The sequence below is a fragment of the Cuculus canorus genome, chromosome 1 (genome assembly GCF_017976375.1).
Source record: "Cuculus canorus isolate bCucCan1 chromosome 1, bCucCan1.pri, whole genome shotgun sequence".
Classification (NCBI taxonomy): domain Eukaryota; kingdom Metazoa; phylum Chordata; class Aves; order Cuculiformes; family Cuculidae; genus Cuculus; species Cuculus canorus.
In genome coordinates this window covers 143,874,580-143,996,475 of record NC_071401.1, presented here as the reverse complement: position 1 = coordinate 143,996,475, position 121,896 = coordinate 143,874,580, and the positions used below count along the sequence as shown (strand labels likewise).

General features: G+C 45.1%; 3 protein-coding genes across 11 annotated transcripts; 2 read left to right on the top strand and 1 right to left on the bottom strand.

Annotated features, from left to right (window-relative positions):
• The first annotated feature begins 4,646 nt into the window (after positions 1-4,646).
• Positions 4,647-42,374, top strand: LOC104056374 (zinc finger protein 501). Of its 3 annotated transcripts, none has more exons than XM_054068410.1 (3): positions 4,647-4,788; positions 38,628-38,731; positions 39,943-42,374. In XM_054068410.1, the coding sequence occupies exon 3, from the start codon at positions 39,957-39,959 to the stop codon at positions 41,409-41,411; it is 1,455 nt and encodes a 484-aa protein (XP_053924385.1). In that variant the 5' UTR covers positions 4,647-4,788; positions 38,628-38,731; positions 39,943-39,956; the 3' UTR covers positions 41,412-42,374. The 3 variants fall into 3 exon arrangements, with proteins under 3 accessions (XP_053924385.1, XP_053924394.1, XP_053924379.1); XM_054068419.1 differs by lacking the exon at positions 4,647-4,788 and adding an exon at positions 29,173-29,241 and having other exon boundaries at positions 39,946-42,374; XM_054068404.1 differs by lacking the exon at positions 4,647-4,788 and adding an exon at positions 29,173-29,241.
• Positions 42,375-43,706: 1,332 nt separating this feature from the next.
• On the top strand, positions 43,707-66,722 carry DDX11 (DEAD/H-box helicase 11). Of its 5 annotated transcripts, none has more exons than XR_008450129.1 (26): positions 43,707-43,895; positions 45,000-45,236; positions 45,608-45,694; positions 47,294-47,451; positions 48,533-48,578; positions 49,137-49,244; positions 49,807-49,894; positions 50,376-50,578; positions 51,160-51,312; positions 51,420-51,466; positions 52,244-52,323; positions 53,603-53,647; positions 53,757-53,824; positions 54,343-54,381; positions 55,371-55,494; positions 55,950-56,087; positions 56,530-56,642; positions 59,487-59,559; positions 59,930-60,033; positions 60,790-60,939; positions 62,904-62,972; positions 63,131-63,252; positions 63,676-63,760; positions 64,120-64,279; positions 64,371-64,446; positions 64,629-64,765. XR_008450129.1 is itself a non-coding variant. In XM_054068378.1 (26 exons), exons 1-26 carry the CDS (start codon positions 43,746-43,748, stop codon positions 64,937-64,939), a joined length of 2,745 nt encoding a protein of 914 aa, XP_053924353.1. In that variant the 5' UTR covers positions 43,707-43,745; the 3' UTR covers positions 64,940-66,722. The 5 variants fall into 5 exon arrangements, 3 of the variants coding, with proteins under 3 accessions (XP_053924353.1, XP_053924356.1, XP_053924348.1); XM_054068378.1 differs by lacking the exon at positions 64,120-64,279 and adding an exon at positions 64,910-66,722 and having other exon boundaries at positions 49,807-49,891; positions 64,629-64,783; XM_054068381.1 differs by lacking the exon at positions 64,120-64,279 and adding an exon at positions 64,910-66,722 and having other exon boundaries at positions 63,152-63,252; positions 64,629-64,783.
• Positions 66,723-66,738: 16 nt separating this feature from the next.
• WASHC1 (WASH complex subunit 1) lies at positions 66,739-113,170 on the bottom strand. Of its 3 annotated transcripts, none has more exons than XM_054068354.1 (11): positions 113,043-113,170; positions 99,700-99,853; positions 77,809-77,920; positions 76,963-77,109; positions 71,919-72,055; positions 70,856-70,991; positions 69,515-69,719; positions 68,873-69,037; positions 68,408-68,566; positions 67,703-67,771; positions 66,739-66,913 (listed from the first exon to the last, which is right to left on the bottom strand). In XM_054068354.1, exons 2-11 carry the CDS (start codon positions 99,846-99,848, stop codon positions 66,762-66,764), a joined length of 1,431 nt encoding a protein of 476 aa, XP_053924329.1. In that variant the 5' UTR covers positions 99,849-99,853; positions 113,043-113,170; the 3' UTR covers positions 66,739-66,761. The 3 variants fall into 3 exon arrangements, with proteins under 3 accessions (XP_053924329.1, XP_053924336.1, XP_009555902.2); XM_054068361.1 differs by lacking the exon at positions 113,043-113,170 and adding an exon at positions 110,671-110,784; XM_009557607.2 differs by lacking the exon at positions 113,043-113,170 and having other exon boundaries at positions 99,700-99,878.
• Between the last annotated feature and the right edge of the window lie 8,726 nt (positions 113,171-121,896).

The following is a 121,896-nucleotide window of genomic DNA, read 5'->3' as shown; positions in this document are numbered from 1 at the left end:
TGCCACTGTGACAGCAAATGTATTGTGGGGTTTGACTCAAATATGTTATCATGGTTTAGCCCCCCTCCTGGCTTGTTTGGCAACTAAACGCAAGCAGTTGTGATCCCAACCCTCTGCCTGGCCTTCCTCCCCATGCTGGGGAAAGGGAAATGTGACAGAGAGACTTGTGGGTTGGAAAATAAAACTAGAATAGTTTTAATGAAACAATAATAATAATAAAAGGAAAATAATATTAATTAGAAAATAACAAAATACATAGAAATATACAAAATTGACATCCCACTTCCCCCAACGACTATGCCACCACTGATGCTACAGAGCAGGCATGGGAAAAGTCTGGGACTGGGCTCAGGAATTGGATTCAGGAATACAAAATGCTGGGATCAGTGGGCAGAAAGATGGATAGAGATCCTACTGGCTGCTGGCCATCAAAGAAGAGGGCTTGGCCCTTGTGATCCCCTAGCTTTTTACTGAGTATGATGTGTATAGAATGGAATACTCTGTTGGTCAGTTTTAGGTCACCTGTCCTGTCCATTCTTCCCTGCAGGTGCAACCCTTTTTCACCCATTTGACTTCACAGTATTCCACCAACTCAAGACTAACCTTGATCTCCATAGAAATAAGTATAAACAATGACCTTTCTCTATATCAATACCCTGTTACTTTGGTGGTAATCATAAATTTTAAGCATTATTGCTTCTAGAGGCAGACACTGTCTGAAACACACGAGGTAAACTTTCAGAAAATGAAGTTATTTAGATGAGGCTTAGCTGAAATGTTAAAAAAATCAATTCTGCTTTAGCTCAAACCAGAACAGATGTGATTTCCACAATGTGTCTTCAGCTGTGCAAATAAAGCAGCTTAGGGTTTGTAATTCAGTGCTGTATCACAGACCAAGGAGGCTTCCAATTGTGAGTATGTGTGTAGTATGAGGTGAATAACCTATTCACTGAAACCTCCAGAGAGGCAGGGGTAGAATGGCAGGGACCTAGGCAGAAGGAAACCTGTTCCCAGGACTCCTGATCTGCCAGAAACTACTTCTTACATCTGGAAACAGGATGTGCTGGCCAGTAAAGTGGTAGCCTTGTCCCAGGCATAGCCTTGACCATATCTTGGGGCACTGGCAGAAGTGCAGGCTGAAACCAGGTTTTGGGGCATGCTTGTGGTGGCAACAGAAACCTTGGCCCACCTCAGGTGATTTTACACCTTAAAATTCCCTGGAAGAAGAGTGTTGGAAAGCTTCTAATAAAGCTGAAGAGAAGTAATTAATATTTATCTGAATATTTTTTTCTCTACTGACCAAGAAATGGGCAGCCAGGTGCTAAGGGGAGGAGGGGTTGACTATGATCTGGTAAGGAAAATGTCACCATATAAAATAGTTTGGAATTCTACTGAAGATCTAGAATTGAAATGAACATGAAGGGTTTCCACTGTTTACATTGTTCAGAGATCTGCTGCATTCTCTCCTTTGGAAGAGAGGTCAAGTCCAGTGTCAGGTGCAGCACTTTGTACAGGTGAGTTTTCCTTCTCCACCTTTTCACAAGCCAGTCTGGCTCTTATATAACAAATATAGGGAAAGGAGGATCAGAACCAAGAATTATTTGCACCTTTTGAAGGAAGAGATGCTGAGAAACTGAACAGCGAGGCAAAGATGGTGAGGTAGAGTTGTGTAATTAGAGCGTGATGAGTAATTCCTCAAAGTGTGGACCTTCATGAGCATTTTTCTCTAGTTATAGCCTTGATTGAAGCAAGAGCAGATCATAAATTAATCCAGGCAGCATTGCTTTTTGGGGCAATAGCTCTGCTCTCCAGGATGGTGCCTTTGCAACACTGAAAATGCTGTTCCTGAGTCATACTTTCAGGAAATCCTTGTGCACAAATCCCACAGCGCTAGTGGTTTTTCTGTCTTAAGAGGGCACAATTAGTGTATGACACAGGAGATGTAACTCTTCTGTGCCATTTGACTATGGTGCCAACATGAGAATGCAAAATCAGGAGAAAGCTCTCCTGACCACCAACTTTTCCACCAACCCAAGCTGCAGTTCAAGTCAACTTAGTTTTCTTGTTCCGTGGGCTCTGGGGTTTGTGTACTAAGGTCTGCAGGGAGAGGGAGGGCTCCTGTCCGGCACTAGCTGGATGTGCTTGGATGCTCTGTGCAAATTTCTTATGACACAAGAAATGGGTCTATGAAGTCCCAAATAGGCTTCTCATTAAAATTTTTCAAGTAGCTGGGAACATAGCATGTCCTAATGTTTCTAGAAATGTCCTTCCATTAGCATTTACTGCACAAAGCTGATTGTCCTATCAAAGAGGCATGTTCTGCTTAACTGCAATGGAGATGTTATCCTGTTTCACTGTTCTTGCTTTGTGGAGGTTTTTTGCTTCACCTAAAAGCAGCTTAGCAAGAAACCATGAACTACTGAAGGTAAAAGCAATCTTTTTTATTTTAGTGAGTACTGTTTTAAGATGAATGGCAAGATGGGGGTTTTTGTGTTTTTAAGAAAAATGCACAAACAAAAATAAGATGAATGACAAGATGTTTTGTTTGTGTTTTTAAGAAAAAAAAACAAACAAAAATAAGTTTAGATGACTCTTTTCCCAGAATAGCTCATGCTTAATGTTAGGGCTTTGATTTCTTCCTTGTAATGCTCTAAGTAACCTGTCATATTTGTATGCGGGCTGAAAGGCCTCCAAGAAGAATCTGTAACATTTGACATAACTAAAACTTCTAAACTAAAATGCAGATCACTATATCCTTGAAGCAAAACACTCTGAACTGGCTGGAAGCTGTGTTTTAGCAATTACATTTCCTTGAATGCCCTGACTAAGGAGAGATATCCTCCTTTGCAGCAAATGTAGATTGTGCTCAAATTGGGTTTTAGATCTCCACAATACAGAGCTGTCCTAAGCCCAAGGAAAGCTGTTTCTTGGTGTGTAGGCTTGCTTTGGATACAGAATGAATGCACTCATACACAAGTAAGGATCAAATGCTCTTTTTTTTCTGAGGACATATACAGGGTTTGATCTATGCTTGCTGTAGTCTCCTCTCTCCCTTTGTTTAGGGGCACCATTTATGTAATTGTTGCCTTTCTGATTAAAGTGCATGAGTATAAGCTGCATGACACAAGACAGCCAACTCAGGCTGTGGCACATCTCTTCGAATGCAGTTGACTGCAAGAAACTCTGGGAGAGAAATGATACACTTCTTATTTTATGCTTTTTCTCTGGCAAAATTGCTCCGTGAATTTTTATTGCCTAATGGTTTCTCTGACACCTTTTAAAACTGTCTAGCTTTTCACCAAGAGACTATTTTCTACGAGACTTGGGCCAGTAAAACATTTCTGTGATCTGGAAAGTGCTATCCTTCCCTTGCAGAGCAATCCATTTTGAAATTAGCATGGCCTGCCTGCTCAAGAAGAACTCACAGCTGCTTGGCTTCTAGTCCTGAATGGACCTATTAAATGCCATATTTCTGTAAGAAAAGCAGCAAAAGGCTATTGCTGACTAGCAGGTCCTGAAATTCATGCATACCAAGGGCAGCATTAATAGTTTCAGTGTGCAATTTTTTTGAGAGAATTGTGGACTCTGGCTCAGTAAATACTAACTTCTATCCAGTCTATTGAAAAAGGTGATTATATAAGGTGGAAATCATATGGGGCTTCAACAGAGCTGGGAGGACCTAGCTTCTCTTCTGTCCAAAATGCCTTTTGCAACTGACAGCACTTAATGATATAGTTGTTAATTGACATGCCCTGTACTAAGCTATGTTGAACCTCATTGTCCTTCTACCATGCAGTTCCAAAGCACAGTCTGAAGCTCCAGGTCCTTTCTGGAGGTGTCTAAGGCATCTTGCAGAAACACTATCACTTTGTACCAGCCCAAATGATGTACATTGGAGGTCCTGTCTACGGGAGTTTAGGTGGGACAACGCTGCTGCCTCTGGTCAGCGAGGTAGAGTTGTGCTAGATTTAAGGACTTCGAATTTCTTCCTGTGTGTTAGAGGTGTCTGCTAACTACAGCTAATTGTAACTGCAGGCTTCTGGCAAGCGACATGCTACTTTCCACTATTTCAGACAAAAGTTTCCAGCCTGCACCCTAAACTATATTTAACTTGCATTTGTATATGAGATTTCATACTTAGATGGGGACAGGAGAGCTGGGACACCACAAGGTACAATAAATAATCACAGAGAAGAGCACAAGGAGTGTATGCTGCATGTAGGGGATGGGGACATGTAAGCACGACAGCAGGAGCACACCATGTTCTAAGATCATGACAATTTCCAGTTTAGACTTGCAAGCAAGTGAGCATATTCCAGAAGTTTTATTTGGGAGTGATAACTCTTTAGCCTTAGCGGCAGGCTGGAGTGCGCAATGGGGTCGTGAAGACTGGTCATCAGCGAAGACCATCAAGGAGAGGTATCCCAGGGTCCCTAACCACTGCTATTTCCTCCCTTTCTTGTTCTAACCATGGAGAGGAATCCTAGTTAGTGGCACCTGCAGATTGCGCGCAAACTGGATTTTGGACCTCCATGATACAAAGCTACCCTAAACCCTAGTGTCAGTGCTCAGCCCCTGTCCTTAAAGAGATCTACATTTCTGCTTTCCTGTGCTCCAGGGATCCAAAACCCATCATATACGAAGGTACAGACACAACTTCCTGAGGAACTGGAAGTGCCTGGGAAACTGGTGCTGGGACCTTTTCTTTGCTGTTGGAGTACTGCTGGCTCTGTGCAAGTTGGAAAAGAAGCTTTTCCTCCATGAGTTCAGGACTGCATGGGCTAACTGGTAAGGAAACCAGTTGAGAGGGAGCTGTTCTCAGCTTCTCATCAGGAAACAAAAACACTCAAATGAAGAGAATTTGAATTGAATTCCTTTGTAATTGTCTCTCTCCTCATCCCGACAGTTTCTGAGGTAATACAATTTCTGAGGTAATACGGTTCCTGCGAAAAGCCAGAGGAGCACCTCACTCTACCACTCCCTTCTCTAGCTTGGCTGATATTCAGTACATTTCTTTGCACCAAAGTAGAAGCACTAAATTTAGCAAAAGCATGTACTGTAGCCTACTCCTCCCTTGTAGCTTCCTGAGAGATGAGCTCAGATGTGACCTGGCTGGAAATACCAGCACAGTCCAGTACTAGTTGGGACTCTGGGGAGTGCTGGGCACCTTTTGCAGCTATCAGAGCCTTTCAGAGTGGTGGGGCAGAAGAAAGAATGTACCTACCTGCTTTGCAAGAGGCAAAGCAGAGCTGACTTCTAAAATGATGCAACAGACTCAATTATACCATGTATTTCTCAGAGTAGAAAGATGTTGCTTAGTTGTTTGTGGGTTTTTCTTGTCTGTCTCTGCTCTTACTAAGCTTATTTTTCTTTAGCCCTGACCTGTCCGCTGAAACACTCTTCCTGGGAGCGAGAAGATGAGTGCATTCACGCATATGTCAAGGAGCTAGGGAATAGCTGGTGGGCCAGCTTGTTGGGTGAAGGATGCTGTACAGTTTGGGTTCAACATGGATCGCCATTGTCCTGCAGTTCCCAAGTAAGGCTAGGAGTCCAAGCAGATCCCCACACTTTTGGGTTTTTTCCCCTCAGCTCTTCCACCTCGCTTCACCAAAGGCAAGTGAGCTACCTTAAACCTGAGATTAATTTTTTCCCAAATTTACAAGCAATAGCAAGAGATTCCTTACAGGTTGATGCCACATTACTAGCATACATGGCAGGCTGCACACCACGGCACGCTTGCATCTCTAGGGTACAGAGAGAAACCTCTGCCAGTTCTTGCTGCCCTCTTTCTGGTCGTCTTGTTCGGTTTTCAGCTGACGAAATCTGCTCCTCACTTCTAGATGATGCTGGGTGTTCAGGGAATCTTTGAGGCACAAGAGGACAAATGTGACTTTATAGTAGGTGACATGGCATGCTGTGAACTTAGACATCTGCTATCCCTCTGTTGAGCAAAGGTGACAATGTGATTGTCGTTGCAATGGTGTGCAGACTTTGGTCTTCCAGATGGATTTGGGTAGTCATGGATGCTCGGTACATTGGGTCACAGTCCTAATTTTAAAGATGCATTCTCTTAAGTGTACACTTCACTAAGAAATTCTCCAGCTCATATTAATAATGTTTATATTCCAGCTTCCCATGGATGTTGTCTTATTTTCCTCCTCTGCTGCCACCACGTGGACACGTCCCTGCATTCACTTAAGGTATTAATCTTTGAGATGAATATACTCCATCCTTGACTGTATTGCAGTTTTTAACTGTATGCAACATGTTTCTGCATTTGCCATAAAATTCAGCTGGGAGGAATTTGACATACTGATATAAAAAAAAAAACAGCCAAACAAACAAGGTAAGAGTATCTCCATCATGTTTTTCCTTCCCATTTTTCTATTGAAATACTTTCAAAGGTGTGCAGTTTTCACACTGTAGAAAAGGTTATGTAAAGCAGCTGAATGTACATATCAAGTTACAGATCTCAGAAAAATTTCACAATCATCTCAATCAAGAGCCAGGCTCCAGACTGAGCAAAACTTTTCCAAAGGGCTGTTTATGAGGCAATTATATGCGGCATAATCTGTGTCGGCAAGGGTTGATTGACTGGCTTTTACATGCCATACATTCAGCTCTGAATATTGCACTTGAGACTTGACACCATTATGCACTCGTGGAAATACTATTTTGAGAGTAGAACTCTATTAAAATTGCCAGCGTGGAGTTCTGGAGAAGAAGAGGAACTAATGAAGACGTCTAGTGCAGCTCATACAGTTTAATGGCAGAACAGCATTGGTACAGCAGTGCAGGCCAAGTGAATAACTGTATTTAAAATTGGACAGAGGCAAGAATGAATTCATTTAGGTCCAGCTATGAATTCTTTCCCTATATTTTTCCATCAACCACCTTCAGCATTAAATTAATCATTTATAATCTGTTGCTATATAAAAAAGCAGCATGTAAGTTCAGCTCTGTTAGAAGTGGTGGCATTGTGCTGGGGTAGGTCCAGCAACCTTAGCTTTTGTGAGGTTAGCCTATTTCAGTATTACACATGACCAAAACGCTTAGCAAGTCCTTACTTTGCCTAGCCATAGGGTATCAGAAGGGAAAAGAACAGCAATCTTTCTCTCAGCAATGAAACAGTGAAAGCAACACATGGGTTGGGGTGAGGGGGACTGACCTTCTGCCCTTCTTCCAGTCTAGGATGCAGTTCAGGGGTAGTTGCTGGAAGTAAACACTCGAGAGTGCTTTCTTCTCACTTGTATCAGAGACCATCCCTGTGAATGGCTGGAGGGGTCTTGGTGACTTCACAGCCTTGCTAGGGAGAAGAAAGTTTAAAGCAAACACAGACCTTAATGCATTAAATGCAATTCTAGACATATGGAAACCTGTTCTGAGTCCACTTGTCCACACAGCTGTGTCAACTGTCAGGAAAGATTACAGCTGGATCCACTCCTAGATGTTAGCCACATGGCAGGATGTTCAGTGTGGTTACAGTATCTAAAACAATAACTAAATCTTATGTGGTTTTATCCATTACAATAGCTCCGACAGAGCAAGTTTGGCCCCGGGCTGTAAAGTCCTGGTGCCAATATGAAAGGAAATTGCTATTCAACCTCAGAGAATCAAGAACGACTCCCTTTCCATTTTCTCGCTCTTTCCTCCCTCTACTGGCCAACAGAACAAAATCATAAAGCATTTGGAGACTTCTTTCTGGTTTTTAGAGATGTTTTAATTTAGAATTCAGCAAAACTTCCAACTCTGATTCATCTTGAATGTAGAATTAAGATGAGCAAAAAAGCAGATGCATCAAAGACCTAGCGAAGGTTTCCTTGCTGTTCTGGGGCTAACCATGGTTTCAGGCCAGAGCTAGCACCTGTCACGGGAATGCTCTAGAAAAAACTATGTCCATGAGTGCCTTAGACAGAAAATGAGCTGCAGAATCACTAAGGTTTGATGGCATCTCTGAAGGTCTGCAGTCAGACCCCAGCTCAGAGTGGGGTCACTTATCGCAGGTTACCAAGGGTTGCGTCTAGTCAAATTTTTAATATCTCCATGGATGGAGACTCTATAATTGCCCTGGGTAGGCTAGCCTGATCACCCTTGTGGTAAAAAAAAAAAAAATAAAATATGTTTTTCTTATGTTAAATTGGAATTCCCTGTATTTCAGTTTGTGCTCATTGCTTTTTATCCTCCCAGTGGGCATAATTGAGAACTGCCTGTCTCTGCCTTCTTTACACCTTCCCGTCAGGCACTAGTTCATATGGTTAAGCTTCCACTGAGCACTCTCCAGGTTGTACTTGTGCATGGGGTTTGAATTTCCCTTTGTTGAACTTCAGAAGGTTCCTGTCGGCCCATTTCTCCACACTGTCCAAATCCCTCTTGATCACAGAATCACAGAATCACAAGGTTGGAAAGGACCCATTGGATCATCGAGTCCAACCATTCCTAACACTCCCTAAACCATGTCCCTAAGCACTTCATCCACCCGTTCCTTAAACACCTCCAGGGAAGGCGACTCGACCACCTCCCTGGGCAGCCTGTTCCAGTACCCAATGACTCTTACTGTGAAGAATTTTTTTCTGATATCCAACCTGAACCTCCCCTGACGGAGCTTCAGGCCATTCCCTCTAGTCCTATCCCCTGTCACTAGGGAGAAGAGGCCAGCTCCCTCCTCTCCACAACCTCCTTTCAGGTAGTTGTAGAGAGTAATAAGGTCTCCCCTCAGCCTCCTCTTCTCCAGGCTAAACAACCCCAGCTCTCTCAGCCGCTCCTCGTAAGACTTGTTCTCCAGCCCCCTCACCAGCTTTGTTGCTCTTCTCTGGACACGCTCCAGAGCCTCAACATCCTTCTTGTGGTGAGGGGTCCAGAACTGAACACAGTATTCAAGGTGCGGTCTCACCAGTGCTGAGTACAGAGGGAGAATAACCTCCCTGGACCTGCTGGTGACCCCATTTCTGATACAAGCCAAGATGCCGTTGGCCTTCTTGGCCACAAGATTGCTTGATGTCAGCATGGTCCTCTGGAGTGTCAGCTCCTCTCAGTTTTGGATCATCTGATGGTACACTTTGCTTCTTTGTCCAGGTCATTAATGAAGATTTTAAACAGTATTGGTCCCACTATTAACCGCTGAGGCCTGCTGCTAGGGACTGGCCCTTGGCTGGAGGGGAAAATAAAACAACCCAATATCTTAGAAGCTCTTTGTCATCCTACGTAGTTCACGGATCAAGGACAAGAAAATGAGTTTAATTTTGATTCCCATATGTGAGATGAAGTGCGTTTATGGATCTGCACAACAGGGATGGAGCCCAGTAAAACACAAGCTGTCCCATTGCTTACCATCTGAGAGGAAAATTTGACCAAAGGATAAAGCTTCCAATACAGCTAGTATAGGAGAACCAGATGAACTCTTTCACCAGCTGTTTTCCTCAGATCTTGAGATCTCTCAATAGAATGCATTGATAACACTGCTCGGAAACATGTCACATCAATCATAACTCTTCCCTTCATGTGATTGTTTTTTTGAATCTTTTGTTCATGGGAATACAACCTACGTCATTCTGTTCCTTCCAGAAACTTTTGATGATGCTAAGAGCAAACCTTGCAAATATCCAGTATTGTTTTTCAAATACTTTTACACCTCAGAGTTTTAGACTTTTCCTTCTAAGTCTTATATCTTCTGAAAAGCAATCTCTGAGCATAAATGAGATGATATAACAAAAAATACTTTTTGTCTACCCCTGATCAAAGACAGCCTGTCCAGCTACTTTAAGAGAAATACGACTCTCCTGAAGATGCTCACCCTCTGTGACAGAGGAAAGCTATATTCTGATCTGCCTTAGACTATTTAGTAGCAGCCATTTCAAAAACAGCCTTCAGCATCTTAAAAGAAAACATGCTTCTGACAAGTCTGCTAAAAATAAAGATCCTCATAAAAGCATGGGCAATAAATGGTATTATCTTAAAACAGCTGGTGAAATAATGGGAGGTATACAGGACTAAAGTTAAATTTTGCTATGTTTTTGATTACTGACACCTCAATGCATAGTTTTTTTCTCTTTCTCTTGGTCTGTATGGAGTTATTTGGAACAGATTTAGTTCACTCTTTAGACTGACAGTAAGAAAAGCCATCCTTAGCCATCTCTTTCACTCTCAGGAGAGCTCTTTGTGTTTCTCCCCAGCTGCTTTTAAGTTTTTCTTCTACAGCAGACTAGACATTCCACAGCTTTTCTTCTGAGAGACTTAGAAGTATCCTGTGGTAAGATGCATTTCTTTAAGACTTCTTGAAATCCTCTGTATAGCAGGTTCACTCCACTATTGAAAATGCTTTTTGAAGACGTAACATACAATACCTTTGGTAATGTTTCCTATGGCTATTTTAATATATCAGTTAGTAGTCTCCACCTCTCCTACTTCTCAAACTGCAGTTTCTCAAAGGACAATAACCTTGCCTCCATAGATCAGAGAACCCCATATAATAAGGAGCAATATCTCATCCATGATACACGATTGTTTAGGATTACCATAATTTTCACCATCACAATACTTGTTGGTGTGAGGATTTGAGGTTTTTTTTGGAAAGATTTGTGGGAACACAGTTCAATCATGAACTTAACAAAATAAAAATTAAATATCTCAGTCATGATTAAAATTATTGCAGTGAAGTGGTGCCAGCAGGATGTTTCCTTATAGGAATTTAATGTGGATAGTCATAAGCAGTGGTAACAAATTTGTTGGCTTTTTTTGTCCTGGTTAAATATGTAATGCAACAGCAATGCAGATGGCCCCTCAAACACTGGTGTTCTGCAGTGCCTGTTTATGGCTTCAAAAAACTGAATCTTTTGGAAACCTCTGCAGAAAAAGGAATAGAAAAAGGTTTGTGACGCAGTGGTGTCCATTGGATGACATGTGGTGAAAAATACTCAAGTGCTATCCAGAGCTTTCAGGTTACTTTATCTACAAGCACATCATCCAGCAGATAAGGAGCTCAGAAGTTATGGACTGCAGTGTTAAATGTTGGAGAAGTGATCCCTGGAGGACTAAACAACAGCTGTAACTATTTTTTATAAGAGATTCTGAAAATCTGTGTTTTCCAGTCGTAGGGCTGATGTGTTTCCACCACAACTGCTTCCCAAGAGATCCAAGGGTGTAACTCTACTGGAAAAGCAGATTCAGCATTTTGTTGGAATATCCACATGCTGACTTTGCTGGAAAAGTGAAGGAAACCTCCCTGTTTCATGTTTCATGTTCATTCTGGAAAGCATCACATTTGGGTGTTGCAGACATGGGAAAACACTCTCCCACATGTGGGATTTAGGAGGCCATTCCAATCAACTTAGCAATAACTACTGCCTTCTCCCCTTCTGTCTCTAGAGGTACAACTCTTTCAGTCCAGTAAACATCATGCTGTTTGGCTTGAGTGCTTTGTACTTCTTCAGGGTAAAAATAAGCAAGAATCACCCCACCTTTGTTGCCTTTTGTTTGATAAGTGATCCTCTATGACAGAATCATGCATTCAATAACTTTGAAAATGCCATCAGTGACCTGTTGTCAGATAGTCTCTTTTCTTAAAAAGACGAGCACCTCTCTTTTGTTTTTACAAGAAAAAACTTCCCATAAATAGTTTCCCAGGCCTTCTGGGAGTACGAGGCAGTCACACTCTCCAGGCTGCTGTATACATTTCTGTGGGAGCTGTAGTTAGCTCTGGTACATAAACACTGTAGGAAAAAGTATTGCGGATTGTAAAATACCTCTGCACCCTAGATTTTAAAGTGCTGTTAAATTACTTTGCAGCATCAGCTTTGACTTCATTATTGGTTGCAAAGTGGCGAATGAGGTGTTTGCTTGAAGAGTGGTTTGCTGTTCTTTTAATCCTAATGGAATCATAATTAATGTGCAAAAACGGGGCTTGCCTAAGTAGCAGTAACTCAGTCTTCCATTTTCTCATTTAGCTGAAAAGCTAAGCTTAGGAGTATTTAGACAGAGCTGTTACCCCTGTAGTTCGTGAACTCAACCCAGCCTGCTGTTGTGCATCCACATCTGAAACAGTAATTCTGTTTCTCTTTTATTTATGCCATCTAGAGACAAAGCTGCGAGAGTCTTGCTCCTGCCTGTCATTTTTCAACACCTTAGCTCATTTTTGGTTTCTTGGAAAACAGCACTTGCCCTTCAAGCAATAACAGGTTCGTAATACATTTTCTTTAGCAGTGACACATTTAACCTATCTCAGAATCACTGCCATTATAAATATATGGTGCTTTTCAAATGTACAGTAAAAATCACCCTATAAAACATGATTTATTAACCATGTGTGGAGGCCCAATATTTTACAATACTATTTTACTCTCTAGTTACCCAGAACTCTTCTCATGTGGGCAAGAACAGCACCAGGCTGAATACGATGGACTTGGGGGCATGAGGGTCAATACCTGATGCTCAGCAACTCAGAGGCCAAAAATCTGCCAGGCACATGAATGGAAAACTAGGTCCATGAAGAAAGCAAGAGCTGAGACATTTTCAAGATTGTTTCCTTTAAGATACAAAAGAAGAGTGCCAGGTACTGGATGGCATTTGTGTAACCTGACTCTGGCTGGGAGGATGTTAATGGGAACAAGTGTGACCTGTAAACAGGATGGAGCAGCTTGGTTGTACATGGGGTGCTGTGTGCACACTTGAAGAGCTGTGTAGCTCTGCTGGGAAACAGTGTGATGTCCTGGGTAAAACACGAAGCTGGGCATTAGAAACCATGTATGGTCTACCAGACCCTGCCTAAATGAGATTTTCTCACAGAGAAGGGAGCATATTCAATGTACTGTGGGTTTAAGTCTGGTTTCCAAGAGAAACAAAGCTTCTCCAAGCACAGCATTTTACCACCATGCACCTCCAAGAAGCTCTGGCATCTCTGTATTCTCCACCCAAATAGTCGCAGCCAGCACTGAAATCACCCCTGAACCTTATTTTCTCCAGGCTGCACAGACATGGCTCGCTCAGCCTCTCCTCATGCCATGAGTGTGGCAGCCCCCTGACCATCTTGGTAGCTTTGAATTGGACTTGTTAAGTACCCATATGTTTTTCTTGCAATGGGGAGACTAAAATTGGACACAGTACCCAGATGTCACCTCACAGGTATTATATAGAGGGGAAGGAAGATGCCCGTTGGCAGGACTTTTCCTAAAACAGTCTAGGAGTCTGCTGGCCACCTTTGCTGCAAGCACACACTGCTGGCTCATGGTCAGCTTGTCCATCAGGAGCCCTGTGGCCTTTTCTGCAGAGCTGCTTCCAGGCCAGTTGGCGCTAGGCTGTACTGGTGCATGTGGTTACCCTTGCCAGGAGCAGGACTTGAATTTGCTTTTCTTGAACCTCATGTGGTTCCTGATGGCCCATTTCTCCAGCCTGCACAAGTCCCTCTGAATGGCAGCCCTGTCTTCCTGCAGGGACTGTGCAACCACTAGTAACTGATCAGCATCTCAGTTGTGGACTAAGTATCTTATTCCTTTGAGCACAATGGCCCAGACCATTTTCCTTTCAAGTTACAGTCTGCTCATTGAGGCCATATCTCAACAGTTTTGCTGCAAGGTTGCTACAGAGGACCATACTGAAAGCTTTACTACAATCATGGAAAAAGTATCAACCACAAAATACACCCACAGAAGCCAGTCACTGCATCACAGGCAGCAATCATAGACCTGATCAGGATTTAGTAAATCCATGCTGGCTGTTTCTAATCAACTTCTTATTCACACGCTGGGATTTGCTCACAGCCTTCTCCAGGACAGAGGTTGGCCGACTGATCTGTCTGTCCCTGGATCATCCTTCCTGCCCTTCTCGAAGATAAGTGTGACACTTGTGTTTTTCTAGTCACAAAGAACACCCTCAATTTGCAAGATATGCGATGGTGATGGAGTGGTCTTATAAAGATATTGGCCACTACCCTCCTCACGTTGGGAAACTGAACTTCCTTTTCTCCTCTTTTACCCATTTGCTGCCACCATATTTTTTGTTGCTGTTGTTTTTGTATTTAAAATAGTTCTATCTTTTCCCTCCTCTTGCATCTATAAAATTTCTCTCTCTAATTTCCCATACTCTCTTTTTTTCTGTTGTTATTGGGTTTTTTCTTTTTTTTTTTGTCTTTTCCTAAGGTATAAGATGACATCTAGCCATTCAAAAAAAGAACTCCTACAGAGAAGTCAGATTTAAAGCTTTCACACAGGATTTTTTCCTCATACTGGGCAACACTCAGTTGTTGTAACTCTTAAATATGATTCTTCTTCCTCTCCAAGGAGCTATATCATGAAAAGATGCTTAAACAAACAGGCACCCACCTGAGTACCACTAACCTGAGCTTATCTCTCCACGTCATACTTCTTTTTTTAATGAAAATCTGCTGGCTGCCTCAGAATATATTGTCTAAACAAGCACAGAACAGTTCCTTGGAGAGATGCTCTCTCCAGTTTTATACACGTAAATTTATTACAGTATCATATGTCTAAGAAAAGAGTTTTTCTTATGCTTTTCTCTTCTGCAAAGCACTTCTCCCACGGGTTATTTTTACACTTTCATTACGAAAATGAACAAACCTGTAAAACTTAAGTAATAAAATGAAATTCTCCTGATTTAGTAACATTAAGGGGTATATTCATGTTATGTGGAATCTTATCTTGAAAGGCTAGCTGTGGTGTGAAGGCTTAAGTAGATCATATAAAGACAGATGAAGCAAAAGGGTGAGAAGAGGTGTGCATTTAAAAGTTCTGAGAAACAACATCCCAGCAAGACATCCGGTCAGCCAGCTGGAGATTCTTACATTGCTCCCAGTTTGAATGGATGACAAGGTTTTTCTTAAGATTGGCTGCTCTCAGGGTAAGTTTCGGGGTTCCAAATGCACCCATGGTATTTTTGTAGCATCATCTCCCATTCATAATAATGCACTGCACCATTTAAGGATACTTTTGATCTTCTTCCACTCCTTCATCAAAATGAGAGAAATGAGAGTTCTAAAAGGAGCTCACGGGTTTTACGGGCTGTCAAGCTGGCCTGGTAGTAGGTAAATGGCTTAGATCGAAATTCAGCTTTAAATCTTTTCTCACCTTTAAGCCAGTCCACCTCTTCATTGTCTCAAGATGCAGACAGCTTTACGTCTAACAAGGAAAAAGAACTGGGAATATCAAGTATCTGCATTTTTAAACAAATCATCCATTTCCCCTTATTTATTACCTTAAATTGCTGATGGAGGAAAAGATCGGGATTTACCTGCATACACATAAAGAATATTTCTGCTACTAACTTTTTCAGGCCTCTGGAGGTTTGGCTTTCTTCCCTCTCTCTCTCCTTCCCGATCCTTTATCTGAAATCTGCTTTTTTTCTCTCTGCATTGACTTTGGTGTCTAGACTCTCTCTTTTATCTTTCATTACAACAGTGTCGTTTTCCCTCACCTGCTGGTTAGTTCTTTCAAATTCCCTACTGCAGAGAAGAAAGCTTCTTTCATTTGGAAGGTACTCCAGCATGGAGACATGCTGGCTCTTTATCGTTAGGACCTACAACCCAGGGTTTTAGGTTTTTCTTCTGTTTCATCTAAAGACTTCACCTTCCAAAAAAGTACTGCTCTTGTATGGGAATGCAACTCACTTACATGTCATACATCACCATGCCCCAACACTGAGGGTCCACAGGTAGGTTAGAGACAGCATAACTGTAGATCTACTACCTTGTACTGAGTGCCAGAGGTACGAAAGGAAAAAAGAATTGAGACATATTATGTTTGGGATATGCTGCCTTGGATGTGAATTAGTCTTAAATAAATGTTTCTATTTTTTTTTAGGGGTAAATTTGACTTCTCTTGTTGATACAAAATATCTGCCCAGTTTGTGGGAGCATAGGGCACCCACAGCCCCTCCTCTCATGGTGCCTTCAGTGAATAACAGAGGAGTGTCTCTGCAGTACAGCGATGGTTGCACATGCAGGAGGTATGGCCGCAGATGCAGCAGTTATGGTCCTTTCTCCTCAACATGGGCTTGGGAAAAAAACAAGGGATAATGACACAGAGCTGCAGAGCTCCTGTGAAGATACCACACATGGTCTTCTGCCATATTTCCCTAGTACTGTCTCTTGGCCTCCTTTTCCCCACCACTAGTCTGCAAGCTGTCATGGTAGCCTTTGCTCAAGAAGACCTCAATTCCAGCTCCTCAGACTCCCTCACTTCTGCAGGTGTTTCTAAAATATTGTACCTATATCCTCTCCCATTTTGGTTTCTGTGAGCAGTGACTTCCTGAAGGCTCCCAAGGTCTATGTGTGTTCTGCAGTGCTTTACTGTGCTTGAGAACCTCCCTAGCTGTTACCAACTGCTGTAAAACAGCTCCTCCTCACACAGGTGTGCTTGCAGCCCAGAAAGCTAACCCTGTCCTAGGCTGCATTAAAAGAAGCATGGCCAGCAGGTCAGGGAAGGTGATTCTCCCCCTCTACTCCACTCTCATGAGCACTGCATCCAGCTCTGAGGCCCTTGACATAGGAAGGACATGGACCTTTTAGAGTGAGTCCAGAAGAGGGTGACAAAGATAATCAGAGCACTTCTCCTATTAAGACAGGCTGAGACATTGGGATTGTTCAGCCTGCAGAAGAGAAGGCTCCAGGGAGACATTATAGCAACCTTCTAGTACCTAAAAGAGGCCTGTAAGAAATCCAGAGAGGGACATTTTACAAAAGCATGTAGTGATAGGACAAGTTGTAATGGTTTTAAGCTGAAAAAGGGTAGATTTAGTTTAAATATAAGGAAGTAATTCTACACTATGAAGGTGGTGTGGCACTGGAACAGCTTGCCCAGAGAAATTGTGGATGCCCCATCCTGGAAGTGTTCTAGATCAGGCTGGAAGGGGCTTTGAGCAATCTGATCTAGCGGGAGGTGTCCCTGTCCATGGCAGGTGCTTGGAACTGGATGATCTTCAAAGTCCTTTCTGACCCAAACCGTTCTGTGATTCTATGATTCACCTCTCCTTCTCTTGCTCTGTTCCCTGACAGGCCAGATGCCCTCTTTACCCTCGTGGGACCCACCCTTTTTTTGCTATACTGCCAGTGAACTGTATAACTTTAGGTACGAAGGGGTAGTTCGGTGGGTGCTGCCACCAGCTCCACACAGTCACAGGGCTGATGCATCTATATACCCTGAAAAATCCAGTCTGCCATACTGCTGTTAGAGCACAGAGAATAGTCTGTAAGCTGATGCGAGATGACTGTGAATCATCCTTAATTAAGTATGTGCGGTAGTAAAGGACACTGTTCTCTCACTGCTTGCTTTATGCAGAATAAATGCCAGCCACCAGAAAGCTGTATGTACCTCTTGTTCAGTGCAATGCAAAGGCAGGGTAGGAATAAGTCTGTTTGGGTCATTGTTCGATAGTGCCAGACAACAGTGCTTTGCGTGACACAGCACACGCTAACTGAGTAGAGAGCTGCTGTTAGCACTGGAAGACCATTCAGGGAAGGGCTTATTGTGTTGGGTGTGAACATAGGATGCTCGAAACATAAAGCTGAGCTCCAGAGTTTTCTCAGGTCTCTGTGCAGACGTAGCTGTTTTGAACTAAATTGAGGATGGTTACAAAGTGCCTTGGCCAGGATCTCCAAGTTGCTGAACGTGTGTGTGCACTTTTCTGTACAAGACCAGGATTAATACGGTGTGGACTCTAATTTGGTTTCCAGGAAGGAATTTCAAAAATCTGTCCTTGCACAGACAGTATGGCTATTTGAGGCAAAAATAAAATTGATTTTGGTTTAAAAGGGCTATAAAGGAAGATATGAGTAAATTTAGAGAAAAATAATCTAAAATTGATTAGAGAGGAGCCATTACATAGCAGGCAGTAAACTGCCGAAGATAAGCCATTGAATAACCATAAAAAGAAAATGAGGATGCTCTGATATATACAAGCAAGAATCAGAACATTGCACTCTTCCAATGGTATTTTTTTGCTTTGGTTCATGTGTCTTTCTTCTGTAGTTTAAGACTATGAATCACCATGAAAGACTAGAGATGTACACTGTAACTTGGAGAAAACTCCAGATCAGGACTGATAATGATCAGGAGGATTTATATGAAAGTTCATCCTAGAAAGGCAGCAGTGAGAACGCATTCTGGGATCTGAGTGCAAGCAAGATTTGTGTGTGAACTTATATCACAGATAACAAACTGAAGGACAAAATGTGGATTTCATACTTGATGCTGGCATGCAAAAGGAAAATCTGGCTTTGTACTTGCAATATCTGCAACATGAAATTGTGGCAATGGCTTGAATTACATATATAGGACTTATTGAATGTATCAGTTTGGAGATTGTAGAGAGATTTCTAACGTTTCACAGACATCAGGTTACTGTACAAATTTTGACTGGATTTTTAAAACTGTACAGTGAACCTTCACCGATGTGCTTCAGACATTCCTACTTCTAGTTCTCTGTTTGGCCCAGATTTGATGCTGTATGCAAGGCCTATCTAACATGTTAATGAGAAAAGAAAATTATTCATTCCACTTTGTCCTTGGGAATTTATACAGGTTACATGGCCAAATATACCTGTGAACTCCTTAGACTCATCAGTTAGTTCTAAGGCAGTCTATATATGAGACTTAATTGAATCTTTTAAGAGTAAGAGCGTAACTGCTAGTTTTACTGTTCAACTTGATAAGAGTTTAGATTTAGATTATCACGTGCAATCTTAAATATAATTCACAAAATTCTTAATGGGAAGTGCTTTTAGGACAGTCTTCAAAACAACCAGTACACTAAGTTTAATATTGCATCCAGCTGTAATAACATCTATACTTCAAATAGTTATATTAATGTCAACTGTTGCATAGGTAAATTATATATCAGACCTGCAACGCCATATAGATATACTGGTTTTTTTGAGATAAAGGTTTGGGAAAAGCAATGCTTGAGATACTACTTCCCTCCTCCAAAGGGTGGGTACAGCTCAGTGCATCCGGTGTTTGGACCCTGGCTGGTTAGGCAGTGACTCAAGAGGCAGGAATCATGAATGGTCCAAAAGCCAAGTTTTTTTAAAGACCTCTTAAACAGACATTCACATAACACTGTGGTATGGTGCCTTAGGTGTTGTAAGTGGTCCATGTGGGAGTATGTAAGATATATAAACCTGTGACATCATTCTTAAAAAAGGTGTGTTCTCCATCAGCATAAGTCAAGGACCAAAATTCTCGCTGGTGACCTCCATAGCAGCCACGCTGCTGCTTTATAGAAAAGTGCCGGAAGTGCCAGCCAAGAGTATTACTGCATTGTAAGAATTAAAGCAATGAGTATTCAAATGTGCAATTATAAACCTATATTCACAGATGTTGTTTGTCTCAAAAAAAACCCGTCTGGCTCAAAGCTGGATTCAGCCTCTGCACACCCCCTGTCCTGCATGTTCCCATGTTGAACTTCTTCAGTTCATGGAGATACAGTAATTCTCTGAAGGGACCAGCTTTTCCTTGTATTAAATAATGTTCTTGCAGGAGGATCTGACTGAAGGAAAGGATGGCATTACAAGCAGCTGGTGGTGTGGGATGGAGAAGTAGTGCTTCCTTTTTTTTGAGAGACTTTAGGTTTTCCTTCAGTCCTCAGTGTCTGTAACCCTGTGATTTTACACAAGGATCTCAGCCTTCAGAAAAATGTAAAATTATGTTTTTATCCAATGCATAGAATCATAGAATCATTAAAGTCAGAAAAGTCCAATAAGATCACCCAGTCCAATGGTCAATATATATAGAGAGGGGCTGAGGAGGTAGTTTTGAAGGGTCTTAATTTCCTGCTCATGACAGGGTTGAAGAGACTAAAAGGGCTGTAAAAAAAGATGACATTGCCTTTTTCAGTGGAGCAGTGAGAGCAGGTCTAAGCAAGTTAGGCACAGATATATATACTCGCCCTGATCTTACACTCTGTTATATATTTAGTTTGTTATAGCTGCTGGAAACAAAGAGCCAATATTGGGTTTGAAAACCTGACTTATATAAGATAAAGGAACCCAGAAATACAGTGCACATAAATATAAGAAGAGGGGATTGCTTGCTCTCAGAAATGTGGAATAAATTTGCTGAGGCACAGTAAAAGATGAGAGATTATAAAAAGGCATTAGGGCTGTCACTGTAAAGGAGCCAGGGAATTACACAGCAAGCTCATATTACCAATTCAAACTGGAGTTAGCTGTAAAGAATGGTCTGGTCTTTAGAGGTAGCAGAATAGCAGTGCAAAGTGCATTGAAATGTGATATTCTTTGGAGAATTCAGCAGGCTCATATGGGCATAGAAAAATGTAAATGGTAAGCATAAGTTATGTACATGTAGCAGCTTCATAAAAACTCAGAGATATAGAAAACTGTAAGAAATGACCTATTTGTTCAAAATAGCAACCTGGAAAAGAATAGAATTCATGCTGATAGGACAGGACACATTACAGCCCAGGTCTGAAGTAAGTGTAGATATATTTATATTTTGCTCTTCTGGCAGAGACTACATTGCAGTGTTGGATCATTATTTGCATTTTCCTGTGGCTGTGTTACAGGGAATCCGGCATTAGAGCATCCCATAATGCCCACCATATCTGCATTTGCCAGGCAGAGAACCACACAGGGAGGCCGAGTAATGAGTCATGGTTCAAAGGACAAGATTTTCACACATTTTCAGGGGTTGATGGAGAGATTCCACTGTGTAACATCTAATCCCAGATATCCTGTATTAAAGGGTCTACTGAAAAATAGAATCAAGATACTTGAGATTTCTTTAAAAAACTACTAGATCTAAAAGAGTTTCTGCTGCTGATGAGCTTGAGAGATTGCCTTTAAAACACAGTCAGTCTCCTTTTCTTTTAGGAGGTGGCTGAGAACCAGACTTACTAGTAAAAGACTGATCTGGGTGCTAATAAATACAGATGAAGATATGCAGAAGTCATAGGGAGCAAGGATACTAAATTCCAAGGAGGTGCAGCCTGCATACAAAACCAAGATGCTACGGACTCACAAGGCTCTGCCTGCCAAGGAGATTGCTTCTTTCTCCTCCAGAGTACAAACGGCTGAAGGATAAGCTTTTGGGAAACAAGAAGAATATAGAGATGAAGCTTAGGGAAGCAGCATCTGAGAAGACTCTACTGAGATCAAGCAGAGATCAGCAGGAGCTTCTTGAAAGATATTTTGCATGCTGTTAGAGTACCTAATGCCATTTTATATTTTATATTCTAAAAGAACCATAGTAGGAAAAAAAAGGGAAGAGAGAATTGTAACACATGCTATTATTAAGAGGATCAGTAAGGACTGGCCTGAGAGGATCAGAGCCAAGAGAAACTGGGGCAGAGGGACCCATTCTGTTACATATATGTACCTACACTATTATACAATTGTTTTAACTTTTCCTACCATGAACTCCACTTAACGTCTGCCTGAAACGGCATTTTGAACTTGTGTGGTTGGATGCTCTTGGTCTGTCGATGTTTGTTGTTTATTTTAAGCTGTGGTTCAAGGGTTTAAAAAGCAACTAAAAGTAACTTTGCAAGTATTTGCAGATCTGTATTTTTCCACCCATGTTAATGTCACTAATGTGTCTCTAGCCACGGTGGTTAGCTCTTTGGCTGGCACAAGCGCTGTTTTACCAGAGCTCCTGCCTACGAGGTGAAGGACAACTCCCAGGTGTCTGTCCCAGCAGATGCGTGACCAACTATAAGCCCCAGGTCTCCAGCTGGAGTTTCACGATGTTCGTACGCTCATGCGCACTTGTGAGCAAAAGCTCCAGACCTTTGGGAGCCTCCGGTTTGGGATATTTGAGCACCCTCCAGTTTGGGATATTTGAGCACCCTCTGCTTCTCCTAATGCCTTTTGTAGGGAAAGCCTGTGCCACGTTCATCTCCCCTGCACAGAAGAGGGTCATGGTTGCCTAGCAAACCCTTCAGCCACCCCCAACCTCATCCACACCCCACCTTCATGGCCATCACCCATTCCCCCCTCTCTGTCTCCTCTTTCCTTCCCTGTCTGTTCTCATCTCCAGGGCTCCCACCTCTCTGTCTGCACAGCCCAAAGGAGTAACCTCGCTGTCCTGGGAAGACAAGGCACTGCTGAGAGGTGCTGAAGCAAACAGATGTGGTCAGTAGGCAAGCTCTGGAAGAAGCACGTAAGAATTGAGTTGGGTCACATACAGCACACGTGTGTTGTCTTGGTAGAATAAGAGAACCAATGTTCTGGATCCTGTGGCAAGACATTAGGGTACAAAAGTTTTAGCACACAGTCTACTTACCATAATGCTGGTAATACATCTAAATTTATCTGTCTCATCTCTGGCTGTTATTGAATGGTGGCTTTGTTTATAGCACCTGTTTTCAAGTGCCAGTAAAGCAGCTCATGTGGAGGTGATCTTCAGGCGAGAAAGGGTGAGTCTTTCTGGATGGAGGGGCAGAAAGTGTTTGATGGGGATCCTCATTGTCAAAAAATTGAATGCCAAGTGTATTGAACCTGTTAAGACTTCGGCAGCATCTCTTCTCTTATTTCACTTAGGAGAACCTCCACGGAGAAAAAAAAAACACTGTGTCCATTTGTACCAGACTGTACTTCAGCGAAAAAGACTCAAAAAGTATCTTGCTTTGATTCCACTGAGAGGTGAACTCCATGGCCACTGTGTCGCACCAAAGCACTACAGGATTAAATGGAGTTTTCACTGTGTTAGATGTGAAACTCCAGCAGTGTTCAAACCCCCATTACACATTGTGGCTTCTCTTCCTTAGTGTTGGAGTGGTTATGTTGCAATGCTGAGGGTACCCATTGCATCTTTATTTGGGGCCTTGGGAGCTCTGCTCTGGCTGCTAGTCAGTTGTTTGTAAGCTTTTTTAGGACAGTTGAACCTCATAGAATTGAATAGTCCAAAAGAAAGAATCTCTTTTCCCTCCTCCCTACTGCCCTCTTCCACCTAATGTTCTTCTGCAAAGCCCTTAGGAGACTTAAAACATGTAATGGTATGTCATACTCCTCCTGCAGCGTACTGACCAGTGCTAGAGACAACATGATGGACTAGAAGGATCTTCATGTCTGAGACTTGGGCTCAGGCCTTTTCATCCTTATTTCAAAAATAAAGAATGCAAAAATAACTTTGCAGGTTACAGTTATACACGAATATAAATCACAGGTCTTTGGGTTTACTGCTTTTGTGTCGACAGGTTGCCTTTCAGCACCATTTTCAGCCACTTGTACAACTTCAGAGCCATGCATGTAGGTGTTAGCTAGGAGGAACTGCCAGAGTATCTATGGTCACCGAGCAGCAGAATATGAATGCCTCACAGACGAGATTTACTTTTCTATTACTTATGGAATCAATGAGACTCCTCAGCTACACAAATGGAAGTTAGGAAAAACAAGCTTGTTTATTTTGAGGTCATGGAAAAATAAACCTGACTTTCTCCCAGGCCTCAAAGTACTGATCTGAGAGCAGAGTAAGGTCTTTGAGAGACTTTTTATTAGGTATTTCAGAATGGTTCGATGCTTCATTTTCTTTGAAAAGAAACCTGCAAAGAAAATAGTCTCTTGTTGCTTCTTCCATGTATCTCCTGGTTTTCTGAAAATCTCTCAAGTAATATACTGTAATTACGAAGTCAGATCTTGTTAGCTTTGAAAGGCTATGCCTAATGAGCAAACAAGTAATTAGGATTTCCAGCAAACTGTAGCCAACTTCAGCCACAAAACCGTTCATTTTAGAGGGAGCTAGAATAATTGACTCAACTTTAGTCTGAATTGAAAACAATTAAACAATTGTTTCAGAATATTAGCAAAAAAAAGAAAATTAAACTGGACTCTGAACTGGGAACTGTTGATTCTGGTTTCATGTTTGAGTTTTCAGAGTTATATAAGGCATTCCTTTCTAATAATGGTGGGCTGGGCTTTTTCACCTTCTAATTAACAAAGACGACTATTTTTAAGAACTTGAGTCCTCAACTGAAGGAATATGCTCTTAAGATGTGTGAGACTGCCAAAGATCATAACCATCAAAGAAGCTAGAAAACAGTGACCCTATTACGACTGAGATTAAAAAGGAAAAGAAAATGAGGGTGAGGGCTTGTATGGCGAGAAGGTGAAATACAGCCTGAGGAGACCAATGCGGACATTTTTGTGCAGTCATGAAGAAGCAAAGCAAGGCTTGTTAACCTTTTTCATCATTTCCAGTTTCCTTTACATTTAAATTGGAATGTGTAATGTTTCCTTTCTTTTCATTCCTATACAGGGTAATACAGCTGCTGTTGCTATTAACCTTTAGGCAGATTGAAAATCAGTGAAAGTTGATGTGTGATACACTTTTATGTGAAATTAATAGCCCTTGCCCTCAGTTTCAGAGAAAATATTCAAAGACTTGATTTGTGATAAAGGTAGCAGGAGTGAGAGGCAATGTGTCTCAGAGAAGCCATTTTCTGTTTTATCATGGTGAACTCTAGTTTCTTGGGCCACAGGTATCTCACAGAGCAGAGGAAGGAGTTTGAGAAAGCAGAGATGATGAAATCCCTTAGTATTCCATAAATGGCGCTTGGAGAAAGCACGACGCAGTTGCTCTTGAATCCCCAGTGAAGAAAATCTCTGCTTCACGCAACCAGCTGCTACCACTGCAGGATGTGAAACAGCAGAAGATTGATAAAGATGTCATTAAACCTGCATTGTTGGGCTGCATCGCTGTGAGACCTGCTGTTATGTTCCCTTAGTGGGACTATGATTGGAAATGGTGTTGAAAAGATGTAGAGGCATCCTCTGCTCAAAAAGGTGGCAAAATCTCTTATGGGGTGAATTTGTAGATGGCAGCGTCTGTGGGGAAAGAGGTGGGGGTTCATGGGACTAGCAGGTGGGATGACTTATATTTTCACAGTTTCTGGTTTCATGTATGCCTGCAGTGTCATTTGTGTCGTATGGATACTGTCTGTGCAAGCAACCCACTATGCTAGGCTGCTGAAGATACAGCTGCTAAAAGATGAGGCAACTGATTTAGTTTGAAACCAGGTTTACAGGACACACTGGAGCAATGGGTGAACAATAAGAGCTAGGACATTTTAGACTTTAAAACTGGAGGATTTCTGAGTGGTATTTAAACTAGTCAAGGACGGTTAGCTAATGCCTTGGTACTACTTTGAAAAATTCAGCTGCCATTTCAGCTACTCCCTGAGGCACGCTCTCAGGTGGCAAAAAACCCCAGTGAAAGGCAAAACCAGTGGGCAGACAGGGTGGAAGTTTGCAGCAGAGGCCATAGGCTATAACTGGGGCTGCGCTTACAAATCATAAGGCAAAGTCTAATAATACTGCTGCTCTTATTGGGGAATACTGATTAGCACATATTAATAAGTGACAATTTAGCTCTTTCATAATTTGCTTTTCATACAAGCTGTTGTTGAAACAGATTTTCCTCATATCCCTTTGAGTTTGTTATCAGAGCTGTGCTGCACATGGTCTTTTGCTGCTCCTCTGTAAAATAAAAGGCAAAGGAGATCTTGCTCTGTTCACTCATCAGAAGTGCTTTCCCTTTCTTTCCTTTGCTCCTCACAATTTAGACTTATGCTCTGGTAACTGGAATTTTTGCATAACTAAGCTGGGTTTGCTTACTAGTGGTATTAATTTTACCTGCCTATCCCACAAGGGAGAGTATCTTCTCCAAAAGAAAGGTAGAGGGAGCTGGGGTAGGGCTCACAAGAAAGAATGTGCAATCTGTGCAAAGTCCTTCCCTCTGCAAAGGGAAGGCTGCAAAGTCTAGATTTGCTTAAGCTTCGTGTCTACCTTTGGAGTCAGCAACGGCATTTCCCTGGCCAGACTTTGTATTTAGGAATAATCCTGCAATCTCTGACTTTGGAAAAGTCGTTGTCCACTGACGTGAAGACAGTCGGGCTTTTGTTGTCAAAGTGGAAACAAGAGTCTTCTTCAGTGTTCCTGAGAGCAATCAGAAATAAGAAAATGACCCAGAATTTACTAAGTTCCTGAATCATCAAATTAATTTTCCTGAAATCACCTATGGGGCATGCCATTATTCTTCTTTGCTTGTGGGATCATGGCTTTTCTATCTCATAAGATTAGGAGACTTCTCCAGTAGTCAGTGAAACATCCATGGGCCACTGAGAGGTCAGTTGTCCCCAGAAAAATGAAAAATGTTTTCTGCAGCTTCATGAGTGGAAGGCTTGGTAAACATGTTCTCACCACTCTTCTCAAAAGCACAAAAAAAATATTCCATTCATTGCTAGAAACTCATTGACATAAACCTCAGCCCCTTATTTACTGCTCTATCTCATTCAAAGGCAACAGCTGTTTCTGCACTCCCCTTGTGAAAAAATACCCGGATAAATGCCTGGACATGAGCACCACATGCAGGATGTACAGTAATGAGTAAATTTTGCCTGGGGCAGATCCATTCCCATGGCATAAGCTGTATACGAGTATCCTCTGTGATGCATTAGGCTATACCTAAATAGCTAACGAAACTGTGGCAACCGAAGTCTCAGAAATACTTTAGGCACAGTAGAAAAGTGAAGCCTTTATTTGGGAAAGTGTCCCAAAGGAAGAAAACACTGTCCTGTCACCAAGAGTTTGTGATAGAATCATAGAATGGTTTGGGTCAGAAGGAACCTTAAAGATCATCCAGTTCCAAGCCTCCTGCCATGGGCAGGGATGCTTCCCACTGGATCAGGTTGCTCACGCCCGCATCCATCCAGCCTGGCCTTGAACACTTTCAGAAATGGGGCATCCACAGCTTCCCTGGGCAACCTGTGCCAGTGCTTCACCACCCTCAACGTGAAGAACTTCTTACTAACGTCTAATCTAAATCTGCTCCCTTCCAATTTAAAGCCATTCCTCCTCATCCTATCACTACATGCCCTTGCAAGAAGTCCCTCCCCAGCTTTCCAGTAGCCCTTTTCAGGTACTGGAAAGTCATGATAATGTCTCCCTGGAACCTTCTCTTCTCCAGTCTGAACAAGCCCAACTCTCTCAGCCTGTCCTTGTATGGCAGGTGCTCCAGCCCTCTGATCATCTTTGTAGCCTTCCTCTGGACCTGTTCCAACAGTTCCAGATCCTTTTTATGTTGAGGATTCCAGAACTGGACACAGTATTCCAGATGAGATCTCAAAAGAGAGGAATAGAGGGGCAGAACCACCTCCCTCGACCTGCTGGCCACGCTTCTTTTGATGCAGCCCAGGATACGGTTGTCCTTCTGTGCTGCAAGCGCATGTTGCTGGCTTATGTCGAGCTTCTCATCAATCACCACCTCAAAGTCCTTCTCTGCAGGGCAGCTCTCAATCACATCATCCCCCATCCTGTACTGAAATCGGGGATTGCCCCAACCTAGATGCAGGACCTTGCACTTGGCCTTGTTGAACCTCATGAGGTTCACACCGGCCCACTTCTCCAGCTTGTCCAGGTCCCTCTGGATGACCTTCTGTCCTTCTGGTGTGACAACTGCACTTCTCAGCTTGGTGTCATCTGCAAACTTGCTGAGGGTGCACTTGATCTTGCTTTCTATATAATTGATGAAGATATTATCATCGGTCTCAGTACAGATCCCTGAGGGACACCACTTGTCATGGATCCCTATATGGACATTGAGCCATTGACAACTACTCCCTGAATGCGACCATCAAACCAATTTCTTATCCACTGAACAGTTCACCTATCAAATTCGTATCTCACCAATTTAAAATGACAGGCTGAGAGAGCTGGGGTTGTTCAGCCTGCAGAAGAGAAGGCTCCAGGGAGATCTTATCGTGATCTTCCAGTACCTGAAGGGGACCTATAGGAAAGCTGGAGAGGGACTTTTTACAAGGGCATGTAGTGATAGATTGAGGGGGAATGGCTTTAAATTGGAAGGAGGGAAGATTTAGATTAGACATTAGGAAGAAATTCTTCACGATGAGGGTAGTGAGGCACTGGCACAGGTTGCCCAGAGAAGATGCCCCATCCCGGGAGGTGTTCAAGGCCAGGTTGGTTGGGGCCTTGGGCAGCCTGGTCTGGTGGGAGTTGTCCCCGCCCATGGTAGGGGGTTTGGAACTAGATGATCTTTAAGGTCCCTTCTGACCCCAACTATTCTATGATTCTATGTTGTGATACAAGGAGCAGTTACTATTACAAGAAGTAGAATATTTTGATTTAAGCTAAAGTAGAGTTAAGTTTTGTCTAAGTAATTGTATTTTTTGACAGTCAGACAGAATGTCCCTCTGACAGCGTGCTTTCTTTAAAACGGTGGTTTTCCAGACATGGTTCATTCTTTGAAGATGATAATGTCTTGTGTGCAGTGTGATCTGTGCTGAACAAAGGTGTCTGCGGCTGTGATCACCTCTGCTTGCAGTGTTTCTCTATCTTAAAGGCAAGGTTAAGCAAACAGCTGGAGCCAGCTCCAAATTAGCAAATTTGACTGCTGTGAAGTTCGTAACAACATTAAAATTAGTCTTTGGAGGGTAATAGAATAGGCATAAGATTTCTGGGAGAATTTATCCACATGCATGTCCGTGGGGAATCCTGGGCTCATTTCTCGCATCCTGGGTTCAGTTCTGGGTCCATCCCTCCAAGAAGGACATTGAGGGGCTGGAGCACATCCGGAGAAGGGGAACGGAGCTGGGGAAGGGGCTGGAGAGCAAGGGTTATAAGAGGTGTGTCCTGAGGGACCTGGGGTTGTTTAACCTGGAGAAGAGGAGGCTGAGGGGAGACCTCATTGCTGTCTATGACTGCCTGAAAGAAGGTTGTAGTAAGGTGGGTGCTGGTCTCTTCTTCCAAGTGACTGGTGGTGGAGCGAGAGCAGATGTCCTCAGGTTGCATGGGGGCAGGTTCAGACTGGATGTCAGGAAGAACTTCTTCACTGAAGGGTTTCTCAGGCACTGGAACAACTGCCAAGGGAGGTGGGGGACTCCCCATCCCCGGAGGAGTTTAGAAGCCGAGTAGACAAGGTGCTCAGGGATCTGGTTTAGTACTGGACAGGTGCGGTTGGACTCAATGATCTCAAAGCTCTTTTCCAACCAAGCGATTTTATGATTCTATGGGGTGGACAAGCCCTGTCCCAGCTCTTGTCTGGCTGCACACGGTTGATGGAGATCCCTCCTTCGCCATGCCCAGGACTGATAAAGGATGTTCGCTTTCTAAAACCCCCAATTGAGCCTCAAGAGATTACTTCCTTGCATTTTCGGTACAGGTCGCCTTTGCGGCAGGCGGCGCAGCCAGGGGTTAACATCACCGAGCGGAGCGCACGGCACCGCCCCCGCCCCGCAGCGCCGCCCCCGCACAACGCGCACACGGACCCGGTGAGTCCGCGGCTCGGGGAAGGGGAACTGCGGAGGGATGGGGGGCACGGCGTGTCGGGGGGGGGAACGTGGGGGAGCGGCTCCCGCGGGGTTTCAGCCCGCCAGCGCAGCCGCTGCGTGGTGGAGGGGCGGGGATGGAGCCACCTGGGTTTGGAATCAGAAGGGTTTGGGTGGGAAGAGAGATCAATGGTCGTGGAATCGTAGAATGGCTGGCGTTGGAAGGGATCTTGAAGACCACCCGGTTGCAACCCCCCTGCCATGGCCAGGGATACCTCCCACCAGACCAGGCTGCGCAAACCTCCATCCAACCTGGCTTTGATCACCTCCAGGGATGGGGCATCTCTGGGCAACCTGTGCCAGTGCCTCGCCACCCGCATTATGAAGAATTTCTCTCTAATATCTAGTCTAAATCTTCCTCCTTCCAGTTTAAAGCCATTCTACTGCATGAGGATGGGATGTCATCCAGAGAGACCTGGACAGGCTGGAGAAGTGGGCCTGTGTGAACTTCATGAGGTTTAACAAGGCCAAGTGCAAGGTCCTACACCTGGGCTGGGGCAATCCCCAATTTCAGTACATGATGGGAGATGATGTGATTGAGAGCTGCCCTGCAGAGAAGGACTTTGAGGTGGTGATTGATGAGAAGCTTGACATGAGCCAGCAACATATAGTGTCCAGTACCTGAAAGGGGCTACAGGAAAGCTGGAGAGGGTCTGTTTACAAAGGCTTGTAGTGACAGCATGAGGGGCAATGGATATAAACCAGAGAGGGGTAGATTTAGACTAGACATAAGGAAAAGTTTCTTCATGATGAGAGTGGTGAGGCACTGGCAGAGGTTGCCTGAGGAAGTTGTGGATGCCCCATCCGTGGAAATGTTCAAGGCCAGGTTGGATGGGGCCTTGGGCAGCCTGATCTAGTGGGATGCGTCATGGCAGGGGGGTTGGAACTGGATGATCTTTAAGGTCCCTTCCAACCCAAACTGTTCTATGGTTCTGTGATTCCCCCTTGTCATATCACTGCCTGCCCTTGTAAAATACCTAGTGTTGGGCTTCCTAAGGCCAAATCTGGCAACGCCACATGTGTACCAACCCACGCATGGGATGCCAGTCAGGCCCCAAGGGCAGCGATCATAGAATGATAGGATCATAGAATCACAGAATGGTATGGGCTAGAAGGGACCTTAAAGATCATCCAGTTACAAACTCCCTGCGACTCCCTGCCATGGGCAGGGACACCTCCCACTAGATCAGGTTGCTCAAAGCCTCATCTAACCTGGCCTTGAACACCTCTGGGGATGGGGCATCCACAGTTTCCCTGGGAAACCTGTTCCAATGCCTCGCCACCCTCAACAGTGAAAAATTTCTTCTTAGTATCTAATCTAAATTTCCCCTCTTTCATCTTAAAACCATTACCCCTCATCCTGTCAGTGCACTCCCTGATAAAGAGCCTCTCACCAGCTTTCCTCTAATCCTTATCCAAGTACTGGAAGGTGGCTATAAGGTCTCCCCAGAGATGGTCACTAAGGCTGCTATGAGAACTACTCTCGTGGTGCCCCTCTCCTGGAACTGGAGGAGCTGTCATTGCCTGGGCAGCTGGAGGGTACATGAAGCTTGGTGCCTTGGGAAGGGATCTCGCAGCTTTGGGCTCTTTCTAGGGAGAAACAGAGGCAGAGGTACCAGGGTCTGGCCAGGGCAGCCTGTGTTTTGTTAGAGATCCCACTTGGTAAGGACTATGCATTGGGCAGTCCTCCATGAAAGCAAGGAAACACTCTTGTTCGAGGGCTTGCACATTTCCTGTGTGTGACCTGCCTTCAGCGTTGGGAAAGATTACACTTCCCAGGACAAATGGAGGACCTGTAATTTTGAGATCTTCTTATAAGGAGCACTTCTTCTAAAGGGTTCCTTCAATGAAGGAAGCAGAGCCTATATTTCACTCAGCTGTGTTTACATCACTTAGCCAGTCAAGGGATTGCAGACATCCTTGACCTTCTCCATGGGGATGAGCTTGTGCAGTGCATCCCCAGGGAGAGCTGCCTTTGGCCCCTTTTTCCTCATAGCCCTCAATGGAATAGATGACAAGAAGGTCATTGGGAAGAAGGGTGAGTAGGGGATTCTTACATTAATGAGGGTCTTTTAAAAGCCAAACCCAAACACTGGAGTATAGAGTAGGTTTGAGGTAACTCTAAACTCATTCTGAGCAGAGACACAGAAAACCGGAGCTGGTTCCTGAAGAATTTCCACTCAGCTTTTAGCAGCAAGTGCTGGCTCCAGATGGCTTCATGTGGTTTTGCTTACAGGTATATCCAGTGTTTATAAAAGAAACAGCACTTCAGCCAAAGTTCCCATAAACCAGACTCTGATTTTCCGAGAGAGAGACAAGAGGAGCTTCTTAATGTGAATATTTATCCTGTGTATTTCATAGCATCTGTTTCAGAATTAGGTGACAACCACATGCAAACACCAGTACAAAGAGAAAACTAGCCTAGCAGTTCCCTCCTAGGATAAGGCCTCCCTGCATTTGCAGAGCACCCTTGTGTATGTATGTATCTTCACAGATGTACTTCCAAAAAATATTTTTCCCTTAATGCTTTGGAACAGAAACTCCTATATTGATTAAGAAAGGCTAGCGTTCTCCCATAATGTTCACTGAATGACAAAACAAGCCCCACATCTCTGTGCAGGACAGAGAGCTAGTGGTAGTGGTACAACCTGAAGCAGGAAAACCAAGTTAGGTTTTCAGCTTGTGTTGTTCAAGAATAGCTATCTCCCAAATTAAACAATGAAAAATTTGTATGGCAGATATATTTTAAATACAGATATGTCAGAGAGGACAATAGCTTTGGATTCTGAGCAATATTGTTTCACATGTCTGGGTTTTGCCATGCACTTGGAAAAGATGGCTTCTCTGCTTGGTTCCCACACGCTGGGCCTCAGGAAGCACTGTCAACCTTGATGATGTTTTGGGCCTAGGAAGAAGGACACCTTCTCTTGTTTCTGTCTTCCCATGTGTCCTTGGTACGTTATGTCTGACTCAATACTGTGTGGAAGAGCCACAATGCTGATCCTCTTTTGCTGTTTATTCCTTTTCTCTGTGCCTTTTATCAGTGCTGGTTGCCCACTGAGACACACTTGCATTGTTCAGGGCCAACAGCACCTTCTGGGTGGCAGCCTTCAACTCTTCGTCTCCCACTGCCTTACCCATGGTCAACAACTGCTGAAGTGTCTGCAGTGAACTCTGCACATGGGTATCTTGTAGCCTCAGAATGAGATCTTGTATGTCACTTCTGGGCATCTGTTCTTGCTGCTGGGCACTGGCTGTTACCTCTGTGGCATATGAGTGAGAAGAATTTAGTTGCACATTCTTCAACTCAGGTACGGAGTTGGGAATCATAGCTACTTCGGTCTCCCCTGGGCATGCAGTCCGCTATGGAGGAGAAAATGCACCTCTGTAAGAGGCAGTGGACTTCAGGAACAGGCATCTATGCACCCCTCTGTTCTGTGGGGTTAGCACTTGTTGTACAATCCCATCTTTCCCATTCCCTACAAAGATGAGCCCAAGAAAGTAAAGGAACCTTCTTCTTCTTTCCTTGTCAAATCTCTTTATAAGTCTCTTCTTGTGACTCACAGTTGTTTTTACTTTCTCTCCTAGCCTGCATGAATTGCCCTTTTTTTTCCTTCAGTAACCTAGATTGCCTCAACTTGGTTGGGAATGAGAGCTAGAGATGAGGACAGAGGTAGTCCTCAAAGGTTCAGTTTCTTCAAGAATACCTTCCGTGAAGTCTCCTTTTGGGCACGTGGCTGCAGGTGACACCTATGTAAGCTACTCAGCTTAGTGTAAGCACCCTTGGAAGGTGGGCTGCGCTCTTCTGTCTTCACTGTCTTTTAGCCTCCTGTTGTCCCACTTCCTCATTTCCATGGCTTTCCCTTTTGCCTATTCATTGTCCACAGCACACCACAGTCTTCAGGGAATAGCTAAATAACTCACCTTAATGAAATACTTTTTCCTAAGACAGCGATAAAAAGAAAAGGTGCAGAAGTCAGGGAAAAAAGGAGTTCCTGGCAGTTCAGAGCATATGGGCCCTAGAAAGAGGCAAATAAAAACAGAGACTCAGTGATAAACTGTAGTGCTGGGGTCCCACTAGCCCTCAACAGTAATCTCACTGTTCAGTGACATCCCTTCATGAACCACCCCTCCTATCTTCCTCCCCACCCCATGACATTTCAGGGCCCCCCTGAACCTTCATGAGAAACTCCTCCACTTCTTGATCATCTCCATGACCCAAGGCATGAGAGGAGGTTGGCTTTAGGGACACATGTGGATGCGATTGAGTGTAAGAGAGGATGCTCATGAGCAGGTGTCTTCTCCTCACTGCAGGTTTGCTACCAAACCCTCTCCCCCACCAGCTCCCAAGTCTACATCCCCTCCCAGTTATCAGGTCCATTGCTGGCTGTGCAGGACACCATCCATTTGGGCATCACAGTTGGCTTTACCTTCAGGGATAACTCCATGGTTTTCGTACTTGTCCAGTCTCTGGATCAGGGGGTTCTTGCAGCCAAACAGCATGCGAAGGAGGCAGGATTTGCTGGCAAGGTGGGCAGCCCGGAACAACCTGAAGAACTGCTGGTACTCCTCGTTGGAAAGTGGCATTCCCAGCTGCTGCACCTTCCTGCCCTGAGGGCTGGCTGTGCAGCCCCAGCCCAAGAATAAAGGTGAAAAATAGACTGCAGGGAGTCAGAAGGAAGAGGAAATGTTAACCATGGTGCACTCAGAATAGCTGGAGGACTAAACCCAGATCTCTGCTGCCTTTTCTGGATGCAGGGTCTGGCACACTGGAAATGCAGTAACATGCTTAAGATGTGAGTCTATACCTGGGGAAAACCTGATCTGGCCATGTTGAAAGGAGTGTAGTATTTTGGGGACAGATCATGACAGAGGGACCATGATCAAAGCTCTGGAGATTCAAATCTTGGACTGGGAGAAATGTGTTGGAGGTCATGACTGAAACTGGGAATACAACTCTGCTGTTGGGGCTGGAGCAAGGATAAGGTTTCCTTTCAAAATGTATAGCCTCTGCAAATTCTCTTCCTCTGGGTAAGTGGGTCCAGACTCCTTGAGATAATGGAGTGTGTCCCAGTGGACGTGTGTATGCCCTTACATGTCCAAGCATTCACTGAAACCATATGCAAAACTTCAAGCTGGTTCTTTGTTGTAAAGAACTTGAAGAAAGCTTGTGAAGTCAAACATTTAGTGGTTGGATGTGCCCAAATAAAAGCTTAATGTGAAATCTTAATTTTGTCTATTCTTGCATATGCTTTTTATATGTTCTTTAAGTGCACAGCAACCTACTCTTCTTTCTTTAATACTTGCAACTCCTTCAGTGTAGAGACCGGACCTGCTCTTGCAAGGAATCAGTTGCTGGGGTTAGTCACTTAGTGTATGCAGGACATCTACCTCATTTCCCACAGGTTGGAAGGTATATGGAAGAATGAGCCAGGAAGATGCTGGAAATACAAGGGTAGTTTTGTGTAAACTCTTCCAAGAGGTAGGTTTTATGTGTGGCTGTGTCACAGAGGTTCTGGTGTGATCGTAGAATCATAAAATGGTTTGTGTTGGAAGGGACCTTAAAGATCATCTAATTCCAATCCCCCTGTGATAAGCAGGGACACCTCCCACTAGATCAGGCTGCCCAAGGCCTCATCCAGCCTGGCCTTGATGCTAGGCAAGTAATAGGTTTCTTAGCATGTTATTAATGGCCTTTTCCTTACCTTGTAGGTTGCTGTTTATAGGAAGGCTGAGCTGTCTTGCAGTTTTGGGGTCTGCATGTGGTGCATTTTGAATGGCAAATAAGTGCTACATTGGCATATGTACTCTGAGAAGAGAGGGCTGAGATATCTCAAAATTAGATTCTAAAAGTAGTGAACGTTTTTGACTTCAGTACATCTCTGCTCTCATTTTGCCATTTGCAAAATCATTATAAGCCTACTAATAGCTTTGAAGCACTAAAACACAAAGTATGTAAAAAGTCCATGATGAAAGGAATCATTCTGTCTATACCAGAGTATACAGATGAGATCAGGAAATAAATCCAAGTCAATAAGATTGACATAACATACTGAATAGCTGGTCTTTAGAAAGGCAGTGTCCGTCCAGGGACTAAAACCACCAAAAAACGTGTGAAAAGAGTGAAACCAGGTAACTAACAAGCTGGGTTACTACATCCTGGCACAGGGGGAACAAAACAAGGTTGCAAAATGACTGTGATTCAGGCATGCTCCAAGTTTGACTATCTAAACTCTGTAATAGTCTCCTAACTTATGATGTCTCTTTTTCTTTTGGTAAAAACAAACTTAAAAACTTCCTCATGGCCACTATCTTACTAACACCTCTGTAGATGAAGCAGGACCAAACAGAAGCGTGAAACTTCCCACCCCCCGAGAGGACAGCAGGGGTTATCAAGCACCTGGTGAGGCAGTATGAGATGAGAGAAGCACACTTTGCCAGGTGATGGTGTGGAGGTTTGCAGAAAGCAGGGGAATGAGGAGGCTGGGGAATACAGGACCCCTCCAAAGTCTCCTGCTAGGATGTGATCGGAACAGCCTGGCCTTCCTATCCATTTCTTCCAGCTATATCCCTTTCTAGTTGTTCTTTATCCAAGCTCCTCTCTCAGGCCTCTTCTGCCTCCTCTGTTGCTTCACCTGACCATCCCTTCCCTTCTGGCCTTTCAGGTCAAGTCCAGATGTCTGCCTTTGGTTTATAGGCCCAGCTGTCCCTGTCACTGCATCTCCAGGCTCCACTTTAGCCTCTGCCCACTACATCCAGCTCCAAGTCCACCTCCCTGGCTCCTAGCTCCACTCCAAGTCATCCTCCCTGGCTCCTTGATTACTCTCTGGCCTTCCTTGATGAATAAAATACTGCCTCTAGTGGGTGAAGACTTGCAAAATTTTAAGCACCTGATATATTTGCACTGGAGGCATTCAAGGGTACTCATATCTCTTCCTCTTAACCCCAGTTTGCCAAAGCTGAGGAGCAATGGGGAGAGGTAAAGAGCAGATGGGTCAGCCATCCTTCCTCACAACCTGGCTTGAAGAGGAAACATTTCCTACTTACCAGACAAAACTAGAGAAGCCCACATGGCCGATTTCACACCTGTAACAGCCTGGGGCCCCCTGCACTGCTGGAGGTGTCACCTGCTGCTGTGCCTGCCTGCGTCTTCTTCCTGCCCCACCAAGTTCTCTAAGGAGAGCTGGGGGAGGCGGCATGGCTGATGGTGTCATAGACGCCTCTCATCCCACTGTTCCTTCCTCTGCTGCACCTGCATTCTCCTGTCCACGCCTCTCCCCGCCTCCCCTTTGTCCCCACCACTGCTACCCAGTGCTGGGGTTTGTGTCAGGAAAGGCAGGGTTGGCCACCTGTGTGACGTTGAGTTTGTACACAGCCCACCCCCTGCGGCAGGAGCTTGGTGCGTGCCACAGTGCGGGTGCTCACCATGCTCTGGGTCACCTCTCTTGTTCCTTATTTGGTCTCTTAAAGACCTCATCAGCCAGGGTGCTGCTTGGGGACCTGGCTTTGTCCACACATGGCTGCCCTGGAGACCAGCACCTTGTCCCTGCCTGGTGTACAGTGGCGTTCGAGGCTTCTTGTCTTGTTTAAGGATAGATCTTCACTACCCATTGCACAACATGCTTTGCTGCTTCTTCCCACAGCCTGCCTGGCTCTTTGCAAAATCAGCTTTCTCCTGCATCCATTTTATGCCTTCTGTAGGTGCTCACACGCCATTTTAGGGTGCATGTTGACCATGTGCTACTGGCAGCTCTTGAGTGGCAGCAGGAAGAGACTGAACTGGAGGGATATTTCTCTCCTCCTAAACTCAGAGGGATGGTTCAGCAGGATCAGGCTTACCTGCAGAGTGGCACTGCCTTGGAGATCGATGGGGGATGATGTATGGGGAGGGTGACTTCAGCTTCCCTGCCTCTTAGCTGGGATCAGAGCTTGCAGCTGCCGCTGGGAGTTCTGCAAACACCTCTCCCCAGGGGTGATGCCCACTAAATTCAGTGTGGAGGAGGGAGCAGGCAGCAGGAAGGACCAGGCTGAGGCAGAGCCAACAAAATGTCAGCTCTCCATTTTATCAGGGGCCTTCTTTTATCACGGTGACATTATGCAGGTGAGGAAATCTTCCCTCTGCCCTCAGGAGGAACTGGCAACCAACATCTATCAAAATACCCTCTTCTGCTACACCACTGAGCAGACAGTTCAGTTTGTTTCTCATTTTGGAAGGAAAAGATGCTGATTTACATTTATTTTTCTTATGAACAGCCAGTCCTGAGTAATTTTACACTTGTTCCTGGTGGCATGGTGGGAATCCACATGACCAAAATGGTGCAGCGCCATTGCAGAGCTGGAATTCATATATGCAGTTTTTAAACATTTTCCTTCTGTAACTTGTGCATTTCTAGGACATCACTGAGCCCTCAGCATATTAAAATGCCTCCATACAAATACCACTGCACAAATGTATTGCTAAAGCTAAATGAGAGACTTAATTTTCTATTCCACAAACCCCACTCCTGTGCAGTGTACTTCTGCTCTGAAAAGAGATCCTTGAGAAGTGGGATTGCATGTTGGCTGTCAAAATTGGCCAGACTAAATCATCACAGTGTTCATGCATGAACAGGTGTGTGTGATTTTTCTTCTGCTCACTGCCAGCACTGTAAATTCAGTGTGGAATGAGGCAGCCAATTTCCCATTTTTCTGGAGCACAGGACAGGAAATTCTGCCTTCTGACTGCTCCTCTTAATAATGTCTGAGCAGATGAAAATCTCTACTCTTGCCCAGAGCTGTGCGTGCCTGGCTGAGCCACTGAGAGCAACCATGTAAAATACTCCTCTGGTCAAGGCAGTAAACAGGACTCCAAACAGATGCAGAAAGCAGCCCTATTGTGAAGGGAGCATTTCCTCTGCCTGCACAACAGAACTGCATTAACTACATTAGGTTCTTATTTAGTTCACTAGGAAGAAAGGTGATGGAGAGAAAATAGTTTGAGAGATCAACATATTCACATACAAAACTCAGTAGGAGGCATTTTTGGTCTGGAAGTGCGGCAGGAGGATCATCCAGACAGATACTTGTGAGAAGGCAGCAAGCTGGCAGGCAGCTCTGTGCAGCATGTGTAGTTGACCCTGTCTTTGTTACATGAGCTGGCTGTGGTTATTGGACCTAAACGGTGGTGTCACGGCATGCGTGGCAAAGCAGGCAGTGACCCTGACTCATGTTTCTGGGTGTCATTTTGCCCTGGTTGCTTTTGTCTCCTAAATACTTACTCTCCTGTAATCTCACTCTACAGCACCACTATGACAGGTATTTATTACATCTGTTTTCTTTCCTCTGATCAGGAACTGCAGTCCCTGACTTGGCTCTAACTTCCTGGATGGAGTGAAGAGAAACAACTTTGTGCTCAGAAGCAGCTAAACACCAAGACAGAGAGATTGCTCACAAGGTGAGAAATTGGATAGAACATGTCTGAGAAGGGAAGAAAAAAGCTGAATGCTAAGATTTGGCATGTACTGTTCTGCACGCTCTGCACTCCTCCTGCCTCTTCTGCTCCCATCTTCTATAGATTCGGCTTTCAGGAAGATTCATAGGCAGGGTATGATAAAAATGAAACACACTCCTGGGGAATCTAATACCCTTTCAAAAAGAGCCTATCCAAAATGAAATAAAATCCTATGAATTTTTCAGCAAAGACTATACTCAGAGTGTTAGAAGGCACAACTAAGCAATGTGTGGTTTTTTCTTCCTTTCACGCTGACAGTATTTGTTATGTTTTATTGGTCATTTTGCTGCATTGGGGTGCATGCCTTCAGCCAGTGCTATACCTTTATTTGTACTAAAAATGTTTCTCAACCCTGAGTGTTGTAAAAAAACCCCTTTGGAAATCAGTATAACCAGTGTGGTGTAAGAGGATGATGTTAACTTCAAAAGCAGTGCCATCCAGCTAATCAGCTTACCTCACGTGCCAGGATCCATTTCCAAGGTGTGTTCTCCATATGACTGAAAGTAATGAAAAAGCAGGAGCCTCTAAATGTCTCAGTCTAAATGTTAACTTCTGTGCTTGATTAATAAAACAGTTTATCATTCCACTCACTTGCCTATCTGTTCTGTAGACAAAATCTAGATACAATTTCCTGCAGTATACACAGAGTTTTCTTTTTAAGGAAAAGGGCTATGGCTGGAAACAAGAAAGAAAATAGTCTGCTTGGCAGGGTGGGTGTTCCTGTGATGTTGGCTGCTTCCTTCCTTGATTAAGCATGGGAATGCTTATAGAAGAGGAGTGATTCATAGGCAGTGGGAGGAGAAGTAGTTATGATGCAGAGAGAGCAGTGATGATGTTTCACCAACCTCACTAGAGATGGGAGCTTTGAGGACAAGCAAGTGACAGGTTTTGTCCTTTAGGGCTTTGACTTCATGACAGAGGACCCTCTCTGTAATTTGTGCCACAGTGGCTGCTTATCCTCGAGTCATACTCCTTTCCTTTACTCCTCAGTTTCTGTACCCTTACTGCCCAGAGAAGATGACGAGGGGCTGGCTCCTGCACTGTTGTCAAATGCTGGCTGACAGGCAGCAGGTCTCTGCAGTTGCCCTGTTTGGGCTTCTCCCTCAGAGAAGCAGGGTTGGGTTATTCATTGCTAGTTCCTCTGTTCACTCCAGCAGGTGGCAGGACCATGAGCGACAATCAGAGAGGCAAGCTTCATCAGCAAAGTCCTTCAAGAGCTGAACTGCATCTGTTCCCCTCCAGAAAGCTCACAGGGAATACCCTCCAGGATGCCAATCAAAGGCGTGACCACAAGCAGAAGCTGGAGACAGAAAGTGAGGTGGAGACACCTTTTGGAGAGAAAGGGGGAATGGTACCTCCCTGTGGGATGGAAGCCTGGGACCGTGAGGACAGTGGTAGAGCCCACATCAGTAATGTTATCCTTGCAGGGGAAAAGCCAGAACTACCCGTGTGTGGGAACAGTGCCATTTGGATTCAGCAGGTGGTTGAGAAAACCTACGAGTGTCCTGAGTGTGGGAAGAGCTTCAGCCGGAGCTCATACCTGAGCCAGCACCAGAGGATCCACCTGGCAGAGAAACCCTTCATCTGCTCCGAATGTGGGAAGAGCTTCACCCGCAACTCGGACCTGATCAAACACCAGCGGATCCACACTGGCGAGAAACCCTATCAGTGCAATGAGTGTGAAAAGACCTTCAGCCAGAGGTCCAATGTGATCAGGCACCAGCGGACCCACACGGGAGAAAGGCACTACCAGTGCAATGAATGTGGGAAGAGCTTCAGCCAGAATTCGCATCTCATTGTCCACCAGCGAAGTCACAAGGGTGAGAAACCCTTTAACTGCCCCCGGTGTGAGAAAAGCTTCAGTGACCGCTCCTCTTTGATCATACACCGCAGAGTCCACACTGGAGAGAAGCCCCACAAGTGCAAGGAGTGCGGGAAGCATTTCCGGGACAGCTCAGCCATCATTCGGCATCAGAGGATCCACACAGGAGAGAAACCATATGAATGCACTGAGTGTGGGAAAACCTTCCGGCAGAGCTCCTCGCTGGTGACCCACATGCGAACACACACGGGGGAGAAGCCCTACAAGTGCCCTGTGTGCGGGAAGAGCTTCAGCCAGAGCTCGGCACTCACCACTCATCGGCGGATCCATGGGGGGAAGGCCTTGCCGATGTACCACAGCAGCCTCCTGCCCAATCCCTACCAGTGTGCCAAGTGTGGCCGGAGGTGCAGCAACCACTCCGCTCTGGCCAAGCACCAGACCACGCATGCCGAGGAGCGGCCCTACATCTGTGTGGAGTGCGGGGACAGCTTCTGCCGGAGCTCAGCTCTCAACGTGCATCTGAGGATCCACAGTGGGGAGAGACCCTACAAGTGCGAGGAGTGTGGAAAAATGTTCAGGCACAGCTCAGCCCTCGGTGCCCACCTGAGGATCCATGCAGGAGCCAAGCCCTACCAGTGTGGTGAGTGTGGGAAAAGCTTCCGGAAAAGCTCAGCGCTTAAAGTGCATATGAAAATCCATGTGGCCAAGAAACCTTATAAGTGTACGGTGGGTAGGAGAATGCTCACTTCTGCCATAGGGCTGGAGCAGATGTTCGGAGCAGGAATCAATAGCAGTGTTTGAGAGTGCCTGAAAAAGGTGAGTGATGAGAACCACAGTGGGAAGAGACTGATTGGAGAAATAGTAACTCTGGTGTCAGGGCAAGATGCTTAACCCCAATGGCACAAAACCCACTAGGAGATCTGGAAACAAGGAGTTAATCCTGAGAGCCAAGCACTGGTTGTTTAGTAAGAGTGCTGAGAGCCTGAGGAAGGGGCACCAGCTTCTAGGAGAGTTGTGGACTGTGAATATACAGTAGAGTAAGAACTGGGAGAATCAGGCCTGTAAAATAACTTCTCAACTAAAAGTGAAGACTGAAACAAAAAGTTCCAGGTTGGTTCTGCCTCAAAACTTTGGCTTGTTAGACACTGCAGTAGTCTTAGGAACTCTCTTATTATTAACTGCCATTATTTTTCATGAGTGCAGTACGTTTACCCAGTGTTTGACAAGGTGATTCCAAATCTTTTGAGCCTGAGGTTCTAGAGCTGAACTCCAATCTATTTGTCTTTTCTTTCTCTTTCCCAAATGTTACATGGGACAAAGAATTCCTACCTCATCATGCAAAGCCTGGCTGACATAACACCTGAGGAACGTAAAACTGACATGGCTGTTCCCAGAAAACATGGATGCACAAGCATTTCCAGTTGGAACACGGCCCATTACAAGTTTGAGGGAGCTTCTCCTAAATTTGCCCTCTCTAGTATGATACACCTGCCAACTTGGGACAGCAACAAACATGGGCAAAAATGTGGCCTTACCTTATTTAACCAAAAAAATATCCCCCCACCCCAAGATGCCGTAGTCTGAGCCTGTACATGATGAATTCCTGCAGGCGGTCCAGAGGCTGTTTGCAGTTTTGTAGTCCTTTCTATAACGGATGTTCTTTAGCCCACTGTTATTTGTGAAGTATTAACATATGAAGCTCAGTGTTAACAGTTAGCATTACTGTATTTGCATTTATTACTATGCTAATGACTGTATTTTACATAAGCCTCCTCTATACTGTTGCTATGTTTATTACTAGCTATGTGTTTCCATCTTAAATAAACCTTTTTTTTCTCTGTATAATTCAGTTTTCTGTTCTTGCGTATGAAGAAAGGGCCATTGTAAATGGAGGGTGCCTGTCTGTGTGTCACCCCTGCTCTGAGGAGCCAGTCTGTCTGTCTGTCTGTGTTTGTGTGTGACTGTGTGCGTCACCCCTGTTCCAAGGAGCTGGTCCATATGTCTGTCTTTATGTTGTGTCTGTGTGTCTGTAGCCTGTGCTCTGAGGAACTGGTCTGTCTGTCTGTGTGTGTTACACCAGCTCTGAGGAGACAGTCTGTGTCTCTATGTGTGTGTGTGACTGTGTGCATCACTCCTGCTCCAGGGAGCCGGTCTGGCTGTCAGTCTGTGTTGTTTCTGTGTCTGTGTCACGCTTACTCTGAGGAACTGGTCTGTCTGTCTGTCTGTCTGTGTCATCCCCACTCTGAGGAGACTGTCTGTGTGTGTGTGTGACCCCTACTCTAAGAAGCCAGTCTGTCTGTGTCATCCCTGCTCCAAGGAACCAGTCTGTCTGTCTGTCTGTGTGTCTACATTGTGTGACTCTGTGTGCCACCCTTGCTCCAAGGAGCCGGTCTGTCTGTCTGTGTGTGTCTGTGTCCCCTGCTCTGAGGAACTTCTCTGTGTCTGTGTGTGTCACCCCTGCTGCAAGGAGCCGGTCTGTGTCACCTCAGCTCTGAGGAGCCAGTCTGTCTGTCTGTCTGTGTCTGTGTGTCAACCCTGCTCCAAGGAGTCAGTCTGTCTGTGTCTGTGTCCCCTGCTCTGAGGAGCCAGTCTGTCTGTCTGTCTGTCTGTGTGTCACCCCAGCTCTGAGGAGCCAGTCTGTCTGTCTGTGTCTCTTTGTGTGTGTCACCCCTGCTGCAAGGAGCCAGTCTGTCTGTCTGTTTCTCTGTGTGTCACCCCAGCTCTGAGGAGTCTGTCTGTCTGTCTGTCTGTCACCCCAGCTCTGAGGAGCCAGTCTGTCTGTGTGTGTGTGTGTGTGTGTGTGTAAACCCTGCTCCAAGGAGCCAGTCTGTCTGTCTGTGTCTCTATGTGTGTGTCACCCCTGCGTGTGTGTGTGTGTGTGTGTCTGTCTGTCTGTCTGTCTGTGTGTGTGACACTGTATATCACCCCAGCTCCAAGCAGCCTGTCTGTCTGTCTGTCTGTGTGTCCCTCCCCCTCAGCCCCCGAGTCGCTCCCCAGCCGCCTCCCCCTCCCCCTTCCCCCCCCGGTTCCGCGCGGTTCCCCGCGGTTCCGCGCTGCCACCGCCCCTTCCGGTCGGGCTGGAGCGGGCGGGGCGGGGCGGGGCGCGCGCGGCGCTGAGTTCGAAGCGGCGGCGGGATGATGGAGGGGGAGATGAAGGGGGAGATGGAAGGCGGTCGGTTCCCCTTCCCCTACGCCCCGTACCGCATCCAGGAGCGGTTCATGGCCGCGCTGTACGGCGCGCTGGAGGCCGGCCGGGTCGGGATCTTCGAGAGTCCCACGGGCACGGTGAGCCGGGTGGGAGAGGGGGGCTCTGAGGGGAGGGATGGGTACGGTCCCGGTTCCGGGATCCCGGTCCCGGTCCCGGTCCTGGTCCCACTTTCGGTCCTGATTCCCGTCCTGATCCTGACCCCGGTCCTGATCTCCACCCCGGTTCTGGTCCCAATCTCGATCCCGGTCCCAGTCCTGGTCCCAACCTCAATCCCAACCCTGATCCCAATCCCGGTCCAGATCTCAGTCCCGGTCCTGATCCCGATCCTGATCCTGGTCATAGTCCTGGTCCCAGTCTCGATCTTAGTCCTGCTCCTGGTCCCAGTCCCCTTCCTGGTCTCGCTCAGAAGGGGCTGTCACTGAGGATGGAGCCAGGCTCTTTTCAGCGAGGCCCAGGAGCAGGACAAGGGGCAATGGGCATAAGCTGGAACACAGAAGTTCCACCTGGACGTGGGGACAAACCACTTTATTGTGAGGGTGATGGAGCACTGGAACAGGCTGCCCAGGGACGTGGTGGATTCTTGTCTCTGGATATCTGGGATCAGGGCAAACAGACAGACGTGGTCCTCACTGGATGTTGGCCGCTGCAGAAGAAGGCAGACCCTCATGTTCTCTGTTTTATACCAAATATGATGTGTATGGCATGGAATGTTCTGTCGATCAGTTTGGGGTCACCTGGCCTGTCTGCCCCTCCGTGGCCCTGTTTCCGCCATCTCAAGGATGGCTTTGGTTACACTAGAGATAAATATAAGCATTGGCCTTTTTGCGTACCAATGCCCTGTGTTATCACTTCTAGTGAAGAACATTGTCTCAAAAACATGCAGTGAGCTTTCAGAGAATGGAGTTACTTAGAACAACTGAGTTAGTCACAAAACTGACTCTAATTCATCTCAAACCACAACACCCACCTAGATGTGTTCCTGTGCAACCTCCTGTAAGTGAACCTGATTTAGCGGCCAGGTTGGACTGGATGACCTCCAGAGGTCTCTTCCAGACCCAACCATTCTGTGATCCTGTGATTCTGAGAGTGGATCATCTCTGTAGAGGGACCTGACAGTATGTGTGTGGGTGACAGCTGTGCTCCAGCTACAGAAGCCTCATCCCATCTGTTTTCTGTGGCAGGGCAAATCTCTGAGTCTTATCTGTGGGGCCCTCTCCTGGCTCCGAGACTTCGAGGAGAAAAAACAGCAAGAGGAGGCTCGACTTCTGGCACTTGAGGACAGCAGACAGGAGGGGAAGAAGGAGATGACTTCGGCAGCGCCAGGATGCCCAGAGACCAAAGACAGTGCCGGAGAACCAGACTGGGTTACGGCATTTGTGCAGAAGAAAGAAGAGCGGGACCTAGTGGACAGGCTAAAGGTTGAGAAAGGCTCATATATGGAGCATGCGTAAAATAACGAGGTGTGAGGCTCATGAGAAAGCCTGATAGCCTGGGTGATGATTGGAAAAACATGTGAGGGAAACCTTGATAGTGGTTGTTGTCTTTCACAGGACTTTGTTTCAATTATGAGGGATGAGGCATTGCCATGTGGGTTGTATAAGATAGAAAACTGTATTACTCTGAACAAGGTAACGAATAATAGTCCGCGCTCCAGGGAAAAGGGGAAGCGTACTGGCAATTTTGGTTCAGAGTTAATTTTTTTCCTATACTCAGGGAGTAGGAAAATAATTATACTTGGGATTTAGGATTAAATGCACTTAATTGTTCCTTCACTCTCCTTTTATTTTAGGAAGAGAAGATCAGGAGGAAAAAACGAGAAGACCGTCTTGAGAAAATTCGCCATAATGTGCAATTAAAATATGCAGCAAAGAGAAAGGTGAGTTATCCTGCAGAGATTAGAACTTTCTGTTTTGGTTATCTCGAGTGTTGTTCGTACTTGTTTACGTCTGCAACTTCACTCTGAGTTTTCCAGACCATCTCTTTTGGAGAGCTCTTCGCATTAGGTTACTGAAATTTGCCATCCAAAATTTTTGGTTAGATTTTCAAGTACAGATGTGAAAAACAATTTGTGTGTAGAGAGTTTCCTGTGACAATGCTTGTGTGTAGATAGAAAGGGTGTGCATTTTGATGGCCCTCTGGCCCCCTGCTTTTGTTTTAAAAGCTTTATTGCTTGGAATTAATTTTTTTTAATTGGAAAACTCTCTTTGTGAACACTCTACTTCTAGAATAAAACCTCTAAAACTGGGATTACATTTAAGATCATGCAAACAGAAGACCTCTCCAAAAAAGCCAAGTCAGGCTTTGGTTGTACTTTGCTCACCACTAGGGAACGATTGTATTTTTTTCTTTTGTAGCAAACATGATTGTATTGTTCAGAAATGTATCTTTGCTACGTATAAAAAGTTCATGGGTATATTTTCTTGCCATTTAGATGGGTAAACTGGCTGCAGTACTCTCGACTGTAGGGACTTTTTGGTGGTGTGAGTCAGAATTCCCAGAAATACCCACTTCAGGTCCCCAAATAGGCAGACTTAATAGGCCGCCAGGTTATTAGTTTCTAGTGTGCTCCATCTTAAGTGCAGCATTATGTTTTGGTTAACTCCTGGTGAAATGACAGAAATAGCAAAGCTTGAGAGGTGAATGGCAAATAAAAAACAAGTGGAACAAAGAACTTTTGTCCTTAAAAGAGGATGAAGAATATTGTGACATGAGAAGAATGATAAAAAGCAAGAAAGGAAATGAGAGAAATATAGAGATTTGGAAAAGCAACTGATTCATCTTTTCTGTAGTGCTCACTAACTGCATGTCTTTGTAATGCTGTGGTAAAATAACACTTGTTGAAACTGGAAGATACTGTTTTCAGATTGAAGAAACAAACTTTTCTTTGTCAGAACACAAAGTTAATCAGAAAACTATTTGTCATCAGTTTAATGGATTTTTTGTAGACCTTTGTTAGAATAAGAACCACAGAACTGGAGAAACAAAAGGAAGAGAAGACTTGTTCTGCACTGTGAAACGGGTGCTGAGTTTATCCTAGCTTTGAGTTAAATGTGGACAGTGTCCTTGATTTTGTCCTTGTATGTTTGTTTGGGTTTATTTGCGCACTGTTTTTTTTCAGGCAAATGTTTTCTATGGTCTACTTTCAACCATTAATACTGTATTACATGGATACTGTCATTTCAGGATCTATTAGTTCAGTGGGCCTTTTTCGTAGAAGGTTCTTTATGTTTCACACTTCATACATGTCTATGTAGTCAAGTCTTTGGTTGTTGGCAACAGCTGTGTTCTGTGGGGCTGAGTGGCTTCGGATACCCTTGGTGCATTTGCTTGTCTTGCTGGGAGTACACTGAGCAAGCCATTCCCTGTGCTATGGGTGAGGGACCGTGCTGTCTTCTGACCTGACCATGACATCAAGTGATGTATGCGCTACCTCTTTTTCTGTATGAGAAATAACGTTGTTGTGTGTTCCTTTCAGAGATCTGAGGAAGATGAGACAAAGCGCCTGTTTCAGCTCAGCAAGGAGGTTCTTTCAGAGGGAGCTGGAGGGGATGTTGTAGAGCAGCTGGATCACAATGAAGAGGAGCTAATTCTTGCTGAATATGAGAGTGACGAAGAAAAGAAAGTGATATCTGGGTAAGGACAGAGACTGAGGGGCTTCCGTGCCCAAGAAATGTTTTCTGTATCATTTCTGGCTTGCCTTGGTTGGAGAGATTTCACCTGTGATTGCACAGATCTGAAGTTTCTCCCCCATTCAAGCTGTGTAAGGCAGTGGTTGTTCTGGGTGTTTGTTTGCTTATTTGGTTGGTTGGTTGTGGGTGGACGATTTTATTTTGTTTTGGTTTTTTTAAGCATTTGGTTAGACTGCTCAGAGTGACTTGAAGTGTTTTCTGAGAAAGCACGTCTTTCTTAAAATGTGTGGCATGTACTGCCTTTATCCAGACCTGGTTTCCCAAAGAATGCCTCTAGATACCGAGTAAAAAAAAGATCACGTCCTGTGCGCTAGAAAAGTACAATGGAACTCAGAGCATCAGAGGAAGCTATCGATTGTGCAGGTTAACACTAGCACCTTTTGATGCTCTAAAGGGAGAGGTGTTTGCATTTCCCAAGACTGAGTTTCAGCGTGAAAACCCCATGCACCCTTTCTCGCTCATACTTTAGCTTTATGCATGAAACCAGAGGCCATACTTCAGCATGAGAAGTCAAACACATTTAAAATACAAATTTACTAATTAGTATCTAGACAGATCCTCCTGCCTTAAAAATTGCAAGACACTTAACTACTTCATTTATATGTAGTTTATCAAACATTAAACTGCTCTTGCCTTTGAGGAACTCTATGGCAGCAAGATAACTTCCTGAAGCTTTTCTTTATGCAATAGCTTGAGGGCAGTAAATTGTCTCTAAAGGGAAAGTTTTACAAAAATAAATAAATAAGCTCACCAAAGAATAGTATAGCATTGATTAACTTATGCCTGGGGCTTAGAAGCCTCAGATTTAAAAGAAAAAAAAAATCTTGAAGTTGGTAAAGACACAGCCCTGCAGACATTTTTGTGTTAAAGAGCAAGGCTTGACTTGATTCTGCAGTTACACTACTCTGAGGCTCTTCCTGAGATGACAACACCCTCTCTCTTGAGACCTCTCTTGTACTAGAGCATCATTTGATTCTGTCGGTGATCTGCTAAAAGGGAGCTAGTTGAGCTTTCTCTTTTCTCAGGCTGGAAGAAGATGATGATGATTTGGAAGAGGAGCATGTGACTAAGGTGAGATGAGGAAAGTGAACAGCGCTACCTCATAGAACTGCATAGAAGTGAGCAGAAATTGTGCCTACCTTGCACACTTCTGAGAGTCATGCTGTACGGAAGGATTTTGGAACTAGCATCCAAGAACTGCCTAAGTTGTTGGTAATAGCAACCAGTTCTGCTGTGCTCATGTCCTTCTGGACTACACGGGCTGCCTAAGCAGCTTGCTCTGCTAGCACTGCTGATTTTTTGCTGTGGCTTGCTATAAAAGCACACTGCAAGAAACAGTTTTTTATGGCTTTCCAGTGATGAGTGCCTGTTGTTATAGGGACCTTGGAAAACTAAATGGAAACAAAGGCAAATGCAAAAGAGAAAATGAAGATAAGGCTGTTGGCCTCAACAGTTGCAAAGTGACACTCAAATACGTGTCTTCCTTTGTGTTTTTGAATGCTGGAGCAAGATTAACCTTGCTGAGGTGCTTGGCTGCTTGCTTGTGGCATTGGTTGTAGGTAAGGGATTGGTTGTGGGTATGGGATTGGCTTCATGTTCTTGTCTTCTCTCTGTTCTTCCTTGTTGTAGATTTACTACTGCAGCCGCACACACTCCCAGCTGTCTCAGTTTGTGCGTGAAGTGCAAAAAAGTCCTTTTGGTAAAGACACACGTCTGGTCTCCTTGGGATCCCGGCAGGTATGTGGTATTGTTCACAAGGGAGTCAGAGTGTGCGTTAGCTAAAATATGAGAGACTTTGTGAGAAGGTCTGTGGATGTCATGCTGCAGAAGGCATCTCAGGAACTGACTGAATCTCCTATTGAAAAGCTAAAGAGGTCATGAGTTGTGACACAGATATGTATGATGTGCATGTCTCTGAGTTGTATTTTGGCCATTTACCCTCTGATGGAAGTGCAAAAATCCGTTTTACCTTTCTTGATATGTGGAATATTATAGATGTCTGAGTCACTGGGAAGGTGCTCCCCTTAGTGTTACTTCTGGCAGTATGTTTTAGAAGTTGCTGTGTAGCAGTGAGCTACCTCAGTGCACATTTACTCATTTTTTCTCTCCTTACTAAGTTTTTATGGGTTTTGAGCATATTTGTAGCAGTTAGCATGAACAATGTCAGACCAATAGACTTCCATTTCAGAATCTGGCCTGAGACTGCTCTAAATAAATCTTTTATTTTACACCAGAGGGTGCACATGGGGCAGTTGGTGCTTAATGACCTCCTACTGCTTCCTCTCTTTGCATGTCCCAGAACCTGTGTGTGAATGAGGAGGTGCGACGCTTGGGGGCTCTCCAGCTCATCAATGACCGCTGCATGGAGATGCAAAAGAACAAACGTGGTAGGAACACTTCCAGTCTGGTGAAGTAATTGCTGATGAAGCTGTTACGAGAGTCTGGAGACAGTGCACACTGCCAAGCACTTCTAGCAAGAGAGTGGTAGGAGCTTGAAAATGGCGGTTTGGAGGAGCAGAGCTGGAGGTCCTCAGCACTTTTATTTTTCTTGATCTCTGGACTAGGATACTGAGATCTGTATGCATTTTCTGAGTGTCTTAGGTTGGTCAAGACTTCTGCAATGGAGGGATGCTTGTCTTTGTGACTCAGTAATAGAAACGTTGGGAAGTGTCACATGGCTAAATCTAACTGGCAAGAGTAGTGTCCACTGTGGAGACAGAAATGTTACTGCTGTATAATGTTTAAACAGAAAATAGGTCAAAAATACCCATGACAAAGCCTGCTTTGAAATCCAGGAGGTTCTGCAAAGTGGTTTTTTTAGGTTATTGTGTGTGTTGCTCATAGCTTTCTTCTGATTTCTGCTGTTAGAAAAGAAGAATGATGAAGAGAATGAAGGGAAGAAGAGACGTGTGAGTCGCACCGTGTGCCCATTTTATTCCTATGACCAAATGCAATTTCTCCGCGATGAAGTTCTAGTGGAAGTGAAGGATATTGAGCAGTTGGTGGCTTTAGGAAGGGAGACCAAAGCCTGCCCATACTATGGGAGTCGATACGCCATTCCTGCTGCTCAGGTAAGGTGTACAGAATTCTAGTGGAGTTAATGCTAGGGGCTCTAATAATAAACCAATTGCCTGCTCCCTCCAGTACTGTTACTCAATATTGTGGAAGTCTGTAAACAGGCTGTGTTTCTGTCAACTGTAGTTTTCCTTAGAAAGCAAGGAAATTGAGAATACCCATCTGAAGTTAACAGGGAGGCTGCAAGTACATCTCAGCATTCAGAAATACTTGAAAGGCTCAATAACTGACGCAGTACTAATACATAGGAGTAATCTTAGCTTGTGCCACCACTCTTCTTTCTTGCTTGATTCTCTCTCAAAATATGTGCTTTCAGCACTTTGAAGGAGATTCAGAAGGTAACCTGAGCTGATATGCAGTTGCAGCATAATAATTTCTGTTTAGCTTGCATCCCAATGCCTCTCTCAAGCATGTGCTTCTGTCTCTCTTTCTACGTTTCCCATAATAAGAGTAAGTAACTTGACTGAATTCTGCGAGGCCATCTGACTTAATATGGGCCTTCAGTGACTGGTTGGGGAATGCCCTAAGTTTCTAAGAACCAGAGCTAGACTCAGAGTAGTGTGTGCTTCTCCTGTAGCTGGTGGTGCTGCCCTATCAGATGATTTTGCATGAGCCTACCAGGAGCGCTGCTGGGATCAAGCTGAAGGACCAGATTGTAATCATTGATGAAGCCCACAACCTCATAGACACCATCACCTGTATCCATAGTGCGGAGGTCAGTGGCTCTCAGGTGAGTCATAGCCTGGCCTGTTAGTCAATTGTGAGTGAGCCCTGCATCCAGCAAGGCACCATTTCTTGATTCCTGCATAATAACAACTCCTCTTTTTGTTCATATAGCTATGCTGTGCTCACTCCCAGCTGCTGCAATACATGGAGCGATATAGGTGAGAATCTCAGAGGGATATAACATTACAGTGGCTTGTATCGTGTCGGCTTGTCTCACTTTCTTGCTTTTCTTTGGTAGAAATCTATTTGCATTAATACTTCTTCAGATGAAAAGCCACTTGCTTCATTATCTCTGTCTGAAATCCATCTAAGTCAGACTCCCGGGGCTGGTATTAAGCAGTGAGAAGGAGGATACCCTGAGGATTCTGGCTTTCCCTTATCCTCTCAGTTCCTTTCCCAATATCTCCCTCTAATCTCTCCTTCTTTGTGATGCAGAATTTCAAAAATCAGTGTTTCATATCTCTCCTGGACCTCAGTCTTTCATGTGCTGACTGACATTATGACAGAGTCAGTAAGCTCTCAGAGAAGGAAAGCTGTATGTCTTTTTTGGCTCTGGCTGAATCTTGCATCTTGTCATCCCTGCAGTGGTTGATTATTGTGCTCAGTGCTAATAACTTTGAATTTGTGGAGCATTATTGCAACAGGGACTTGAGATGTTGCTGCCATTGTAATAAATAAGCTCCAATTAATGTGTGAGGAGAAAGATGATGGTAGGAACAGTGTGGGGTGCATGGGTGAGTGTTCTGGGGTGACCTTGGGCTATCCAGGGGTCTATGCCCTGTCAAAGATAGGGAGAATAAACCTGGGAGAAGTAATTCTTGATTTCTGTCTCCCCAAAATGAAGAGTGTTTCAGGTACTTGTCTCTGCAGCTCGACTTCTGTGAGTTAGTCCCTGAAGAGGTTTGGGGGCCTAAAAGCTGTCTCATTTTTCATAGGAAACGTTTGAAGGCAAAAAACTTGATGTACATTAAGCAGATCCTGTATTTGCTGGAGCGGTTTGTGGCTGTGCTGGGAGGTAAGCAAACCTATTCTGTCTCCTGGGATGCTGATAGACTCTGAGCTAGTTGATGCTTCCTCAGGGCACTGTCCTCCTTTCCCATCTGCAGAATCTGTGGGGTGGTGTTGCTCTTGCATAGGTTCAGATTTCAGTAATTTTATTTCTCAGGCTGTTTTGTAGCACGGGGATGTTGACTGGTCTCTGCCTGAACCCCTGTCTTTGGTTGAGTAGCTGAGGAACAGCAGGTGACATTGTAAGTTGGTAGAGGCAGTTTCCCTCTCTATATTATTTTCATATCTGATTTGAGTGGGGACGCGGTAGGGTGCTAAGTGAGGAATAGAGCAGATGTGTGACAAAGCTGTACAGAAGAAATCTCGTGGGTCATCTGATGGCACGGCCCTTACCTGTGTCAGGCGTACATCTGCAGAGTGAATCTTTCTTCAGTGGTGCTTTACTGTTGTGAAAAAAATCTTATTTTGCTGTGATTTTTAAAATCCACTGCCATTTACAGGGCTCCTTTCCTCTAATGATCTGTTTGCAAGGCCGCAGTGTGTCTTGAGAGGAGCCTGTCATAAGGTCATCAAGAACTTCCTCCTTGCCCAGAGGAAACGCAGCTCTTTGGGGCCGGGGCCTGGTGGTGCTCTCTGCCCTTCTCTCAAATGTCTGATTCTCTTCCCATTCTGTTCCTGTCACTTTTTTCTTACTCGCACTCAGTTAAGTGCTTTCATTAGAAAGTGCAACCTCTGTACAGCTTCATGACTGAGGCTGCAAAAGTGAAATGTGAGGTGGGTGTTAAACACTAGGACATAAAACTCAGTGAGTGGCAGCAATTAATCCTGTTCTGACTGTCAGGCTATGGAGCTGTCCTCAGGTTTTCCCCTCTTCCTAATTGCCTGCCAGCCTATGTGCCTCCCAGTACCCACTGCTGCATTGAGGAGGGGTGAGGGATGCGTTGCAGCCCCTGTCCCTTCATTTTTGCACCATGATGACTATGTAGTGTGAGAGCATTCGTATGCACCCACCCTGCTTGCTGTCTCCTGCTACAGAAGGAATGTAGGTGGTGTTTCTCAGGATGCAGCAGCACAATTGTCCTACAATGTAGGGCTACGCTGCAGGGGAAACTAAAACTGTGCAAGAGCTGGTATTTCATCTGCATAGGTACATTTTGCAGCTGTATGGTGATTTGTTGGGTTTTCTTCCTGGTGTGGTTACCCTTTCAGCTCAGTTGATAGTTTCTTGCTTAATTTCGAGACAAACTCATTGTAAGCCTTCCTTGAACTGGTTTCATGTTTTACAGGTAACGTGAACCAAAATCCTAGCTGTCAGGCAGTTTCCCAAAAAGGTAAGACTGGTGTGAGCAGCCATCGGTCAGAGACATGGGGGTGGGCAGTAAGGGGCTGCAGGCCCAGCAGGTAGTAATTTTTATTCTCCTTTCCCCACCTTTCTTTCAGGGACAGTGCTGAAATCTATCAATGACTTTCTGTTTCAAAGCCAGATTGACAATATCAACCTCTTCAAGGTAATGCAAATATTGTCCGCTAGGGCACAGGTGGTGGTGACTTGTTCAAGGTTATTGGAAGCCACGTGTGAGAGCTGGAAGCAGAGCCAAGGCCCACGAGGCAGAAGATTCTCCCTAATGTATAGATTCTGCTGTTGTCTGGATAACAGGGTATTAAAGCTGGATAGGTGGTCTTTGGGTGGAGGAAAGCAAGCGATTAAACATGTATGAGTGCAGAGGATGTCTGTAGGCAAACCTTAACTGTAAGGTTTGAGAGTGAAGAAACTATGCTGCTCAAGTAACCTAACCCGTCCCTTGAGCCCCTAAACACACCACTTTGACACCATGTGTTTCCGCTCTGGAAGCAATTCCTTTGTAGTAAACTTGTCTGGGAGACAAAATTTAGGAAGAACTGTGCACCCCTCCCCCAGAGCACAGCAAGAATAGCGAGTGACATCCTTGCTGGGCAGGGATCGAAGGCAGCAGGATGGGAGAAGGGATGCTGAATGCTGTTTCTTTCTTCTGTCTTCCTCCAACAGATTCAGCGTTACTGTGAGAAGACCCTCATCAGTAGGAAGGTACTGCCCCTGTGACCTTATGGTCAACAGCATTCAAATGCTGTTTCACACATTGAGTTTGAAGTGGAAGAGTCAGCAGCTGAGGTCGAAACCTATCTTCTCCACCCTGCTCTGCAAACAAAGTGGTTCCTGCGAAAAGCACTGTATGAGCAGGTTGCCTTTTGCTTATGCAGCAAAGAAGCACACAACATGGTGTACCACAGTATTCTGGTAGATGATAATTCTGTGCTGCTCAGCCTCAAACTTGCCAGCCTGGTAGGCTGTGCTGTACCATGGGAGCAAGCATGGAGTCATAGAATCATAGAATGGTTTGGGTTGGAAGGGACCTTAAAGATCATTCCAGTCCCCTTGCCATGGGCAGGGACACCTCCCATCATCCAACCTGGCCTGGTACACTTCCAAGGAGGGGCACCACAACTTCCCTGGGCAACCTGTGCCGGTGCCTCACCACCCTCGTCATGAAGAATTTCTTCCTAATGTCTAATCTAAATCTTCCCCCTTCCAATTTAAAGCCATTCCCCCTCATCCTATCACTCCATGCCCTTGTAAAAAGTCCCTCCACAGCTTTCCTATAGCCCCCTTCAGGTACTAGAAGGTGGCTATAAGATCTCCTCGGAGACTTCTCCAGGCTGAACCACCCAAACTCTCTCAGCCTGTCCTCGTAGCAGAGGTGCTTCAGACCTCTGATCATTTTTGTAGCCCTCCCCTGGACCCATTCCAGCAGTTCCATATCCTTCTTACATTGGGGATTCCAGAACTGGATACACTACTCCAGCATCAGAGCCTTTTTTTGGTTTTGAATCAATGAGTGAGGTTTTGAATCAATGAGTGAAGGAAAGTAATGGGAGCTCTGGGTCGGTAGGTTCTGATTGGGCTGGTTGGCAAGCACCTACCAAGGAACTTTATCTGGGGCAGGCCAGCAAACCTGTTTTTATCTTGTCTGATTCCTGCTGTTGGTAGTCTTAGTCTCACTGGCATTTGCTTGGCAGCTTTTTGGGTTTGTGGAGCGATATGGAAGCCCTGTCACAGCTGTGAAGACCAACAAGGAGAACCAGAAGTTGGCTGGTTTGCAGAACTTTCTTCTCACCCTCCAGCAGGGATCTGATAAAGAAGGTGAGTTCAGACATCCTCCACTTGTACACCTGTGGACAAAGTGACTGCAGAAGCTGTCCTGTGCAGGTGCTTTTTAGTATATATGACTAAATGAACTAGGCAACTATGCGTACAATTAGAAGATCTCCTGAAGTCCCGTCCAAACTGAATGATGTGATTCCATGTTTACACTGTACACAGTTAAGCTTTGCCCTGCTGTGTCTTGCTGTCTCTGGGACCTGAGCCACTGTGGGTAGTAGTGCCAGCTACAAAAGCCAATTCTTTCTTTTTTTCCTAGCAACGAGACAGAATTTGGGTTCTCTCCTTTACTGGGTCTTTGTTCTCTGCCTGCATATGTAGACTAGATATCATGCTCCTGTAGAAAGGATCTGTCTATATGTCTATAATTTGTGCTTAGTCTCTGTCTTCAGAAATGTGGCCTAAGTTGCCTGCCTCTCCTCTTCTGTCCTGTCCAGCAAGTATGGTCCAGAGCACTCCTGTGGAGGCTGAGAATGACCAGCTCCGAACTGCCTCTCCACTGATGCAGATTGAAGGATTTCTCTCAGCCCTCACAAATGCAAACCAAGATGGGCGAGTCATTCTCAACAGGCAAGGTACTGGGGAGAGGTGACATGACTTGCAAGTAGGGCACTTCACTGGTGGTGAGGGAGGAGATCCTTAGCTTGGGGGCAGAGCCTGCAGCCCTGCTGGAACATATCTGTGCTGTCCATGATGCAGGCTGGGAGGCTCAGCCTGTATAATGACTCGTGAACCCAACAGGATTCTTAACCAAGGGCCCTGAGGCCAGGGTACGCAGAGCCCTGCTCCCACTTTGTGTGTCCGTTTTTGTCTTGCAATTTATTGCACCTCTTCCATAGTTCCAGGAAGATTAGGAAGCAGCAACTTCCAGGCTGATGTTACCTGATGCTGCCCTTGGCAGTGTTGAATAGCAAGTTCTTGTTTGGAGAGGTGGGGACCTGCCAGGGTGCCTAGGGCAGGAGGAAGAATCTCTGATATCCCTGCTAGCTCCTGATGCTGTCTCTCTCCTTTTCCCAGGCACAGTTGGTCAGAGCAGCCTCAAATTCCTCTTGCTGAATCCAGCTGTCCACTTTGCCAAGGTGGTGGAAGAATGCCGTGCTGTCATCATTGCTGGGGGCACCATGCAGCCGGTAAGGGAATAAGGAACTCTCAGGAGGTCTCTGGTACTATTGGCAAGCAGGCATGGGAAGACAGCAGCTTAGCCCCACTGGGATGTGCTCTTCTCACTTCCCATGGCATGTGTGGGAAAAGACCTTTCCTACCTACTCTTTTATTTCCCTGGTATGGTTTCCTTGCGTGAGTCATCACTGCCTGTTTCTGCAAAAAGTTGTGGGTGTTAAGGGCAGGATCGTCTTGTTGCCTTTCTCATCCTCGAGACAATACAGGCTGAGGCTGAGCTGCTGGTAGGTTGGAGCTAGCATGGCTAGCAGTCAGAGGACCTTGTAAAACCTTCTGAACTTCTAAAGGGATGGGGATCCCACAGAAACCATCTCATAGGAGATCTTTAAGAAAAATCAGGACTTCAGTCTTGATATGATGGCAGGCAGCTTGTCATCCTTCTTCTTTTGCTTTGGTGGCTAAGAGACTGTGTTTGTGCTATACAGAGGCAGAGGAGCGTGTCAAGTATCCCAGTTATTTACGCTTATCCTATTCCTGGACAGGAATATCCTGAATTTTACTCTTTGCCCTTGTGGTGACAAGGGAGAGGAGGAGCGTGTGAATTGCAGGACCTCCTTTTTGGAAGGCAACCATTCCAACCACAGAGGAGGACCTGGGGATGTTGGTTGACAGCTAGCTGAATATGAGCCAGCAGTGTGCCTAGGTGGCCAAGAAGGCCAGAGGCATCCTGGCCTGTATCAGAAACAGCGTGGCCAGCAGGACCAGGGGAGTGATTCTCAGCATTGGTGAGACCACACCTCGAGTACTGTGTTCAGTTTTGGGCCCCTCACTACAACAAAGACATTGAGGTGCTGGAGTGTATCCAGAGAAGAACAACAAAGCTGGTGAAGGGGCTGGAGAACAAGCCTTACGAGGAGTGGCTGAGGGAATTGGCTTTGTTTAGCCTGGAGAAGAGGAGGCTGAAGGGAGACCTTATCACTGTCTCCAGCTACCTGAAAGGAGGTTGTAGTGAGGTGGGGGTTGGTGTCTTCTCCGAAGTGTCAGGTGATAAGAGGAAATGGGTTCAAGTTGCGGCAGGGGAGGTTTAGTTTGGACATCAGGAAAAATTTCTTCACCGAAAGGGTTGTTGGGCACTGGAAGAGGCTGCCCAGTGAGGTGGTTGAGTCAGCATTGCTGGAAGTATTTAAAAGATGGGTAGATGAAGTGCTCAGGCATGTGGTTTAGTAGTGGACAGGTACAGTTGGGCTTGATGATCTCAAAGGTCTTTTCCAACCAAATGATTCTATGATTCTATGAACTCTGAACCTTTCAGACTGCTGCTTGGAGAGAGGATGCAGTTGCAGCCCAGGCTGTGGTCTGTGCAGTGCTTGGGAGTCCTGGTATTGGGGTTTTGGGCCTGAGGAACTCTGAAATGGTATAATCATAGAATATTTTGGGTTGGAAGGGACCTTAAAGCCCATCCAGTTCCACCTGCTCCACCACGGGCAGGGACATCTCCCGCTAGACCAGGCTCTGCAAAGCCTCATCCAACCTGGCCTTGAACACCTCCTCAATTTCCCTGGGCAACCTGTTCCAGTGCTTCACCACCCTCATCGTGAAGAGTTTCTTCCTAACGTCTAACCTAAATCTCCCCTTTTTCAGCTCAAACCCATTCCCCCGTCCCATCCCTGCTCCCCAGCAGGGCCCTGCCCAGCGCGGCCCGCAGGGGGCGCTGCCGCTCCTCGCTGGGCGCTCAGGGCACCGGGGAGGCTCAGACCGGGCAGCGCCCGCTCTGCGGCGGATCCGAGTCGAGGCTACCCTGGCGGGGCTTCTGCAGCCCCTCCTCCTTCTGGGAGCCCAGAGCTCCAGCACATCCCAGCGCTAGCGTACGTGCTCAGCATTTCGTGGAAACACAATCATAGAGTGGTTTGGGTTGGAAGTGACTTTAAAGATCATGCAGTTCCAACTCCCCTGCCATGGGCAGGGAAACCTCTCACTAGATCAGGCTGCTCAAAGCCCCATCCAACCTGGCCTTGAACACCTCCAGGGATGGGGCATTCACTGCCTCCCTGGGCAACCTGTGCCAGTGCCTCACCACTCTCATAATGAAGAATTTCTTTCTAATCTAAATCTTCCCTTCCAATTTAACGCTATTCCCCCTCATCCTATCACTCCATGCCCTTTTAAACAGTTCCTCCCACCTTTCCTGTAGCCCCTTTCAGGTACTGGAAGGTCGCTATAAGATCTCCTTGGAGCCTTCTCTTCTCCGGCCTGAACAATCCTAACTCACTCAGCCTGTCCTCGTAGCAGATGTGCTCCAGCCCTCTGATCATGTTTGTAGCCCTCCTCTGGACCCGTTCCAACAGTTCCATATCCTTCTTATATCGGGGATTCCAGAACTGGACACAATACTCCATATGAGGTCTCACGAGAGCGGAGTAGAGGAGCAGAATTACCTCCCCTGACCTGCTGGCCACGCTTCTTTTGATGCAGCCCAGGATATGGTTGGCCTTCTGGGCTACAAGCATACATTGCTTCTCATCAACCAGCACCCCCAAGTACTTCTCTGCAGTGCTGTTCTTGATCACATCATCCCCCACCCTCTGTTGAAACCACGGATTGACCTGACCCAGGTGTAGGCCCTTGCACTTGGCCTTGTTCAATGTCATGAGTTTCTGTGTCCTTGATTTTTATCATGATGGAGGGATCACATTTTCCGTGTGCCAGTACCCACTAGGCAGAGCTCACCAGCTCTGCCTCGAAGACCACTGGCACAGACCAACCAGGTCTCCCTCAAAGAATCCAGCACCAGTGTTGCTGGTGCAGCATCTTTTGGGACACTGGTGCTTCACCTCTCTTTGGCTCATGGTCCGCAGGTGGCTGATTTCCGAGAGCAGTTGCTGTCCTGTGCTGGTGTGGACCCTGCGCGCATTGTGGAGTTCTCTTGTGGTGAGTGCCAGGGTGGCACAGAGGGGTCATAACCTGTCTCTGCGTCACCTAGGTGTTGCAGTTTGCCTTTGGTGCTGTTTTGGCAGTACTCTAAGCAACGTGGCATCTTTCCTAAAAATCATGGCAGCAAAGGAGTGCCAGTCCCCTTCCATTCTGACCTTCCTCAGTGGTTTCGGCCAATATCAGCAGGCCATGTGCTGTGCCGTCATCCCAGGGTCTCATGGAATGGAAGTCGTAGAAGCTGCGTGGGTTTGGCACTTTGTCTTAGCCAGGCAAACGTTTCCCTCTCTTTCACTACATTGACCCAAAGCTAGTGGAGTTTTTGCATGCAGCTGTGATGTCGACTCTCACTACTTGTTTTTCTCCCCAGGACATGTGATTCCTCCAGAAAACATTTTACCCATAATCCTCTGCAGTGGTCCTTCCAACCAGCAGCTGGAGTTCACCTACCAGACCAGAGACCTCCCCCAGATGGTTAGTCCCTCCTTCGTTCCTTTCCTTGCTATCTCTTTTTCGCTTCATGGGACACTGCGTTCTCCGAGAGGTGGGCTGATCAAAAGCTATGACAAAGGAAATCCATGGGGTTTGGGGCAGGTGTGTTGCTAGACAATTGGGAAAAAGGAGCAGCAAAAAGGGGGTTTGAGCTAGCTGCTCAGAGGTAGCTATTGGAGATAAGGAATACTAGCAACTCCTATTTGGCCGAATTGAGATCCTGCATTTGCATGCTGGACATCAGAAAGAGATTTCTGACTGTGCCTCACAGTTTGTAGGGCTCAGTGGAGCAGGGTAGCCCTGCAGATGCAGCCCAAACCATAGAGGCAGCAGCAGTTTCTGCACTTCTTCCTTCTTCCTCTGGTGGGCCAGTAAGTACCCAATGCCAGACACTAGATCTGCCCTGACCCTGTTGAATCTCTACCAGATGTGCTTGCTAGCTCTCCACATCTGTTCTAGTGTGACAGGTCCCATCCACTGCGACAACAGACATAAACCCTCCTTTCCTGAATGCCTTAGAGCAGTAACAGAAACCCTGGATTAGGAGGAGAAGCCAAGCCGGAAAGAGCTTTTTGCTGATGCCCAGCTTCCCCAGAGAGCCCTCTTAGACCTAGTGTACATTTTTCCTTCCTCCAAGGCATGTCATAGGGGAGGTGTGATCCTGGGACTGAGCACAGAATTGGAGCGGCATTAGCTGGAGCTCCTGTCAGCTGCAATATGTTCTTGTCTGTCTTGCAGATGGATGAGACCGGTCGAATTCTTTGCAACGTGTGCAATGTGGTCCCAGGGGGTGTGGTGTGCTTCTTCCCTTCCTACGAATATGAGAAGCAGGTGTATGCACACTGGGAGAAGACGGGGCTGCTCACCCGCCTGGCAACTAAGAAGAAGGTAATTGTGCAGCCAGGGGCAGTTGGTACTTTAAATGGAGGTTTCAAAAATCAAACAATTATCTATGCATTACAGGCCTCTCTCGCTGGGTTGTTCTCAAACTCTGCACAGCAGAGCAGAGTGGATGTTTATCTAGCCAATCCCTTCAGTAATGAATAAATGATACTTCCCAAGCAGCTGATCGCTGAGCTGGGATCTAAATTAGATTAAATGTAGCTATAGATTCTTTAAGTGCCCAGTCTGTGTAGTGGCCATGGAGGAGACAATCCTCACTTTCCATAACAAACAAGCTTGTTCCAATGTGGCTGGGGGGCTGCTCAGGTTGAGCCCTTATAGGGAACTGGTTTTTACCAGGTGCAGCTATGTGTCCTTTGAACGTGGACCAGCACATGTAAGGGCCAGGCAGAGTGGGAACAGACTGCAGTTCACAGGACAAATGGTTGTGTTCAGGTAGAAGGGTAGAGTGGAGAGCTGAAAGACTCGTAGTGGTGACTCCTGTTGAAGTAGTGATGGGAAGCAGTGCATGGGAAGATCACTGCAAGTATGAAGTCTTTGCAATGACTATCACAAGTGTTTGAAGGTTGGGTGTTGAAGGTCTAATTGTGTCAGGGAGTGGGGCAGGGGTCTTGGATCGTGTGATGGGGGCAGTAGGGAAAAGAACTACATATACCCTGGCTGTGATTTCTGTTTATTAAAAGCTACATAACTTCACGTGTGGATCAGGAGAGCACAGTCCCAGATATTCCACAGTCCTGCTGCAGGCATTCTGGCAACGTGGATCTGCCTGTAGTTTTTTATAGTGGAAGCACTATGCTTCAGCTTCTTCCTGTGTTTGTACCGCTATCACTCATAGTGCCTTTCAGGTCTGTTCTGTCAGGGTTCCAGCGGTCTGCCTGGTGCCACCAAGGCTTTGTGCCACAGTCACGCAGTTCGCTCTGCCTTTCAACTCTGATTTGTTCTTGTTTGGCCTTTGCAGTCTCCAGCAAATTGGAGATGCATTAGCAAAGCTATTTGGTAGAAGTACAGCGAGTGTGACTTTCAGCTGCCCACACACAAGATCAGATCATAGCAAAGGAAGGTTAAAGTCTCCTGAGATGGCTGTGGTGAGATCACACTGAGATTATGTATAAATTACACTGGGAAAATTAGTTTAAATTAGAGGAATAAATACTTACTGTTTATTAAGTTAAATATTCTTGTATTGTATTTGCAGTTGCCAGTTATTTTTCTACCAAAAGACTGATACTGGCTCATAAAATTTGATAGAACTTCTTGCTAACCAAAAGAAAACTCATCTTTTAGCTTCTTTACTGTTACAGAAAAGACAGACATTGCACCTCTTGTTTACTAGGAAAAAACTTGTGATTTTTAGGCCAAGGTGCAGCATCTATCAAAACGCAGCTCAATTAACTGCAGGGGCTTTCAGTAACTAATTAGGCATGCTAGAATAACATAAAGAAATATTACTTCGTGTACGCTTTGCATAGGACACTAACTTATTCACTGGGCAAGAGGAGCTATTACTTGGAATTAATTGGAGACTCAAATTCATTGTTCTTGTCACTGTCCTCCCAGACCTAGCAGCTGGAGGGTCTCCTCACCCCGCTGGATCTTTATTTAGAGATCGAAGAGGTGCATGTTGCTTTCCTGCCTTCTGGCTCTCAGATGACTTTTAACTTCTTGCAGAAGTCTGCCAAAGCTGTTAAGGGAGTGTTGGAAGGGCCAGACCAGCTGCTGCTCCTCTCCTGACCCAGGAAAGTTCACAGCACTGAAAAGTGCTGTGTTCAGCACGCGGTGGTTTCCCAGGGTAGAGGGGAAAGGTGCTGGCTAAATTGTTTTTTCAGGCAATTTGCCCCTCCCAGATCTTAGTTCCATGTGCGATTTAATGGCCTGGGAATAAAATGATTTGCTTTCTTTAAACTGTTTGCTTCCTGTTGCTGCAACTGATGCACTGCCTGTGACAGATCTTCCAGGAGCCTAAGAAAGCCAACCAGGTGGAGCAGGTGCTGGTGGAATATGCCAAGTGCATAAAGGTAAGCTGGGCTGGCAGGCTGGTGGGAGTATGCCATCCCAACTCTGTAGGGGAGTGCTGCTAAAGAGAGCATTGCAGCTTTAGACAAGGAAAGAGGACGCTAGCTCAGGTCTTGGGAGTGTTTCTGAAGCACAGCAATCTTCCCTGCTCTGGTTTAAGTTGCTGGTCCCTCTCCTGCAGCGCTGCAGCCAGGCAGAAGGACAGATGACAGGGGCCCTGCTGCTTTCTGTAGTTGGAGGCAAAATGAGCGAAGGAATCAACTTCTGTGATGACCTGGGAAGGTAAGGTGGCTGCTTCTTGGAGGGTGAGCACTGGGCTTGTGGTGTGGTGATTCCAAGCAGGATGGACACCTCAGTATTTGCATAGACTGCAAATCCTGGGAAGCACGTTGTTGGGGCTGATGCTTAAAGCCAATGGGTCAAGCCTGCTGGGTGGTGTAAAAACCTGCTTGTCCAGAGTACTTTTCATGGGAGTGATGCAGTTAGGCTTGCTGTGCTAGATAATCCCTTGTTCTGGCACCCTGAATCCCTCTGCAGCTTTCTGTTCACAACGTGCTTGTCAGACTGCTGCGCTTTATTACCGCCTTTGGTTTTCAGAGCTGGCTGCCTTTCAGGGGTGCAGTGACCTCTAATTTATCAGTCTGTTGGCAGAGCGCTCTAGGATGAGACATTAAGAATAATGCAGTCTTCCCTTGCCCCTTGCAGGTGTGTGATTATGGTGGGAATGCCTTACCCCAACATTAAATCTCCAGAGCTCCAGGAAAAAATGACGTGGCTTGACAAAACAATGGTAACAGAGACACTTACACCTCTGCCTCTTCATCTCTTTGGTATTAACTTTCCTCCCAGCACATGAGTCTCAGGGCTGCCTTCAAAGATGGTTTTTTTTTTTTCTTTTGCTCTTTCCCTCATTTCCCAGACTGTGCAGTACTGAAAGCACAGCCTTCTCCACACTGTGTATGTACAGGTTGCCTTAAACACAACGAAGAAGCTCTGTGGCAGGAAATGCCACTGGGATTCCCTGGGAACACTGAGTTCCAAGGGGAGCACAGTCCCTTCACCCCAGAGGAGGTGGCAGGGTTGTAGAAGCTGCTTGTCAGGATCACTTGTCCTCTTGGATCACTTGCTCTTTCTCACTGCCCACTGCAGATGCTGTTCCTGGGCAGCTGTGGACAAGTTTTCTACCTGAAAGGGGCCCTTGGGCTGGCTCTTTGTGAATGCTCAACACAGTTTGCTAATTGCAACCTTTCTCCTGTCCCTCCTCACTCTCAGCTTGAGGCCTGCTTGGCTACCCACTTGCTCTGCAGGGGTAAAAGCGTTTGCCTTATTTTGATTAAGACTCTTTTAGTTTGATTTACATCTGCCTTTTATTCAGTCTTAAAACTATTTCTCCTTTCCAGCCCAGAGCTGCTGGCCAGGCACCTAGCAGAGTGCTGATTGAAAACCTGTGCATGAAGGCAGTAAACCAGTCAATAGGTAATTCATCCTTCCTTGGACAGGCTGGGGGACATGGAATGTGACTGCACTGAAGCAGGAGGGTGGGGAAAAAGGGATGCATTACCAATCAGTCTAAGTACAGATAATGGGAACATGAGCTTTCTTTCCTGAAAATAAACACTTGAGTGAGCCATTTTAATGTGGTTGTACACTCTGTACAGGCAGAGCCATTCGTCATCAGAAGGACTTTGCAAGCATCCTGCTCCTGGACCACAGGTATTCACGGCCTGCCACCTTTAACAAACTGCCACAGTGGATCAGGGAAAGAACCCAGGTGAAACCTACCTTTGGATCAGCGTTTGCAGAGTTAAGAAAGGTCAGAACTTGTATCTTACGTACTGCTACCGAACTTGTTTCCCACTCTACTCATTTGTACTTTTCTTTCACATCTTCGCTTTAGCATAAGGCTAGGGACAAACTGTCTTGTTTTGTGTGTTCCCAGTTCCATCGAGGGAAGGCAGATGCTTTGTGATGCAGACCAGAGAACAGGCTCTAGGTCAAGCCTGTGAGCTGCACCTCTGAAGAACACCTGAGTCCTGCTTTTCTGTAGGAAGGAGTTTGTGCATCTTTGCCTTCTGCCTCCCCTGTGGATGTTTTCTGTTCAGTATCTGAGCACTACGCTGGTGAGACAGCCTTCAGTGCCATAACCAGGAGCAAAATTGTTGTGCATCTGAGACAGGTGGAGGTAGTAGCAGCAGGTTCCTGTTGTTTTACAGCTGTTAAGGTTTTATTTAAAGTGATTAAATATTTTAAAACCAAACACCTAAGTATGATTATTTTGACTGAAGACTTCTGCCTTCTCCCATCAACCACCAAGTGTCCAGGGCTGGATGACCAATGAAAAAAAAACATAAAGCTTTTCACAAGAGCTGTAAACTATCAGGCCACCGGTTTGTGTCAAGTTGGAATTACAGTCAGATAGGGCAGTTATGGGTAACACTTCTTATCTTCTTATTTCTACCTCGCTTTAAGCAGTCAGAGATTCAAGGAGCAGTTTATCCTTTCAAGGGGAATAAAGAGATGGCCATAATAGACCAGAGCGCTTCTCCTTTGATCATGCTTAAGCACAGGAGCGCTCTGGTCTTTTTGCTGCCTAGGGTTTTTAATTCAAAGTAACTTTTTGTGGAAAACTGTAAAACCTTTTTATTATTTTTTTTCCAGTGTAACTTTCCTAGGTCATGGGTCAGTGCTGGAGGGCAGTGGTGACAACAGGGATGGCTCTGTAATCCCACAGCTGTCCCCAGTTCTCTGTCTTCCTGAGCAAGGCTTCCCAGGCGCTGATTTGTGTCCTTGCCAGTTTCAGTAGCTGGATGCTACATCTCTTCACAATGAAAAAAGCACTCATAATTAGACACAGAGCTGGTACCCACTCCCCGTATGTTAATTAGCCCCATGGGGAAAGAAGCAGCTTCTGGGAAGCATCCATGGTGACTGTCCCGCTCCTTCAGTGGGTGCAGCACCCACTGTCTGGCACAAAAGCTCTGCCTTAATCCTGGTGAATGCCGCAGCAAGAGTGGGTGGCACCTGCTTTTAACAGCTGGTGTGCTCCAGCACTGTGCCAGGAGGTGCTGGGTTGCAAGGCTCAGCCCCCACCTGAGATGAGAGTGGAGACTGGGCTTTCCCTTAGGACACTCGTAATTAAGCACACTTCCTGCTTTTATCAAAGTGAAGGCTGTGAGTACCTGCTTCCTTCAACTTTATTGAAGCTTTCAGACAGCAACAGCCAAAGAACTACCATCAGCCAGGTAGAGAAAGAAACCACCGAGTGCAGAAGCACCAGGAATTAGACCCCCCTCATGAAGGGACAGACACCCTCATTCTCTCTTCAAGCACAACCAAGCAAATAGGAGTTTCAGCAAGCAAGCAGCTAGGAGACAAATGAAGCAAGGGCTGTTTGCCTACAAGAGATGCATTTACAGTCATCACCAGTCACATTAGCAAAGACTGAGGGCCCTTTAAATCAGGAGCAATTTAAGTTCTGATCCCCTGAGCACAGGCTGTCCCACTGCCTGCCAGCTAAGACAGGATTTATTGCGCCAGCATGAGCAGCAGCATTCAAGATGGAATGTAGTATTTGGGGTGGAGAATAGCAGACAGCAGAAGAAAAGCCCTAATGGTAATTATAACCTGAGCAGAAGTTCTCTCCTGTTGCTCCTGCTCTTCCTCAAAAAGACATGGGGTCTCCCTGCCATGGCAGTGCCCACCCTCCACGATGTGCTTCCACAATCTGGTGTCTCTCAAAGGTGCTTAGGTCAAGAGTCCTGGGAGTCACACTGATGCTCAATGAACCCCATCTATGTCTCCCAGTCATCCTCATCCTCCTCACCCACAGGCTGCTGTGGGGGTGGGAGGGGTGGTATCGAGTCCGACATACGAGCAAAGGCACCAGCAGGACTTCCAGGAGCATCAGGATTTCCAGAGGCTCCTGGCCCTTTGCCTGAAATACCTGTGGAGGAGGGAAAAGCACCAGTGAGTGACATCTGCCAAGTAGAGAACACCGAGGCTCAGCAAAGGGAAGAGGGTAAACCATGTCTCCTACCGCTGCTCCCAGCACCCAAGTAAGCCAGGCAAGCAGAACAGCTTAAATGCCACCACAACTTAAGCTCCACCTGAGCAAGCCCATGCCCTCTTCTGCCACGTGCCAGGCACTGAGGAGTGACGCTGGCCCTAAATGCTACCCCAGGTACCTGCCAAGCCCTTGGGCAACACATTTGATGAGGGTGGTCAGACACTGGCACAGGATGCCCAGGGAAGCTGTGGTTGCCCCATCCCTGGAATGTTGAAAGCCAGGTTGGATTGGGCTTTGAACAGCCAGGTCTGGTGGGAGGTGTCCTTACCCACAGCCAAGGGGTCAGAACTGGATGGGCTTTAAGGTCCCTTCCAACCCAAACCATTCTATGATTCTATGATATGGCCCCATGGGTGAGAGGCCCAGCTGCCCCACTGCTGGGGGCTCCCTCCAAAACACTGCTGTCCCTCCCTCCCTCCCAGGCAGCTTTTGGAGTCCATCCTTTGCCTTGGATACACAGCCTCCTCCCGTGCCTCCAGCAAGACTTGAGGTGGAGATGCCCCCACTCACTCTCTGTAAAGACACTCCCAGCCATACTGCAGGACATTCACTGGGGAAAGCGTGTCTGTTCCTGTTTCTAGGGCTGTGGCTGACACAACCAAGGTGCCAGAAAGGGCTCACTCTCTTTCCTAGGGGGAAGGAGCAGCCCACCCAGCAGGACAGTACCTTTGCGCCTCAGCACCAGTTTGTTGAAGAGGTCTGACATCAAATCTCCACCTTGTCCCGTAGCTCTCACTGAAACAGAGCAAAACCCCACAAGTTGGACAAGAAAAGGCGTCTGTCTGAACCTAGCACTACAGTGAAAGCCTTCTCCTGCAACACTGCCTTCAGATTAAAGAAAAATAAACCAACCAACAACCTCTGATCTTGTATCGCATTCCTAATCTCGCCTACTGAACTCGGTAGTTCAGTTTCAGGTCTGGAAAATGTCAGGCGCTGCAGGATAACATCTGGGAAAATCCAAGAGTGGAATTCCAAGAGGAGCTGCAGTCTCATTCCACCAAGCCAGCTCCATCAATACCCTCCCCAGCTACCCAAAACAACATGCTTGGCCCTGCCCCTCTTCACCCCAGGGTTTCCTCTGTGTGTCTGTGCCAATGCAGCATGTGAAACTTATATGCATGCCCCGAGATGGAGAGGGCCTCCATCGCAAACACAAATGCCCTTCTGGCAGCTGGAGTTTAGCAAGTTCACAGAGCTTTGGCTGGATGCGAAACACTTGAGACCTACAGAAGCCTGTGAGGAGAGACAATGCCTTTCCCCTCAGTATGTTCATTGTGCTCCTGGCTTGCCTGTCTCCTCCCAGACTCACAGCTCCCCAGCCTGTGACAGAGAGCAAGAAAGATTAGTTCTACTGAAGAGCCTGAGCACCTTGTTCTTGTTCCTTCTGCTTCTTCTTCTCCAGCTTCCTCTCCTTGACACTGCGGAGGTTGGCCTTCCCAATGCCACCAGCCTGGCGGATGGACTCCAGGAGACTGGCACGCCCAGTAGAGGGGTTCACTACCTCTTTCGGGGCTCCCTGGACTGAAGCTGCAGGGAAAGAAAGGACAGGCACCAGTTACAGGCCCAGCGAAATCCCCATGGAAAAGGCTGCTCCGATACCCTGTCAGCTTCTGCCTGGGGCGGTAAGCCTAGCCCAGCCAGCAGCAGCCTCACCAAGGGGCAACTGAAGGCTTGCAGCTCTTAGGCAAGCAAGAGCAGCTTCTTCCCACTGCAGCCTCCCTCCTCTGCTGGAAGGCTGGGAAGCCACAGAGAGCCAACCAAGGACAGGGGCTGCAGCCAAGGATTCAAGAGTTAGATTCTGCTGGAGAAGCTGTAAAAATGCCCAGCCCTTACCTGCAGGCACTGCATTGCTTCTCTCTTCACTCACTGTCCGGACAGGCTCACAGGGGGCTGTGGGCTCAGGCAGGGGTGGTGGAGGAGGCACAGTCGTTGGCAACACAGGAGGCGGTGGGGGAGGAGGTGGGGGAGGAGGCAGCAACAGCTCAGCATCTTGAAGGTCTGAAAGATGAAAGAAGTTGCATCTGAAGTGTCCCAGAGGACAACACGCTGAGCTTCAGCTCAAAGCTTCACATGCCGCAGCAGCAACAGATCAGAGCCCTCAGCAGGCACCATGCCGCAGAGCACTCCCACCCTGTGTAGCACCTCTTAACAGCAGGGGCCAAGGTAGAGTTTGACATTCCCCTCCTCTGCTATCCTCAGCTGCATCCCACTGGGCCTGCCCAGCTCACCCAAGGACATCCCACCAGGTTGCCATCAGGCCAGTCCCTCCTCCCTAGCCACGCAGGAGGTGAGGGGCTCAGAGTCTGGCCAGCACCTGATCAGGCTGCAACTTTGACTCAGGCCCAAACACCAGCCAGAAGTATCTCTAATATCCATCTTGAAGTCTCCACCAAGGGATTTTCTGTCTTGTCCCCACCTTCTAGCAATCCCTGCCTTCCTCCTCCACAGGGCCCTGGAAGCAGAGATTAGAAATACCTGGTTGCGAAGGCTCCACTGACTCAGTGTTGAAAGTGGGCAGCTCTGGAATAGCACTGCTAGGAGCAGACGGTGCGATGCCAGGGCCCAGATCAGCACTGTACATGAGATCTGCAGCAATGCCAGGCAGGTCTGGCAGGTAGGACGGCACATCAATCTCGGGGACCTGGCCCAGATCTGGCACGTAGAAGTAATTTTCAGCTACCTAAAGGAAACCCAAACCAAAAAGGTAAGGCAGTAACTACACGCCTGTTTACCCTTACAGCAGGAATTGCAGAGAACAGCCTGGGCAGCATCAGAGCTGGGCTTGTATGCCTCGGTACAGTGGCCACTCATCAGCTACCCCTACAACTGTGCTCTTGTCCTGTAGCAGCTCCCATGCTTGGAGGCTACCCCCTGTAGACCAGGCTTGGAAAAAGCAGGCTCCAGGAGGAAGAGGTGCAGGACTCTTCCCAGTTTCTTACAAGTGGACTCTACCACCCATGAAGGTCTCAGACACCAACTTTTGCAGCCTACATAGGGCAGTCCCTTCTCCTCCAGAAAAGAGTGGTACCTGAACCATTTATGAGATTAAGATGCAGGAGAAGCACAACCAAGTAGTTATGAGGTTTGGTTTTGTGCTTAATATACAGGCAAAACAATACCACAGGTGCACTGTGACTAAAGGGCTTTGTTTGCTATACACACTGCTATCTCCTCCAGTACATGATGAGCAAATGGCGCTCAGGCTTCCTTCCCCAGAATCAAAGCACACATTCAACCATCAAAGCTCCAGGTATGGCCACTACAAGCTGTTGGGGAAAAGGTCAGCCACATGCTGGGGCAGCTGGGTTGGCGCACTGCCTGCCCCAGCCAATATCAAGCACAAACTCTTAGCTCATTCTGTCTGGTCCTTCTGTTGGAACAAACAGGCACCTCTTCCCAGCAGGAATGATGGGATGCAGGCCTCCTCCCAGGCACCTTCCAGACATGGCACTTTACCTTCACACTCCTCAGGAGTTAGCACAAGGGGGATTATTGAACGATGGAGCCTCCAAAATCCTCTAGAGCCCTGAGGTCTAGCAGCAAGGTGAATTGATATTACATTACTCTTCTCACACCACTGAGCAATGGCTTGAGCAGAAGAAAAACACCTGCCAACTTTGAGGGTTTTGTGTCATCCATCGGGCCCAAACCAGGACTTTAAGATAAAAATGGGCAAAGCCCAGGTGAGACATCCTGCAGCCCCATGAGGGGCCATGCTCCTACCTCCACTCCACCCCACAGAAGCCCTCTCCTCTCAGAGGGCTGAGCACAATCCCACAAAGAAGAAGCAGCTCTGTCCCCACAACTGTATCTCACCTGTCGGTCCAGTTGTCCCCTTTTGGTGATGGAAAGAGGAGCATCAAAGAGCTTCTCTTCCGTTTCCGTTTCCAGAGCCACATGGGTCTTGGTCACTGCTCCAGCCAGAGGATCAAGGAAAACATACTTTTTGTACCTAAGGGTAGAGGACAAGTAATTCAGTGATGCCACCTTGAGAACCAAAACCAGAAGAAACAGTGTACTCAAGAATGCCTTAGAGGTGGAAACTTCCCAAGAAGGAACATGCTGGGCTTTCCAGTTGCCTTTTTCTAGCCCCATTTTCCTGCCTTTGCCCTCCACAACCAAAAGGCAAAACTAACTCCTCACCCTATCAGTGTAGCCTCCGCATTCATCCTAAAGCAGAGCCCCACTGCATTGCATTCATTACCCCAGCTCACCCCCTCCCACCACAGGCCCTTAGAACATCTTACAACTTGCAGCAGGACAAGAGTCTCTCCTTCTGACCTGTCACTCAAGGAGGCAGAAAGAAAGACAAAGAGAAAATAAATAATCTGTGGCTCAGAGGAAGAGGAGATCCAGCAGCTGAAAGCTCAAGAAGGGCTGAAAGAAACTCTTCGGTGTGGAGAGAAGGAGGAAGCATGAGGCAAAAAAGCCTGGGAGGGAGCTGTAGTGAGAGGCAGTGGAGACATCAAAGCAGCAACAGCAGTAAAGTGTTGTGGTGAGGAACCATCAGGAGCAGAACCTAGGCAGGCACAGAGGGTCAAGAAGGGGAGGAGTAACAGCAGCTCTCAAGGACAGAGAGAAATTATTAGAGCTGTGACAAGAAAAACTAAGTTGGAAAGAGAAATGCAAAGTTGGGTTGAAAGCAGGTGAGTGGAGGATCAGGTGCAGACAAAACAACTCCTCCCATCTAAGGGGAAAGTAGGGAAGAGAGGGTTGCTAGCTGGAAGCCAGCAGAGAGGGAGCAAACCATGTCCTATCGGGAGCCTGGTATGCAAGACCCTCAGGAAAACAAGCAGCTACTGCTGCCCCTGGGGAAAGGAAAGCTCCTCTGAGGACAAGCAGGGGAAGGCGAGCAGCACTGCACTGCTCCAGCTCTCACAGGTTCTCGGTGGTGTTGAAGAGCAGCAGGGAGCTGAGGGAGCTGATGTTCCTGGGGAGGCTGCCCAGGCCTTCTTCTGCATCATCCTCCTGGTGAATTTTGGTGCTTACACACACAGGGAAGTACTTGAGCTTCTCCTGCAAGAAGACAGATAACAGGTGTTAAGACACTAAAACCACAGCTGCTAAGGCACTTTCCCCAGCCATCACAACCCATACTGCTGCATCCACTGCACGGTTTGTGAACCCTATTGCTCCCTCTCCAATCCCTTTGAGCAAGGAAGCACGTGGACAACACTGCAACACCACACTCGTGACAAATCTCAGCAGTTTAGACTCATGGCATATGCTTTTGGTGCCACGGATAGGTCATATTGAACAGGTCTTGCTGTTGGCAAGGGTCCACCAAAATAAAGCAACCACTGACTCTATATCCAGAGGTGGGAATCAAGCAGGCAGCATAAAAGACATTTGTCAACAGTGTCTCCAGCTACTAGATAATTTCATGCAGGCAGAGTCCCCCAACATGTCTTGCTTCCCCTCAGCTGACTTCACTTATGTTTTAAGAGACATGATTCCATTGGTGGGCTATGCAGGGAAGGCAAAGGAAAAAGAGGATAGGAAAAAAAAAAAAAGAGTGCCTGCGCGAGGCAAGAGATCAGGCAGAAGGGAGTGCGCAGGGTGGAACGTGTGCCAGATGGTTTTGCAAAGCCTGAGGGATTTGCAGGAGTTTTCAACTCTAATGAACTGAAATCTCCTCTCTCTCAGTTCTAAAACTTCATGCATAATATATAGAGCTCCCTTTAGAAAAGGACTTATTACATCTGAACTGCTTGACTTTTATATAGAACAGGAATTGTCATCCCAGATCAGACCAGCGTTTCAGCTAGCGTGACAGCGCCCGCTGCCAGATGCTCAGGGGAATGAAGCTCAGTGCCCACAGCACACTTTACTGTAGTGGGAGGAAAGGCATCAGCTCCTGAATCCAGAGACAGCCTGGGATGGACAAATCTCTACTCCAGACCCATCCAGCCTTCCTCAGACCTTTCGTAACTTCTGCTCTTTCTTCACAAACTAGGACAAGCAGCAGCCTGGCATCTGTGAGGTGGCAAGTGTTTGTACCAGAAGAAAACAGAGAAGTAATCAGGGCAGTTTGTCAGGTTAAATAACTGGCCGCACTTTTGTTGTTTTATTCTGTCACCAGAAGAAGACTACTTCAAATACTTTCAGCAACCCCGATCTACCCAGTGTCCTCCCTCCTTCTTTGTACTTGTGTGTGGGAAACGGAGATCACTGTTGGTTCAGTTTTAAGACCACATCTCAGCAATACAAGCAGTTTCTGTTGATTGAAATTTCAGGCTTGAATTTGGTAGCCAGAAATCCTGGGAAAGGCTTAGTCATAGTTCAGTTATTCCATTAAGAGTTTGTATGATGCTCTGAGTCTCTAAAATCCTGTAAGAAGAGACCTGGGAGGTTTTGATTTAAAAATTGCCCCCCTCCCCAAATAACACCTTCCAATGTGTAAAACAAACTGAAATAAACATCCTGATTTTTTACAGCAGCAAGTAGGCAAAAAATATCTAAATTTTTATTTAGAGACCACAGAAGCAGAGATTCAAAAATAAAGGTTCTTTTGATCATTAATATTCATTTACCAATGTTTAATTTTTTAAGCATGAGGGAGTACTGACGTTTTTGCTAGAACTATTCACACACACTTAGCCCTCAAGTCACATTTTTTTTTTAATTCTTTCTTTGTGGATTTCAATTAGCACTGGAAGACTGTGCGTCACTCTAAAGGCGGAGTGAGAAACCAACCGTTACCCACACTTACTTTTAAGTCTCATCTAAGGCAGTTATAAAAGCACTTAGCATGAGTATTACTCTGAAACATGAGGCTCTACATAATCCTTTTAATTTAAATGCCACCAAAGTGCTAGTTTTTATTCAAGTGCCTAGATCTAGTGCCTAGTGAACCTCGAATACTGTGTGCAATTTTGGGCCCCTCCATACAAATACATTGAGGTGCTGGGGCATGTCCAGAGAAGGGCAACGAAGCTGGTAAAGGAACTGGAGCACAGTCTTACGAAGAGTGGCTGAGGGAACCAGGGGGGTTTAGCCCGGAGAAAAGGATGCTGAGGCGAGACCTTATCTCTATCTCCAACTACCTGAATGGAGGTTGTAGCGACCTGGGTGTTGGTCTCTTCTCCCAAGTGACAGGTGATTGGACAAGGGGGAACCACCTCAAGTTGCACCAGGGGAGGTTCATATTGGACATCAGGAAAAATTTCTTCATTGAAGAAGAAGGTTATCAGGCACTGGCAGTGGCTGCCCAGGGAGTCACCATCCCTGGAGGTATTTAAAAGGTGGATAGATGAAGTGTTCTGGGATATGGTTTAGTAGTGGACAGGTACAGTTGGACTCAATGACCTCAAAGGTCTTTTCCAACCAAGTGAACGGACGTGCCAAGTTACTAACATTTTTAAAGCCTTGCAAGGTAACTCCAGCAGAGGAGTAACTTTTGCTTGGATCGCTTCCCAAGTCCAGACAGACCACGTCTCCCACCTTGTTTTCTAGCCTCCTGAGGGACATTCTGATACAGGACGCGCCTGAGAAGCTCCATAGGGCTGCAGCCAACTCACTGTTCAACCCTGCCTAGCTGCTATCACAGCAATGTGCAAAATGAGCAGCTTTCCAGGCTTACTACAAGGACCCTGTTTGGCAGTTGTATCCATCAATGCTTACATTACCAACCTAAACAGCGTCCTCTCAACAGCTGAGTTTTCACTTGCTTGGGGTGCAGAGTGAGAAAGAAGAATTTCCCAGGAGGGAAGCATTTTTAAATAAACTGCAGAACCAACATTTCCAACACAGCTTCTTTCCCCTCGGACCACAAACTCTAAATATTGAGCACAGGCTGCCACCAATTACCCTCAAACTAACATGAGCAGAGATTGCTTTCCTGGTGGGGCGTGCGTGTGTGTATGTGTGCACGAGTGAAGTTAGCAAAAGCTCCTGCAACTACTCCCAGCAAAGAGGCCCTCATTAGAAGTGAAAACAGGCAGTGAGCCTCTGCTGAAAGCCCTGAATAATTGAGGAGGGCATAAATGCAAACATTAGACTTCCCTCCGTCACATTTCATTATTGCAAGGCACGTCAGGCTCTGTGCTCAGCTATGGCCAAGAAGGGCCTGTCCCCCAGGAATGTGGGCAGAGCTTGGCCACCCAAGCCCCACTCAGAACACCGGCTGCTCCTGGTGTAGGTTACTCCGTTGTTCCTCAGCTGACAGCCACTTGCCTGCACAGCAGCATCCCCTCGCCCCACAGAAAACTGCTGAAGGAGCCGGTGCTAATCTAACCAAGGTCAGCAAAGCCAGAGGAAGGTCAACAATTCCAAACAAGGATTGAAAGATGGGTTACAGGAGGGAAGGAATAAACACAAACATCCATGGGGCTCGCAACAAAGTCCCTGTGGGGACAGCAGCCTTGGTCACGAAGGACAGAACATGGCAATGATACAGAGATTGCCTGGGACAGGGAAAATGTGTCATCACAGGCAGATGGCAGGGCCAGCAGGATAGGGCACACAGAGCCTACTAGAGACAGCAGGCCAATTGGATGGGCACACTTTGTGGGACACTACTTTTTACTAGCTGATACTCTTCTCAATCCCCTCCCTGTGCGAGGGGCTGTACATTGGCACCAACACTTCAGGGAAGGAGAGCATCTCCCCTGCCTACTCACCACCTACCTCTGCTCCCCCCACATTCCTTGATGGGTTGGGGCCACCAGCCAGACAGTACAGCCATAATCAGCCTTCCCTGGCCAGCCAGCAGCAGGTCCCACGCCACTCTGCCCTGCAGTACCGCCAAGGCTCAAAGGAAGGACGAACCCTGCTGGAGTTTGCCAGCTGTCCATTCAGCCAGTAACCTTCCCTCCCTGGCCTGGCTGAAATATTCATAACTACCTCACTGTGTGAAGTCTCAGCTCCATTAAAACTCAGGAAAGTTTAGTGTGATAAATTATTCAGTGGCAGCTTTATTTTTGGGCCAAGGCACACAAGGATGAGGAAAGTAGTCTCTTTAGGGGTGGAGAGCAAAGAAGTTGTCAGGTTGATCCCTAACCTGCCAGGAAGAGCACATCTGCTACTCCTGGCACAGTGCATACACAGCAACTTTTAAACTTTAAACACTGCAACTCTTCCTCCTCTCCATCCAAACCAGGGATGTTGATCCAAATGGCTGGACAATCATTCAGTAACATTTCCTGCCAAACCCACCACTTCTCAGACTCCGCTAAGAAGCCTTTCTCTACCACTCAACCCACAGGCTAAAAGGGAACTTGATACTTCAGGTCCTCCTTCAATACCATCAGCTATGTGCGTGCTACGGACACTCTCGGAAGCCTCAAATCTACTGTGTACTGAAGGGCTCACAACCTACAAGAGTTGAACACAAGGGAGAAATAAAGCACAAACAGAAAATGTAAGGAAGCAAAATTATTTTTCCCCTGCCAAGCCATAAAACTTAGCTGGGAACAAGGGAGGGACAATACTCAAGTGTGATGCTTTCCTGGGACAGAAAAATCCTCTAATGACTCCTTTTTCTCCTGAAACACCCACAAGCACTTTTACATTTTCCCTTCTCACCATCGCTTATATTTGAACCTTTCAAACAATTGTGACCCTGATCCCAACTGCCTTGCCATGCACAGCCACAGCCTTAAGCCCAGCCAGCAGCACTCACTAGCACTGCTGCAGGAATCAGCAGTGTTTCAAGAAACAGAACTACTCCAGAAAGCTGAGAGTCGACAGCCAGCCAGAACACTTAACCACTATGCTAAGGTCTTACACTGACATGGCCCTCTCAAATAGGGAGCTCTGCAAGCTTCCCAGCCTGACCTCACGCACCCCCACTAACAGGCCAAGCTGGAAAGATGTTCTGCTCCCAACCTACATCCTAAAGCTTTGGTCTGCTTCAACAAAGAGACCAAGGACCTCCGGTTTATTTGCTTGTTCATCTCAAGGTCTGTTCTCTCCCTTCTTACCTGCAGAGCCTTCTCATCCAGCATTCGGTGTCTGCTCTGAATCTTGTGTCTTGGCCATTTCTGTGTAGCTGGGTCTTCTGCACCAGCAAAAATTGAACTGTACTCCTGTAGCCGTTCAGGAGCTGGATACTTCGCACTGGAAAATACCTGTGGAGAATCAAGGAGAGACTCAAAAATCCCAACAACTAGGCAACACAGAAACACACGGTAAGTAAGCATACAGTCTGTGCTACCAGTGGGAACAGACAGCCTTGACATTCAACAGGCTCCTAAGGGCTACCGGCACAGACCCAGTCATGCATGGGCTGCCAATTCCGGAAATGGAAGTGCCAGAGCTTCTCTCTCCCTCCAAGTACTAAGAAGCCATTGGCAAAAAGGCTTCCACTGGCAGGAAGTAAGCTGGAAATACTGTACAAAATGGAGCAAGAACAGGGAACAAGGATCTTCACCAGTTTTTCATGGATCAATGGGATTATGATGCACTGAAGGAGAGACTCTCTAAAAGCAGCTTTCATTTAAATAGCCAAAGTGTCTACAAGCCTGGAGTGTGAGGGTGTTTGGCTTAGCTCAGCACATGCCTTCTCTCTTTCTCAGGAAGTAGCTGGGGCAGCAACCTACACACGCCTCGTAAGGCCTGGAGCTGTCTCACAGGTCTAAAAATCATCAACTGGCCAAGTCAAGAAGGGGATTCTTGTTATAATTCAGCTCAGCAGCAAGGCACATAGAGGTGAGTGGGCAGCAGCTGCAGCAGCATAGCACATGTTCTTCTCAAGAGTTTAGATCAGGAATAAAGAGAGAAGGTGCAAGGAATAAGGAAGGCCATGCAGCCTTCACTAAAATCACTACCTTAATAGCCTTCTTGCTGCCCTTTATCTTCTCAATCTTCGCTTGGGCGAGTGTGACTCTCTCACCGATCGCCTGAAGCTGTGCCCGGCTGGCCTCCACCCGCTGAGAGATCCTAGGAGGCAAGCACTTTTCTTAAGATGAAGAATCCAGAGGCAGAGATTTTTTGGCAACAACCAGCACCTAGACTCTCAGAGAAGGATGTGAATCTCTGTGGATTGCATTGTTTCACTGGGCAGAATAGTGCTGGTTGAGATATGCTTGTCCCAGTCCCATTGAGAGTTTTATGTACTCCAACATGAAGGCAGGTCTAGTCTGTGACTCACAGCACAACACTCCCATATCTGTCTGAGACACAGCTCAGAAAGATGGAAAACTGCGGCTTTTTTTACACCACCAGAGTGACATGCCTCTGTGCAGGTACTGCTGGCAAGAAAGGCACAGCCAGTTATCAACTGCCAGCATATTTTTAATAAAAGTGACTTGTTAAAAATGAAAGGCAAGACATGTTAATGAGTAGAGTTCAGGACTCACAAGGCTTTATCCCTGCCCTTTACTATACCAGTATGACTTCTTCCATGTTGTTTCACAGTTTCACAATTTGGTTTCCACATCAGTTAAACAGCATTAGGTCCTCATTTGGAGCAATAAAGCAGGCTAACTTCCGTAACTCTCGCATAACTATATCAGCATCAAAATGCTTTGGAACTGAGGTGAAAAGCATTTCATGGCACCAGAGGATAGTGGTCACTGGTTAAGTAAGTCTGCGTTCACCACAAGGACATATTCCTTTCCCACAAAGCTTATAGCAGATGCCTCACAGCTGGGGCCATGATTGAAACTGCCAGCGTGCCATGCACAGCCACCACTGTGCTGCAGAAACCATCACAAAGGTTCAACCAGAGGCTAGGAAGGACATTGAAATCTGGCATCAGTTACAGGTAACTATGAACTCACCTCCTCAGAAAAGACCTTTCTTACCTGTGCATAACTAGCAGGTTCTCCCTAGCTTCAAGCTCAAAAGCTGAAAATTGTTCTGAATCTTCACCCCTCTAACGAAACCAGCAGAGAATGTTTTTATGACTACACAACTCAACAGGAGAGACAGTACTCCACTTCAGCAATGTTTTGTAGCTGAGTTCCATTGGATCATTTTGTGCCTGTAAAAATCAATCTCAAGTACTGTCTTTAAATATCACCTCTTTGCTTTTGAATAGAGAAGTTTATTTCCACTGTCTGGATAATTCCTTTTAGCAACAAATCTGACATCCGCAGTGATCCATGATTCCCCTTTTCAAACAGCACCAAACCCGTCTTTTCAAGTTTTTTCACTCTGTGCAGAACACTCCCCATTACATTACAGAAATGGACCACTGAAACCCTCCCACCGTAGGTAGTGAAGAACCAGTAAGCACAAGCAGCCTGTTCACCTTGTGTCATTCTGAAAGATGACCACTTCTTTATCTAAACAGTTTTAAGTGTTTCTCTTTGTTTACAGCTACGCTTCCCTCTTACAAGAGGCGTGAAAATCCCTCCTTATGTATATTGTAGGAAAGCACACAGCCTGTTTCTACTTTACTCTTTTGGAGTGCGAGATAAGCAAAACCGAACCTCATGAGATTTTCCCTCTCAGAATTATTCTCCATTTCCCAATCCTTTTACTTTAAATACAGTCTAACAGCTTGTATTTTGTACCAACACTAAGTACAAATCTGTTCATGATTTCCTTCCCACACCCTCCTCCTCTCAGTGGAGTAAGTCCACATCGCTTACACACTTGATAGGTTCTCAGAGTAGTTTCTGTTGTTCCTTTCAGTGTGCATTTCCTAGCACCTGTCTGCAGCAAATTTCATGTGTCATAGGGCTGTCCCATCGCCTTGTTTTGCAAAAGTGTGAGATGCCTCTGAAGGACCGAAGCCTTCCCTAACTGCTCTCCTCAGCAAATTTTCCCACCTCACAGTTCACCTCTTCTCTAGATGTTTCATAATTGTATTGATTGATACTATTTTCAACAGTGTTCCTGAGGGCATCTGACTATTTTTACTTCCTTCAAAGCTGAAAAAAGTTGGTCATTTATTTCTGCCATGCCTCTCTCCCTCAAATCAATGATGCAATTTTTCATCTCACCTGTGAGTAGACCTCTCTCCTAGAAGAGCTCAACAAAGCCTTCCTGAAGCTCCGAATAAAAGCAAAGTATCAATTTTTTTTTTTAAGCTGAAACCTGCTGCCTCCCAGACAAAATTCTCAGGGGCTGACCAAGCACGTGTTCTTCTCCCAGAAGGAAATGGTAAGCAAATAGTTATGCAAGCTTTGGCCTGGAAACCAGTTAACTCTTTTCCTCCCTCCCACTCTATGAATGTGAGTGGGTCGAGTACGGCAGTCAAACACTTCTCTCACTCCCTTTACCTGGCCCGTGTTATGCCCACAGCTTCAACAGGTATCACCTCTTCCTTTCCTTCTTGGCCTGTATCAGAAACAGCATCACCAGCAGGACCGGAGAAGTGATTCTGCCCCTGTACTCAGCATTGGTGAGGCTGCACCTCAAATACTGTGTTCAGTTTTGGGCCCCTCACTACAAGCAGGACATGGAAGTGCTGGGGAGTGTCCAGAGAAGGGCAATGACACTGGCAAAGGGGCTGGAGAAAAAGTCTTATGAGAGGTGGTTGAGGGAACTGGGGTAGTTCAACCTGGAGAAAAGGAAGCTGAGGGGAAACTTTATCACTGTCTACAAAACCCAGACAAGAGGTTGTAATAAGGGGGGTATTGGTCTTTTCTCCCAAGTGATAGGTGATAGGACAAATGGAAATAGCCTCAAGTTGAACAAGAGAAGGTTCAGATGAGATATCAGGAAAAATTTATTCATTGAAAGGGTTATCAGGCACTGGAAGAAGCTGCCCAGATGGTTGAGCCCCCACCCCTAGAGGTGTTTAAAAGACAGGTGATGAGTGCTCAGGAACATGGTTCAGTAGTGGACAGGTACAGTTGCACCTGATGATCTCAAAGGTCTTTTCCAACCAAACCATTCTGATTCCCACAGTCACTCTTTTGCAAGCTATGAAGAAGCAAGTGTTTGAGGAATCCCAGTTCTTCTTACCTTTCATCCTTAACCACTTCCACATTTAACATCAATCCTCTAAGACGCCCAGTTTAGGGGCGGAATGGTGCCACCACTCTCTTTATGCCACCATCAAACACAGGCACATTGGCACAAAGTCCTTCTTGGTGCTAGAATGCAAACACCTACCGTAGCACATGGATAACATCAGACGAAGAACACAAAGCAAGCATCTCTCAGCCCACAGTGCTGCACACATCTTTCTCATTTAAGGCTTGCTGGAACCTCTCTGAAAAAGGCATCCCTAAAAACAGAGTATGACTGGCAATTACTGTGTCCTAGCTGCAACAGTAATAATACATCGAGAAGGGAATAAGAGAAGCCATCTACAGCTTCCACGCACCCCTACTGCATATCAAATGTAACTCAGTGTGATTACATTCACTCATAAAAGACAGGATCAGACTGCCTGCTCCCAACACAAGCTTGGGAAGTTGTCCAGTGTCTGGTCTAGTGTTTCAAAACATCTCTTCTCTGAGACACTCTGTACTTTCTCCTGTGAGCTTCTATGCTAGTATCTGAGAGGCCAGATCCCACTGACCTTAGGGGATCAGCCAAAGACCTTCACCTGAGATGGTGCAGATGCAGGCCCACTACACAGAAGGAATACACACACACTCTACAGAATTAATTTACTTGTTGCTGAACAAGAAAACTATGAAAAAAATTATCAGTCCTGTCTCAATCCAACTAATCCAAATTCCACTATATGTACAGGCTCCTAGAAGTGCATGACTGTTGCAACTACGTTGTGAAATGTACATGTGTATGCAGTTAGTTAAAAGAGAGAATACACCATATTGATACTGAAAAAATGCATGGACACCCCTTCCTCCCCCATCATGTTCAAGTGTCCAGCAACTTTAGTATTTCTACTGCTGTGGAAACTGAACTCACTTCAAATAAACCTGGTGTTTGTGAAGAAAGGAAACAGGAAAGGATGGAGAGGGCTGTTGCTAACATTTTCAGGGGCAAAGTGTTTGAGTCAATGTGGCATTCAGACCTCAACCTCCACTGAAGGTGCAGTGTGTTATGGAAAGGCATTTGCTTGAAAGCAATTATAACTGGGATAGGAGGGTAAGTGTTAATAAAATGGCCCATCACTGCCCCTCAGACAGCCAAAAATACCATCAGTATCTGAACCAACCCCATGCCTATCCTCTTAGTCACTGCTGTGTTATTTTGCTCTCGGTGCTCTTTTCTGCTTGAGAAACCCCTTCAGTTAGATTCAATGTGACTTTGGAGTTGCAAAGAAGCAGGAGGCACACAGCGACAGCCCCTCCCTTTGGGCAAGACGCATGCTTTGGGACAAGCAAAAAGGGGACCTGCAGAAGAAAGGAGAACATATCACCTGCCTTCAAGCCCTGGGCACAGAGCCAAACCAACCTTCCCCAAAGAAAAGCACTGGGGAGGGGAAGTAATACATGTGGCAGATTAAATCTATCTAGTGGATTATCTCTTAATCCACACAGACTTTTATTTTTGATCTAAGCAGATATTAAAGCCAATCTTTCAGCTGCTTTGATTCAAGCTTTCAGATTCTCCGGTCCCTCTGAAATTTTTTTGCAGTCAAGCCCCTTATGCCTCACCCCCAACATACATCTCATTTATTCCTTTCTCCTAAAGCCCTCATGCTGCTGTTTTAAGCTCCTCTCCATTTTAGAGGCAACTTTCTCCAACACCTGCAGCAGGTCCCACAAATGCTTCTTCCCACCTCCCTCGCTGGCCTGATACCCTTTGTCCCATACGCAGCCATGGAGCAGATAATTTCCTGTTATCTCCTTATATATCCTCTGATAATCCTCATATTCAGGTAGTTACTGAAAGACCTCCTCTGCTGTTGTCAGTGTCTGCTCATGGGGGAAAAAAAAATCACTGTTCTCTTACTCCCATAGGGGAAAGATTTGAGGCATTAGGAATTTGGCATCCAGAACACTGGATGCTGCCTGTCACTTGTCAGTACTGGCAATAATACTATATTTGTATGACAATCTGCAAGCATTCCACAATATCAAAAAAGAATTGTGATTTTTATTATCTGTATTTGCTAGGGATCAGACAGCATCAGAAAAAAAAAAAAGTTAAAAATCAGAGCAGGTTTAAAGACAGGCTGACAGATTCCCAGAAAGGTGACTGAGGAAGACAGAATTCAGCTGCAGGGAAGCAACAAAGCACAAGGAGACCCTTTGCTGTTCACGTACACATCACCCAAAAGTGACGGGGATGACAAAACTTGGGAAGTGGGAGAGAGAAGAGGTGAGCTCCACACCAAGGTGAATGAGAAAGGCAAGGCAGCAGAGGCTGGGAAAGAACCTCTCTAGAATACCAAAGAACTTCAATTTCATGTCTGAAGTACAAAAGTAAGCGATCAACCAAGGAGAAAGAACATTATGGAGCAGAATGAGAAATGAAGTTGCACAGGAAGATAAGGCAGCTGATGTTTTAAATGACTTTTTCCTTAAAAGAGGACCACATCAAGTCAGGCACCTGGCCTCCCCCCAGCCCTGAGAGACAGCGGAGGGATGCTAAGCATCGCTGTTCTAAACTTCAGGGTACATACGATGAATTTGTTCTATAAACCCTTGGTTTTCTGCCTAAAAGTCAAGCAGCTTTTTTTTTTTTTTCCCACCTCAAAGCATGCTTTTATTAAATTCCTCCCTTATTGAAGGAGGTGTGAATTAGAAAGGATGGAGTTTATGTTTCTTGTATTTTATTACAGCCCTAGACTCTCCAAGTCTGGTGCTGGAGCAGGGTAACAAGAGAAGATAACAGTGCTGGCTGCCATTCATCCTTCCACAGCACCAGTGCCAAACCTGCCTGATACCAATACTGACGGATGAGAGACCATTAGACCTCTAGGACAATGTTTAGTGGGTTACCAGAAGTGAGAGAACCACTTGCAAGTGGAGGGTAGACATCATCCCACAATGAAATCAGCAACAGAAGGTGTTGCTTCAGGAGCTAAGTGTCCATCTTTCTTCTCAGGCTACCAAGCCCCTTTCCCATTTGTTTCTTTCTGGGACCCAGAGGCATGCCACTCTTCTACTTCTGTGCTGCAGAAAAGAAGAAATTCTCAAACTTGTTCAAGTTTTAATTTTGAAAAAAGGCCCTGGGCTTTCACAGCTCCTCATACTGCTGAAGCAATGGGGAAAACATCAATGTATCACCCCCAGTACCCATAAAGCAGGGTTTTGATACACAATCCACTAGACTGAAGCAGGCCCAGAGAGCTAGGCTAGAATATTTAAGTGTGTTCTGGCTGGCTAACAAAGGATGTCTTATGAGGCACTAGAGCGTGCTTTACGAACACTCTTACCGCATATGGACGTTGCTACACACTGTGGTAGGCCAGCTCAAGAGTTCACGCAGCAATGACTGGCACAGTTGGAAGTGGACTGCAAGAAGCCCAAGTCCCACTCGCCCTGTTCCCATGCAGTGCCTCTGCCCCAGCAGCTGGCAACATTGCAGGACTAAGACAGAGAGAACAAAGTAAAGGCTGCCAAGACATTTAAGGTTTACAGTGACCCAGGGAAGAATTCAAAGCCAGTTCACAAAGCCAATTCACCTCAACAGTCTGAAAGGCAAAAAGTAAAAATGCATGTTTTTATAAAAAGCCAAATACATCCAACCACTTGAAGAAAGATCAACTTGTTTGCTTTGTGCTCTTCTCTCTCCTTCACATTTAAGCTGTTTATAAAGTCTTACTTCATGTCTGAGTAAGTGTAATCAGAAACTGTCATCATATACCATCTCTGACAGAAAGAAATCCCAAGTGTGACAGTGTAATCAATGTTCCTTCCTCCATCAAGGGTTTGGGTATTATACTAATTAATGTTTATCACACTTTGATTGCTCCTTGAGCCTGATTTGCAGGTGTTTCAGCATTCACATATTGCCCCACTCCTGTGATGCTGAACAAGTTTTCAGATTGGAAGGTCATCAAGGTTGCCAGGATCCTCCACAGGATCTAGCATACATCACTCCACACAAGTCATAATCCCACACAAAAATAATTTCATTTTGATTTTTAATCTCTCATTTCACAAGGTGCTCCTGCTGCTGCGAATTAAGTTTATGCAAAACTGGAAACTTAAAATTTTGACTTATCACAGCACCCTCCTCCCTTTGGCCCTGCAGCTTGTTCTCCACCTCAGAAAAGCAGCTCTTCTTTTTTTCTTTGCCTTTTTGGGGGGAAAAAAAAAAAAGGCACAAATTACTACTTCTTTAACCTTCCAATCATTTTACTTGTCTCCCATCACTGACTGATGTGAAACCAGACAGGCTTCCGTTTTCTCAGAAGAAATGCATACTAAGTCAAAAATCTGTGTTTGCAAATAAATTACACAATTGGAGAGCAGCAGCCACAGAAATAGTCTTGAGATATTAGACAGCAGATCCTTAAAGTACTGGTAAGTGGTTTGCTGTCTATACAGTCTTCACTCATTCTTGCAAAGTTCTCACAAGCATTTACTCACTGAAGCGCAATCTTTTGTAGTAATAGCCTTAAGCGTGTCTTTCGCCCCTCCTTTTCATTCTTTCTTCCCTCATTTCCCCCCCCCCCCCCCTTTTCTCCCTTCCAACCCCCTCCTTCCTTTTCCTTCTTTCCTTTAATCACTATTGAAAGGCAGGGTAATCCTGTTTGGACAGAATTTTACAAGACTGTCAGAAGTAAATTTTATTTCCATGTTGCTTGAAGTTATAGATTGTACTTGGCAGATAGCTTGAGAAGATGTTTTGGCACCCTGTAACCTTAAATTAATCAACTATGTACACAAACACTAGGCCTTTTTCTCCCTTCAAAGCCCCTTTCTTAGAATAGCCAAAGATCTTCCTCCCTGCCCCACAGAACAGAAAATGTGTACCACTACACAGAGCCAGAGGAAATGTAAGAAGTGGATAAATGCCTGGATAACCCTGTGGTGAATGATATCTGGAGGCAGGAAGAGCTAACACCTTTAAAAAAGTCTGACGCCTCTGGATTCTCAAGCATGGGAATAAACTCCTTCCTAGCCTTCATTTGGGCACCATGTCTGATTCTACGCAAACAATGCTTCTGTTGACATTACACTCTACACTTTCTATCACCAGTAGTCATAGAAGACAGATCAGGCTGGATTTAAATATCTGATCGGTGCCTTCTCCTACTGTCGGGGTTGCAAAAGAACTGCATGAGCCCCCAGCCAAAATGGATGTTTCTTCTGAGTTTCATCCGAAGGTAGCAAGAGCAGGGACTAGCACTGACAAGTCAACAGCAGCCTCTTCAGCCCTTTTAGCTTGTGCCTCACTTGAGCCAAAAATGCCTTGCAACAGTGCCATGATTACATGGGAAGGAAGAGGGCCATTTGCAGAGCCTTCCTTCCCACCAGCAAGGCAATCCACATCGACTCAAATGTTTAAGAACAAGAGCGAAGCCCGGTTTATATCGTAAGATCAGGAACTTCCTCTTTATTTCTAGTTTCACCCCATACCTTCCAAGAGGTTTTAAATTAGTTTCTTGACCAAGGTTAAGCAGCAACCTGTTGCACGTGTGTGATAAGAACCGATCTAGAACCGATCTCTAAAGGTTCTGCCGTGGGGCTTGCCCTAATGCAAGGCTGAACGTACCACATAAGTTGAGCTCTTGCTTATTACTGGGATTGAGGCTTTTTATATCAACATGGCACCTAGCACAAATGCTGCTCCTATTCTGTTGCATCCTATTCTGCTCCTATGCCCACTACCAAACCAGTCATTGTCACCAAGAATAAGAATGTAGATCAAAACACACCTGTCTCTGGAGCAGAAAATGATTCCTTATGATAGAAATTCACATTCTAATCATTCTCCAAGAAAAGCATCGCTTTTCTTTGCATTTAATCATTACAACTTTGTAACTTTTCACCCAGCAATCTCAAAGCAATTTCTAAGCATTAATTAAGTCTCAGTTGCTTTTGACACCAGGAGTGGAATCATTTGTCTTCCGTGACAAAGGAAATCTCGGGAGATTCACAGCTCAGTCCCAACAGACCAGGTTTTCAGTCTCTCTTTCACTAACTTGAACATTTTGCTTTGATTCACAGGACTTTACACATACATTTCAGTAGTTGTTTAATTTTCAGTTTTACTGAGTTCAGGACCCCCCATGCAACTCCCTCTACACTTTTCAGCGCCTCCCCATTGCCAAATCTGCCTCGCTACTCTCTCTAGAATAAACCACAGCCAGCAAGCACAGATGCAAAACATTGACCACTCTCTCCATCATCATTTCTTTCTCTGGATCCAGAACATATCCTCTTCCCACATATAAGACAGAAGTTTGAAGGCAAAGGGTTTTGCACCGGCTTTAATTTTTTCCCCACTTCTCAGTACCTGATAGCAATCACATGGAATCTGACTTGCATGCCACCAGATGAGGCCTTTAATTCCCTTTTCAATAACAAGATACTTAAGAGCTATCATTTACAAGCTAGTGATCACACAACAGCCACAAACTAAAATCAGCCTCTATAAAAACCACTGTCCTGCAGAACTGGTGTCGCGTATTCAGAAGAATGAAAGCCTAAGAAAGAAAAAGGACCTGTTACCATAAAGTCTATTTCATCAACTGCGAAACCCTCAAAGACAACTGTACTTCATTTCTCCTTCTTGTAATTCTTAGTTTCTCTCCAACTTTCACTGTGTAATAAGGGTCTGTCTCCGTGGTCTTTCCTCACTTTGTCCTGACCTATTGATGTTGTCATCAGATACTTGGTGAATGATCTAAGTAGCTTTTGAAGGATGACTTGAGTATCCAGGTCATTTTGTTTTGCCCTCAATACTACGTTTCTGCTAGTCATATTTGCTGCAGCGTTCATTGTACTTTCCACAGCTTAGAACCTAAATTTCTTCTGTTGCCTTCCCCTCTTCTTTCAATCAGATACAAGCACTGCGACTCACTGCTTCTGTTCAGCAATGGTCATCCTCAGCATCTTGTGAGGACCACTACTGATTCTCAAGATTCCCCCAAAGTTTTGCTACAGAGAAAACAAGCCCAAATACGTAGTGTTTCTGACAAAGTGTATCGGCCCTTTCCTAGTTATGAAAGCTGCTTGCTAAGTACACCTTCTTCCTGTCTCTTCCATGCTTCGAATTTGAACAACTTCTCATAACAGATTCTTCTCTTTCAAAACAGATCTCCTCTTAAAGGAAGGATTTCTTTCCATATTTTTCCCAAATGGAGGCTTTTTATTTCAAAATATTTGCTCTTCAGAAACAGAGGTTGTTTAGTGCTACTTCTTCATTTTCCAAAAATCAATTGCAGTCACACTCAAATCTCAGAGGGCACCTCCTATGACATGCCCGTCAACAAGCTAATTTGAGCATAAGTGCTGCTTCAACAAATGAGAATAACTCTTTATGACACGTAATCCACCTAACACCTCTCCTGAGTGATTACAGCACTTTCTTACTTTCTTGAGGGATTTCTAGTTACTTTTCCACAAAACTTTGGGCCTCAGGCAGAGATTTTTCTAATGGCAGCAAAGAGCAGGTACCTCTCTGCTTGGACTGACAGCTGCTCTGACATTTCAATGAGACAGTCTGTGGCAAATCAGTGACCACACATCACCTTTAGAGCCATTCTAGACACAATTTCATTTTCCTCACTGTCCTTTTAAAACTCATTTTCCCCACATAGTAACTATCAAATAGTCATTAAGGCTGGAAATACCAGCTTCACAATAATACCAGAACAAATTTGTACAGTGTACTTTTCAAACCTCCTTCCCTACCCCAAAACTGCCAGGATGGTAAATTCATAAATTTTAATAGCCTAACCACTCACTCTGTGACATACAGAATAAATGTTCTCACAGACCAATGCCTTTAGCAGCAGCTAATCCCCTCTTCTCAGCTAAAAGTAAGCATGAAGCATAATGAAGGGCATGACTTTGGCTGTGGGGTTGCTTAGGGTTTATTCCGTCCCCATCCCATCACTCATGTTCTAGAAAGAACAAAGAAAACTCTGCCTGTTGCTCAGTAACCCACAAGAGTTAGGAGCTTCTCACCTTCCCTCCCTCAGAACAGTCACACAAAGTCTAAATTTGTTCTGGAATCAAGAATATCCAGGACACCACTGTCAAAGTAGTGTTGTTGTTTAAGCAAAACCAAACCAACCCAGTCTTGGGCCAAAATGAGAGAGAGAACTGAACTGTTGAGACCATGAACTTTCTAATTTCTTGGTGCTGAGCTACTGGAATGACTGGCGTGTTACATTGTAACACATGGTGTATAACACATGGTGTGTTATATGTAACATACGTGTTACATATATTTCACATATAATCACAAAGGTTTTCCTGCTGCGCTACCACAGAGCGGAAGTACATTAGGTTTACATTACTTTCTAAAAGGAATGTCCTTTTATATCTCTTAAGCCCATTGAGCATGTCCTCTTATTTAGTTTTTATAGTAGATTTAAAACGAAAGTCCTCGAAGTAAAGTAAAAACAGGTATTTGCATTTTAAGATGTATATTAATCTAGAATAAGGATCATATTCTTGGATAAATTAAGAATAGGATCCAACTCAGAAGATACTAAATTACCCACCTGGGGTTTCTCTTCAACACACTTTACTATCCAAATAATTCATCCCTGGCACCAAAAATAATTTTTATCTCCTTCTCTTCCTAATGGCACAGCATGGTGGATTCTCTCAATAAAATGATTGTCTGGAGGATTTAGATGGAAAGAACCCCAAGAATTCCTTCATTAGCATCTGTAAATGGATCTGCCGTCTGCAGAAGTGCTTTTTCTTAACTGTCAATCACATTTACACCCAAACTCTAAACGACCCCATTTGGAAAAGCCCACTGGCAGGACCACAGCTAGTCAGAGAGACTGACCACAGGAAGAGAATTTAATCCACCAGTCAAGTGTGAAGAACAGACCTTTGGCACTCGTGTTTCTTCCCCACAGTGTGCACATTCCCATTTATACAGGAGGGAGCCTGTAATACACATTTCAAGCCACTCGGCATTATTTTCCAGACAGCTTTCTCCACACCAGACCCCTGATGGAAGTCATGCCTGTAAAACAAAGTGACTTATTTGAATCTCTTCCTCTAGGGCTGACTGAGTAGACAAAACTCATCCATAGGAACTGAAAATTACTCCAACATGTGCGAGACCAGCATCTAAAGCTGGTTGCAAAGGTAGAGCCACCACTCTATGAGAACGCCATGGCAATTGTGTCAAGAAGAGTGGGAGAATCTGAAAATATTGCCAGACCTGTGGGCTTAGAAACTAGAAAAAAGGGACTATTTCTCTTGCTGTGAGGCACACACTGACTTCTTGTTATGATCCACTTTTCCTTGGGTGTTTCCCAAGAGAGGAAGAGAGTAATAGCTACAGTTGCTCTGGGTGAAGCGCTGGGGGGAAGGGAATGCCCATCTGGATGGAGAAATTCATTATATCTTTTCCAAATCTCTGTTAATTAGCAGCCATCTCCTGCTCTAGTAGTTTAGAGACATGACTTATTGCTGGACAAAATCTCAGCCACTGCACCTCCCATCAAGTGGATCAGGATCCTTCCAACCCACAGGCATCCAGTGTACTTCAAGAAAAGGAAGTTTACTCAGTCACCAAATGAGTAGAGTTTCAGAATTCTCCTGGAGAACTTTCTCAGGGCACCATAACTTTGGGAAGACATTATGGAAGCACACTTGACACTTTCATGCTGAAATACTGCAGCCATAAGATCCCTTTGCACTAGTCACACAACTGTGTGTGGGAAGTCAGTCCCACCTGCACTCTCTGGGAAGCCCTCAAGGCCTATGTTACTGCCTGGACCATGAACTGACACCGACATCCCACTGACCTATTGAGAGACTGGCTCAAGGGCTGTTTGCAAAGCACAGCCAGAGATGCACTGCAGCCCAACTCATCCACCTCCTACCCTCTAAAACTCGTCGTCCTATCACACCCTTCTACCACACCCACAATGAAGTGCTGCCTACTTCCAACTCCATGTTACATCTAAGAAGCTCCCAAACATTCACAAACACCACATACAACTGATTTGCATGTTAGAATCTATCTGAAACAGAAACTCTGAAACAAAACTCAAGAGATGGGCCTAGAAAAGGTGTCAGCGTGCCCATGCAGCTCTGGCTTCAGTATTAACTGAAAATAAACATGCAAAAGTGGATCCTTGGTTCCCATTGTAAAGACTCACATTGCTCATTGGAGCAAATCTTTTTGGCACATGGTGAAGAGGAAAGATCACCACCATTTCCACAGCCTGCACAATTGTTTTAGTTCTTTCTCAAAGGGCTCTTGGTGCTCTTGCTATACAGAAAAGCCTGCTTAATGGTTCAGTGTGGAATTCTCTCATACCTTTAGACTATTACTTAAATTATTTTTCTGGATATGTTACTCTAGAATATTGCTCTAGAATATTGCCACTTTCAGCCATTTAAAACCTCATCACCTTAATGTGTCAGACAGTATTTCTGAAGTCCATAAGCCTCCACAAACATCATGTGGTTCAGACCCTGCTGCACTCAGCTTCAAAGAAGGTTATCTCACTGTAATTGCATAATGCTTGGGCTCCAGGCTATCAACACACTACCTTTTCAATCCAGAACCAGTTCAGTAAGCAAAAAGCTAACATCTTGTCAACAGCAGAGAGGTCCTCTTGGGTTTCCACCTCCTTAAGCAGCAAAAGCAGCGGTAATTATACCTCTCTGCTTTTTTGTTACAAGACAGCTCACAAAAGTTTAAACCAATTTATAGCAGTTGAGGGTATACAAAGTTATCCATCCTTCAACTTAGTCATAGCTCTTTCCTCAAATTTACTGTGCTTTAAAATAAGCATTAGTGAAAAAAGGCAATATTTTGTCAAGACAATTACTTCCCACCCCCACAAACAGATCTAATATGTTTTTCTCTATTTCCATCAATGGTTTTGAAGCTGGCTTTATCCGTTTTGGAAGATGGTCTTTAAATAATAAATAATGACAACTGCTACATGTGGTATCTCTCCTGTTAGTCATAGCTCTTTAAACATTTTAGAAAAGTTTTGCAGAGCCATAGGGAGTCTATAGATGGCAGTAAATTGATTTTAGCCTACAGACACAAATACATGAACAAAAAGCAAAGAAAATTAAGTCAGAAAGCCACTATAAACTGCATGCAATTGGACCAAATGGGTTTTTTTTTTATTAATGATTTTCTTCAAGATGCAAAGTTCTGCTGCATGAATAAGAGCCTGCATAGTAAGAGGTTCCTATGTTATCACGAACTTATTAAGTGCATCAAGATTTACCACAGACTTTTCTGGGACACCTCTTTTCAGGCAATCCAACTCATACAGTTAGAGACAGCAACGTCCCTGTTACAAACGATCAGTGCTGCCATAGTCAATCCTCTAGAAACTAAGGTGGGATTTCCACTTTCTCATGACCAAACAAAAGAAATAAAAATGCCTTCAAAGCAAAGCCCTCCTTTACTGAAACACAACCCTGCCTCCCTCTGTTCTCTTTCATTATCATTCTTTCACCTTTTGAGAAGTAGCAAACCCTCCTGAGAATGAATCTGATCTCCCCAGAGTTGCAAAAGCAGAATAAGAGTTGCCCAGAGAGGAAGGGATATATTCAGACTATGGGATGGGCAAGCCACAATGCATATTCTACCAGGTATCCTTCCAGCTACCAAGTTGCACCTCCGTAGGCAGGTGCATCTTACACTTCCTTCTGCCTTCCTTCCTCCTTTCCTCCTCTTAGACATCAGGAAAAATTTCTTCACCGAGAGGGTTATTGGGCACTGGAAGAGGCTGCCCAGGGAGGCATCCGAGTCCCCATCCCTGGAGGTATTTAAAAGATGGGTAAAAGTGCCTAGGAACATGGTTTAGTAGTGGATAGGTGGTTGGACTCAAGCTGAAAGGTCTTTCCTAACCAAGCAATTCTAAGATTCTATTTTTGAACCTCCCAGGTGCTCCCAGGGAGTCTGTCTTGTCCTGGCTTGAAGGACCAGGGAGTGAATTAGCTCACCAGAACTTGAAAGCAGCTACTCAATACTGAGCTCTCTCCAACAAGGCACACAGTACAAACAAGAGACTATCCTGTCAGGGTTAAAAACCCCCACAAACTAAAACAACAAACCACATGTACCAAAGTTACATGAGTTTCTGCCTATTGTTTGCCTTTCCTATTGCACATGCCATCCATGTTGATCAAAGTGTCTCACATTTCCATTAGATATTCCACTAGTATGAAAGGCCCTCTAGGAGTGGAGAGAATGCTCTCAAGAGCTCCCTTAAGTCTGAAATTGTTGTCTGTCTCCTTTTGCTCAGCAGCTTTGAGACCAATTCCAGTAGCGGGAGAACACCTCTCCTGCAACTTTTGCATTTTCCTTCACTTTTTCACTACTTACAGCAAACCAATGTATCAGCAGTTTAGGATGACTGCACCTAAACCACTCAAGTTACTTTAGTAACTGAGGATATGGGCAAGGCTTCTACTTCCTTTGTCCTCCTGGATGGCCATTTCAGCATCCTGGACACTATATTCCAGCATTTTCTTTTCAGACGTAGAATCAAGCATTAAGAGTCCTTGCTCGCAACAGAATGTTTCCTGTAGCTAATGCAAACTCATCTCATGCTTTGAGAAACATTTTGCATTAATGCCGACACAGAGTCTTTTAGTTATTCATTAAAATGTACCTCTATTTGCAGATCTGCTATTAGTGCAAAAAGTTTAAGTCTGCTTGGAGGAGGATATTGAAGGTGAAGCACTTCAATCATTTCTTTAAATTGCTCATTTTAAACTATGCTGAAGGTCTTGTTAGTGTACGGAAGGCTACAGCTCTCTTATCAGGTTCAAGCCTGCCTTTCAATCACTTAAGGCAGAACAGATTGATCACCCTCCTTCTGGGTGAATGGGATTCAGAGATAAACAGACAGCTAGTCAAATAAACTGATGTGGAAGAGCTGTTGTTAGTAGACTTAGAGCAAGGGCTTAAGTAACCATCACGTCATTTCAATGACAATGCCATAAAAAGCATCTCGCTTGCAGAATCAAATTTAGTATTCTTCTGTAGTACTCTATCCTCTCCTCCAAAAGACACATTTAATCTCTGGAAGTCCAAAAGACACACATTTTCAGCACTTTCCAAGATGAGCAAGCATCATGTCTTACTAATTCTTTAACACGTTTGTTTCATTTTGAAGGAATAATCTTTTAATGACTTAATGCCATTCAGTCTTCTCTTTCCTACTATTCCCATCTCATTTTAAGCTGTGACAGTTCACCCGCTGCTCCACTCCATGGGCTGTCAAGGCATCCAAATTGAGCCTGGGCCTCAGATCCTGCAAGATTTTAAACCTCAGGACTTGAGCAGCATCCAGAAAGAGCTGTAATCTGAACTATGGCAGAACAGCCACTATCTCTTCACTGCTTTTTGAGGGCACAGGATACTTGCTACTGTCAGCTGCCACCAACCTTCCAGGCATGCTAATCTGACCCCTATATGTCATCTACTAAAGTCTTCCCAGTAGTTTAGGAACCTTTCTCAAGCTACATCTTTACAAGCTTTCAAATTTATCTTCCAGATGACCATGAAAACTAAAACAAATGAGTGGTTTCTCACAATGCATTTTACACTTAATAAAAAAATTAATCAAAAATAAATTCCATGTTACTTGGACACGCCTCTACAAGAATAACCAAAATCTCAGGCAAAATTCCTCCGTCTTTCCCATGCTCCATGTCTTGAAGTCTACAGGACCAGCCACTCACTCCTTTACCTTACTGTTTCTGCTTAATCTTCCTGGCAGTGAATGACTGCTCCTACAGCCCCTCAAGAGAGGTATCAAGCTAAACTAGACGTAGCACCCTCTCTCAGATGACCTCTGGGACAACTTCAAAGTACTATGAGATGACTTGTTGCTTAACACGAGCCATATCACTCTCAAATTAACCAGAGAAAAATTTATTCCTTGGGCTACAGCCAGCCTTCCAGTATAAATTCACCTGAACGGCAACTCATAACAATGGAGCCCTCTTGACAGCTCTCCTAGTAAGATCAAACCCTTACAGCCAGCAGAATGACTACAATGCAGTGTTTGAGCTCCAAGCTGTATCTCAGAGCCACAGTGCACCACAAGCAACACAGTACAGCTTGCAGTCAGACATTTCCTTGCAAGTATCCATGAACATTTAATATACATCCTTAGAGGTCCAAAATCAAGTACATTCTTAAGGAGAAACTCAGTCACCCATTTCCATTATTGATCATCATGACTAATCACAGTAAGAAGTTTAAAACAAGGAGGGGAACACCCATATGCCTCTCATGAGTAAGGTTTTGTCTGCATTTTCAATTTCAGGACTGCACACATCTCAACCCTGCTCCTATCCCAAGGCTCTGTTGCCCTGCTAGCCACTCCTTACCTTCCTTAATCACAAGCTCACTAGGCTTCCTCCCCATGCTTACCACCATTTCTACAGTGCTTTTCTTTTCTAACTACCACTTTCAGAAGCTCGGCTCTCAGCTGAACATTTAATATTGAAGCACTTTTCAAATATTTAATATGAAATTAACTTGAATCCAATTGGGGACAAACATGAAGGATATGCCTGTTTAGCAAAACACTATTCCAGACAAGCAAGAGACATTGAATAAAGATCTTTAAAAAGATCAACCCAGAAATTCTTTCTTAAACTGAAAAAAAGAAGCACAAGGATGAGACATTTTGTATACTGGACAACTTGGGATTGGATAACTGGCAAACAAGACCAGGATCTTGATAATGAAATTCCAACCCCAAGTATTTCTTTTTTTTTCTACTGCTATAACATGCTGTGAGATAACTTACACAGGCAATTTTCCACAAATTTGTTATGTAAAAGTGTACACTCTGAATAATGAATTGACACATTAGAGGTTACTAACATCTCCTGGCAACAAAAACTCTCCTCGAAAATTGAGAAATGCCAATGGACAAGCTTAGCGAGTCATAGAATCGTTTGGTTGAAAAGACCTTTGAGATCACCAAGTCCAACTGTACACTACTAAACCATATCCCTGAGCATCTCACCTACCTGTCTTCTAAATACCTCCACGGATGGTGACTCAACCACCTCCCTGGGCAGCCTCTTCCAGCGCCTGATAATCACTTCAGTGAAGAAGTTTCTCCTGATGTCCAACCTGAACCTCCCCTGGTGCAAATTGAGGCAACCTCCTCTCATCCTATCGCTTATCACTTGGGAGACGAGACCAACACCCACCTCGCTACAACCTACTTTCAGGCAGTGGGAGGCAGTGATAAGGTTTCCCCTCAGCCTCCTTTTCTCCAGGCTGAACAACCCCAGTTCCCCCAGCTGCCTCTCATAAGACTTGTTCTCCAGCCCCTTCACCAGCTTCATTGCCGTTCTCTGGACACATCCCAGCACCTCCATGTCCCGCTTGTAGTGAGGGGTACAAAACTGAACACAGTATTTGAGATGTGGCCTCACTAGCGCTGAGTACAGAGGCAGAATCACTTCCCTGGTCTTGCTAGCCACATCGTTTCTGATGCAGGCCAAGATGTCATTGGCCTTCCTAGCCACTTGGGCACACTGCTGGCTCATAATGGGGGACATGTCAGGAAAGCTAAACCCACTACCCAGCTGAAGTACTTATCACAACAACGTTCCTGTAAAAAATTCTACAGAACACAATTCCAACACAGGCTGTCACCCACAAAACACTCATAATGATGAAACATAGATCAAAGACTACTGGTTAATTGAGTGTTTAAATTGGTCATTTTGCCTCCTGTGACCTATATCAAAAACCCTCCTGAAAAGCCATGGAGTTAAACTCATACAGCCATTATGTCAGATGGGCTACATTAGAATATTGATGTTTTAAGCAGTAATGATACATATTAAAATCTCAGTAGCTACAGGCGATGAATTTGATCTTTACTGCAGCAGATTAATTACATGAATTCAGCTAACATACACAAGGTTAAAACTTCCATTACTCCAAGACACAACCCTGGAAAATACATGCGGCCTCTTTATCTTCTCACAGTACTGGTATCGGCACTGAGCGGACTGGACTTCCGAAGAGGATGGCACTGGTGATGGTACTGACCTAAAACACCAGCCTGTACTGCCCAACAGCCAATACCCCGCTCAAGGCAGGGCTCTCCTTCTGCAGGATGCAGTACTTAGCTGTTCTCCATGTGGAATAGGCCAGATGGGTCCCTGCTCCCAAGGGTTAGGAATATGACAGAGGGGATTGCTGAGCTATCCCCCTGCTCTTTCTTAGTGATTCCAGATCGTAGTCCAGGTGCACTGCAAGCAAGAGAGGAGGTTTAGTTGCTATGGGTTTCTAGGCCTATTCTCCAAAGCTGTTCCCAGTGGGTCTGCTCTGGATGTCAGCCACAGTTACTTGGCAGCTGCACATCTCTTGATTCTCTACGAACTAATGAACTCTGAAGTGCCTCATTCACCATGTACCTCACCATAACTATACTAGCAAGTAATCTTTTTTGAGACCATTTGGAAAGAAGACAGATAGTCAGAGTCTTGTGTCATGTGTTATTTCCCAGATTCCCAAAACCAAGGGGGAAGGGGAGGAAAGCTGCTTATCTTTTTCTAATTCTCCAAATGTAAACATCTTTCTCGTGTCCTCTTGAGAATACTGAATCCACAAGCACTTTTCAACATGGCTACTAACAGGCCCAGGGAATATTTCTTCTTCAACCACAACACTACCGCAGTTGCTTACAGCCAGTTTCCAAATAGAGAGAGAAAAAGCGCATCTTCCTTGCACAGTGGATGGATATGTTCATACTCAATTGTCACATCAGCAACAACTCAAAGCAGAAGCTTTGATCAACTAACATGGAAAAAAAAAGATTCTTCTTTCCACAGACAGTAAGAGAGACACTTTCACTGCACCTTCAATGAATTACAAATTGGCTTGCCACTCTCAAAAGCACTGTACCAATCCAACTGTTCCCACAAAACAACCCCAGAACATCTGCATCTTTGTAGTACTGAAGTAATGAGTTTGACACACTCAGCCGAGTCAGCCACACTGAACAAGTTTCATCTCCATCAACATTGCAAGCTGCAGTTTTGCAGATCAGAACAGGCAGCTTCCCCAGATAAGGCAGCTCCTTCCTGGAAATGGAAGACAGCTCTGTCTTATCTCAGGAAAGGGAATATAAAAGGTCACTCTTCACTAAGTGGCAAAGTTCTCACCTTGAAAGCTTTGCCCCTTGATTGGCATGGAACAATCAAGGTCAAGAAACTTTTAATCAGACGCCTGCATAATTACTAAATCGTTATTAATTATATCAAAGAACCGAGACCTCAGAGGAAAGGCAAAGCAAACAAAGAGCCCAATGAAGCCTCCTCTGTTGTTGGAAAAAATTGGTAATTAAAAGTCATGAGTGCACCAAAGAGCAAGGGAACAGCATCACAGTCACTGTTCAGGACTCAGGAGTGACTTGCATACAAAACAGCAGGCTTGTCTCCCTGGGGAAATTACAGGGTAGAGCTTTACAAAGCGGTGAGGAAAAAAAAGAAAGAGACAGAGAAAGAACTACTCCTGTTTCATCAAGAGCTTCATTTGCCCCACAGAGAGGGACAGCAGTGCCAACCAGCCTTAAGTTTGAGAGGTGCCTTCCACACGTTTCTGGCAGCTCTAGAAGGCCTTCTCCCAGCCTTATGTCATGAAGGGTTTCTACACAGAATTGCAGAAAAGAATAAGACCTTTTGTTCAGCCTAGTGCAGCCTAGACACAGCCCTTGCCTGGGAGCCCTTGCCCAAAGACTATCCCAATGAAAAGCCTTTATTTCCCTGAATGACGTGAGCTCAGCCCTAGTGGCTACTATTTCCCCAGAGGCTGCTTTCACAGTATCTTATCAAAAACTGAATAACTTAAACCTGTCCTTAAAAAACTCCAAAAAACTCACAGGAAAGCATGTCATGGTCCTGCTTACTCCATAATAAATCAAACTATGTAGTCAACCCTCACTGAAACCAAAGCAAGTGCTTTTGCTAATCGGGCTATGAGGAGATAACTGCTGATCTGTTCCTATACCAATGATACGATGGACCACCTCAGGGCACTGAGATATCAAAGATGGCATCAGATCGAAAAAGCCCCATGCTATCCACAATCATTTGCAGGCAAACACAAGAACTTCTCTGAGTTGCTATACAGGGAGTCTTAGAGATACAATCCTTAAGATGGCAATATGCAAAAAGCAGCGAGTCTGGGCCAAATTTTTGAAATAAGTTTAGATTACGGGACTGTGGTGAGAACAGACACCCTCATGCTCTCAGCCCTCCCAACATATAAAAAGAGAAGAGTTAAACACCAGAAGCCCAAAGAGAACAGCTTGTAAGTCCCAGAGATCAGAACAAAGAGACATTTTCTATTCTACTGCTCCAAGCACAATAACTCAAAAAGACATATCTTAAAGATACTCCAAATAAGAAAGTCTTCCATTTAAAACATGAGCAAGAAGGAATAAAGGATAACTGCAGCAGAAGCAGTAATGCAATTTGTGGGAGTCTGCCACTGAATGAAAAATTAATAACAACTGCTGGCTAACTGCAGCCATTTCATTATGCTTAACATTGACAGACCTGAATCCAATAAACTTTTATTGCAGTGCATCTGGTCCTTCGTTATCCCTTTTCTGAACTTCCAATGTTTGCCAATGCAATGCCCTTTCACTGCTGCAACTTTGTCACATCACTCCGTTTCCTACTGCTGAATGTGAAGGCCCCAACCCCCATGTGACAGCACTGTACCTGTTGAAGATATCTCCTGACACCTTCTGCAGGTACTGAAGTGCATCAGCCACCTGCTGAACAGCCTCCTCCCGGCATAAGTCCGGTTGAATCAGGGGGACCGAGTACGTTTGCCCTTCCAAAAAGTGCTTCTGGGCTACTGCAGCCATTGTGCCTAAAGGAAAGAGCAAATAGGTCATTACAGTAAACACACTTAGATTTTATTACCGCTTCTATCCAGAGACTTTCACTCTCCGTTCCCCTAATTATTTTAGGAAAGCATTTACAATGGAATTGGTGAACTGAGGAGAAAAGCACAAGCAGTACGGTTGACATATTGGATTTTTAATAAATCCAAGGCAGCTACAGTGAGGTGGGAGTCTCTTGCTGATCCAAATGCTCTTGGGAACCATCATTTTATTTTTAGCATGATACTTAACAAATCTCTGCTCAGTACTGTGCTGAAAGCAAAGACCACACTGTGGAGCAAAGTAAGCTCAGGGTGGTAATAAAATTCATCAGAAACCACCCTGTCCCCTCCTCTCCTCCTCATATTCCAGATGGATATATTTCAAGTCATTCAACCCTATTAGCAAACTGCAGTATTTCATCTAACACTTCTGCTCCAAGAAACACAACCACTGCTCCCTTCCATGAATGACAGATAAGAAATTACATGGCATGCATGTGCACACACGCTCTTGCTCCAAGTAGGTTACTGAGAGTTCTTTTACGAGACTCTCAGGAGCTACTCATTGCTTTTAATGATTAGATTTTCCTTAGTAACTATTTTGAAAGAAGTCTGCTTATTTTAGGGTCCTTTCACATATAAAATTTAAAATCATCCCTGAAATCATAGAATTCATACCATTCTGTGATTCTACAATCCTACCAGTCTATGATCACTGCCATTGGGGCCTGACTGGCATCCCATGTATGGGTTGGTACACATGTGTTGTTGCCAGATTTGGCCTTAGGGAGCCCAACACTAGAGATTTTACAAGGGCATGTAGTGATAGGACAAGGGGGAATCACAGAATCATAGAATAGTTTGGGTTGGAAGGGACCTTAAAGATCATCCAGTTCCAACTCCCCTGCCATGGGCAGGGACACCTCCCACTAGACCAGGCTGCCCAAGGCCTCATCCAACCTGGCCTTGAACACCTCCAGGGATGGGGCACCCACAACTTCCCTGGGCAACCTGTGCCAGTACCTCACCGGTCTCATAGCAAAGAGACTTTTCCTTACGTAGAGTCTAAACCTGCCCCTCTCCAGCTTATACCCACTGCCTCTAGTCCTATCACTACAAACCTTTGTAAAAAGTCCCTCCCAGCTTTCCTGTAAGTCCCCTTCAGGTCCTGGAAGGCTGCTATAAGATCTTCTCAGATCCTACTCTTCTCCAGGCTGAAAAAACAAAACTCTCTCAGCCTGTCCTCATATGGGAGGTGCTCCAGCCCTCTGATCATCTTTGTAGCCCTCCTCTGGACTTGTTCCAACAGCTCCATATCCTTCTTACAATCTGAGGATTCCAGAACTGGACACAGTACTCCAAATGAGGTCTCAAAGAGAGGAACAGAGAGGCAACAGAGGAACAGAGGGATCTTTCAGTTACATTCAAGACATGCTCTGGAACAGTGTGCATGCTCCTGGATACAGGTACTATAAGGTCTCCCCAGAGCATTTTCTTCTCCGGGCTGAACAACCCCAACTCTCTCAGCCTGTCCTCATAGCAGAAGTGCTCCAGCCCTCCGATAGTCTTCATGGCCCTTCTCTGGGTCCACTCCAACAGCTCCATATCCTTCTGATGTTAAGGATTCCAGAATTGGACACAATACTGCAGATGGGGTCTCACAAGAGCAGAGCAGAGGGGGAGAATCACCTCCTTCGGCCTGCTGGCCAGTATGGACCACTCATGTTTCCACCCTGCCAGTCTTGCTCGCTTCTCCCTCAGCAATTCCCAAAAAGTCTGCCTCCCGTGATTTTACTCACAAAGCCAGCAAAAAAAGTTACTAGGACGCACAGCAGGGTATAGAGAAGAAACCCACTTCTCCAAGCATATTAAATATTGCAAACTTGCAAACACATTCCTGTTATTGCCTTAGAAACAGAGTAGAGTGTCCATACCATTTTATAACCCAAACTCTACCACTAGACCTATACAACTAACTCACTTCACGCTTGTTTAATCTGTGTGTCTTGCTCATTCAGACTGTACAAAACAGTCTACAGCTGCTCATTACAGGGTTTCATCACGTAGAGTGTTGTACATCCATATAAGAAAATATTCATTAAGCTGACGAGAAACAAAACAAAGGAGGATCAAAAAGTAAGGTATCAGAAACAGACAGACACATCTCAGGACACAATACATTCCCTCCATCGTACTTGGAGATCTGCAGGAGCTTGTCCAGGGAGCATGACTGTGTGCAAACTGTATTCAAGCCTGTATAGCACAGCAGGCTGAAAACAACATAGAAACACAGCCCATTCTGAAGGAATTCACAAAACAAGAGCCTGAAGAGACAGCTACAGCATAAACTGACAGTTTAATAGGTAAAAGTTAGAGGGGTCTTCACACATTGTTTAAATTCCCTATCTTGCTTCACAATATCAAAAGATACCAGATTAGACATGCCTGCAGCCATTCCTGCACATTTAAGAAACACCATCCATCCTCTCCGAATTTGTCCTTTCTGATCGTATCACAGCAGGTTAGGAAAGACTTTTTGTGCATGTGATGTGGCTGTTGGTTTGGGTCTTTCTGGTAGGGGGAGGGTGGTTGGGATTTTTTAATGGGGAGGCGGGTGTTTAATAATGAATCATGAGAGCTAAAAGAAGGAGGAAGCCTTAGTGCCTTTCCACAGATAACAAATTTAATAAATCAAGCCCAGCCATCAGAAAACCCGGGTCTGCTGCAGGAAGCCCCGACCTATTCCATTTCACTTCATGCATCACTGGCAGTCAGACTCTGTATCCAAGCTCTTTAGTGGCAATGTTTGCACACTGATTAGTCGTCTTGACCGGGCCTATTCAGCAGGCAGGAAATTATTATTTAGAGTTGTAAAGCATACAAGTTAATCTGCGAGGAATACAGCTAATTTTGAGATGGCATTTTTTGATCTGCTGACCACAACCAAGCTCAAAATCTTTTGCTTTCAGATCTATTATTTGACCGACAAGGTGGAACAAAGCTACCAGATAATATACCGAGTGCACAGTTATGAGATACTTTGGCTTTGGCAGCAAAACAAGTTTACGATCTTCCCCATCGCTGGTCACAACTCTTCCATTGCATCGCTGCTGATGATGTTTGGGATGCCTATTTTTAACTCAGATCAGTTCAATGACCCAATTTACCATAGCCAGATAAACAGCTGTAATTGCCCATCTGTAAAACAGAGGGGGAAGCAGGGGCAAGAAAAGGACTTCTTAAACTTGCTTCACTATCAAATTCATCACTGTGTAATAGCAATCCTGCCCAGCAGGATGAGAAGGCCAAGCTTGACACCTCTTGAGGCCAGAAAACATTATACAGGCCCGGTATTATTTCCCAGACTCTCACCAATCTTAATTCTTTTAGAGACCTTTCTAAAGCCAAGCTCAGTTCAGCTGCAGATGCTCACAATCAGAAGTAGCATTCCCCTAGCTAGTACTAAACTGTTTCTTCCCTCACACTCAGAAGCTGGAGAGCGTATTTCAGGACCCACCGCTCTCTGGCAAAGAAAGGAGCACACATGAGCAGGGCAAAGCAGGAAAAGCCCCAGGTGCTCCTGCTCACACTGTCACAGTTCGGCTGTCAGTAAGCTTCTGCTTCACAGGTTCTCAACACAGCCTCTCACACAAGCTCCGAATTCTCACCTTTCCTAAAAAAAAATAAAACCACTTCACAGAAACGTGGTAGACTCTGTGGGAACTGCTATCAGAGATAGATACAAGAGACAATTCTGTCTGTGCAAGGTAACAAATTACAGGTTTATAGCAAGAAAGAGGAAAAACAGCAACAGCCTTCTGAATTACATGACTTGGGCAAAAATCTCATGCTACAGCTGCTATTTGCTACTTTTTGTGACCAAACTAACCAGAGAAACAAGCCAGTTTAACAAACACTTTGAATAAAGGCCTGGCCACATGCTTAAAATAAAAGCAGAATTGCTTCCCATAGCAGACAGGAACTGCAGGAACAAGGAAGATTTTAACAGGGAAAATGCAAACTATTCCCAGAAGAAGTCAGGAAGGAAAGCAAAGACTAAATATCACTCAGTAAGGCTAAATCCTCCTTTATCTCAGCCTCGGTGCACTTAGAAGGAAGAAGCATATTTCCTTCCCATGCTCCATTATCAGAATTAGGCATTACATAAACTGCTGCAGATTAGAAGCATCTCATCTCTCCCACCTGCCTTCACATAACATACAAACCAATGGTGCAATTAAACTGTTCGTATCTTATACATGGAATTGACTTCTACAAAGCAACAACCTGGTTCCAGTGTCACTCCACAATCTCAGAGAGTGAACTGGCACATCCTGGAATTATGGCACCCGATGTGAAATACACAGACACTACAGTGAGAAATGGGCACATAAACCCCCAAAGCAAGTATGATTCAGAACAGCAAATGTCAGATCACTCAAGAGATTTAATCACTAGTGCTGTGACCACCTGTGGGTCACATAAGGCAGAAGAAACAACAACACAGCTCTTTTTTTGTAATCAAAGAGGCTCTGGAAAAGACTTGCAACATCTGGGGGGGCTCCAGTTAGAAAAAAACTCAATTATTTTTTCTATGTCAATTTTGATGATCAAGACAAATGTGCTCTGGTGTTATATAATAACCTCATTTGCCTTATTAAATTGCAAACAAAGAGAAAAAGGCTGTTTTCTCACTGCACCACCCGCTTACCAGTGCTATATCCTGATTTGGAAGTTCTGCCTAGAGCTATCAACTACTCGGATTTGCACTTTTGCCTCAAGCTGTCTATGCCTTTAGCCTAAAGCAAGCTGGTACAAAGCTCATCAGGGCTAGTTGCTACCACTCTGCACCCAAAGCTGCTCTCTCCCTCTCAGTTCCAGCACTGACAACAGCAAAAGCTGAGTGGACCAACAGCAGTGGGAAACCCAGCATCAATTTCCACCAGACTGTCTTACCTTTCCAAACGACTTATACCAAGATAGATACAGGCCAAGCACTCCAGAGATTTTAGGCATCTGGAACCACAAATGGCCACACTGTTCAATCATCGCAGGCAAGCCCAATACTGTGATGGCTCCACAGAGATTTACAGCTCCAAACGCACAGAAAGAAGTAAGACAATTCACTGCTCTAGATAGGTACAGAAACACTGCACCTGCTTTACTCACCTCTTGAGTTACTTGCCCATGGATCCAAGAATAAAACTCCTTACATCAAGGCTAAGCCCAAGAGAGCTTGCTATGGAGCAAACAGTGTTTGTAAAACGCAACACTCCAAGTTCCTCATAAATATTGCTCTATGAAGGTCCGATCATCAATACAATTGATGATCCAAAAATAACAAAAATAAGAAATTAACCCCACACCTTAAAATATATTAATTTTTCAAGGGAATGTAAACAAGGGCAATATTAACAAAACAATCTGGCTTCCCTCAACACAGGCAGAGACTGTAAAGCTGTAGAAAAGACCTTACTACATTCATGCTTTGCTATGAAAAAAAGGGAGAATAAAGCAAGACGCCAATACTTGCTTCCTTAACATGCTCCAAGGGATTAAAGAGAGAGTTCAGGGGAGAAAAAGGGCTTAAATATTTCGAAAGAAGTCAGGGTGTATACTTCAAAGATACACGAGCTGCTTCAGTAATTGCTGTGTTGCTGTTACTGTCACTGCAGTGGAAAGGCAGCATGAAATGAAGGTCTTTTAATGTCACATGCAGTAACATCTCCAAGAACGGGCGACAGGCTATCTCTAGGCCTGTGTTTCTCCTTTGTAGGACCCTAATAAAAAGATCAATGCCTTGTAATGCAAGGACACAGAGACAAGCAATACACAATAAAATACAAGTCTGCATACCACACATCACTGTCACCAGGATGGTTCCACAGTGGGAACAGCTAAGTCGCAAATGAACTACAGGTTAAGATCAAACACACTCAAAAGATGGAGCAGAGGCAGGCTTGGGCATAGCTTATCACAAGGTGCTGTCTCCATCTGGCAGATAAAAGTCACATCCATAACTTGGTTCACAGCAAAAAGTCTACCAAACTACTCACTGACAGTAATTTCTTACAGCAGTTTCTCAGACATAATACTTCCTATCATGCTTACCTGGACAAATGCTGTCCCATCCTGGCTGACAATAGCAAACCTCTGTTATTCTCACTTTTCTCTGCTCCAATGTAGAATACTACATCAACACATCGCTTGCAATTCCTAAATGCAGCTTTTAGAGCTCACAGAGCTCCCAGCTGCTACAATGTCTGCTGTTTGTCTCATCACAAACTTCTACTACTGCACACTTAAGTACACTACTGTTTACTGCACTTAATATAGGACTACATCATCCTCATTCTCTACTTTCTGCACAGACTTCCCACAGTATTTTGAATCATGATCAAATCCACTGGCATATTTAAACCACACCTTGGTTGTACTAGAAGCTTGCCTGGAGGACATTCTGACAAAATATCAGGATGGACTCCTTCAAGGAAAAAATAATTTTAAAAAGACAATTTCATCACCTTGCCCTCCACAGATAAATCAAGCTCCTGGGAGTTTACCAGCTGCAATGCCAGGGAACTGTATTTTAAAAAGACACTTAAAATGCCAGAAAAGCAAAACATGTCATTGCATATGCTTCTCCTGTTAAGGGACAGGACAAGGTAGTGCGTACACATGCACTCACACAGATATAGACGCACAACTGAAAGCTAGAAGTTGCTTACACTCTAGAGCTCAAAAGCCTAGATACAAGTCCTATTTTATGGTGAAGCAAATGATTGTTCCGCTTTGTGCTGACATGCACTGGAGGGGTTGAAATTTACTCCTCCAGCAGAGTGCACAACAGGTAACTATCCTGGGTGGGACAGAAAGATGTATTTCCAGCAGCGAGACAAGAGGTTCACCGCAGTCCCTGTGCTGAGCCAACTTCACCTTTTTTGGAGGGGGCAGGGAGGGGAAAGGAGGAGGAGAGAAGCACTTCAATGAGTTAAGAGGATGAAAAGTCTATTTATATTTTTTAATTAACCATGTTCTACAGTGTTATTAAGCAGCAATCAAAGATGCAGATGGTACTGATTTGATTGGCAAGAGGTGCACTGTGCTGAATATTAAGGAACTCTGCCCCTATAAATAGGTCTAATCACCATCTGAAGGCTGGAAGGCAGTGATGAAAGAAAGCATTAATAAGATCATAATTAGGCCCCGTAGCAGGCTGTACTCCACCAGGGCACTCATGTTACTAGACGTCTCTTATAGTAGCATCCTCAACTCTGTTGTAGACAGTACTGCTTTGGGTCTCAAGACTTCTAGTAGCTATTTTAAACAAAGCTACGAAGAGTGGGGTTTCTCCACCCTTGCAGGGCCTGGCATCGGCTGGGATTTACCTTCCCAGTACCATTTCTGGAGGAAGAGAGTTCTCCATTCCCACTGCCCTAGCCTGCCCACTCTCAATGAGTGAATTAAACTGGGCAGCTAGAGCTCCCCAGGCACAGAGACTGGCAAGAGGCACAGGAAAGTGAGAAGCTTTAGAAGCTGTTGCTCTCTCTTCAGAGCAGCAGTAGCACATCATGGCCACATCCACATCACAAAGTTAACCCATCCACAGCTGCAAAAGCTATTTCTGCTCCTCTGCTCCAGCTTGAGTAAGTACTTCTCTTGCTAAACCTCATCAGCCTCATACTTTTTAGCCTGTCCTTACAGTATAGCACATAGTCAGAAGAACAGCAAAAAAAAAAAAAGTCTGTGTAGAAAATGACTCCTTCAAAGCATCTCCTGGTATGTGCTAGCACTTCCAAAAGTTGCTCATTGATACAGGACTGCCTGTAGAGCCAAGATCTTTTCACAAGCAGTCAGCGTCCCCCACCACACCATTGCCTTGAAGAAACCTCAGAGCACTGAAGAGCCTGACTTGAGACTCAGTGACCTGCAGCGCATTTCACATACTGCGCGTCCTGGCCTTGTGGGCCAATATTCTGCTTGGAAATGGCAGAAGTGGATTCCACCACTGAAGCAGTCTCACTTCAACTATCCTAGCACCAGCTGTGGGAAAAGGAAAAGCTTTTTCTGATGTACAGGTAGGCAGCCACTAACTTCCCAGAGATATAAAACCACTCAGTTCTCCATATCAATACAGTGTGGAATTACTGGCAGCTACTACATATATTGTATTTCACACATCCGGGTAGCACAGGATGTGTTGCACCGCGATGTCAGCCTCAGTGCCAGGTGCCTTTTCGTTAACTGCATTTGCTTATTATGACAGCCATTCAGTTCAATGCAGCGTACCTTGGGATCTGCATGAAAGGCACCCCAGATTCATTCAGTTTGAAATATATGTCTCACTCAACCTGCTGACGACAAACATTGTACTAGAAAAAGGCATTAAAGTAACATTATAAAGACACTCACTTTTGAAAATCACAAGAGACTGGTACGAAGCTTACATCCCAAAACCCAAAACTGTTTTTTCACCCCCCGCTTAATTCTCTAAGTTGGAGAGAGAACACAATTAATAGACTGCTTTGCAACAAGAGCAACTTATTGACACCATTTCTGTAAATTGGGTGCCTACGTCTCCCTGGACCATGGGCTGAGTCAAGAGACCAACGAACACCTATTGCTATTTATGTGTTTGTCCAATCCTGCTGTCTCCACGATAAAAGGCTATCTGTACATGATACTTCCTGTGCACTAAGAGCTACCAAAGGAAAAGCACAGGCCTGTCAAAAATCTACTTCTGAAAGCATAAGCCCAGTATTTAAGGCGGCCCCTTCTCAAGGAGCCAGGGCCTGTTAATACCTTCCGCTCAGACACACTGCTTTGAAAGGAACAGTGGCTATCACAGCTACGAAAGACAAATGAAATCTATAAGCAATATGACATTAAGACACGGCCAGTATTGACAGGTAACTAAATGCACATGAACCGGAGGATTTGGTTTCTGACCAGTAGCACTGTCTCTTGGATTAAGCGTGTGCCTGAACAAATACGTCAACAGACTTGGTGATCATCCTCAAACTGAGACCCTCTCTTTCCCTAAAAACTACTCAGAGCCACTTAGATTTATCGGTTTGTCAAATAGTACACTGTCCGCCTATTCCACTGAGGCTAAAGAGAAAGAATCAAAATAGAGAGAATCAAAATTTAAGATTTCTGAGCCCAGCTCTACAATAGCATCCAGCAACTCCCTCTCAAACTGCAAAATACCTGACATTTAAAGATGGAGCACATAAAATCAAATTATATCAACTCTCCAGAAGACAGAATGCTATTAAATTAAATTAATTTTTAAAGAGAATCTGAAAGGTAGCAACTTAAATTTGGAGGTGCACCTCAATCCTCTCAGCTCCACAAGCTAAGATGGCCTCTAAGCCACTACTGTCTTCAAGACAATCTCTCCTCTCTACATAGAGCTCTGCAAAGTACAGCCCACAGCCCTCACTGCCATGAGGCACCAAGCTGCAGGCTGCATCACCTTGCTGAGAAAGCCCAGTCCTCTAGGCACAGGCTGACGTTTATTCCCTTCAGCTGGATCCAGAGAGCTCATTTTGACAGACAGATGTTGATACCTAAAGTTAATCAGATAACCTACTCTGCAACCATCACCCTTGGCTCTCATCATTAATGGAGTCAGTCAGGCACTCTAACGAATAATTGATCTGATTCTAAGGCAGCCATCTACAACTGACCAAAAGCACTGCACCAACTGCCCATCTTCCTTTCCTCTCACTATTCATTATAAAACAAGCCTACACAAATTGTTTAGCTACACCTACAATACAGATATCAAAAGTAATGCTGAGAATCACAGCCCAAACATCCAGACATGGATCTTCATTTGACTTCCTAAATGAGGGTGCTTAGGTTTTGTATGCCTAAAGGACACTGGCTATGCCAGAGGTCCCTTGGAGGGACATTTCCCTGCAGTAAGTTATCCTAAGTACTAGAGTTTCAAAAGCAGGATAGCTGAAACACTGCTGGAGAGCTTCCCACAGAACATTCAGTTCAGAAAAATGAGGAGCTGCTCAGTCTTATTGACAAATACAAACTTCCAAAACCACAGTGTTCTCCTTAGCAAAAATAAATCCAGTTATTTTTTCCTCTCATTTTCTCACACAAAACTAACTTCAGCCTCCTGCAGCTGCAGACATAACCACTGCCACATCTTGCTGCCCCTAGCTAGCAACGTGCGATTTTTCACCTCCACATTCAGTACCCTCTGCCACAAAGTTCTGGAGTTTTACAGTACCCCCAGCCCACACGCACTGTGTTACAACAGCCAAAGCAGTTCCTGCCCATTTATACCTTCAAAAGCAAAGGGAATGCCTGCATTTCTGCAAGGTGACAGGTCACTATAAGGAATTGTCTTTAAGCCTGCTCACATTTGCTAGAAGGAATAACCTCATGGGTTGGCCTCAATGACAGGAGCTGACAAAAAGCTAGGTCAAAAGAATGACACCTGAGGAACCAATAACACACTAAAACTGCTGGATGGGCTATTTACTGGCAAAGGTTATCTTGAGAACAGGTCTAAGCAGAGCTACTAGCTATAGAAATTGCTTTTTGAGTGACAAAAACGATTGTGTTCAAGCTCATAGACCACAGCCATGGAAAACATCCCAGTTTCAGACATGATCCTCTTCCTTTTTCAGCACAACACCTGTAATCTAAAAAAAATATAAAAAAGAAAAACATCTGCCTTGCTTTCCGGCTTATCTCAGTGCTATTTTTTTAACTCTCTCACAATTTCTACCCTTCTTTTTTACTGCTCAGGCTGAGCAGGCAGTGACTACAGTTACCTGGTGCTACCAGAACCCAGACTGCAGAGTAGTTCCCAGGGATTATCTGCTTTCAGTTTTCTTGCCAATGAACTCCTGAGTTGAGAGAACACCACTTTTTATCTGAAGGAATGAAGAGTAAAAACTCAGTTTAAATATTCAGAGTGACAGAAGAAGGGCAGATGCTAAGACTAGTAGCCTGCACTGCTCTGGAAGTGCCTCAGGCATTTTACTCTCTGGAGAGGTGGCTCTTTGGAGGCTTGGCTGTTTCTCCCCAGACAAAGCATACCAAGAACACAAAGGAATATCAGGCAGTATTTATAGCCCAGCTTTACTACTCAGACAAGACAAACAAAGTCAGGAGAACTTATCAGCCCCTACCTAACCTTCCTAAAAGAACCTAAGCAAGGCAGAGTTGACTGTAGCACCTCCAATTCCCCAGACAACTGAAATGCAAAAAGCCTCTACAAAGACATGCCAAAGTTAGCTTGCTTCCAGCCCTTGCCTCTGGCAAGGGAAGCACTATCCGCTCCACTTCCTTTCATTGCTGAAGGGAGGTTCTGTATTTCAGAGAACTTGCAAGAAATAGGGACAGTTTTAGCTTCTACCTCATCTACTCCAGAATAGGTCAATCTGGTCTGCAAATCACCGCCAGCAACACCCACTGCACAACCTAAATGAAATAAATAGGTCATCTCAAGCAAACTCCTAGCTGACATTTGCCTGAATCACGTGAAATGCCACAACCACAGCTGGCAGTACTGCTCATTCTTTTTTGGAAGCTGCACTGTAGAAACGAGCAGTCGAGAACTAGCCTACTTTCCTCAGGAAAGAAAAGCCTCCTCTTCTGAAAGAGGCCTTTGGGAAAATCCAGATGCTGTCCAACCACTCAACATTTGAGCCACACAATTTGGAAAAAACAAAACAAAAGCTACGAGGGAGGAAAACCTCATTCCAGGACTTCTGTTAATTACTAAAATAAATGCAAAAAAGGATCACCACTGCTGGATGTGGACTCACAATGTCCACTACATCCATTAGCAGCCTTTCTTCACATGCACAGCCAGGTCTAGTAGTTCTGTCGTCTTTTACTGTTGGTTGACTCATTTTGAGCACAGAAAAAAATTAACACAATAAATGCAAATGCTGACATGTTTTTATTTGACAAATAATTACACCACCACAGCCACCAGCTTGGGAATGAGGAACATGCTCTTGTCCAACCCATATTAACACTGAGTTGCCAGTACTCCAAGTAGCAAACCATTGATACACTGATGAACTAGAAGTTATATTTTCTATAATCCATGGTGTTTCTTGAATTAGCCAATAGTTAATGATAAACAATCTGTACTTGGAATAGTACAACCCTCCCCTCCCCCCCTAGCTCTACTACAAGTCATTAGCCAACAAAATTATTCAGCCCAAATCCCAGAGTCCTCTGACCCTCTATCTTAGATACTTTCTTCCACTTTTTCATGACTGCCTTCGGGCTGCAGCACCCGTCTGTCTTTCCCTAGAGGGTACCCAATCTACATGAAAAGAAGGCATCATCCTTCCTGATTCCTATAGCGTGATGCTGGGTCGGAATGTCCCATACATCATGGCCAACTTGAGATTTCCACACTCCATAGAATCATAGAATATACTAGGTTGGAAAGGACCCACGGGATCACTGAATCCAACCATTCATAACAATCCCTAAACCATGCTCCTCAGCACCTCATCCATCCATCTTTTAAACACCTCCAGGGAAGGTGACTCAACCACCAGCCTGGGCAGCCTGTTCCGGTGCCCAATGATCCTTTCCATGAAAAACTTTTTCCTGATATCCATGCCTTGCCTGGCAGGATTTCCAGTTTATTTCATGGCTTAGCACAGAAACACTGCATAAGAAGTGAAACAGAAGATTTTCTGAACCCGTTATCCCACCTTAAGGGTACAATACGACTCTCACTCCACATTTCAGTGGGAGGTGTCCCTGCCCGTGCCAGTGTGGTTGGAACTATGTGGTCATTAAGGTCTCTTCCAACCCAAACCATTCTATGATTACCAAGCTCGTCTTCCTAAAAGCGTTCCCGCCGGGCAGCACCTGTGGACACCAACAGGGCTCTGCCGGCACCGGGCCCCCTCACGGGGAGCTGCCCGGGGCCCCCTCACGGGGAGCTGCCCGGGGCCCCCTCACGGGGAGCTGCCCGGGGCCGCTCGGGCCCGGTGTGAGGAGCCCCTGAGTCTGGCCCCGCCGCACTCGGCCGGAGCTGTTCCTATTCCTGTCAGGGCGGCCCTGCTCGGCGATGCCCCCAAGCCGCAGGGTGGGAGAGGAAATGGGGGGAACCGAGAAACGGGAACCGGTGCCGGCTCCGCCCCCCGCCACCGCGCCGCGCGCCCCTCACCTGCCGCGAACCAGACCCACCCCGGCGCTGCTTCCGCCCCTACTTGTGCGTCACTTCCGCCCGGTTAGACGCCCTAGAGTATCTCGGTTCCCTATGCAGCCAAGCAGAGGGGGCGTGGCCACGCGAAAGGGCAAGGCCAAGCAGAGGGGGAGGGGCCAAGCAGAGGGCTGATGGCGGGGCAAGGGGGCGGGGCTGCTCGCGCGGCGGGGCACGTGTGGCGCTAGGGAGGTCTGCTGGCGGCGGCCATGTTGTGGTTCTGCGGGCTCCTTGGGTCGCCACGGCGATGGAGGCCTTTGCCCTAGCGCAGCCTCCCCGTGCCCCAGTCTTGCCACCCTCCGTGCTCCGGCCCCTGTGCGGGCTGAGGACCCAGACAGCTTGCCAGCCCCAGGGGGTCACACAGGAACAGTTACTATTACACAGAGTGGGACATCTTTGATTTCAGCTGCAGTAAAGCTTCAACTGAGTAATTGTGTTCTTTGAAAGTCAGACAGAATGTCCTTCTGTCATCGTGTTTTCTTTAAAACTGTTTTCCGAGACACTGTTAATTCATTGAAGATGGTGACATTGTGTGCAGTATGATCTGTGATGTATGGAGGTGCCTGCTGCTGCGATCACCTCTGTTTGCAGCCTTTCCCTATCTCAAAGGCAAGGTCAGGCAGAGCTGGCACCAAAAACTCCAACTTAGCAAGAGTTTTGATTGTTGTGAAGTTCATAATAAAGTCAACATTAGTCCTTGGAAAGTAACAGAATCATAAAATCATAGAATCGTAGAATGGTTTGTGTTGGAAGTGACCTTAAAGATCATCCAGTTCCAACCCCCCTGCCATGGGCAGGGTCACCTCCCACCAGACCAGGCTGCTCGTAGCCCCATCCAACCTGGCCTTGAGCACCTCCAGGCAAGGGGCAGCCACAACTTCCTTGGGCAACCAGTGGCAGTGTCTCACCACCCTCATCATGAAGAATTCTTCCCAATGCCTAGTCTAAATCTTCCCCTTTCCAATTTAAAGCCATTCCCCCCTCGTCCTATTACTGCATGCCCTTGTGTAAAGTCCTTCCTCGGCTTTCCTGTAGTCCCTTCAGGTACTGAAGGTCGCTATAAGGTCTCCCCAGACCATTTTCTTCTCCAGGCTGAACAACCCCAACTCTGCCTGTCCTCATAGCAGAGGTGCTCCAGCCTTCTTATCATCTTCGTGGCCTCCTCTGGACCCATTCCTACAGTTCCATATCTTATAGGCATAAGATTTCTGGGAAAATTTATACATATATATGTCAGTAGGACACACACCCTGTCCCAGCTCTTGCCACACTGCACATGATTGTGATGATCACTCCATCCTATTGCCCAGGCCTGATAAAGGATTCTTGCTTTATAAAACTCCAGAACGAGTCTTATTTGCTGGCATTTTCTGTATCAGTGGTGGGCAGCGAGAGCTGGTGGGCAGGGCATGGGTGGCCCCTCGGAGCATTGCTGAGTGCCTTGCAAGGGAGGTGGTGGGGCACCAGGACACCTCCAGATGGTTGCCTGGGCCATGGGAGCCCCACAGTGGCTCTGAGCGGTGCCATGCTGTACAGGGAAGGGAGTGATGGCCCCACACTCAGCCGGCTCCCTGCCCACGCACTGCAGAGTCAGGATGTGAGAGAAAATCCCACGGGTGTTGGGTTTGTTGCCACGTTCAGCCCTGCTGCTGTGCCTGGCTGCTTTTCTGCTTCCATGTGTATGATACGAAGCATGGCAACCAAAAGGGGGAATCTCTGACTCATGCGCTTGCTTGTTTTCTCTCCAGTGCTTGTGTTTTGAGTTGGGCAATTAAAAAAATTGCTTTGTAAAACAGTGAATATTTTATTATCTCTTTTTAAAGAATATTCCAGGTTGCTCATGTGTTCCTTTTATACTCCTCTTTTTGCGCACATTCGAGCAACCAGGTTATTCCACAACAAATGTTCATGAAAATTAATTTCAGGAGTGCATCTGTAAACACTAAAACCACATTTTAAAGGGATATGTGCTACACATGACAGAGGTATTTGCATGCTCATCTGCTTTAGGATCAGAAACAATTCCTCAAGACTTATTTGAACAATTAAAACTTAACACTATTTCAATAGCAAATACCAGGTTTTGAATGCACCTGGGGAATGTTTGTGATTGATACATAGCTTTAAAAACTGCACAAGGAAAAAAATCAGGCAAGCCTCTTCAAAGAGTGAATGCACTTGAAGTCATCGAGACCTGCTTATCCATATTCATCTCTGGGAAAAAGGGTAAATCTGTTACATAAATTACCTGTTGCAGATTGTTTGCTGGGTTCCACTCCTCTGCAGTGGGAAGTGCAGATTGAAGCGGGGAAGCGATGTTAGATCCGGAGGAGTTGCAAAGGAGATCAAGACCCAGCAGTAGGGGCTTCCCCATTTCAGAGCCTGCAGGAGGGTACAGTGCTTGCCCCTGTGATGGTTTAATGATGAACCTGGTAAGATCCATCAGTGTGAAGATTGTCAGGGTGCAGAGCCTAAGAGCTCAGGAGCAGGGTAAGAGCTACTGAAACTCTCTGTAAGGTTATAAGGAATGGAAAATCCTGCCAAAAACTCAAAGCAGACAAAAAAAGCATATATAGCCAAGTCTGAGCAAGGAGTATGTGTGGGGGTGTCAGGACCTGTCAAAAACAAAATAGGGAAGCGGATGTAAGAAGCAACAATCCAATCTATTCTGATCCATTTTTATTTATATACTGCTGACGGAAAGCCCTCCAAATGCTTTCTGCTGCTTGGATAAAAATCCAATTCAATGCATTTGTGAAATTCAAGAGAAAGCGAGAGGTGATGGCAGACTGACACAGCCCCTTCCCATGTCCCTTGCCCAGCCACCTTGAGGAAAAGGAGACAGCAGGTTTGCAAAATCCATCAGTACGAGGCAAAAATAGAGGTAACACAGAGAGAGAAAGGGAAGACAGTGAATCTGAGGCTGGGCAGACAGAGAAGTGATGGAGCAGCAGCAATACAGTGAGCCCCATGTGAGAAGTGATAACAGGGGCCTGGGCAAAGCACCAGGAAGGATCTGGTAGCAGGTGAGAGGTTGTAGATTGTAGTGAACTCCTGTGGAACCTTGTAATGTATCAACCTGTGCAGACAAAACCTATCTCACTGAGCACAAGCAGGTGTTAATAACAGCACAGAAAGAGTCTAGAGGCAAATCAAGAGAGCAGATGTTTAATACCATGTTTAATTCAGCTGCAGAGGCACTAGTGTCCATCTGGCTGTACGTCTCAGCCCACACAGCTGGCTGGTGGAGACCAGGAAACACCATTTCCAGCCTGTGAAATAATGGGCACAATTTCTTCTCTCTCCAGAACAATGTTTTCTGTGTACATTTCATAACCTTTCATTGGTTCATTTTCAGTGGTCATGAGGACAGGATCCTCTCACTTAAGGAAGGGCTCTTCTCAGGGAAGAAATTAGCACCTATGGCTGCCAAGCTAACCATGCCACTGCTTTGCATTCACAAGCTCCAGTCAAGAGAACCAAAATTACACACAGTGTTTTTCTCCCCTAACAAAAGGAGCGCTGCTATCCATTGTTGCCCAGGTACAGGAAGATTTAGACAGAGATTCTCTTTCCCATGCAGTCAGTAAGACATGATTTTTCCTAGGGTGCAAAAAAAGCAACGCCTAATGATGTGCCAAGATGTGCATGACAGCGTGGCAGAGGCTTTGCAGTCAGGAAACACATTTGGAAATTGCCTCCTGGCTTTCCTGGAGCCACTGCCCAAATGGGTACTAACAGGAAATGTGAGATGGGGACGCACACACACTCTACAGGGAGATCCTCTTTATGCATGAGTAGCTTTGTTATGTGGCAGGATAGTGACCTGGGCCCCTTCTCAGTCAGAACGTGGTTTTCCCCTTGGCCCTCTGAATCAATGAAGCCAGATGTTTCCACTGGTCTTCTTTCGGGCTGTGCAGAGTCTTTACATGCTCTGCTTTGCTCTCAGTTGCCAGCACAAGCTTCGCTGGCTGATCCAGAGCAGCTCAGGGCACATCAGGTTTTCTGTGCTTTTGCATGCCGCTCTCTGGCTAACTGTCTAGAGTGCTTATTCTGTCAGCTTTTCCATCATTGCAATACTCAAGCACTTTCACCGTGTCCAGAACTCTTGCATAAAAACATTTTTTTCCTGTAGGCTAGACTCACTGCAATTATCTATACACAAACTGATCACCCATCTGTTGCTGTGTCACAGCCACAAATTAATGTACAAGAGCCAACCCTTTTAGATTCACATTATATTTGAACCAATTTTCACTTTTCTGAAACTGCATTTTCCCACCAGAGTGCTTTTTCTCACGTTAAAAATAAAACATACCAACAAACCCAGCCCTCAAAACATTAAGTTAATTTACTCTTGCTGCAGTATCTTTTACTGAGCAAAGTCACCTTGGGCAAGTAATTAGTGCCTCACTTTCCTCACTAGAAAAATGGAAACAATAATGTTTTTCCATCTTTGATATCTTTAGGATGGAAAATGTTGCTACTTATTCTTTATTATAATGTTTTATGCCAGAATTTAATAACATATAACTCAGAACCTGAAGGGAAATCATAAAAAGCAAAGGTGAGGAGAATACAGAGTGCTGCTGTGGTTGTGTTTTGAAGATGCTGGAAATTTCTTGTAGTCTGTTGAATAGCATTTGTCAAACATTCAGGCAGAGCTGGCTGTGTCACTTTTGAACAAGGTCAGGAGAGGGCCAGAAAGCAGATCAGATCTCACTCCAGACTTCCCTCTCATTTTGCAGCTTTTCAGATCTGAGGAATGTTTAGCTGTTGCAGTTGGATGTAGGATTGAGCTCACCTAACATTTAGAAGACCTCAGATTTAGCTTCAGGTCTGACTGTTTTGCTTGTAGCGTTGCCATAGAAGAACGTGCAGGATCCTCCTTTGACATCTGTCCCTTGCTCTTTGTCTGGTGACAATTACCAACCCTCTGAGTGCACGCTAACGATCAGCATATGCTCACAGGATGTTGAAACTAGATATAACTAAACAATGTTTTGTCATCTGGGAGACGAAAGTAATATGTAAAGGTTTTTTTCCCCTAGAGGCATAGATACTCTAAGTATAACAATATCTGTATGATGTCTGAGATGGTTTTTTTGCAGAGGGATAAAATAAGGGCTGACTGCAGCCACCTGTCCTTCTGCAGAAGCTTTTTATGACTCAGATTTGTGAAGAGGAGACATTTTTCCCACACACTTCCCTCCAAACTTTCCCTAGTAATGGGGCTTTGGAGTAAGATGGAGTGGTACAAACTAGAGCCTGAAGTTGACAGAAGCAGTATATCTGTCCCCCTTTACCTACTCCTCCACCATTCTTGTCAAACTCCCCTCCTCAACCCCTTCTGCTTCTACACTTTCTTTCCCGTCATCCAAGCCTCCTCCTCAGCCCTTGGACAGCTTTAAGCATCACTTACCAGCGTCACATCACTTACTCTTCATAAGTGCCAGAGCCCTTCTGACCTCCCATGCCTGCACTGTCCATCAGACTGCAAGGTCTGCAGGGCACAATGTGCTGCAGTGTTTCACACAAGGCTCAGGCTGTGGCTGGTTCTCAGGCAGTGCTTGAAAAAAAAAAAACTATTAACAATAATAATGCAATTTCTTCAGCACACACATGAGTACCAAATGATCTGTGTATGACTATCACAGGTTAAAATGGTACCTTTTTGTACAGCTGCACCAAACTAGTGTCTCACATTGATGCACCTTGAATTGGTCTGTAAGGGAAAGATGAATTGCAAAGATCTGTGTCCTAAGTCTCTCAGGAAAGACTCTTAGCTATGAATTACAAAGTGCTCGTCTTAGCATTGCATCCACACAGTGCTGCATACCCACAGTCATTGCTGTTCTTAACTTAAAGAAAAAAAAACAAAACAAGAAAGAAATGCATGTTTATGAAGTAATGGTACATATGAGGGAAAAAGGGTATCAAAAACTAGACAACAGGAGAGTAGAAACTCTCTGGAGTGAAGCGCAGACAAGGAGAGCGTTTCACGCATGTTCTTTTATTCTGTGGCTCCTTCCCACATCCTCACAGCACCCCGGACTCTGTGAGTCCTGAGCAGGGCTGACCTTGCTGAACACATGAGATCTGACGAGAGTGCAGCACACAGCAGTATGGCTGCAGGCTAATGCTTTTATTTTTGTAACCATGTATTCCTAAGAGCATGGTAACAGGAGTTGGGGATCAAATCCATGCTTCTTGCATAACTGAACAGAGCATTCCCAATAGGCTACATGGCAAGATATCAAACAACCCATACCAGGCCTTCAACAAAAAAATGAAAATGAGAAATATTAAGAATAGCCTGAGAGAGAAGCAACAAGTATTCTAATGTGTTCACTTAACCATGCTCCTAACAGGCATGAATTACTTGTTTAATTTTAAAGTCAGCACATAAAAGACTTGCAGAACCTGCAGCACTGTCAGACCTCTAGCTTTTGGCCACGTAATCACAGTTGCCATTGCATATTCAAACCAAAACCAAGCTATCCAAACCTTCTCCACTTTGTTTCAGACATGAACACTACAGCTGATCCATTCTTTTGTTGCTGTAATGAAGTTAGGAGTTGTCATGAACTGGCTAATCACCCTCTGCCACATAAAGAGACATTAACCCAAGGATGAAAGAGCCAGCTGCAACTACCCGTTAGCAAGTCATCGTGAACATCATTCTTCTTTTGGTTTGGATCACCTCCATTAAGTTTCTCTACGATAATGTGGCTGCTAAATATAAATGAAGTTTAGTATTTTTGCCATTCTGAAAGGTTCAAATAAATGAAAATCCACTGCATTCCCTACCCAGCTTTGGACATGCCTTTTTTTTTTTTTTTTTTTTTAACGGACTTTTAATTCCTAAACTAAGAATGAAAAAAAAAAAAAGAGAGATAGAATTTTCAAGAACATTTCTTCATTTTTTAAAAATAGCTCCTTTAAAAATTCATAATTTTCAAATCACGTATATTTAAACCAGGAACTTTTAATAGTATTTTATCAGTTTCCTACATTAGCTTCAGTGTTTTTAAATGTACATTTTAATGCTTCAAGGCATAAGTCATTGCTGGATGCAAATGAGGGGATTTCTGAATATATCTGAAAAGTTAATAAAAAGTGAAGCATGAAGAGAGATACAAGACCTTACATTAAAGATTAGCATTAAATATAACTGGAGAGAGAGAAAGATGTTCTGTGAAAATCCTACTGAAAATATTAGTGTATATTAAGAACCTCCTGACAAATGCCTGTCTAAATAGTGACAGCGGAGCACTCAATACCTTTTAGGAAAGTCTGTTTCCAAACAGAATAATGAGAGGTGAAAGCAAAAATAAAAAAAACCCCACAAACCAGATTTCATTAAATAATTCATTTTAATTTTTGTCACCGTCAATTAGGACTCAGTCTGGCACCATCTAATTGTACTTTTGACATTGCCTCCTAGAAGCATATTTCAGAAAATGAAGTAATAGACGGTAAAGATAAATTTGCACTGAAAAAATTCCTTTAATACAAGCTTGCTCTTGCAGCGTTAGTGTTAAGCTGGAAACAATTTTTCATCTTTCCAAATAAAATAAAAACTAGATAAAATAAATCAATATTCCCTGGGGATGTGACTCAGCCCTGTGAGAAACTGTTCATCCAAACTTTTTGTTGTCAATGGCAAGCTCCTATTTTGTGACCTAAAGGGATGTTGAAATGGCTGGATTATGTGATTAATTGACTATTTGATGTAGTTTTAGGGTAAATTATTTGCTATTTCTTCATTTGCGACCAACTTTTTTTCTGCCATTTTTTTCCAGGCGTATGCAAAAAAAAAGCAGAGGACTAGATTCCTAGTTCTAGGTATCAGCCTCAGTCAGGTTTTTCAAATTTCTACTCATCTGGAAATCTATTGAAAACTTGGAATTCTTATGTGAAATATTTTCTTTCTGAATGAGCAGTGGAATACATGTGAAACATTTCCAGTGACATTATTACTCTTGCATTTGGATCTTTCATGTGCTTTCTATTATGTTAAGCATTCACATGAAGTTATTTCATTTCAAAGCTTTCTGTATCAGGTTATTATAATTCTTCTGTGCTGCAGGCCAAATTTCCTGGTAGTCCTTAAAATTATGCCATATTAACTGTCTTGTAATAACTCTATATCAAGGTGCCATGTTACTGGCACAAGATTTTTCTCTAGAAGCATGAATTTATTTTGCATCTGTGTTATAACATCAGGTCTCTACTTTATGTCTGTTTCTACAGATATAATCTTCCTTTTCATTTACTAAGCAGTAATATATATATTTCCTACTTCAGCCTTTAATTTCTTCCTCCATTTTAGAGGGATGTGAACAACCAAAAATAATATTACCTGCAACACAACATCCGTTTCAACAGTATATTTGTCATTGTTTCATAATAAACCCGGTGCATTTATTTAATAAATATTTCTAATAGTATTTCTGTGTACTAGCTAAACTGCAGAGCTCATGCTTTGAAAAAAGTAATAAAGTTAAGCATCAATAAATAACTGCTCCAGGTTTGAATTTCTGTTCTGTTCTTGGGAGAAAACAAAGAGCCTAGAACCCGCCCACCATACCCTCAAAATTCACTGGAGACCAGGAATGGAGAGTGAACCTTATGTTCCAATGTTAAAATCTCTTCCCTGAGAAATGGGCTACATTTGGGCACCTCTGTGGCATGTCAGCATCCTGGCCAGGAGCTGCTGAACAGAAGGACAGTGTAGGACTCTGCTCTATCCTTGCCACCTTATGACTTCATCTAGGACCTTAAAACAAATACATCAAGGAGAAGGAATTTGCCA

What these genes read in the sequence shown, in the direction of transcription:
- LOC104056374 (XM_054068410.1), top strand. Translation starts at nt 39,957, where the DNA reads ATGAGCGACAATCAGAGAGGCAAGCTTCATCAGCAAAGTCCTTCAAGA.
- DDX11 (XM_054068373.1), top strand. Translation starts at nt 43,746, where the DNA reads ATGATGGAGGGGGAGATGAAGGGGGAGATGGAAGGCGGTCGGTTCCCC. An exon ending in CAATACATGGAGCGATATAG is followed by an intron (nt 51,467 to 52,243) that starts GTGAGAATCTCA and finishes CATTTTTCATAG; the next exon opens with GAAACGTTTGAAGGCAAAAA. An exon ending in GTTTGTGGCTGTGCTGGGAG is followed by an intron (nt 52,324 to 53,602) that starts GTAAGCAAACCT and finishes CATGTTTTACAG; the next exon opens with GTAACGTGAACCAAAATCCT.
- WASHC1 (XM_009557607.2), bottom strand. Translation starts at nt 99,878, where the DNA reads ATGACCTATTTGCTCTTTCCTTTAGGCACAATGGCTGCAGTAGCCCAG. An exon ending in TCAGGAGATATCTTCAACAG is followed by an intron (nt 77,921 to 99,699) that starts GTACAGTGCTGT and finishes CTTGCCTCCTAG; the next exon opens with GATCTCTCAGCGGGTGGAGG. An exon ending in GCAGAAGGAACAAGAACAAG is followed by an intron (nt 67,772 to 68,407) that starts GTGCTCAGGCTC and finishes GCTCTGTTTCAG; the next exon opens with TGAGAGCTACGGGACAAGGT.